The 144,179-nt window shown below is 41.8% G+C and overlaps 2 protein-coding genes and 1 long non-coding RNA gene across 22 annotated transcripts in view; 1 reads left to right on the top strand and 2 right to left on the bottom strand.

Annotated features, from left to right (window-relative positions):
* Positions 1-17,859, top strand: part of BRSK2 (BR serine/threonine kinase 2) — a 407,365-nt gene extending 389,506 nt beyond the window's left edge. For 5 of the 17 annotated variants that reach the window (XM_083505290.1, XM_083505301.1, XM_083505286.1 and 2 more), the window contains one exon: positions 15,442-17,859. In XM_083505290.1, coding sequence (XP_083361416.1) covers positions 15,442-15,461 — 20 coding nt within the window. In that variant the 3' untranslated portion in view covers positions 15,462-17,859. Of the gene's footprint in view, positions 1-1,509; positions 1,558-14,692 lie in introns of all 17 variants that reach the window. The other 12 variants (XM_083505285.1, XM_083505298.1, XM_083505292.1 and 9 more) reach the window with 7 other exon arrangements.
* Positions 17,860-36,159: 18,300 nt separating this feature from the next.
* MOB2 (MOB kinase activator 2) lies at positions 36,160-141,756 on the bottom strand. 4 transcript variants are annotated; one of them, XM_083493406.1, is made up of 6 exons: positions 90,594-90,724; positions 89,598-89,675; positions 49,596-49,756; positions 48,388-48,481; positions 38,184-38,308; positions 36,160-37,474 (listed from the first exon to the last, which is right to left on the bottom strand). In XM_083493406.1, exons 3-6 carry the CDS (start codon positions 49,639-49,641, stop codon positions 37,146-37,148), a joined length of 594 nt encoding a protein of 197 aa, XP_083349532.1. In that variant the 5' UTR covers positions 49,642-49,756; positions 89,598-89,675; positions 90,594-90,724; the 3' UTR covers positions 36,160-37,145. The 4 variants fall into 4 exon arrangements, with proteins under 4 accessions (XP_083349532.1, XP_083349531.1, XP_083349530.1 ...); XM_083493405.1 differs by lacking the exons at positions 89,598-89,675; positions 90,594-90,724 and adding an exon at positions 141,256-141,756; XM_083493404.1 differs by lacking the exon at positions 89,598-89,675 and having other exon boundaries at positions 90,594-91,209.
* Positions 103,783-115,365, bottom strand: LOC310703992. Its single transcript, XR_014524499.1, has 3 exons — positions 113,402-115,365; positions 108,821-110,787; positions 103,783-108,650 (listed from the first exon to the last, which is right to left on the bottom strand). It is a non-coding gene; the product is annotated as an uncharacterized lncRNA (long non-coding RNA).
* Positions 141,757-144,179: the final 2,423 nt, after the last annotated feature.

Raw genomic sequence — 144,179 nt, 5'->3', positions numbered from 1 at the left:
TTCTCCAGCAAACAGAGTTCCCCAGGTACCTCTTGCCTTCCCTAGAGAACTAAAGAGAATCAGCAGCAGCAAAACTCTGGCTTTAGCGTTGGGAGAGAGGAAAATGGAAACTTCCCTTTTTCCCTCAGGTGCCAAAACAGAATGGGGCTGCTCCTGGAGTCGTTACTTTTCTCAAGCCCCAAACTTGTGCTGTTACTGTCAAAACATATTCTTGCCCTGACCCACCCCTTATGGCTGCCATCCTGAATGTGTCTCATTTTTGAAGTACAGTAGACCCTCGGTTGTCGAACGCTTCAGAAACCGAACAATTCGGAACCCGAACACCAACAACCTGGAAGTGAATGCTTCTGTTTTTGAACATGCCTCAGAAGTCGAATGGCTTCCAAGGCACATTTCTCAATTTTTTCAAAGGAATTTGCCGACCAGCAATTGTGCCTCTGTTGTCAAACATTTCGGAAGTCGAGCAGTCTTCTGGAACGGATTACATTTGACAACCAAGGTTCCACTGTAATCCCTCCTCCCAAAACACAGCTCTGCAAGGAGGGGAATTACTGCCCCCTCCTTTGAAAGAGGGATAGCCCCAACCCTTTTCATGGGGGATGCTATTATTACTGCTTGCGCCAAGTGGAAACTGCATTTATTGCTAGCAATAGGAAGAACTTTTTGGAGGTAGTTTTAAATAAATAAATATACTTTTTTTCACTCTTTTTGTAATTCTTTCCATTTTACTAGCTGCCATAAACTCTTAGGAGAAGCAGGCTATGAATGTTTTAAGGGATAAAATAAGTTGTCTGGAGAAGCCCAAGATATCATAGCATTTATAGCTCCCGAGGTGGACGAGACAGTAGTGAAAGAAGATAGCTTGGCATCTTGAGTACATGTAGAATAATACTTTGCTTTTATTTTAGTGACAATGATGTTCATAGTGCTATGAGTCATCATAATGGACTCACACATTTGATCTAGCTGAACATCCTTTTCCGGGGATTTCTGTGTTGCAAAATATTTTATTGTTCTTTCTGTAGGTTTTACAGTGAATGTATGAAATTTGGTGAATGTCAGCATTCATGTGGGAATGAAGCCAGTCCTAGTTGTCATATGTGGTATTTCTCTCATCTTTCAGACATACCCAAGTAAATGCTGACATTTGATTAGCTCTCAGAATTCACTTGTGGGCCTTTAGATTTTTGGATATTTTTCACAAAATTTGTCTGAGGTAGCCAGGATGTAAAAGTCACCAGATCTTGGACATTCATTGTAACACATATAATAAATATATGGCAGCGATAGGGAGGAGAAAGTGTTTGCTCTGTGTTACATGATTGATTCCAAAAAACACACTTCTAGCATAGGTTTAGGAAGAATCTCAACTGAGTGTAGAAATGCCAATCCCATATATACTTTCTGCTCCAGGAAAAAAATTGCTACATTACTGCCTTCTACGAAGAGATCTGGAAACGATTTTTTATATTGTTTTCCCTCCTTCCTCTTTCTACTCTTACGATCTAGACACCACTAACTGTATGGAGTTGATGACTGGGAGACTTTCCAAATGTGGTAAGAACTTCCCTTCCACCTCCTCTCCCCCCCACCAGCCCCCAGCCTCCACTGAACAACCTGACTACCTGACTACCCTTTCCCTTCTCCCTTTTCTGGACACTCTTTATGACCACCCACTTTACCTCTTGCCTGCCTTTTGAACACACACATCACCCAGTTTTTTCCTCCACGTGTGCGCAGACCTGCCATGTTGCACAACCACTGCATCCGTGGTTCCACAGTCTTGCAAATTCCTGTTCTCACACTACCTCCTCCACCCCACCCCCACCCTCCAAAAAAGATGTCTGGTGATGTTATACATGCTTTTAAGCCTTTACTCTGACTTCACTTTCAAATCAACCTTTCTCTGTTCTGCAGCCGTATACCACTTGCCTCTCTGCTGTGCTACTGCCTGGCTCCCCCCTTCCCCCAGCTCATGCTGAAAAGAGGACAACAAGGTTCTGCCTTCATTCCATCAGTCTCACCCCACTGTTCCTAGGGAAATTCCTCTCTTGCTCCCACTATAAATGAAATATCTCATCCGGTGGTTGCATCCTTAGCTACTGTAAATAAGCTTAACTGCAGCCAAACTCACTGTTTTGCTTTTGATGGAAACAAACTGGGAGGCCTACAAATGTAAAGTGAACAAATTTCCACTGAACAGCTCATCCTCCTTGACTTGAGAGACTCATACTTAATCCCTGTTCTCTCTACTCCAAAGTTATCTCCTTTCTTTCTATAGTTCTTTCCAAAAATAGAATATGGCAACTCAGAACAGAGACTGAGGACCCAACTACAGATGACATTAATCAAGTGTTTTAACACAAGCATGCTTAAATCAACCTCCTTTGTTTTTAGAATGAAAGTAGCTGGCCCCGATCTGGATTGGGCTGCATACTATTTTTCTGTTGTACGTAATCTTGGTTGCTTTCCTCTGCACACCTTCCAGCTTGTCAATATCCTTCTTAAGTTAGGGTGCTCAGAAGGGCAGAAGGTGCTCTTTTGTCAGGGAGAGCCAACAGAGAAAATTGATATGGCCAGTTGGCCACTGGACAGGGATGCCTTCAGTTTCTGTCCTTAATTATTGCTGTGGCAGATACCCAGTGAATGCTCCAGTACCTGTTTTCCAAAGTGGTGATTCACCTCACATGTCCGCCTTATACAGAAACAAGAAGCAAGCAGGGACCCCCAATAGTAAGTGGCAAATGAGTGTGCTGCAGTTTGGCCCAGCCCCAGCTAGCCTGCCCAAGAGTCACAACGGCCTGCCATCATGAGAACAGGCGGGTGGGCTAGTGGAGGGTGGGAAGAAGCCCCCTCCCCAAGCCCCCTCCTTCTCCTGAAAAAGTGGGGACCAGGGAGTGACCCCTCCCTCCCTTGCAAAGAGACTCAGCCAACGAGGCTCAGCTTCTGCCTGCCCCATTGTGAAGTGACTTGCCTAGGATAACTTGAGAGAATTGCTCCCTGCCCATAAAGGAGCCATGGGGATTCTTTCAGAGGCACAGAATTGGGGCGAAGCAGTCATCTGTTTAGCAAAGGGTAACATTCAGAATTTGTGTAAGTAATCACCAAGTGGAACGCTCCACCATCATGCAGAAATGCAGCACTAAAACCCCATAATAATTCAAGCTGATCAGTCAGAATGAAGACAAGGGCATGTGGCTCTCTGATTCTCTCATCCCAACAGAAGCCACAGTTTTACACAGCACTACCCAACTCTGCTACTGGGGTTGCCACTCATCGCCCTGCCACTCCCTAGCCCTGCTCCTGTTTCTTTTACGGCAGAAATAAAGAAGGCAAAGCTTTCCACAACACTTACCTCCATGCCAGCAAATATTTCAGCTGCTAAATTTCTGCATGCCACTGGCAGGCTCCTGTTAGAGGCACAGGAGCAAGGCCAGGAGACAGTGACCCTTGCTGCTACTGCTGCTGCTGCTGCTGCCGTGCTAGTGTACAGAACTGCAGCTTCTGCTCAAAGGGAACAACCTAGAGCACCCATTTGTGGAAGAAATCAGTAGCTGGCACAAGCAAGGTGTTCACATGGTGCACCAACCCAGAGCAATCACCAATTGACTTTAGCAGTTGTGAGGATCCATTTTCAGGTGGCAGGCGCGATCTAGTTATGACCAGTGCACCAACCACATTTGTCAGATGGGCAGAGCTATGCAGCTGTCAATCACCTGATGACATATGACACCGTTGCAAAATTTAAACTGGACTCAATACAGGCTGCACTTGCAAAGGAACAATGGAAGCACACCCTAAGGTTTCCAATAGTTCCTTAGCAGCCGTGGCTCTCATGCGACATCAGGTGAGTAACAGGTGGGTGCGTTGGGATGAGGATGGCCTCAGTGGCCAAATCAGACCTACAGGCTTCCAGGTTTCCCACCCATGGGCTTCAGCAACAGAGAGCTATTGATGTGAAACAGTTCTGCTGAATTGCTCCTGTTTGCTCTAGCTACATAGAAACCTAAGATCTACTTCGTGATTCTTGAAGCACTAAGAGTAAAATGGACATTGTGCTGCCATTGGCTAGCTATTAGACATGGGTTGCTGCCTTTGTCACTTTGCCATGGAACACAGGTATAGTGACATAATCGTCATTGTGACACTAATGAGATCCACCTTTAAAAAATAAATATTATAAGTTAATGAACAGGCATGAATAATACAGCATGCTGTATTCTGTGGAAATCCCAAAGCATCTGGGAGAAAGTACACCTGAAGATACTCTCTTAAGGAGAATAAGAAAAGAGGGAAGAACAAGAAGTGTGGAAAATGTGGAATGTGGAAGAAGGGCAGATATAGCAGGCATAGAGTGGTTAGGTTTGGGGTCCCTGTATTCTCTTGAAGCATTCATGTTCCTCTCTAGGGCTGAGTTCTGCACGCTATGCACTGCGCAGATTGGATGCCTCATCCCACCCCACAGTGTCACCATCAGTTCTTCCCCTGGTTGGAATAGTTTTGCACTTTTAAGGAAGTTTCACTACTTTTGGAGAAATGAATAGATAAACGCTTTAATTCTTTATTCAGCACTTTTAAAATGAAAAAGTGGCCAGAAGCATAGGAGTTGGAAAAAGTGACGCCTGAGCTTGTTGGCTGGTATGCAAATCTGTTATTTCAGTTGTGAAGGAACACTTCATGGCTAAGAGGTGTCCTGTTATATTTTTTCTAATCCAGCTATCTTTATTGGCAGTTTCCTGCTGTGAGTGTCCTTCTATTTCTCTCTTCTTTGGCGATCACTCGTGGCTGAGTAAGATTGTCTTCCATGAGCACGGTCTTAACGGTGTGTCCGTAAGCCAATTCTGGATCCACACATCCTTCCACAGTTAAATTCTTTTTCATCTTTGGAAGTATAGTCAGCATAGCCAGGACTTCCTTACTTAACTGATGATTTCCAAACTGTTTTGAAGGATGTTAAATTGTAGTTGTTACCCTATATAAATACCATTGTTCCAATTTAGCTTACAGAGGGAATCTTACAGATCAGAATAAGCTGCTCCTCCATGCTTATTACTTCTGAGTTGTCCCGATCACCTTGTGCTTCCTGTGGCTCAGCCCAAATGAGTTACTACAGTGAGCCACAGTATTCTTTTCATTGGCTTGTATCCTAGTGACAATAAGGAGGTATATGGATTCTGGATAGTCTTTCTTTCAGTTTTATGTAGACTTTGAATTACTCCTTGATGCTGTAAGCAAATGTGACCATGTCTGCCAATTAGGCATTGCTTCAAGTGACTATGTAAACAAGACAAGAGTAGTGGTCTTTTCAAAAGCTAAATTAATTGCCTAAGAAGTTCAGGACAAGACACGCTCACTGTATTCCTTGACCTTAAATTGCTGGAGTGAACAACAGAGAACAAAGTGATTTATTAATGCTTCGTAGATAAATAGGTACCGCTCTGGCGGGAAGGTAAACAACGTTTCCGTGTGCTGCTCTGGTTTGCCAGAAGCGGCTTAGTCATGCTGGCCACAAGACCCGGAAGCTGTACGCCGGCTCCCTCAGCCAGTAAACTGAGATGAGTGCCTTTTATAGTGCATTAGGAATTGATCACTATTGGAAACGCAGTGCTGGCCTAAATTTACTATGTTTTAAGCAACTCATTGTGATGGACAGAAAGGGGTTTTGTTACAATTGCACTACAGTGTAGAATGGCTACCAATGAGGAGTTTTGTTTTGTTTTTAAATCCTGACATTTTCCTTGGTGTTACTGGTTTCAATGTCACAGTGAATGCCTTGGGTCAGATTTTCAGATACTTAGCAGCTGGATCCAACTTACACAAATGAAACCTTTGTAGAATTCCTTAAAATATATTCCCTCAGAAATGACTTGCAAATTTACTAAGAGTCAGTTCACACTTTGCACAGCAGCCTGGGTGCGCTGGTGTTCACCACCCATGTTGGTTGTGGGAAACAAAATGTGAAGGAGATCTGATGCTCCCAGGTGCTCAAGAGGGTGTGCTTTGTAATGGCTCCCTGACACATGTCACAGGGCCTTTCTGCAATTCCTGTACTGTTGAGCCTATAGCATATTGAGGAAAGGGTGTCTGAAATTAGAAAACGGTGCCATTCACTTGTAGATTTCTGTTTCTAGTTTAGCCACTGGGTGTAAGAACATTTACCATTGCCTAGTGTCATTTGGCACAATTCTGCGCTGTAGGATTTAACCCCCACTTCACAGCTGACATGCAGTGGACAAATCATGCTTAGTTTGGTCAAGTGCGCCTGCTCACTCTTCAGAACAGGCACACACAGCCAAAGAACACAGCAGAAAAATGCCTAGTCTGCTTGCTTTCGCTGCATGTGCATTTCCCTTGGAAAGAGGTGGTTGCAGCTGAATCACACAGACCCAGTATTTTTCTGGATCACCGCACAAAGAAGTCATGCCTCCCAAGAGGAGGGGGGAAAGACCCCTTAAAGAAGGCTGTTCCTTGGGAAAGGGCTTCTTTATCCCTTTCCCTGAGAGGTGCATGCTGAGCAGGGGCTAAACTGCCAAACTGCTTTCCAAAGCACCTCCCCTGCCCTGCATTTTAACAGCTCTCCAGCAAGGGATTTTAACAGGTGAGTGTGGCTGCCCACTCTCTCAATCATGTTATTATCACAAAATTGACAGGTGGGTGATCCCATCCGCCTGTCACATTTGACCCACAAGACTGATCCTGATAAGGAACTGGCCCATGGAGTCAAAAAAAGTTCCCTCTCCTGTCCTAGACATTTTAAGTTTGAATACTCAAAATGCTTTAGCCGTTCTTCTTAGGGAAGGTGTCCCTATCTTGCCATTATTTTATGTGCCCTTTTCAATACCTTTTCTAACTCTGTATCATCATTTGTGAGGTGGGGATACCAGAAATGGAGGCAGTGGCCACCACAAGACTTCTCATCATAAAGGAGGCCCATTGGCCCTGGTCAGAGTTGAGCTCTCCCAACAGTGTATCAGACTTTGGCATCATTTCTTTGTGCTTATAATTCCTTACTAATGAATGCTGATAAGGGGCCTTAAGGGAAGAGCTGAAAGAGTGGTAACAGAGATACACTGAGGTTTCTGGAAAAATTATGGATATAGGAATAATACCAGAAGTAAAAATTGGACTGTTGTGGGATGGTTGTTTTGTTTTGAAATTGACAACACCTCCCTCCCCAATCATCTTTTCAGTGAAATATGACATGTTTCCTAAGAGTAGGCATTTACAGTGAACAAAACCAGAGAGTGAGCAAAACTTTTCTCATGAGAAAAGCATAGGCTATTTGCTTGCTATGATCTTATTTATGTCCAAAGACCTCAAGGACAAGTGATTTTTTTTAAAAAAAACGTGTTGGTCTGTTAGAGGGAGATATGACCTTAAGGGTTTAGCTAAAGTTAAGGAGGGGTTTCCACTTGCATTTTTGAGGGTAAGGTGGAGCCTCTGAAAGGAAACTGCCCTATACTGAGTCCGGCCATTGGTCTATCAGCTCAGTATTGTCTATGCTGATTGGCAGCAGGCCTTCTGAATGTGGAGCCTTCTGAATGCAAAGCAGTTGTACAGCCACTGAGCCATGACCCTTCCCATTCAAGTTTCTAACATCATCAACTTCCAAACAAAATTTGAATAACATCACCATCTTTTCTCTTGATCTATCCATGTATATGGCATCAAAAGGAAGGCAAGCGCATCATTTCTCTTACTTGACCGAAGCAAAAGAAAATATGTTGGCTTCTTCGGCAAAGTTGCCTGCAACATTGATCTTGCTGTGCCACAATAGCTTCCTAACAAATGGTGAATATATTTAGAACTAGTGTCTATTACACTCTCCATCTGGATACTGTCTTCTTTCATACTTTGAAACTTCTGTTTTGGACTACATTTGGTTGCAGTGCTTTCCTTGTGGCCTTAAGTAGCATCTCTGCTACATTCATGAATTGGCTGGTATTAATCTGCTTCCTTGGGACTTTGGCACTTCCTTTGTATCCAAGTATTTGCCTCCTTATCTGATACTCAGGCAACATCCATCACTTCCGTTTTCTCATAAACTGATCCTTGTAGCTATGATTCTTTTTATCCTCTGCTCTTTGGAACTACTTATCCTTATGCATTTCTATTCAGAAGGTTGGTTAGTGTTATCAGACCAGCTTATTCAAGAGGGTGCATTCCTCTCTGAACATATTCTGATATTTCAATGACTTTCCAGTAATCCAAGCTGGGTTTCTAGGCTACAACTTCTCAAGCAAAGGGATTCAAACACATTCTGTTAATGTGTTCCAGCCCCAGCATAGCTACAGTATACTCTTGCGGACAAGTATTCTGCATGCATAACAGAAAACAAGAGTTGCTTCAAAGATCTTATAATGTAGAAGAAGGAAAACACATGCACAGAGTGGTAGCCAGCTGAGTTTTACCCAGAGTGGACCCATTGAAATGAATGGACGTAACTTAGTCATGTTCGTTTCATTGAGTCTCCTCTGAGTAAAACTTTATTGACTTACACTCATAGTCTACTGACACACGACTAATTTGTCACATGAGTCTAAATACCTATAAACTGAGTTTTTCCACTGCACTGCACTGCACTGAACAGCACTACAAAACCTAGTTGTGGTGACCAACATGACAGTTTCACAGTGGTTGACACTCAGTGCTTTTTTTCTAAAGAAATATATTTAGGGGTACTCTCATTTTCCTACTCATATTGAAATGCTGCCCCCTCAATGGGGCCAAACGTAGATTCACAAAATGTTTAGGGGTATGTGTACCCCTGTGTTCCCCCAGAAAAAAAGCACTGTTGACACTTAACATGAGTTAGCTTTCACCACAGAACTTCAAAGATACATGCAATAACCCCCCCTTTTTTTTACACAATTTGCTATTCATTAAAGCCCATCTACTGATGCATTAAAGGAAAGGATGAATGAGAACCTTCAATTTTGTGATTACCTGGCCCCTGGTTGTTTGCAAATCAGCAGACAAAATTGTCCAAGGGCCAGCAGGTTAATTCCCTCTACCCCCTCCCCCCTGCCCCGCCACTAACAGGACATTTATTTCATTCCCAACATGGGTGCCATGGTAAAAACAAATGAAAGTGCTGAATGCATCAATCCCAGGTTCTCCTGCTTTCAGCCCCCGGGAATACTTTCACAAAGATTTCTCGTAGACCCCATTGATATTCCATCTAAAAATTCTGATTAATATAGTAGCGACAAAGGTCAGCCTTCTTTGTATTTTAAAGAAGGGCAACCCAGATGATTGAGAGTGTTTGAAAATGCAAAGGGGAATTAGGCAAGTATAGACCCTGTATTAAGATTAAAATACATAATATTAAAATTATATATATCCTCTAAGAATTTTGGCAAGTGCTTTGCATTTTTACATAAATAGTACTGATGTTCTTGGTTCCTGGTTGTCTTCTATATTCCTCTGTGAAAACAGCTCAGTATCCATTCTCCTTTTGCCTTTCTTCTGCCTGCTTTTTCTGCACTTCCTTTTGCCTCTGATCTTCCTGAATAAATTGATCAGCTCATAGTTCAAAAACACATGCACGTTCTTTTACCCTTCTCGGCAGCACTTGTAGCTCTTTTTTTGCGCTTTATTTCACTTTTTTTTTTACTGGTTCCATTTAGCGTGTGAAGGCATGGGGTCCAAAGCCACGTGAGAATCCAACTTAACCACAGAGGGGCATCTAAGGGTGAAACTTGCATTCCTCTTCTTTCTCTTCTAGGATCATGTTCGTACATGAGCTTTAAATCTCTCTCATGCTATTTCACAAGACTCTTGAGCTTCTTGTGCTAATGTCTGATTACTGGTAAGGCAGAAGACTATGGAAGAAGAGAGACATTTGTAATGGGAATTAGTATTCTGGCCAATGTAGGTCTATTTTCTACCTTGCGACCCAAAGTTTCTGTATAGATGTGTATCACCACCATAAAGATATGATGGGTGGAGATGATGGTGATTTATAATACAACTGCGTTATGAGAGTTCAGAAACCTAGATAATTTCCTTTGAGTATAACTTTACAGATTAGATTGTAATTCTAGAAGCTGAAATCTGTTTGGAGATGGCACTGACGTCACAAAAATGTAGCCAAGCATAATCAATACCTCTCCACCTGTTTGGGAGAGAGAGAAATTATGAAGACTCTAGCAGCATGGTCTTCTCCTTAGACATGTACAGGAGCTAGGGGAATTGCTAGCAGGAAATGGGCTTCTGTCAGGCAGCTGGGTTAGCGTGTTGTCAAGTGATGTAAACTGCTACCTTGGTAATGTAGGCTGAGCAGAGATTAGTGACGTCTGTAGATGAGGGCTATGGGACCTTTCTCTCTCTAGTTATTGTTATTGTTGAGTTCCCAGCTCCCATCATCCCCAGGCAGCATGGCTCCTCGTTATTACTATCATGTATTCTTATTTAAATGTATATGGCCACTCATCAGTTCAATTCTCCAGGCAGTTTGCAAAATAAAAAGAAATGGTCATGGGTCATGGGAATTGTAGTCCCAATATCATCTGGAGGGTCACAGATTTGTAGGGCAAATTAGGAAAATGCAGGAGATGTATGTAAGGCAACTGTAAAAGCAATATCCCCCCCCCCAAAAAAAAACACCTCTGGAATAATTTGAATAGTAAATATTCCTGCTAAAATATTTAATATTAAGTCCATCCAGTGCAGTATGTCAGATGTTGTACTTGTTTGGAATGATAATTTTTAAAAGATCAAGGAAATGTCATTTTATCTCACAAACTACTCCAGCACGACCATTTCATGCATAGCAGAAGTACAACCACAACTTTACCATTGTTGTTACCGTTTTCATATTTATTTCTGAAGTTACGCCATTCTTCCAGTGGCTGTCTCTAGCAGCTGCATGGAACAGGACCTTTTCAGAAAAATGCAAAGTTAGGCTGAGTAGTACATATTCAGTTACCTCCAGAAAGTAGTGAGGGGTTTTTTGTTGTTTGCTTGTTTTTAAAGCATACAACAACCTCTGTCTGCCTTCTTTTGCTGTTATAGAGCAAGACTCTGCCATATTCATTCCTTACAAACACTTTACAGAGAATCAGTGCAGAGGGATGTGTGTCTTTAAACTTGTTTCTGCTATAAATTAGTAATTAACACACACATCTATTGTGTGTGTGTGTGATTCTAGCTGGAAATTTTGACAAAGTGTACACAAGAAGCTGTTGCATAATATGCAAGACTAAATTTGCTATTTTTAAAAAGTTAGAGGAGGCGGAATTTACAAAATAACAACACAATCACACACAGAAGCCTGTTTACATGTGAGCATGAGGACCAGAGCATATAACAAAGTGTCGTATACATATCATTTTGCGTGTGTGCAAAATTTCAGGGTTTGGTTCGTTATGTCTTTAAATCTGAGGGAGATAAAACTTTTGATTCCCTTCAAAATTCTGGAAATCTTATCTCTCCATTATTCCTTTTGCTCCAGCATCATGCGAGAAACAGTGGGGCAGTTGTGTCTCAGTTGTTCTTAATCATGGCACCTCTGGAGGATGCTCTGCTTTCTACTATTTCCCTGTACTTTTTTATATCAGTCCTATATAGCCTATATAGTCACAAACCATGTCTTAATTTCTGTGACTGCAACACCGAGTTAAGTGAACGGAAGACCACTGAAATCAATGGTCTTGTGTGTGCTTAACTAGGTTTGTGAAGGATTATGGCCAATGTAAGCCTTGTTGTTGTAGATGGAATGCAGGAGAGCAAATGGGTGTGTGGCTTTTTCCCAAACCAGGGGAAGATCTGCACATAAATGCCTGCTAAAAACAGAGATTTCTAAGTCTTTGCTATTGAAAACTAATATTGATGGTTTGCTGGCAATTGGCCCTAAGGAAAGGGACTGTTTTCTGTGAAAGTGAAAAGTGTGAAAGGCTGTCTTATGAGAGGTAAAGAGTATCCAAGTTACACTTTGGTAGCTTGTAGCTTGGTCCTTCTGGTAGTGCGGCTGGTGTTGTTTTGCTCAAGTTGCCAGCTGGATAGGGCAAGTGGAGAGAGAATTGCCTTCTAGTTTGGTCACTTCAGTTCTTACCATTGTGCAATTGGTGGCCATTTTTGTATCTACTGATATTTAAAATAATCAATATTTGCAAATAAACAATGGTTACACACACACACACACACACACACACACAATGACTCTATTTGAGCCAGAATAAACTTGATCTTAAGTGCCATGGCTGCCACTTCACAGAACAGTTTGGGTTGCTTAAGCTGCAATCCTACAACCACTTTCTTAGGAATGAGCACCATTGAACTCAGTGGGGTTTACTCATGAGTAGACATGTATCGGATTGTGCTGTTATGCATGACTAACACATACAGTGATCCTTGGTATGTCTGTTCACACGTCACACAAAGATTGCTAGAAGCAAGATTTTAACAAGGATTTCACTGTGGATTTACTGCAACCAAACCCACCAGGAACTTCTCCAGGATGCGGTGTAAATGGTGTTAACTCTTCCAGGACATACCCTGGAAGAAAAATTGGATTGAGTTGAACTGGTCCCTTGTTCAGATTAATCCCAAGTCTTGGTAAAACATTTTCGTTTCTCTGTTTACTGCAGGGTACTGACATACTTATTTATTTAAATTATCAGTCCCAGAAAACTTGTCCAGTTGCATCCAGTGTTCTCTTAGGCAATATCTAGTCCTTCGTTTTGTTCACTAAAACAAAATAGAAGTTCCCAGAATTGTCAGTCTTCCAGTATCTACATTCCACATGGACTCATCAGTGGTTTCTAGTAACTAGCAACTGTTATACGCTCTTGTCACAATTCAGCACAGAGTTAAGCACCCATAAACCCATTGGAATCAGTGGGCTTAAATGCACTTAACACTGTGTCGGATCGTGGCCTTATACATCTTAGGTAGTTTCCTAGAATTCATCTTATTTTCAAGAGAGGCAGTAACTCTCTTTTGGGTGCCACATGAGATATATGGTGGCTAAGATGCATCTTAGTTAGTATTTTAAATAAGTTTCATAGGCTCCTAAGGCCAGATCTCACACCACAATGAGCAACATCAGGCAGAACAATGCAGACCCCTGTTTCCTGGGGAGTGTGTTGTATTGTCCCTCCACTGAGGTCTGCTGCCACCACTAGGGTGACTGAAGCATTACAGCTCTGCTGTGTATCTTCCGTTTCTACCATCCAAATGTGTGGGAATGTTGCAAGCAGAATTCCCCCTGGCAGCAACCAGAAAGAAATGCACCCAAATCAAGCATTTGAGAAGCAGGGAGAGGCTGAGTTGACCCATGGTTCACTGCCTGCTGAACCAGTCCCGCTGCTGTTGCACAGTGGCATTGGGCTCAATCCAGTCCTGATCAAGGCATAAGCTCCAGGCTGGCACCACAATTGTGCTGCAGAAGTGCCAGTGGCCTCACCACTCGACAAAGCCCAGCAGTTGGCTTCCAAAGTTTGGATTGGTCCCTAAATTCAGTGATAATGTGGGAAGAGTGCACAGGGAGGGGATTGACAATCCAGGGCCCTTGACTCACAGGGGCATATGGAGCTGCTGTGGAAATGTTAAACATGAATTGTCTGTTGCATATGATTACTGGATTTAGGCATTACTGCTACGGTATGGAATCCTGCCTTAGGGAAACAGCAGCAGACATAGTTCAGGGGTATATGAACACTTTGTAGATTGGGATGCTACCTGTGCACATTTGACACAGGTTGATGGCAGTGTTCACATGCTTTTGGGGGGTGGGGATGCTCCTTTGCTGCTAAAATTCATGCAAGCTAAAGTACTTAATGTAAGTAGCATAATTGGTGTGCAACGGATGATAGAAATAGACATAAAAAGTTTAGTGAGCATTCCTAAAGTTTGGAACAAATCACACAGAAACGGAATGATGGAGAAGAGTAGAATCATAGATACAGATCCTAAGTTGTATTTTTACAAGTTCTGGAACTCCTGTGCTCACACACAGTTCTACTGCCCACAAAGGTTCCCCCATTCAATTCAATGGAGAAAGTAGATTTGCAGCTTAATTCCTTTGTGCAAGCAAATCTCTTCTCCTTGAAGTTAAGGGAGCAGCTTGTGTATGCAGAAGCTCTGTGTGTGATCATAAGAGTACACGTGTGGCTACGGATCAGGCAAATGAGGTATCACTGAATCTTCGAGGCATAATTTAGATTACATACTTGATCACAGGTGCTTAGAAGAAAACGCAATTGGAAGCAATAGAACTGACTTCCCAGAGAGCATGCTTAGGATCAGAGTTTTGGTGGTTTTGCATTACTCTTGAATTCCTTCACTCAGGACATTTTTTTCAGAGGAGTTTCATGTAGGCCCAGTATTATCCAGCATCATGGCATTCTCTAGGTATGCCAGTTGCCCTTCTAGGCAAAAGTTCTGCTTTTTGCTATACAGTGCAAGATTCCAACCACCAGGTGTGGCATTCTTGACCCCAGGCTTTCCATATGCGTAGGCAGTTCAGCGCTCCCATCCTGATGCTCTTCCTCTTCTGCTCATTGTCTTCATCCTCCACATACACCCATGCACGTGGCTCTGGACCGCTCATCACGTTCTTCTCGTTTAAAACCCCATTGTTCATTTGTTTGTTTGTTCTCTTTTTTCTCTCTCTTTTCTCTCTCTCTCTCTTTTCTCTTTCTCTTGCTTTCTTTGTTTTCTTTTTGTCTCCTCTGTTTTGTATACCCAGGCAGCCCATTGAGTAACTTCTTTGACGTAATTAAACAACTTTTTTCAGACGAGAAGAACGGGCAGGTGAGCCATCCCCCCGGCACGCCAACCAAGCATAGCGCAAACAGCAAGCGGAGCGATTCCGATGCTAATGACTATGGGTCTAGAGGAGACACTAAGTACCCCGCTGGCAAAGAGAAGGCAAAGATGGCCTCGTCACTCGGCCTACAAGACCAACCTTAAATAAATGCAATTTTTAAATAAAAAAAGAGGAAAAGGAAAAAGAAACAGTTTAAATAACTAAACACACACACACACACGGAGAGATGCAAACGAAAATGACTGAGTATTCTTTAGCAAGCTAGCCTCTAAAACAGATGGATGTGTATATATATTGCTACAACAGTACAAAACTGTCTATAGACAACTTTTGTATGAAGGAATGACTGTGTACATATATATATATATTATATATATAAAACACAAACACACATATATATATATATTTATATGATATAATATATCTCTCTGAAACAAAACACAAAAGCAATGAGAAAAGAATGAAAAGGTAGCACAGATGACAAACCCAGTTTGGCAAATCTTGGGTTGTTGTTTTTTGGTTTCTTTATCTTCTCCAAGCTCTTTTCTTTTACTTCCTACCCCCACCCCAGTCACCTTCTGATTTACTGCCCTGCCCTGCCCTGTTTTGTCCTTGTTCTGTTTTCTCTGTGTTTCTGACACCACCGCTTGTTTCCACTCTGCTACCAGGAATTATCCCGAAAAGTTAACATGTCAGCCAACAGCTTCACCTTCTGTGCTCTGCGAACACTTGTTCACGGAAGGCCACTGATGTAAGACTGTCCACGGACTGGTTCTGTTTGGGGACTCCCAGCCTCCCCTCTCCCACTGCAGGAAATGGGTCTCCTCTTTTCCCCTCGCCCTACCACACACACTTTTTCTTTTCGGTGCTCTGCGCTGGAGAACTGCTCAGTTATAAAAATTGCACAGTCGGAGTCACTGGAGTGACGTCGTTGCCCTTGACAGCACACTTCCCCATTGGCAAATCCAGACTGCGGGAGGGCGGTATCACGACATATTCAGGCGATGTTTTGTTAAGGAGCTTTACCACAGGAAAGTTGTCCTCAAATTTCACCACCCCAGATCCTTTTCCCATACCACCCAACTCCCTCAACCCGCCCCCTCCAATTGTGTTTTTGTTTTTATAATCTCCAAATTTTTCCCCCTCCCAGCCTGCTGGAGGGGCAGAACACAAACTTAGGGAAAAACTACAAGACGGAAGTCAAATCAAATAAGAACACTGAAACTTAGGGGGGGACGCAGCTTCTGGCAGCGAGGAGGAGGGACAAGAATCCACCTGTTGGAGGACAATCTCTGCTGCTGCCATGCACTCTTGCCACCTACACCACCACTGTCGTTGCTGCTGCTGCTTCTCTCCTCAACCTGCTCTCTCTCTCAGTTCCTTCCTTCCTTCCCTCTGCACTGGGACTTCCTTCCGCCGGCTGAATTCTCTCCTGCCTCGTGCATCTGGATGCAACTATTGTGTCGTTAGTGCTGCATTGATATATCAGTATTATTTATTTGCTGGTTTCGTTTATTTATTTGTTATTTAATTTATTTAATTATTTATTCATTTGGGTTGCGTGCGTTTGTTGTTCTTTTTTTAATTTTAATGCAAAGGAAGAACATGAAATGAGAGTTAAAAACAAACAAACTTCCCCTTCCTGTGTGGGTGCGCGTGTGTGTACAACCACTGGTAGTTCATCAGAGCAAGATATGGAGGAGATAGCACTATGGGCGAGTTAAAAAACAAAAACAAAACCACAAAGCTACTGTAAACTTCTAAAAGTATTGCAAGATATTTTTATAATTTTTTTTTTCAAAAGTGGGTGGGTGGGCTGGAACTTCCTTGTGTGTGTTTAAGTTATTATTAGGTCTTGGTTATTATTTATAATGCATATATATAAATATATATTTAAAAATTTAAGCTGTTAGATAAATCTTCTGCTTTCATTACTGTGTAGAGGTAACACTGATTCCTATTTATTTTTGGGGAGAGGGGAAAAGAATGATGACAAGACCACTTAACTTCATCCTCTCACCAATATTCCATTTTTTGTTTGGCTTCTGTCTTTTTTCTCTCTCCAACTATCACCAAGTGTAACTCAATCTGGCCCACATGCAAAGGTTTTCAAAACCATGATCATATGTGTCAAAGACAAAAAGGAAGAAGAAAAAAAACAGCAGGAGTAAATCTCCTTGACCAATATCTTTTAAATGTAGATTTTAGTATTAGTGTTCAATTCTCTTATTACCTTCAATTGTTGTTTGTTGAGTTTTTATGAGTGTATGTTGTATTGCAAGGTTTTTTAAAGATAATGTTAGATTTCTCCCTCTTATTTCCCTTCCCTTTGTTTTTTTGTTTTTTTAATTTCATTTTTCTTTGTTGTTTATGGATTCTCCCCACCCTCCACCCTTTCTTGGACCCATTTTTCTTGTACATAGGTTTGAAGGGGGAAATCCCCCCCTTTTTTTGTAAAGAGACACACAAAAGTGGGAAGGTGTTCCTTTGTTTTGCTTTGTTTTCTAATCTGGAAATTTTATCTTGTATTGCTGTGTGCATGTCGGACACAGGAAGGGTGATGGTTGGAGACGGAGGGAGGGGAGGTTCGGGGGCAGTTTTAATTGCATGATATTGATGTAAATTAGTCTCTTTTGCTTTTGTTGTCTTTTCTGCCTCCACCTTCTGCTTCCCTCCCCCCCAGGCTTCCCTTCCACCACCCTCAGGCCCCTTTCCCCTCTTTTATCTCCCCTTGTGTATAGATTTTGATGCTTCTGTTACATTGTACCTCTACAAAAGGCTGGGATTTCAATACAGAATAATAAATGCTACTACTACTAATAATAATAGTAATACAGCAAAACCCATACAGTACAAGCAGGAAGGGGATTATTTACACAAGACATAAGAATAAACGAAAGCAATACCTCTTGTTATCCTTCCTATTTTGTACTTTGAAGACACAAACACACACGCACATGTGGACACACAAACTGACATTATTTAACAGTCAAAATGGACAAAGAAGAACCTTCTGATGTATCCCTTGTTAAATAACTGTGAGCAACTTTAGTTCAAAAAAACAATAAATTCATTCAGTAAAGATACTGGCTGTCAGTGTGTCTTGTTTACGTCTGTGACTGGAGGAGCACCTTCGAGCAAGATACAGTTCAGGTAAGTACCAAGCCGATGCCTTACTAAAGGCCACATTTAAGGTGGGAGCCCTTAGTAGATCTGGAGGCAGAGTTGACTAGCCTCACCTCATCAAATTCAAGCATACCTTTCAAACTGAAGTGTCTGGCTGGCTCAGGGTGGAGTGGGGGAGGGGCACAAGTACATACTGCAATTTGCAGCTAGAGGGCAGCTGTAGGTAGTTGGTAGTTGATTAACTACTTTCCTTGCCCTTATCCCCAGTGCATTTTTGCTATGTTTCTTTTATTTTTTAAAAGGAAGGGAGGTGTGCTGTTTTACATTATTTATTCATTTTTAAGGACAGGCAGGCTTAAGTGTTCACAGGCAGGCTACCTGGAGCCTTGAGGAAGGGCAGGTTAGCAGCCGGACCAACATCTGATTTGCTGGCATGTAAACCTAGCATACAAATAACAAAGCCAGGAGGAATTTAAATCACATTACAGTTGCAGAACTTGCTATGGGTCTTTTCATATTGCCTCCATTGCTACACTGGGAGTGGTGGAAAAGGGAATTGCTCAGGGCATGTAATATGCAACAGCTGCTGCTGCTGCTGCAGTGGATATTGGCAGCAAGCCATCTCCCCCAACAGGTGTAGGAAATACATTTTTACATACTGGATGTGTGTCAGGTGAGCTTTTGTAGTGTGGGTGTGGCCTAGGGAGCCCTGCATCCACTAGGGATTGATAGTAAGTAAGAGGTCCTGGACAGGTTGAGGCTGTTCAAGCAGATAGTGTTCCAAGCTGAAGCAGTAGATCTCAGGACAAGCAATTATGCAGGACTTTCCACAGGTGTAAGGGAAGGGGGTCAGCAAAAAAAACAACAACACACACACCCCAAAAGCAGCAACCTTTAACTCAGTCTTCCACTACAAGGCAGCCACTTGAAAACCTGGTTCTACGTTTTTGTTGCTGCAGTGATGGAACAGGACACTCTGATTGCAAGGTGAGAGTTCAAATAATGGTTTTCTGATCTATTTTTAAAATGTAGGATTAGTATTGCTGTTCAGCTTTTTTTTTAACCTCACATGGTGTTTGTTGGATTCCTATGACTATCTATTGCATTCCAGGGTTTTTGTTTTTGTTTAATGCTAGCACATTTTTCTTTTATTTTACAGGTCTGGGTTGTTGCTTTGTTTTGTTTTTCTCCTTGGGACCATTGTTTATTCACAAAAGTTTGAAGAATTTTGTTGCTGCTTTCAAGACACACAAAAAGAGTGTGCATTTATGTCTTTCTGCCCCCCCCCCCCATATATATTGAAAGCTTTGTCTTATATTGCTAAAAGGGAGATGGCTAAGGGTGGAGGACAAGGAGGATGGAAGGTCTTAATTACATGATATTTCTATCAGTTGGGCTGTAATCCTAATTTATTACCCCCCCCCCTTACCAGAGAGCAATAATTCGGTAGTTAACTTCTCAGTAGGCATGATTTAGGTTGCAGCTTTGGCCTCATGCTGTAGTTAATCCTTCTACCTTTTCCTTCCTTTCCCCTCAAAATTCCCTTCTGCTACCCTTAGCCTTTCCTTCTGCTTTCTCCTTCCTTTTGCTGTGGCCTTTGGGAACAATGCTCTTGTAGTGCTCATGAGGGCCTGCACTCCACTCTTTGAAAGCCCTGTTTTGCTTTTTTCAGTCCTCCTAGTTAATGTTCTGCCCCCACTTTCTCCCAGCAAAAATGAAAAAAGTGCATTTGATTCCCGTGAGTCTGATAGAAGGAACTGATTCACACAACTACTTAGCTTGTGCCTTGCTAGTTAACTCCAGTTGGCTTTCTTGGTGGATTTTGGTGTGTTGACCTACTCTTGGGAATACTTGATAACCTGTCCAGGTCATGATGCGCCCCACAGGGAGCGTGTGCCACACCAGAACAGGATGCTTCCCAGTCCTGCCATACTAGAAGAAGTGAGAGGCTAGCAGCCTCTGGTATTTATCAAGGTGTAACAGGAAGTGAATCTGGGGCTTGCTTTCCTGTTTTGCGATAACTTGCCTGCAGCAGCTGAATGGGTTATCACTAGGCATGTCTGCTCTACAGTTGCCACTTTTTCTGCTTCTATATATTCAGCAACACATTATGCATAGCAAGGGTCCGGGGAAACTTTATCTGCTGTTGAAGGTAGGGAAGCGGGGTCAGAAAGGAAGGTGGCAATCCTTTTCCTTGTTTCTCCCACGGTCCTATCTTTAATAAATAACTAAACCCACTACTGAATGCCTTCTGCTCCAGAGTAGACTTGCCAGAAAGATTGTGCTGTCAGCAGGAGGCAAACCTCTTTGTTTCTTTCTAGAGAAGGTTCTCTCTCTTAATTTTGGTGCATTTGAAAGAAATATCATTAGGGGTTTTTCTGTTCAGGGGGCAAAATCACACTTCCTCACACTGTTCAAAAAGTTTTAAAGGCATGGTGACACGCGACACCTTTGATCATAGAATTTTGGAGTTGGAAGGGACCCCAAGGGTCAATCTAGTCCAGCCCCCTGCAATGTAGGAATCTCAGCTAAGGCATCCATGGCATGTGGCCATCCTTTCAGATGTTCTTCCAAACTTTCCAGGATAGCCTGTTTGAGTTAATTGGACTGTTAGCTTCTGAACCAGCCCCTTGGGTGGTCTTTTAATAGTATTTTGTTCTGCATAGCCTTCAGGAGGTGACTGCATTCAGCTCCGCGCCATTAAAAGCTTCACCTGCTGTTTTCCGTACAGTATATCAAATCTTAGTTAAGGATGCAGAAGAAGGCCTGGCTGGGACTGTTTCCTTCTTGCTAGTTGGCAACCTTGTATTCAGAGGAGGAAGGAATGCAAAAGAATGGTTCGTTTCCTTATGTAGTTTTGCTTAAAGGTGCACTCTATTATTGGGGCTAAATAGCATAGTACACACACAAAATAATCTATTATTACCATGTTGCATATTGTACTACTGTAATGTTCTATGCTTTGCCTGTAAAGGCATTTTGTGGCCACCAGAGGACACTGGTATTTTCATTCAGCTGTGTGTTTTACTATAGCTGCTACTGTAGTACTCCTACCATTATAATATAATGTTTATTTATACCCTTTTTCTCTGACGGCTTGTAGATAAAAACAGGAACTGCTAAAAACTTAGAAAAACCGATCATTGAAATACATTTAAACATTGATACAATTAAAATTATATACACACACAATCTATTTACCAACAATTACAATAAAAACAGCATGGCACCAGCCCTTTTATTAAAAGCAGTCAATTCCCAAAGGCCTGTTGCAACTTTTGGGTGCCAGGGCAGAAGATTGAAGAAGCTATGGTTTGTGCTGCTGTTAGAATTGCTGCAGTCTAATTCCTGATTTTTTAAAAAAGGAACTTGTCACCTCCCGGTGCACCCTATCATAGAATTGGAATCGTAGAGTTAGAAGGGGCCCACAGGGGGCATCTAGTCTACCCTCTGCAATGCAGGAAGATGTATGTGACCCATATGGGGATCGAACCTGTGACCTTGGCATTATAAGCACCACCCTATAGCCAACCGAGGTAACTGCCCTATTCTGTTTTGCATTTCATCCCCCAAGCCTACAGGAGCATTACACCAGTACGGCATGTCCTCCATGGGAAATTGTTTACATATTTGCAGCTGCTGCTGCTGCTGGAACCATGCATATCAAGTAAATAAATAAAAATACTTAACTAACTGACCAATAGCACTGCAGATAGCTCTGTTCTGCCCCCAACATAAATCCTGCCTATACCCCGGCCTGGAACACCTGGCATATAGAAGCAGCTTTGGCAGTTACTCCATTACCCTTGTAATGTATGGTGGGCCACCTTGGGAGCAACAGACTGAGCAAATGGAGGAAAGTAAATGAGGCTGCTTTGCCATGCTGACAGGCATATGAGCTCTTGTTGGCACAGAAAAGGTCATGTGAAGTAGGAATGGGTCAAGTAGGAATCCTGTTGCTTGCTCAGCCCGCACCTCCCGGCCACCCATATCTGCACTGTAAAATAGGCATAAATGCTCTAGCAAGCAAGCCATGTTATGAGAAAAGGCTAACACAGTTGTGTAAGTATTTGTACCCCAGTAAAAAAATAAATATTCTTGATCCCACACAGACTCTTCCAAAAGGGAAAAGGGTCTTACTATTGCTAGTTGAGGGTGATGTCTAATGGAGTTTAGCAGGAGTGCCAGCTTGGCCCTGTGACTGTGGGTGCCCAGGGCGGTGGGTGCCATGCAGTGTGCATGACCCTGGCACCAAAATATCTGGGTACCTGACCCCTTCATGGGAAATTTTGTGGGTGCTCGGGCACCTAGGGCCCCAGGGAGTGAGCACCTATGGCGTTTAGGAGAATCAGTTAGCTGAGAGGAATCTGTGATCCGTAAGTGGATATATGAATATTTCCCCAAGGTTGAGATGGCTTAATGCATGTTAATTACCTCTTAATGCACCCTGTCAACCTTAAGTTTCTGTCCCTCCATGCATCTTTCCAGTGCATGTGGTGATGTGATTCTGATCTGTTTGTAGGTATAGGTATTGACTGGTGTTTCTTTAATTGTGCATGGCATAATGAAAAGGTCAGAGGGTGGGAATAACTAACTTTACTGCATGGGTCCTAGCAGGAGTAGTCTTGTAGTACTTTCCACAAATTGAAAAGCAACAGAGCTGTGTGGCAAAGTGAAATCTAGGTGTGTGTGATGAAGGGTCAGCTCAATTGTTCCTGCTGAGTAATTGCAAAGGAGGAAATGTTACCCATCTAAATGACATGCTAACTGCCCAAGCAAGGGTGAGGAACCTGTGGCCTGGAGCTAAGCAGAGCCATCAGGAATCTTCCCAGGCCACACTCAGAGGCCTGGCTTCACACCCTCCTTGAGTGTTTACCTGGTTGGAATGTGTCCTTGAACTCTGACCCTGTATCTTACATGTCCACATAGAGGGGTGGAAACTAACCTTCTGTACAAAGGTAAGATTTGCATTCATTGCAGCCCCAGCTACTGCAGGCAGGTGTCCCACCCCTGTTAGATTCATGACCCACCTGCCCAGGAGGAATCGCCTGCAAAGCACCAGGAAGAACCTTCATCTCTCCTCCAAAAGTGTGCCAGAGATTATTCACACCTGCTTAGTTGTGCTGGCACAAGCCCCTCAAGGGACTGTTGGATCTGCTGAGGGAGAGGGAAGTGGCAAGTGGCCCACAAGCCACATTAGAGAAAAGGATAATTGCTTTGGCGATATCTTATTTTTTTAAAAAAACACACACATCCAAAAGGCTACATTCTTAAAAGGAATTCTGCTGGAAAGAGCCTTGGGGTTGCCAAAATTGGAATCCTGCCCCCCCCCCCGTACCTAACAGCTGTTTGACTTGCACTAATTATAGCTGTTCCTTCATGACAGGAAACAACTTCTCTAGACAGGTGTGGATTTTCCAACCTGCTTCTCCCCTTTTCCACCCCCACCCCACCAATCTTGTTATAATCCTTAGTCCCTTGTGTGCTGGGCAGGGTATGGCATGTTCAGCTCATTATAACAGGTGGGGGAGCCATTATAACAGGCCAGTGGCGTAGTGTGGGTTGCCAGCACCCAGGGCAAGGCAAGTAATTTGCGCCCCCTAACCCGTGGATTTGCCTAACCCTAACCCCCAGATGTGCCCGGTGTGGCCAGCCCCCCCTGCACCCCCCACGTTACGCCACTGTAACAGGCTGAGCCAGACTGCCTCATCTACTTACTCAGCAGAAGATCTAAAGGTAAAGGGAATATCTCTTTTTTAAGTTCCAACTCCACTGAGGGAGATAAGTACAGTCGTACCATGGTTGTCGAATGGAATCCGTTCCGGAAGTCCGTTCAACTTCTGAAAATGTTCGACAACCAAGGCATGGCTTCCAATTGGCTGCAGGAGCTTCCTGCATGCAATCAGAAGCCGCAGAAGCCCAATCAGACTTTCAGGTTCCAAAGAATGTTCGTGAACCAAAACACTCACTTCCGGGGTTGCGGCGTTTGGGAGCCAAAACGTTCAAGTCAAAAGTCGTTCGGCAACCAAGGTACGACTGTAATCTTTTCCATTCCGCTAATAATGTTGTCGTCTTCTTTTTAAACCTTTCAAGGCACTGTATAATATTTTAAAAATGCAGAACTGCACCCCACTCACCCCCAACTGTGCTGACAGGCTACAAATATAATTTTTTTTAAAAAAAGGATAGCAAGCAAAGTGCAAAATGGTGGGATGTAGACAATGGAGGGAGAGGGATACTGTTCAGATACCCCAGTCATTTGGAAAACCCATGTGGAAATGGAAATGTCTTGAGGCACTAGTTAAAGGGCATGGGAGACTGTGCTGTACAAATATTTGCTCTACCGATTGTTATTGGAAGGTTCTAGAAGGAATAAGCAGGTGGGGAAATGAAAGACAAATGAAAAGCAGCAGCAACTTAGTGCAAATTAAAAATTAATTTGGGGGAGATATAATTTAGAGGAAAAATAATCTTCCTTTTAAGACTCCACAGCAGAAGAGTAAAAAGTCACCTGGCAAGAGATTAGGAGCAATAAGTTGAAATAATGATTCCAAAGATGACTCACCCTTGCATCATGGTCCCAGTACGGGTCTTAGTGGGGCAAGAATAAATTCCTTTGGCTGCAATCCTATCCACACAAAGCTCCATTGAACTCAGTGGGACTTGCCTCTGAACAGATAAGCCTAGGATTGCTCTGTTACAATCTTTGTGTTTTTGTAAAGGCTAGGTCATCACTGCACCAGAGAAGAAAAAGGAGCAGTCTATGGCTACTTTGCAACGTAGTATAGAGATTCCACCTAAGGATTGTACTGGCAGTACAACCAATTCACCATATTTACTGCAAAGTATATTAAAAAGTTGGGACGCAGGTGGCGCTGTGGGTTAAACGACAGAGCCTAGGACTTGCCGATCAGAAGGCCGACAGTTCGAATCCCTGCAATGAGGTGAGCTCCCATTGCTGGGTCCCTGCTCCTGCCAACCTAGCAGTTCAAAAGCATGTTAAGTGCAAGTAGATAAATAGGTACCACTCCGCCGGGAAGGTAAACAGCGTTTCCGTGTGCTGCTCTGGTTCGCCAGAAGCGGCTTAGTCATGCTGGCCACATGACCCAGAAGCTGTACGCTGGCTCCCTCGGCCAATAAATAGAGATGAGTGCCGCAACCCCAGAGTCGGTCACGACTGGGCCTAATGGTCAGGGGTCCCTTTACCCTTTTATATTAAAAAGTTGGTGTCAACTTTTCCATCTTTGTATGAGTGTGTAAACACTGCCCAGTGAATTACAAATGCCTTGGCAGAAGGGCTATATTTAAATTAGATAGACTGATATAGTTATCTTACCTTCTCCCCTAATGTTTCCATGCCTTTAGTATACCAGTGCATATACAGTGGTACCTCGGGTTACATGCGCTTCAGGTTACACACTCCGCTAACCCAGAAATAGTACCTCAGGTTAAGAACTTTGCTTCAGGATGACAACAGAAATCGCACGGCGGCTGCAGTGGGAGGCCCCATTAGCTAAAGTGGTGCTTCAGGTTAAGAACAGTTTCAGGTTAAGAACGGACCTCCGGAACGAATTAAGTACGTAACCAGAGGTACCACTGTACAAAGATAAATATCTGCACTCTCTGAGAGGGGTGTGTGTGTGTTTGAATACAGTAAGCTCTTACCTTACACAGGGGTTCAGTTCCAAGGGTTACATGTGTATGTGAAAATCATGTATAGTTAACCCTTAGAGCCACTCCACTCTAAAGTTTTTGCTTCATCAGCCACTTGCGAGATTTTGTATATTAAGCTGTGTATAAATTGATTGGAGAAATGGTTGAAAGATAGAGCAGGAACATCAACAGCAGCCTCTTGGGCTGCAGTCCTCTGTACACCTACCCCCAAAAAAGCTACCTTGAGCTTGGAGGACTTACTTCTGAGTAGATACTTATAAGATTGTATTGATGGATACTGGAAGTGATCCTATCAGCCCCCAGGAGCAGAACTTGTATTGAAACTGCCCTAACAGCACAATAAGCTGTGGTGATGCTAGCAATTCAGCACCCCCCCCCTCTCTCTCTCTCTCACACACACACACGGCATGGTGGTGAGCACTTATAATTTAGAAGAGATCTGAAGGCAGCCCTGCATAGGGAAGTTTTTAATGTTTGATGTTTTAGTATGCTTTTATATTTGTTGGAAGCTGCCCAGAGTGGCTGGGGAAACCCAGTCAGATGGGTGGGGTGCAAATAATGTTTACAGTGGTGCCTCGCAAGATGAAAAGAATCCGTTCTGTGATTCTCTTCGTCTAGCGGTTTTTTCGTCTTGCGAAGCAAGCCCATTGACGGCTTAGAGGCTTAGCGCTATTAGCGACTTTTAGCGGTTTATCGGCTTATCGGATCAGCTGATAAGCGGCTTAGTGGCTTAGAAAAAGGGGGGGAAGGGGAAAAAACCCGCAGGAACTCGCAAGACATTTTCGTCTTGCGAAGCAAGCCCATAGGAGATTTGTTTTGCGAAGCACCTCCAAAACGGAAAACTCTTCCGTCTAGCGGGTTTTCTGTCTTGCGAGGCATTCGTCTTGCGGGGCACCACTGTATTATCATCAATAGAAATTCAGAAGCATACTGCTCTAAAAGGGTAGTAGCTGCACTTTTGCCATTTATGATTTATAGCCGCTGTTACAGTCCTTCCTCTATAACATGCATGTTGCAGCTATTTATTTATTTATTCATTTGGGAAGGGGTTAAGAAAAGTGGGTTTTCCTTAAAGCTAAGCAAGACAGTAAAAATAATCAATGTTATTTCTACTTTTGGTTGCATCCCTTAATTTTTTTTTCACATGGAAATTTGTTATCTTTGGCATTTGTGGGTTTTTTAAAAATTGTTTTTATTAAAGATTTTCTGGGATTAGAAAAATACAAACACCGTCTCTATTTTCAGATGATAAAGGCCTTTCTACATATCCGGTTTATTCAATGTGAGACTTTACTCTTGTATACAGTATAAGGTTGGGGGAAGAAGAGAGGTGGGGAGAGCAGGCAGGGAAGAGGGGGGAGGGTAGTAAACTTTCATTTGTTTGCCTCATAATAAAATAATATAATCATAATAATAAATTTATTATTTATACCCCACCCATCTGGTTGGGTTTCCCCAGCCACTCTGGGCAGCTTCCAAATAAAATAAAATAAAATACAACACAACATCAAACATTAAAAACTCCCCTAAGCTTCCCTAGTGTGTATGTAATGTTTTTGTGTCTGGGTCACCTCTCTTTCTATTCATGGCATTTGTAGTTATGAAGGCTAAAATAAAACCCCAGTGACATAGCTTAAGCCAGAGCAGGTCCACTAAATGTGAAAAATTCAAGGGAAGCAGACTTAAAGTAGTTGCTTTCTTGAGACAGTTCCTTGGTCCATCTAGCCAAGGCGGAGCCTCTTGGGCTGCTGGTGGCTCTCTTCAGGTCTTTAGAAGCCCTGGTACCTGCTCCTTTGAACTGAGTCTGGGGTGTGATCTAAAGCCCCTACATGATGCAGCAAACTTCTGAAACTAAGCAGGGTTGGGTGTGGTCAGTTCCAGGAGGGGGACCTACAAGTCTCAGTGGCTTTTAGTCACGATGGCTTCATAAGACCTTCCTTGGAGGCAAACATGCCTTGAGTGCCAGCTGCTGTTGCGTTTAAGTCCTGCTTTGAACTTCCAGGGGAAATTGGGCAAGCCACAGTGGGAGGTAGGATGCTGCAGTAGTTGGACCATTGCATTTACTACCCCATGCTTCATACATGAGCCTAGAGAGGGTTACAGTTGCCAGTAATATGCAAAACAAACAATAAAAGGCAGGTTATCTCCCGCTTGGACTACTGCAATGCACTCTACGTGGGGCTACCTTTGAAGGTGACTCGGAAACTACAACTAATCCAGAATGCGGCAGCTAGACTGGTGACTGGGGGCGGCCGCCGAGACCATATAACACCGGTCTTGAAAGAACTACACTGGCTCTCAGTATGTTTCTGAGCACAATTCAAAGTGTTGGTGCTGACCTTTAAAGCCCTAAACGGCCTCGGTCCAGTATACCTGAAGGAGCGTCTCCACCCCCATCATTCTGCCCGGACGCTGAGGTCCAGCGCCGAGGGCCTTCTAGCGGTTCCCTCATTGCGAGAAGCAAAGCTACAGGGAACCAGGCAGAGGGCCTTTTTGGTAGTGGCGCCCGCCCTGTGGAACGCCCTTCCAGCAGATGTCAAAGTGATAAACAACTACCTCACATTCAGAAGACATCTTAAGGCAGCCCTGTTCAGGGAAGTTTTTAACGTGTGATATTTTAATGTATTTTTGGTTTTTATGGAAGCCGCCCAGAGTGGCTGGGGAGGCCCAGCCAGATGGGCGGGGTATAAATAATAAATTATTATTATTATTATTATTATTATTATTAAAAATAAGAGCAAATCCCGAAAGTTATAAAATAAAAACAAGATAAATAAGCAGTACAATTAGAGACCATAAACCTGTCAAAGGCCTGGGTAAATAAAGTAAGTTTTTATTTGAAACTGAAGACGTAGAGGAGTTGGCATCAGATTGATTTTAGAACATGTTTTAATTAATTGACTTTGATTTTATGTATACTGTGCTATTTTTACTTGTTGTTGGCCGCTCTGAGCCTGGCTTTGGCCAGGGAGGGCGGGATACAAATAAAATTTATTATTATTTTTATTATTATTGAAAGGAGGGCATTCCAGATTCAGGGTGCCTGTACTCTGAGGCTTGTGAAATTTGCCCGGGAAGCCCATGAATGCCATCTTAAGTTCCACCACAGAAGAAAGGCAGGATTATCAGAGTAATTATATAAAATACATAATTGAAAATGCTACAGCTTGAATACGGGCACTTCTGGATGGATATCATTTGCTACCAACTGAGCTGCATGCTCCTCCATATTTCCCATGCAGAATATGTACTGTGGGAGTTACTTTTAGTGCCACAGAATCATAGAATTGTGGAGTTGGGAGGGACCATGAAGGTCCTCTATTCCAATGCCGTTCCTGCAATGCAGGAATTTTTTTGCCTAAGGTGTGGCTTGACCCCACAATCCTGAGATGAAGAATCTCATGCTCTACTGACTGAGCTGTCCCACAAGTAAGTTTCCACTGGGCAGGCTTCTATCAAGAAAGGTAGGCAGACTTGAAAGGGCTTGAGAAGTGGGACTTTCTGTTCTGGTGTCTCAGAGTAACTTGGGCCATTGTGAGATGGTTGCCTATTGCTTCTCAGTCTCCTCTTCTCCTGACTAAACAGTACAGTGGTACCTCGGGTTAAGTACTTAATTTGTTCCGGTGGTCTGTTCTTAACCTGAAACTGTTCTTAACCTGAGATACCACTTTAGCTAATGGGGCCTCCCACTGCCGCCACGCGATTTCTGTTCTCATCCTGAAGCAAAGTTCTTAACCCAAGGTACTATTTCTGGGTTAGCAGAGTCTGTAACCTGAGGGGTATGTAACCTGAAGCTTTTGAAACCCGATGTACCACTGTACAGGTGTCTTACAACTTAAGAGAATGAACACCATGGGCCCTACTACACCCCACTCTTTTGAAACCTTAAGCTTAACATGTATGTAACCTTGCTTCTGTCCAGGACCCAGAATTTTAATGCAAGGCAAGTAGCCAGAGAGTTTTATTCCTGCCTAGACGTATACAGAGGAACTGAAGGGTCCTGTACTAAATCTATGACTACACTGAGGAAGCCCTGCTAACAGAACTGACCAGGGAGATAGAAGCCCAGCCTCAAATCCTGGGCAGAGCCACACCATGTGTTAAGGAATGCTGGGAACTGTAGCTTGTAGGTCTGTGAATGGGAGGTGACAGTTCCCAGCATCCTTTGGGGGAAGACACATGTGTGAAATGTGTGTTGGTTGTGTTTTAAATGTATGAAATGTATGATGTGGACCTGTCCCATCACAACTCTGATGTGATGTGAACTGCCTTGCCAGGGGCCAGAAGCTTTGTGGTGTCAAAGGGCAGAGATGGTGCATCTCTCCCCCACCCCCCTTTTTTACTTTTGCAGCTTCCTAAGAAGCATGTTTATGGGACACGGGTGGCGCTGTGGTCTAAACCTCAGAGCCTAGGGCTTGCCAATCAGAAGGTTGGCAGTTCGAATCCCTGCAACGGGGTGAGCTCCCGTTGTTCAGTCCCAGCTCCTGCCAACCTAGCAGTTCGAAAGCATGTCAAAGTGCAAGTAGATAAATAGGTGGGAAGGTAAACGGCGTTTCCGTGTGCTGCTCTGGTTCACCAGAAGCAGCTTAGACATGCTGGCCACATGACCCGGAAAAACTGTCTGTGGACAAACGCCGGCTCCCTTGGCCTATAGAGCGAGATGAGCACCGCAACCCCAGAGTCGTCCACAACTGGACCTAATGATCAGGGGTACCTTTACCTTTAAGAAGCATGTTTAAAATGTATGAAAGTATGGTGTGGTGGGAAAGAGTATCAAACAAAAGCTGAGGAAACCCAGGTTCAAGTCTTCACAGCTAGTCACCATTTCTCAGCCTAGCCTCCCTCACAGGGTTGTGAGGACAAGATGAGGAGGGGAAGGAAAACAACTACACAGCACCGTGAACTGCTTGGAGGAGGAGTGTGGGAAGTTTCTTTTTTAAGTGGTACCAGAAAAGAGAAGGGAATGTTGGCAATTAGATGCTTTCCTCCTGCCTTACTATTTCATTAGCTATCCCAAGAGCAGCTAGCCCCAAATAAAGCCTTTATTTACATTAAAAGCAGAAAGTTAGGCTCCTTGTGGGGTAAGAGACAAGATTATCTACTAATTGACAACAGCTACCGCTGTGTCTGAAATGTCAGGCCATTCATGCAGAACCATCTGCTTCTGTATTTAATGTGTTCTGCAAACTTGACTTTCCTTTTTTCTGCGGCTTGTGTAGTCTCAACTCCTTAACAGCTGGAGATCAGGAATTTTGTTGAACTTGCTTGCAATAGGATACGCTTGTGAAATATGCATTAGCGTAAATATTGCTTACATTTTTTAACATTCTAGTATTTGACAGACTCGTAACGTGAAGGCACTCTCGGTCCTGTGGGCCTGCTCTCTCGGAAGATGGACGGTTTGCTCTAGTGACACAAGACTGTCCATAAATGTCATCGTGCAGGGGAGTCTGAGGGGTGGGCAGGAGGAGGATCCAGGGGAAGACGGGGTTCTGTGCCACCCATGAGGTAGGAGCCGGGCGTGGAGGAAGAGTCCAGGTGGTCAGAGATGGAAGGAGAGGCGGCCTGGGGTGCAGAGGTAGAAGAAAATGCCCTTTCCCTGCTGTCTCCAAGGACAATGAGGGGCTGATAGCGACAGAAAAAGATGGAGCTGTGCCGTTGCTGGTTGCTTATGCACGCCACATCAGATGAGGTTTAAGTGACTTGAAAGGGGTGTGAATGCGCTGTTGCTCCAACTATCTGGGTTGGAGCACATGTCTGAATAAGTAGGTGCCTAGCAGTAGTAGTAGTGCTTTCCCCAGGGGGTACTCAAGGGTACGCAGTGCCGGCACCTCTTTTTGTTGTTGTTAAAAAGTGTGACACTTACTGTATCAACTTCATGGTAAGTACAGGCACCTATTTTTCTAGGGGGGAAAGCACTGCATATATCCCTTGCGCCTTAAGAGCTGATGTAATTGAGTGCTTTGCCAATGGAAAACAAAACTTCCAATCACTTGTCCTCATTGGGGCTGGTGTGCTCAGGATACAATGACTGGAACACATTAAGCTGTTTTCCTGCCTATGTTATACCTTTAATAACTATAGGCTATAGGCCTGTGGCACCCTTAAACCCCCTTATTTCACCCGAAAGGTCCATGTTCTGCAGGTGGCAAATATACACTGTCAAGGTATGTCAGGTGTTCTTCAGCAGGGAATATCTAGAGATGGCCCTACCCTTAAGCAGTAAGGCAGAAATGGGGAGGCAAGGAGTTGTGGAAAGATGTTGGCGGACAGAGTTCTGTGTGCCATGTGTGGCTTGTCCTATGCCCCCGAATATTGACTGTTGCACTCAGATGCAATGGAGAATGCTTTCCTGTTGTCTAGCTGGTTTCTCTGTGTTGAAGTGAGTAGTGTGTGGGTGTCCAACTTGTGCTTCACTTTGGGCAGAAAATATCTGGGGCTGGCCTTGGGCATATCTTAGTACCAAGGAAGATGCTTCCTGAGTAACTTCTTTGCAACCAGAATCTGCATCTTGCTCTCCCTCCAAAAGTGCATTTTGGCTGCACAAGTACTCTATCAGGCAAATTAGAGTGGGAACTGGCGACTCCAAACAGGCTAGCAGTTGATCACCTGTGCAGAATAGGGATTTGAACCTGGCTTTCCCAGAGCCAAATATAAACCCAGACCTTATAACACCCTAGATTGGAATGCTTTTGTTCTTAAAAGGTGCACCTTGGAATCTGTGATGGCAAGAGATTGGGGGTTGTGTAACCTAGACTTTAGGAAAGCTGATTTCAAAGAGTTCTGAGAAAAGTTGTACTGGATCCCATGACTAAAAATTCTGAAGGAAAAATGTGCTAAGTATGTGAGATTCTGAAAAGTAAAATACTGAACCACAAACCATTCCTTGATGGGAAGGGAAAACAGAAGGCATCTAAATAAGCCAGTGTGACTGCATTGAGAGCTCTCTGGTGAGTGGTGATGCTTTTATGCTGTTTTCAGTTTTCTTTGCAAAACCTGCTCAGTCCCTACCCCCTTTTGAACTTTATGAGGTAATCAAAATATTGTACAACAAAACAAGGAGTCAGCTGGCAAGTACATGGTTGGATATGACACTGAAACATGAAGAGGTTCAATCTAAAGTCAGACAAGAAAAGACTATTGTTCTTGCAGGAACAGAGAGGTGGGTTTTTAGGGGAAATATACCTGACCCTTCCCCACAGCTGCCAGATTTGGCCTACCAGCACGAAGAATATTCGCTACCTGTTCTACATGTTTGGTAACTCCATATTTGACAACAGTTTTCCAGGTACAGATGTTAACACAAGTGGCCTATAATTTCCTGGATCCCCCTTTTTAAAAATGGTGTTACATTGGGCACTTTACAGTCCTCATGTATGGTGCCTGATCTTAGTGATAAGTTGCATGATTTTGTTATAGAACTCTTGGGTGGGTGCAATCTGGTTGAGGTGATTTGTCAAATGTCCAGAGAAAGGCAATTGAGATGGTAAGGAAGCCAAGACCTCTGAGGTACAATTGGAAGAACTGGGTAGCTTTAACTTGGAGAAAAATAAGAGGAGAGACAGTAGTGGCTCTCAAATATCGGAAGGGCTGTTAAGCAGAAGATGAACCAGACTTGCTCTATTCGCTCCAGCAGACAAGACCAGGACTAATGGGGTGAAGTAGATAATCTGCTGGAAACTTTGGCAGAAACTTCTTAACAATAATAAGGCAACACAGGCTGTTTTACAGTGGAGCAGACCCAGCCTCAGGGCAGTGGGCTCCCATTCACAAGAAGTATTTAAGCAGAGGCTGGACATCCATCTCTCAGGGATTCTTTCATGCAGATCCGACACTTGTGTGGACTGCATGGCCACCACAGTGCCTTCCACAATGTGTGGTTCTCTTTGCAGCATGCAGGGGTAGGGGACCTCTTCCCTCCATCCAAGGATCATATTCCCTTAGGGTGGGTGGAGAAAGCCTCTGGCCCTCCAGAAGTTGCTGAAAAACAATTCTAATCTTCCCTGGCCATTCTCCTTGCTTACTGAGGCTGATGGGTCTTGTAGTTTATCAACATCTGGAGAGCCAAAGACTCCCCATACCTGAATGGGGATAGTTGCACAATTTTTCATTTCTCTTCCTTTCTCACCCCATGGGACAATTAGAATTAAAGTTTTCCTCCTATGGGTGAAGTCTTTTTTTCTAAGCCAAAATACCGCCTAGAGAGCAATTCTGGGGAGTGACAATTGGGGAGATTCCAACTGCATGAATGGGACCTTTTCCATCCAAGCCTAATTGTCACACTAGACAGGTGGTAGGGCAGGGGGGTCACAGCACAAAGAGGGGTAGGGTTAACATTATTTTCCCAGCTGCCTCCCATCACCACTACTACCCCATGTAGAAATTAGGCTTGTAGGGAAATATGCCATTTCCACAAATTGGATCTCACCCCCCACCCCTGTAAGAAAAGTTGTTACAGGCGGTGGGGAGGCTATGGGCTGCATCTGGTCTGTGAGCTAGACAATTCAAAAGTCTGAATAATGTTTAGAATACAGTGCTAGGCCTCATTCAGTTATGAAGAAGTCTATGCTGTTTACAGGAAATAGAAGCCCCCTCCACAATGTGGTGTAGGGAAATTTCTTCTATTTCAGCTGTATCTGCAATTGGCTGCTTTAGCCATTAGGTAGCGATAGAGTTCCACTTGCGAGTACAATGCACTGTTCCAATGGCAAAGAACAGTACAGTCTGTCCAAACCTAGTTCCACAACTGACCTGTGAATGCCTGTTTCTCCCGTCTTCATCTTCCAGCACCTATTAGGGCAATAGGTCTATTTTAAGTTTATTACTGCATCATCCTATAAAGAGTATAATCTCCAGGGGGTGGGGGCAGCTTTGCACACTTCATACATTATTTTTTATTTGGGTACGCTAGTAGCTTTAGACTGTTTTTAACACAGTGTTAAAATGTCTCTGCCAGTTAGTTTTAATGCATAAATTGCTAAGGAAATGCCTTTAGGTTTCCCTCATTAAATCAGGCAATTAAATAGGAATTCTCCCACGCACAACAACATGGATGCATTGTCTAAACAAGAATCTGTGAGCTTCTAGAAAACAGAGGACCTTGAAATCAGTATAGCCCAGAGAGGCCACTTTCCCCAAACCATGGCCACCTGCCCCCTCCACATATGGGGCACTCAATCAGACAGCTGATCTGTACAGAAAACGATTCTGCCAGGTCTATGCATGCGATTTCACTGAGCTCAGGGCTGGCAAGCCTCTTGTGCTGCAGTTTCCAACTGGTTGTCAGGTGCCAGGGAAGTGCAGCACAAGGAATTTTGACAAGTGGGCAAAACCACCCACTTGTCAGTAATCTGAGGCCAGGTGATCTGTATCCAGCAACAGGAACAGTTAGGGCTGGTTCACTGGGCCAAAAAGATATCCCCCCTCCCCATTTAAACAAACCAGGAAGTGGATTCATACAGTATGTCTATCAGTTAAGTTACATTACACTATTTTGCACCATTTTCTATTATATGCAGTGTCTGCATCCAAGTGTGTCTTCTTGAGGGAGGTTCTTCTTAATGGTCTTCTGTCATGTGGCTAAAGAGGCTTTTTGACCCATGGATGGTACTAAGTTTGCACTCTTCCCATTAACTGTGTTGAGAAAAATGCCTTATTAATGGCTCCTTTTTGTATTCTGCTTGCTCTTAGTCATTTCTTTTTTTAGCATTTTAAGGAAAGGCAGATAAATGTTTTAAATGTGTATTACCATGAAATATGAAGTATGGCAAAACAACCTCATGTACCAGATGGGAAAGAGTATAAACGTCTCCTTTTCCTCAAAGCAAGATCACTCTTCTAAAGTTGTTAATTTAGAAGGCTTGCGATGTAACAGAACTGTTAAAAATGGCAAAACAGCTACAAAGAGAAGCCTGGGTCCCTGAAGAGTCATCCTACTATATAATTTGTTGGTCAATCTTGTCCACTCCCAGAAAATTCTATTTAAAATTTTTTAACTATTCAAAGTATGTTCTTAGAGGAAGCATGTTGACTTCTTGAATGCAGCTCAGTATGTCCTAAAATTCTCACAGCCAGTGACCTTTGTGGCTAAGAGTGCCTTGTACCAGTTTTGGCTGCCCCCTTTTGGTCCAAAAGCACAAGATAGGCTGTACTTGGCCTGATAAATACCACCTGAGGCTCTTATATTCCAGCTCAATCACTGGGGTCATCTGGGGGAAGGCTGTTGCTTCTTACAGAGGCCTTACATTAATGTTGCCACGCCCATGCTGTGCATTCTTGCAGCAGAGATTTCCAGAGCTATTACACCAGTAGGCCTTGTAGCTGTTTAATTGATTTCCTGGTTAGCCAGTCATTTTAATAATTACCGGTATCTTGTTTTTAATAGTGTTGTGCTTAATGCCATACACCCTCCCTGATAGTTTATAAAGAAATAAATAATAGTAAATGCCAAATACTTACACAAAATAACTTTGTCTGTAAAATGCAAAGTACACACACCTTGGCTAACAACTTCCCACACTGTAAACAGATAATATTTCAACCCCTGAAGCAAATAGGCTAATGATGTGACATTGCATATAGAACACTTATACCTGATAGAAGTTTTTTTATTATTATTGGACAGATGAACTAAAATAAGCCAACAATATAATTATATGCCAACAGCCATCTCTCTAGCACAGGTGGTGATACACTGTATGCCCCTTTCCATCTGCCCCAGGCTTCCCCTGCTCAACCACTGCATTTAGGCTCAATTCCCCACTGTTTTAATTCTGATGTTTGTGTCTGGGAAGGAGAAGCCGGGGGTGTGGTGGGGCAGTTGGGCAGAGGAACTAGAAGCAATAAGCGAAACAGGTTTGTAGATGCTCTTTCGAGATTCCCATGCTGACGACACCAGGTAGACTGGTGAGCCACATCCATTAGTGGGAGTCTTATTGCTACTCTAGTTGAGGCAAAACTCTTCCCGGTACAAGCCAGCAAAGGGCTAGATGCAAAAAGCCTAAGGGGAGGGAAAGGAAATGGGCCATTTTAAGGAGAAACAAGACAAATCTCAAGCCCTCCCCCACCCCCAAAACAAAATATCTGCATCTTAAGCCACTTTACAAGTAAAAGTCACTTCTTATAACATTTATAAAATGGCAGTACCACCATCCTAGAGAGAGAGACAGACAGAAGGGGCTTGCATTAAAGGACTCCCCCACCCCCACCCCACCAAGGGAGAGGGGATGTGGGCAGAACAAAAGAAGACAAAGCGGTAGCCCAACTCAAAAAAAAAAAATGTGGTTCTTCTCTAAAAACAGCACTCATCATCCATCTGATAGGGGAGAAAAAGAAAGAAGGAGAAGGAAAAAAATAAAATAGAACTGGTGCAACTTCTCGCCAAGGATGATGCATTTAAACGAAAGCTCCATACGTGTACATGTCCTGTGGTGGCAGCATAATTGCTTAAACTGTCATGGCTGTGTATGTCTGTATATATATACACAATATGCACATATACATACACACAAAGAATATAGAGTGTTTTGTTTCTTTAAAAAAATGTTAGCATTAGTTTTGCTCCTGCTGAGACTCATCTCTCCTTCACATGGTTCTGTGCTCCTGCGCCGCTGCTGCTGCTGCCGCTGCCACCACTACCGTTGCCACTCCCATTACTGCTGCTCCCACTGGTGCTACAGAGGACCTCCGTGAGGTCGTCCATGATGGTGGTTTCTTTAGGGTCCACCAGGTTGAACTCCCTGATGAATAGGATGAAGTGTATGTAGAGTGTGTTCAAATGTCCATGCAGCTCCAGTGCCAACGTTTCCTTGAAGTGTGAGGAGTAGATGTGGGCTAGCACATGAAACAGGTACTTGCAGATCTTCTTCACTAGAGACTCAAAAGAGTTGGGGAATTCCTTGCCTGCCAGGAGAGAGAAAAAGAACCATTATAATGTTCAGTGGTGCATCAAAGCACTCTAGTAGTAAGGCAACATTTGCTTAACTCCCTGCACTGGAATTAGGCCTCTGCCCACTAGGCAGGAAGCTTGAAAGGCTTTTTGGTGAAATTCAACATCAAGCTCTTTGCAGGCATTTTAACATGCCAGAAGCAATGAACCCCCACCCAACATATTTTTTTCTTGGGATTCTTCCAACCCTCAATTGGGGGCAAGGGAGAGAAAGCCCTGTTCTACAAGCATATGTCCTTGCAACAGGGCTGTTTAGGTGAATCACTGTCTTTGGGAGAGGCTAATGTTTCAGATCCCAAACCATCCTCACATTTAGCCAGAAAAGTGTTCCCATGTCATCCAGCTACTGGCCCAGAAAAAAACAATTATGTGTATAGAAAGGAATAGCAGAGATATGGCATACGTTTAGAAGCTGGTTTCATTTGATTATTCACTGATCAAAGTAGTTTGAAGAAGCTGCATTTAATATACAGTTTCACATATTATTTATCACTTCTACAAACAATCAGTAATTATACATAAGTAATGCTTATTTTTTCAAAGCCATAAAACTCTGACTGGGTCTTTTTCTCTTTGTAAACCGCTTTGAGGGGTTTTTTTAATCACTAGGTGTATAATTTTTGTGAATTAAATGAATAAAATCTTTCCTGTGAAGCAACATACCATATTTTGTAGGAAAGACATCCTCATCTGTTACTAGCTTCTGCACTGAACTCATAACGAAGTCAACATATTGAGGAGCAGTACACTTGATTTTCTTTCCCCGCTCATCATACCAGTAGTATTGTCTGTGGAGAGAATTAACAGCAATGTATTATTATCTGTCCTAGAAGTTTAATTCCGTGTAGACCAAAGCAAGCAGAGTCATAAATTGTCCTCCCTGGAGAGCTAGAAATTTCACATGAGGTCCTGTATTTTTGCTTACTGAACCCAAGAGCTGGTGTTTAATTGGTGATGTAACACCAGATGCTTAAACAAACAGACTCTCAGGTCAGCATTTTAATACTGCCTTTCCTTTTGCATCCTCAACAAAATAAACAAAAGTGTTTTAGAACATAAAATTTTTGATTATTGTTCAATGTAACAATTTGTGATTCTGGCATATTAAGCTTAAACACCATCTTCTGCAATTAGACATCAGCAAAAGCCTGGAAGCACAGATATTTTTACCAGTGCTTATAAAGATTTCATTTGCAGGTTTGCTGTTGGACCAAGAAGATAATGTTATTTAGAATTTTTACGGAGACCAATTGAAACAGAATGGTATTGCACTTGCAAAATACGCAGCTCTTGCTTCTCCCAACAGTAGCACAAATTCATCCTGCCTGCTGACCATTCTTGAGGTTGATCAGTTCTCTTATTTTGAGGACTACTCAATTGGCAATTCATTCTTTGCCACAGCCTAAGTCAATTGAGCTGTCATCAAAATAACATCTTCCATCCAAGTAGGTCCATGCGCTAATGAAATGCAGGCCAAAAGTATGCCAGTGATCTCGTGACAAAGTATGACAAGTGAATACAGAATTTCAAGCTTTCAGACTGATTTGCAACAGAATATTAGTGTGTGTAGAAAGACTATACATAATGCAAAGTTTAGAGCGTTAATAAAATCAGCTGTCAGGAGAGGGCACTATAGCAAGACAAACTTAACATACTTTTAACAGTTATTACACAGCTTCAAACCAGACTGGTGTTACAATGCGTTCTTGCATTATGTGCCCACTTTTTTTAAAAAAATGCAAACAGCAGTCACTTGGGGAGAGGCTGGTAATTACTGTGATTGAAGCAAGCAAGGGAAACTGAACACTTTTCTCCTATGTGGAGTTCCTGATAGACTAGCTCTTGATGCTGAATGTTGGAAGATTCAGGAAAGGCAAAAGAAAGTGTCCCTTCATATAGCACATAAACTACAGAATTTGCTCGCAAAAGATGTAGTGGTGTCTACCAATTTGGGTGGCTTTAAGAAAGTATTAGACAAATGCACGGAGGATAAGTCTACAAACCAAAATGGCTGTTCTACCTCCACTGTTGGAAGTAGTATGCCACTGGGCAGCAGATGCTGGGATTCACAGGTTGAGCTCCACTTCCAGGCTTCTATTGGTATCTGGTTGGCCACTGTGAGAACACATTACTGGACTAGATGGGCATTCGGCCTGAGCCATGAAGCTGCAACGGCCCGATCAAAGTTGCACTTTGGAACAGCTATTCGCATTGAGAAGAAATCCTCCCAAAGGAAATGGCTGTTTCAAAGAAGTGATTTTCATTTGGAGCACAAAAGTTTATGAGAGGCTGCTGTTTGCATTTAAAAACAAATAGGTAACAGCAGTTGTAAGCAGTAGTTATAACTACAGTAATGCATAGTGAAGTAAGAATAGTAAATTACACACGGTTACCATAGAAATAATTCTGTCTATATCAATCCTGCTTTCCCTGCTATATATCTTATTATGCATAAAGTAGGCTTTTACCTCTCTTGGTTGTCTGCAGCTATGCATATGACTAAGCTTCCTTCAAGCTACCACTCAAACCTGCCATCTACAGTCATACTTCAGGGAAAATGTGCTTCAAGTTAAGTATTTTCGGGTTGCGCTCAGTGGCGACCCGGAAGTAACAGAGCGCGTTACTTCCAGGTTTCGCCGCGCACTCAGACGGTCAAAATGACGTCACACTCATGCGCGGAAGCGGTAAAACGCGACCCGCGCAGACGCGGGTTGCGTTCGCTTCAGGATGCGAACGGGGCTCCAAAACAGATCCCGTTCGCATCCCGAGGTACTACTGTATGTTTCACTCGATTATACTGGAAGAATACACTCCTGATTCTAGTTCTACAAGTGGGTTTTTAATCTCCTTTAGAGATTTAAGGAGCAGAGTTCAGAAGCTGCAGGATTCTTTTTACCACCAGCAGTAAGTGTTTTGAGTTTTAAATTTACTCCAGCCTTTAACCATCATCTAAATAATCCTTGGATTTAGACACTCAGATGCTGACTGTTACAACCACCAAATGCGTTTTACATATAGCAATGGGGAACCTTCTAAACGTTTTTATACTGAAGCAGCATCAGCTATCAGTATTCATTGTCATGTTATCCTTTTTAAAGACTTTATTCTATATTGGGACGTTTATAAACAGTGAGTGGGACAATACGTAAGGTGAAAATCATAGCAATTTTTTTAAAAAACAAAACAGTAAAATTCCTTCATTGTAGATCAAACTGGCATCAAACTAAAACAATTCAGCAAACAAATCAATTCAGCTGGGAGGCCTGAGGAAAAAGAATGATTTTCAAGAGGCATCTAAAACACATTATAATAGGAGCCTGTCTAACTGCCATGGGGACCATCTTCCATTATGCTGGTGCAACCACACTGAAGACCCTGCTGCTGGTAACTACATACAGAATGTGTAGCACTGCAAGCACAGCCTCATCAGCTGAGTGCAGGAAGGAGGAGGGAATCAAGAGGGTAAGGCAGGAGCTAGGTGTTAAGGGTTTAAACAAAAATATAATTTTATATTGGTTCTTCAGGCAACAAATTTGCAATTGTTGATTACAAGGCCAAACAATATAAAAGAAAAAAGAATAATTTTATTCTTACTGGGAAATATTTTTAAAATCCTGTCCATCAACCTAAATGAACAGTGGTGGAATGTCTCCAAACTCAGGCTGCTTGGGAGAGCAAGGACTGCCAGCACCAGTGAGTCATTGAGGAAGCCATAAAACAAGACTGGGCTGTGTTTTTCAAAAGGGCAAGGTTTCCTTCCCAACTTCAAGAATATGTGCTTCTTGCATAACCATTGCATCCTTGCCCGCAGAGCAGCTTGCTATCTATCATTCCCCAGTCGAGTAACTTTCAAGAAAGTCTTAAAGATGACAGTTTCAATAGTCACACTCCTATCGCCTCACTGCAAAGTATATTTTCTCATTAAGCCAAGACAGATTGAGCATATGTGACCCCACCACTGATGCTGTGTGCTAGAGAAACCAACCTGGCCTAACAGGGTCAGAAGTACTGAACTAAGAGGAAAGTCAGTCCCATGTCATTTTTAGGTCAACCTCAAGAAAACAGAATTGAATTGAAGTAGCTACAAAAGCAACAGAAGAGTGCTTTGAGAACAGAGCTCATGTACACTGGGCATGAATATAAAGGGCAAAATAGCTCTCTGTTGTAACAGGTCAGCAGGTGCCATTTCTGGCTATGCCTATCCCTTTCCATAGCTGTCAAATCCTGGTGCGCTTGAGCCTCAGTCTGCTAACCTCCAGGAGAGGTTCCTGATCTCAGCCGTCACATTTTAAAGAGAGAAAGCTGTACTTCCCAGAGTATCGAGAGCACAATCCTTTCCCAGGGGCAGCTCACTTTCTAGAGAAGCAACAGTGGGCCTTTCTCTTCTGGCTGATCTGGTCTGTGGCATGATTCCCCTGGGTCTTGCTGAACTCTCTCTCTAGTCACCCACCTCCATCTCTGCTTGAGAATGGGAAACCAATTTCAGCAGAACAAACTGGACTGATACCTGTATTTAAAAAAACTGACTAATGCTAATGATGCCTGCATCTGAAAAAGGAGTTGTCTAGAGCAAAGCAGAACTGAATACTTTGCTGGTCAAACGCTTACCATATTTTTCGCTCTATAAGACACACTTTCCCCCTCCTAAAAAGTAAGGGGAACTGTGTGTGCATCTTATGAAGCGAATGCAGCTGCGCAGCTTTCGCTGAAGCCAGGAGAGCAAGAGGGATCGCTGTGCACCGATCCCTCTTGCTCTCCTGGCTTTGCTTTGCTGGAGAGGCGCTGCACAGCTTTCCCTCTTTGCGCAGCGCCCCTTCAACGAAGCGGGAGGAGAAATGGAAGGGGCTCCGCTTCTCCTGCCGCTTCGCTGAAGGGGCGCTGTGCACAGAGGGAGAGCTGTGATGTCCCTTCAGCGAAGCTCCTTCCGTTTCTCCTCCTGCTTTTCTGGAGAGGCTCTGAGCAGAAAGGGAGAGGTTTTTTTCCCTTGTTCTCCTCCTATAAACCTAGGCGCGTCTTATGGTCGGGTGCGTCTTATAGAGCCAAAAATGCAGTATTTTACAGCATGAACATTACTTTGAACACAGCAGTCTTCAGAAGCAAATACATAAGGACTTCACTGTACTCACTTGATCTGCAAAGTCCAAGCTTAAACTTGTTTGTCTTTACACAGCATGCCTTTGCAACAGTCACACAGTGGAGAGATTGAATTCTAGACAAAAACTGTCTTAAAGTTCAAGAGGGCAAAGAGAGCCACAACTGCCTTTTGGTCCAGGCAGTATAACAGGAAAGTCCTGCTTTGGGCAAAATGCAGGAGGCATGTCCATTTTAGCCACAGGGAAATAGAAGAACTTAAAAACTAAAGCTTCATTCGTGGCTGTTCACGTGCGCTAACGACCCAAAATTCTAGTTACAGTGGTACCCCGCAAGACGAACGCCTCGCGAGACGAAAAACTCGCAAAACGAAAGGTTTTTTCGTTTTCGAGTTGCCTCGCAAGACGAATTTCCCTATGGGCTTGCTTCGCAAAACGAAGCTTGCCCCGGGGACAGCGGGTCTTCTCTTTTGAAGCAAGGGGCGGCGGGGAGATCGCTTCTCCCCACCGCCCCTTGCTTCAAAAGAGGTCCGGGGGCAGCGGGAAGCGCTCCCGCTGCCCCCGGACCTCTTTTGAAGCAAGCGGCTGCGGAGAGAAGGGATCTCCCCGCAGCCGCTTGCTTCAAAAGAGGTCCGGGACCTCTTTTGAAGCAAGCGGCTGCGGGGAGAAGCGCAGCCGCTTGCTTCAAAAGAGGTCCGGGGGCAGCGGGAGCGCTTCCCGCTGCCCCCGGACCTCTTTTGAAGCAAGGGGCGGTGGGGAGAAGCGATCTCCCCGTGCTCCGAAGCCGGGCGGGGGGGTGGGAACACCTGCCCCAGCCACCCCGCTTCGGAACGCTGCTCCGAAGCGGGGTGGGGGGGCGGGAGCACCTGCCCCAGCCGCCGGGCTTCGTAGCGCTGCTGCGAAGCCGGGCGGGGGGTGGGAACACCTGCCCCAGCCACCCCGCTTCGGAACGCTGCTTCGAAGCGGGGTGGGGGGCGGGAGCACCTGCCCCAGCCGCCGGGCTTCGTAGCGCTGCTGCGAAGCCGGGCGGGGGGGGGTGGGAACACCTTCTGAAGGCGGGCGGGGGGCGAAAGTCTTTGTCCCCCCTGCCTGCCTTCCCAGGGGCTTTTAAATCGCCCCGGACAGCGGAGAAGTCCTCCGCTGTCCGGGGCGATTTTAAAATGCCGCCCGCCAGCATTTTAAGATCGCCCGGATAGCGGAGAAGTCCTCCGCTGTCCCAGGGTTTTTTAAAATGCTGGGGGTGAGAAGAAAAGCCCTTGTCCCCCCCCCCAGCCTTCAGAAGAGGTCTGGGGACAGACTGTCCCTGGACCTGGTCTGAAGGCGGTTTCCCTAGGAACGCATTAATTGATTTTCAATGCATTCCTATGGGAAACCGTGCATCGCAAGACGAAAAAACCGCAAGACGAAGAGATTTGCGGAACGAATTAATTTCGTCTTGCGAGGCACCACTGTATTCCCAAAAGGGGTTTGACAACCGAGAATATGTATTGCAGCACAGCCTACAGAGTTAAGTGTGCCCTCATTTCCAGAGATAGGGTGGGTAATACAGTCACAAACAGAGGTGAATTCTATAAGGAGCAGCCACGTACAAATATACCCCCAGTTATAGGGCCAGGCATTTCCCATGCAACAGCTGAATGACCAGCAGCGACCAAGTCATCACATTACCTACATTGATCAGCCATATTGTCACTCATCCATGAAGCTTGAAAAGGATGTGACAAAGGGCAGGCAATGAGTGGAACCAAAACCAGGATAGAAGCACAGCTACTGCTGTAGCTGCACTGACTTCCTTGCAGAAGAAAAAGTGAATGACATGTGGAAAGACTGCCGAAACTGAGCAGGAGGGATACTGGAGCAAACAAATGCAAACATGCCCTCAGATCCCATATATTTTTCTTATGCAGAAGCAACTACCAAGGCAACTACCTCGCCCCTACCCCTAACACAATTAAAAATGAAAAAAAAAGACAAGGAAGAGGTTATGCAAGGGGAAATACAGAGTAGTAATTTCAAAATGAAGCAGAGCTAGTTTGCAAACTGCTCCACAGCACAGGAAAAACAGCCGCTCTGTTTAGTTTGATAACAACAACTTAACAGAATTGCACCCAGATGCTGCCTATTTCCTGTTATCCCCAAACAGCTGCAACTTCACTTTTCCAGAACTTTAGTAGTTTTCCAGTACTAGTTCCTACATGATGCAATGGCCAGTAGCATAAATGCTTTTGAAAGAAGGTTAGGTATACATAGAGTAAATAAGGTGAATAGCTTACTGCCTATGAGTGTGGGAAATTGCAGGTGAATATACCATATTTTTCGCCCTATAAGACGCACTTTTCCCCCTCCAAAAATGAAGGGAAAATGTGTGTGCGTCTTATGGGGCAAATGCAGGCTCCTTGGTTCAGCGATAGCAACGCGAAGCCTCCAAAGCCTGCGCACCGGAGGCTTCGCGTTGCTTCCGCTGAAGCCAGGAGAGTCTCTCTTTGAGGCTGGCGGTGGGGGAAAGCAGCACTTCCCCCATTGCCAGCCCCAGAGGATGGGGGGCAGCAGGAAGGCGCGCGGCGCCTTCCCGCTACTCTCCAACCCAGGTTTGAGGCTAGCGGTGGGGAAAGAAGCGCTTCCCCCATTGCCGGCCCCAGAGGATGGGGGGCAGCGGGAAGGCGCGCAACGCCTTCCCGCTACTCTCCAACCCTCCTGTGGGCTTTTGCGGGAGATGGGGGAATTCCCCCACCTCCTGCAAAAGCAGGCAAAAGCCGCACGCTCTTTAAAGGGGCTCCACGGCTTCTGCTGGCTTTTCTAGGTGGGGGAATTCCCCCACCTCCTAGAAAAGCCCGCAGGAGCCGCGCACCCTTTAAAGAGCAAGCAGCTCTTGGGGGCTTTTCCCCAAGGAGGGAGAAGGGACTGACTAGCCGAGTCCGTCCCTTCTCCCTCCTGCGGGCTTTTGCAGGAGGTGGGGGAATTCCGCCACCTCCCGCAAAAGCAGGAAGGTGGTCTTGGAGTAGCGCACAGGCTGCGTGCAGCCTGTCCACTGCTCCCAGAGCTGCGGGGGGGGGGGAATCATATTTCTTTCCTTGATTTCCCCCCCTGAAAACTAGGTGCGTCCTATGGGCCGGTGCGTCCTATAGGGCAAAAAATACGGTAACTAGTAAGCTTAGAGCTAGTTAATGCATAGCATAAAGGGGTTAAGACAACAGAACGGTATTCCTAGACTCAATTACACCATGCTCCCTCTCCTCTAGTAAAGGAGGAAGTAAAGCTTCTTTCTTAATTCTCTTCCACCACGTGAAGCCGACCAGGCAACAAGTCTGGGCTTGCCTGCTTCAAGCCCAGACTGCATGCTCTGAAATATTTTGTAACCCAAGCATTTTCTATTTGTGGTATTCTTTCTGCTGCATGGAATAATGCATGAATCTGACCTTTTGAGTTTGTAAGTAAAACATTTAAGCTTACTAAACGGTGTGATCTGTACACTGTAAAAGGGTTAGAAACAGGGGGGGGGTGCTATAAGCAAACTAAATGAGATATTAAAAAGGTCTAACCGCCTATTGTTCCCATGCTTCACAGTTCTGCATGTTTCTGTAATTTTAATACTCTGCTGGGGGCTATCTCTTGCTGGAGAGTATGTTTAGCCCCATGCTTTGGATTTAGGGATCCAGCCAATTCTTGTATTAACTAACCTGACATTGCTACCCCAGCAATGAGAACTAGAAATGCTTCCATGCTCTGGCACTGTAGATTTTAAACTACCAGACACAGGACAAAAAGGGATTGAATAACCTCACCTTGCTTATTATTATCAGTTTTGAAATGTGACACACCACTTTCCTATGGGACTGAGACTGAAGTCACATTTCAAAACCACCAAATAATTGTACATATTTTTGTTTTACTAGACGTTTTTTAGTCCATGTGTGGAACATTAAAGGAAAATGCTATTTCATAGTGCATAAAGACTGCCATTTTACTGGGCAATCATCTTGTGAACATTTTATTTATTGATTTATATAGCCCCATCAGTGTGCATAGTTCTTTATAGAACGTAAGGGGCTTACAATCCGAAACACAAGTGAAACACAAAGTGGAGACAATATGCAATTGTTTCAGTAATCTGTGCTTGTGCTTGGTTGCAGTACAATATAGGAACTAGGAGGTGTGCTAAAGGCATCACAGAAAAGGTGGGTTTTAACAAGGGACAACTGGGCTCTATAAGCAAATGTGAAGCACTTCTGTTCATTCAGGCCCTCTTCTAAGTTACTCCATTCCACTCCTCTCCATTCCTCCCCCCTTGACAACAATCAGCCAGCACCATGTGGCCACTAAACATGCTCAGTCTTCACTGGGCAGCTTTTGGTGGTCTTTTATACTCTTAGGGTCCCCCTCTGTCCAGCCTAAATACTGTTCTTCTGCAAACTTTGGAGCTTTCCCAAGTCTGCCAATGACTTCTGCATGGATAGTGCTGTTTTGGCTACCCAACGATGCACATTCAAATAACGTGTTCACTGTTGTAGAAAAATTTTAGGAAGCAAGACAGGTGTCCTCATGCAGGTGTTCTGGGAGGCAGTTCTGAGCATACAGGGTAGAAAGGTGGAGCTGAAGGAGCAAGGACTAGGATACAAAAGAGGTAATTCAGGGAGAGGTCATGGGGGGCTTTCAAGGTAAGGGCAAAAGAGGAGTGTTGGTTCTGCAAGAAGTCAGTGTGGCGATGTCACATGCTCAGAGCTATGAGAGGTTAAATAATTTTGGTAGCAGGGTCCTGGATAGATTTTCCTGGCACCCCACAAAACTGGCCATGGGGAGGTTGACAGAATCCCCCAGAAGAGTACACAGTGGGAGGGGGGGGTCATTCCATCTGACAAGCTACAACGCTTGCACCGATGCAAGATTCACCATAGTGTGACACTGAATTTGGATCATAGAGGCGTGAAAGTGCAGGTTGGCCAGATCAATGGCAGATAAGAAGCACGGGTGGAAATAGTGGAATACCACTATTAAAGTTTCTCAATTTTTTCTTACATTTGAATGGAATTACATTCTTGTTTCAATAAAAACATAATAAAAACTATTTGCTTTATGTTTTACATGCATATGATTGAACGATGTTTTCTTTTTCCAAGATTATGATAGAGAAACAATGCTTCTTTTCACTCTCAGCAGTTCACTACTTTTAGAAAGATATGGTCAACCTCAAAGATAAAACACTAGGAGCAGAGCATTTTTTCCCCTGGTCCCTGAGAAACTGCCAAATCATGTTCACAACACTTCAGAGCTTTGGCAGCTACACTACTTGAAGGTTGTCTGCAGAATGGCTGGGTGCCCAGCCATCATTCCTGAGGTTAAGAAAGTCCCCCCAGGCTAGCAGCTCAAAAGTGGCCTTTTGTACTTCCATGTTGCTTTTTTGGGGGGGGGGCAGAGCTTTGAATAAAGCAGAAGTCAGTTCCAGAACCATAGAACTGTAGGTCAGGAAGAAAACTGCAAGTGTGGATTATTTTACAGGGTGGTGGGTAAGGGCCCAAAACAAAACACATGCCAGATGCAGCAAATCATTCTGTTATCTCTTCTAAAATTGTTATTTCAATAATAGTAACACTGACAGCTAATATTTGATTCAAATTTGGACTTTTCTCTTCTTCCTTGCATCCAATCCCTTTGGTCATCCTTTTAGCATGCACTAAGCATTTTTGCAGTCAAGTCTGAAAGCTTTCCACGTCTCGCCATCCCTCACACTGGAGCAGAATAGTCTAAGCCATCACCATACCACAAATGAAGACATCACTTACGTATTGCACACTGCCATGGTCTGACATGTATCTCCCGTACAAAATTCAGAGATTGTACTATATTGTAAATTGATATGGTGGAAAAAGGTTGTTGCTGAAAGAGAAAAAGACACCAAGGTGTTTCCATTACTCATTTGAAGTTTTGGTTGCAGAAAGAAAGGAGCTGCATAATTACACTGGATTTGGTGGTTCACTTGAACATTTTCACAATTAGCCCGACAACAATCACTAAATTTTCCCTCGCTTGAAGCGTGCAATCTGTGGCATAGCAACCCTTTCCGTCACCTGGAACAGAGGTTTTTTTTTTAGGAGATCACCCAATGTTGTTGAGCTTTCTGGGGGGGAACAGCTCCAAAACTTGATTAGCTGGCATTTTGAGGGACAGACAGTTGTTCTGCTGCTCACCAGCTCCCCTGCCATCCTGCTGCCCCCGGCCCCATGATGCCCTGCAATGAAGATCATTGGCTGTCTTTGGACCAGTCACACACTCTCAGCCTAACCTACATCACAGGGCTATTTGCAAGGGTAAAATAGGTGGGGGAGAACTTTAACCCTAAGCTGCATAGAGAATACAAATGAAAATAAAATAAGCGTATCAAAATCCATTATTTTTCCCAAGGCCTTTTTTGTTATTTCTTTGTATGCATTTCAAAAATGGCAGTGGAGAGCTCTAATCAGAAGCACTACTTAAATTATTCACAGGCAGCACAACAACTGGAGCAAACAGGTCTCATTAGCACTTTTCAATATATGCCTAGAGCGCCATGCAGACCAAAACCAGCCTGAATGGTTCAAAGGAGGCCACTGATGTTTCCATTCGTGAAGGAACACAGATGGCACCATCTAAAGCAGGGGCTTAAAATGCCCTAGCACTTTGTGTCTTCTAACATTGACCAGATTTTTTTTAAGTCATCCAGGCTTGTATTCAGCATTTAGGATGCTGATTTCCAGTTACAATAAGGGTATAATCATCAGCTTTTAGAAACGTATTCCATAGCAAGCTGAATGTCTCGTGCAAATGTCAAAGTGAAAGGAGAAACTTTTCACCTTGTTGAACTTATTTGTTTTGCAAAGTGGAAGAGTTGGTATCCAAATGCAACATCCTCTGCCCATTACAATTCCTTAAAAAAAAATAATATTAGAAATCCTACTAGCATGAAAACTATCTAGCAGGAATATTCAGTTACTACAAATATCATGATACTTACTGTTGCTAGCTAACCACTCATTAAGGTCTATTTCCCGTGGTAGCATGACTAACTCTTTGAATTCAAAGTCAGTAATCCTTGACTTCGTGTATTCCGGCTCTAGGTAGAGTTTCTTTTCTTCTGGTGCTGGCTTTTTACCATTTGGTTTTCCCTTGGATTTCCTGCAAAAGGAAAAGGAAAAGGAAACAATGCCTTGAATTACAAACTGAGGTGTAGGTTATATAAACTCATCTCCCATCTTTTGTAATAACTTTCTCTTTCATACTGCATAATCCAATTTCCTTTATTAACAAAGGAAACCTGCTGTTAGAATCCCTGCAAGAACAAGGCCAGTGGTAACCAAAGGAAAAGGTATACAGCTCCAGGCTAGTTGTTCACGGCCTGAAAATGCTATTGCACCCCTGCCCTTTTCCTGGTAAAAATAATGAAAACTGGGTTCATGCCCAAGCTGATGTAAGCCTCCCTCTACCAGGTGATCAATTAATGCTGCCTTCTGTACCAGAGGTGTCCACTTTAAAAGATTGCTGTTTAAAATATTTAAAACCGTACATGAATCCAATGAATCACAAAGGAAGCATTCTGAGCTCTTATGGGAAAAGGTAGGATGAGAAATGTTGGGGGTTTAGGAGTTATAAGCTGTTGTGAAAAACAACAACAATAAAGGTAAAGTCAGGGTGGGTCCTTTGGACATAAACACGCGCACTGCAATCTTGGTATGTTTATTCTTTCTATATTCTACACAAAAAAACATTTTGTTTATACACACACACTCATATTCTCCCCCCCCCCCCGTAAGGTTAACACAGAAGGGGAGAGAAGTTGAAGCTAAAGCATATGTTACTCCAGATACTCATTTTATTCTACTGAACATTTTTACAGTATTTTGCATTATTTGCATCCAATGAAGCATGCTTCTGCCTACTAAACTTCATGGCCTTGATTTATTACATTTCTAGTCCAACTTTCCTTCTGGGAGCTTAAAGGGGGTCTATACAAGTTTCCTAGGTGTTCTTCCATCTAGCCCTCATTTAGAGACCATGCCCAGCCTGGCTTCTCTGCCTCTGGGCCTCATTCAAGCTGAGTCATGCCTCAAAACACCAAATATTGCTCAGTCCAAAGGAGCATAAAGAGAGAAGAGTCTTGCACCCGTGGAAAACACTGTTTAAATCTTTATTTCTCAAAGTGGTCCAACTGTAAACATTCCACTTGACCTCTTCCTCCTCCAGGAATGCCAAGCTCCAATCATGGAACCAGTTTATCTTAACAGTAAACAGCATAAATCCAGTTCAAACTATGCACTTTGCCTCAAGGTAGCCAAGAAAGCACAACATGATGAGCCTGCCTCATTCCAAAGGAAAATCTACACTAGTAACCCCCTGAATGCTGTGAACAAGCTGGCCAGGTTCTGTACAGCATGCCTTCTGTTCTTCTCTAGACAAAGTTGTGTGTGTGTAGAAAATAACAAGGTTTGGAGCAGAGGCAGCATTTAGGAGAGGCAGTTCAAAACCTTTGACTACCAAGGAGAAGCACAAGAATCCTGAGCACAATAGCCTTAGAAGAGGTTACATGAAAATGATGCTAGTTGCTCCTCAAAGTGGAAAGTGTGATACCACCACCATCACCTGAAAAAATTGTTTAATACTTCCTTTTACCTTTCATGCATTTATTTAGGCTGGAAAACTGCTGCCATGCCAAAGAAGATATGGAGAAATTATGCTGAGCCCATTTGATAAGCGCAACCATCCTTGGGAGGTCCATTCAGTGTAGTGTGAGTGGGCATCTACTTGTGCAAAGGGCCTTTTTCTTTCCTTGTGTGTCCCCAATATCTGCCCTAGGGAATTGGGGCAACATTTGAAGCAGAGGTGTGAGAGCAGTTGCAGAAGGGAGACGAGAAATTGGAAGTCCTATTGATCCAGTGCTGTGTGATGGTTCACAGATAGAAATCAGCTCACTGGTAGTAATTTGTGCACATAGGCGAAAGAACTTAATATAGTTTTATTTCTCCTTGTTTTTATTTTAAAACCCTTCTTTGTATCCTTGCATATCTACCCTCTTGCCTGCTTACTTTACCTGCTTTTTGGCTTCTGGATAGGCTACTGACCCCTTCATTCTCCACAAACACCTCTTTCCACGCTATATGCCACTGGAGTACCCTGCAAGGAAATACAGAGCGTGCTAATCCTATTCACTCAATTCAAGACTTTCAGACCATTGGTGGAAGAGCTTCCTTAAGGGCAGAAAAGATAGTTCATGGTGCAGGCCTGTGATCTGATTTTATCTGTCACCCAGCATTTTTAATTTTGGGTAGTACTTCTGGAGGGGGACATGTTGTGCTTCTCCTGAGGTAGTTTGTCCACCTTTGGTCTCCATCCTGCATTAAGTTCTCACCTGTGGGTCCTAGAAGCTGTCAGTATGTGACAATGGTCACACCCCAGAAAATAGATTTGACTGGCCAGGTGAGGGTAGCTGATGGGTCTCTAACCCTCAGTGAGTTAGGGATTTCCCCTGCATGCAAGGACACATCCCAATGGACTGAGTAGATGAGACCAATAGAGGGTCCAATGGTCAAGAAGGCGAGACAGATGGATGCCAGCAACAGCTACTTTTCCATTCTTTTGAATCTTGATAACATACATACACACTTCTAATGTGTTGGGCAGGAGAAACAAGGTATCCCTCAATAAGATTATTCACAAGTCACACTGTCATGGCTATACATGCCTTTATATCAAGGTATTCCTTCAACCAGTTCCTGGCTAATCTGAAATGCCTCTACTAGATATACACAAGCTTGGACATAAAGAAACAAATGAAAAAGCCCACTTCATGATGGTCAAATGTCAGTGATAAATGCAAAGCTTTTTCCCCTTTGTTGCTGAAAGTCAAATCACATCTCCTTGCAGTCTCTGAGGAAATAAACCTCAGCTATGTTAGCCAGTGAAAACACGACTGCAAACCAATTCTTCAGGCGGCTCGTCAAGCAAAGGTTACTTAAAAACCCAAACCACAGTTGATGCAAATGTCACAGGCACAAATCACCCTACAGAGTAAAAGGGGGAGAGAAGGGCAGAGAAGAATGCCAGACAAATGGAGTGTGTACTGAGGTCATTGTGTGAAATGTTATGCTTGCTCAAGTTTTTGGCTGCTTCCAGCCAACCTTTTACACACACATACCGCTTTATATTCAGCTGGGAGAAAGAAATCTCTCTCTAGTTGGAATAATATAAACCACAATTACTGTAATGTACTGTAATGTGCAAACTGCTTTCTATCAGCCTAAGTGATAACGTTTTTGTACTCAGCAGCCCACAAAAATGCTATTGCAATGAAAGCTCAACTGCAAACTCACCACTGAACTCTGGGTTTGGCAATCTATTTGCCTGGACCAAACTGTTACTTGCCTGCAGGCAAGTGGCTAGTTTCAAGGCTTGTTACTCTCCTTGCTACTGATCCTGATAGATAGTGATATCCCAGCAAGTCTCAGTTCTGATGAAGGATGGTCAATCCTTTTTACAATCTGTGTCCATTCTATCCCATTTCTACATTTTTCCATGACTTTAAAAAATGAATTTGAAAATTCACATTTTAATACAATTAAACAGTTATAATTCATTCTCAAAACCTGAATTCTTTCTCCCAAAATACCTCATCACCAGGCTACCCCTCCACCACTACTTAGTTGAATATTGGCAAACATAATCAAGTTTCTGACTTTAACACTCAGGAATCAAAGGACAAAGAAACACAGATATTGTGAAACACTTATGCATGTTTAAATAGATCTTTAAAATTTATAATGCACTATGCACTTTATTTTATACTGCACTGAAACAGCAATGGAAGGATTGGGTATCCATTTCCATGCATGTGAAATGAAAGCCCTCCTATTTTCTACACATGTTCCCTTCATATGTCCAAAGACAAAGGATCAGGTGAGAAGCTGCCCTATTCAAGCAATAAAAGGGCTTGGGAATACTTAAGATATATAAACTGAGCCATTTAAATTCATATGCACCCCAGCATGTTGTACAGAAATCAAAATGCTGAACCTAAGAAAACATCAATTACCAAAAGATAATTCCCAGATAAATATTTCTGGAATTAGAATCAATTTATCAACAACTAGACACAGCACCCAAAATGGACGGCAACAACTGTTATGAACACTACAGCTATAAATAAAAATAAATTAGAAAGATTTGCTCTAAGCATCACTACAGCTGAAAGTTATTGAAATGTTTTTATTTTTAAAAGTAACTTGTTCCCTATATATACACTACACATGCACACAAAATTTCTACCATTAGCCAAGGATTCCATGGATATATATAACAAAGACATTGACCTATCTGAGGTTAAAAAGAGTTTCACAAGCCTAGTCACATAAATCACAACCTTGTTAAAGTCCAAATAAGTGACAATGAACAGTTATAGGTTCTGTTCCCATTTATTATCACATCTAGGACTGCCAGATGTCCTTTATTCTCCTCTGAGATCTTCTTTATCTCAGAGAGTTGCAGCTGCATACAAAGCATAATGAATTACCCCTGTTTGACATGCCATACCTCCAAACTGCCTCTTGCTTTTTTTAAACTTTGGATTTGTCACCCTTTGGAATGCATGCAAATATCAAACTGCAGCTCAAGCTATTTCCCTGGAAACTCATCTGAGAATGTCAAATGGCAGTTCCATGTCCAGCACCTCATGTTGACTCTCCCTTTCTTTTCATTTTGCCAGCCCTGAGAATCAGAAACATTTTAAACCAAATTACACGTTAACAATGTTCCTCAAAACAAACTGCCTATACTAACAACGTATACTTTATGTGTTCACTCCCTTATCAGAAAATGGACGAAACAGCAGAAGACAATATTAACCCCTTTCTAAAATCAGATTTGACCCGATGGAAGAAACTGAAACATTTACCTTTTGATTCCCCTTTAGTTCCAATAACTCAAAAGTCTTCCTTCACACAGCAGCCAAATCAGGCTCATTTGCTAAGTGGGATTATATAAACTCAGATACTTCTACACTAATCAAAGCCCCTTATAACTCAAGAAACAATTTTTATATTGGGAGATAACACCAGATTAAACATTTTCTAAATCAGCCAAATATATAGGGACATAGCTTAAATAGTTTTAAGCAACTACTCAGTTTGATCAACCCACTGAGAAAGGAAATAATCTCCCAACTATATAAAATTCTCACATAATTGGCTACCCTTCCTCTTACTCCATAAGACTAAAATGGGGAAAATATTTTTGGGTAAAGTTTCTGGAGAAGAATTACACTATATACAGTTAGCATCACAGAAAACACTGACACACCAGAAGAGAGAAAGCATATCTATTCAGGACATCAGAATGAAGTATTCCTACTAGCATAATGTATTTTTTCCCAATACAGTCAACCCCAATAGCCTCCCAAGGAGAAAAGCTGGCTTCAATGTCAGCCAGTGCACAATTATGCAAGCAGTGAGCCATTATTTAATCACATCTTGTAGGCCCAAACTTCATTTGAATTCCTTGATGCTCCATGCTTTACTGTGAATAGAACTTTCTTTTTAAAGGAATCCGCTCCAAAAGGAATCCACTCCAAAAGAAAATTTAAGTTCAACATTTTAATTTCAGTTCCTCTCATCTCTCAGCATAATAAATCAAATGGGAAGCAGACAACAGTGCAAAGTAACATGATAAATGTTTCTAGTTTTACAAGTTCTTTGTGATGCAGGTAATTTAGTGATCTCACACCTTGAGGCCCCAAACAAGCTCTATCAACCCCCTTCCCATATGAAAAACATTGAACAAGAAGTGTTGGGTTTTGTTAAGAGGAGAATTAACCACATTTCCAAGCTAACTAGGTTTTGGCCCATGGTGTGCAATTCCTATTGAGAAATACACAACTACAGACAAACCCCAGTGCCGTACAAGACACTATGTGGCGGGTGTGCATGCATGCATGCTCCAAACAGGCTGAAGAATTGGGTTCTCTCAGACTTGCCAGCTGGTTAAAGCTTGTGTCAGCTTCAGGGGCACATCATGTTCCTTATCAAGCAAAGTTGTTCAGTGCAAAAATGCAACAAAATATGTATGTTTACATATTCAAATCTGGTGCCTAATTTGATGCTTTGAAACAAAGAAGAAATGTTTCCTCAGAAACTGTTCCAGTGAGCCTGCTGAACTTAACTAGAACAAGTCAATACAGACTATTCCGGCACTCAAAGTGACTCCTCTCCTAAGTCACAGGCAACAGCTATGGGCTATTCCAGGGGTCTGCAACCTTTAAGACAAAAAGAGCCACTTGGACCCGTTTCCGAAGAGAGAAAAAACTGGGAGCCGCAAAACTCGTCATTATAAAAATAACTTTTTTGTCACTTTTTTATTATTTCTTTGTTTGACCCCTCAGAATTACTCCTCCTCATAGAAATAAACGTTAAATTAACAAGTTACCTTTTTTGTGTGTGTGTTCTTCACTCCCCTTTCAATGCAGTGACCAGCATACATGCCCCTTACAATGTAGCGGGCGGGCGGGCAGGTGATGTCGGGACGGTGCGTGACTAACGCACACACCGCCCCCATGCGACGTTACAGCCAGTACAGCGCCTGCCACAGTGGGGAGTGTTGGGGCGCACAATGCGCCTCCTCCCCTCGCTAGTATCTGCCCCGGAGCCGCAGCAAAGGTGTAAAAGAGCCACATGCGGCTCCGGAGCCGCAGGTTGCAGACCACTGGGCTATTCAGAGCTAAGTGAACAGTGTCACTGCTCTTGCTTGCTCTTGACCCAACCAAGAGCTTACCTGTCTGCTTTCGTTTCCTAGGCCCTAAACAAAAAATCCATTGTTACCATCATCAGGCATTTGAAAGTGATTTACCATAACATATACAAGATAGTTACATATATAAAAGCAGTTAAAACAATTTGCATATATAAAAACAATTAGAAATATAAAAACAGATAAAAAACAGCTGCAGCTGGGCCTCTTGCCACAAGAGAAACCCCAGACTATTAACCTGCTCCTTCAGGCAATTGAGCAGTTATCTAGACTCTGGATCCAGCCACAACACCTCTGTATTGCCAGTTTATTGGTCCTCATCCAGCCCACCACTGAGCCCAGGAACAACCTCACCATCATCAGCACACTGTTGACATGTTGCTCCTTATCTTCCAATAACAGCTCCCAATGGCTTCATGTAGACGTTAAATCACATCAGGGACACAATGGTACCCTATGATGTGGCATGCTACAGCACAACTGTGGAAGCAATCATTCAATGCTATTCTTTGAAACAGACACTGAAGATGAAACTGGAACCACTACAAAACAATGTTCCCAATACTCATCTCACAGAGCTGATGCAGGAAGATACCACAGTCATTGGTATCAAAAGCCACTGATGTATCAAGTAAGAATAACTGAGATCTGTACTTGAATTGAAGCTCTTCTTACTAAGGATAGTAATAGCCCATGGTAGGGCCTATTTTGTCTGCTACTGTTTTGGGACATAGATAGTGGAAGAAATGTCTGTTCCATAGACAAGGAGACTATAGCAATTAAAGAGAGAAGGATAGAGGGAGTATGACCCTTTATATAGCACTTGGCATCTCCAAATCCATTATTCAGGCACTGCATGCAACCTACACAGTTCTACAAGCATCTCTAAAGCATGTAGCATTTTAATAACCACGTTAAGCTAGTAGTGTCCATGCCTATCTAAGGCAATGCTAAGAGTTCCTGTTATGGGATATATCATTTTGTGGGATGCTTGTGAATGGGGTAGTCAATCCTCCACTTCCAATGTAGGATGTGAAAAACAGAAAAGTAAAGCGCAACACAGAATAGTAGACAATCTAGATTGCATCTTTCAAAAGCCTGAAAGCAAGTTATCTCCTCCTACACACCTGAGACCAGAGATAAATCTGTGGTAGCAGTACACAGTGTAAACCCTACCCAGCAAAATGCATGGCTAAAACAAAGCAGTAGATCAATAATGCCTGTGGGGTCTCAGAAGTGGAATGGTTGCAGAAGTAAAGAACAAAAGAGGGAGAATGACAGAGCATGTGACTTCAGGTATGCAATTCCCCCCCATGTGTAGGAAGCATGTTCAACGTAAATTAGTCAGCAAGTACTGCCCACAATTTAACAAAATATTAGTTACTTTTGTAAAGTTGAATAAGCTGTTAATCAGAGAGCCACAGCTTCGGATTTAGCTAGTTGTTTTATACAGTGCTGAAAATTCAACACATAGACCTCAGCTCCATGTCTCTCTTGTTCCAGAGTCAACAGGTTCTCTGCCTTCCCAGCCAACCTCACCTCTTGTCCCTTCTACTAATAATCTACACAGTGCATTCAATTCCGAGAATACATGTGTAATTTCCTACAGCTCTTTCCCACCATTAAAGGTAAAGGTACCCCTGCCCGTACGGGCCAGTCTTGACAGACTCTAGGGTTGTGCGCTCATCTCACTCTATAGGCCGGGAGCCAGCGCTGTCTGCAGACACTTCCGGGTCACGTGGCCAGCGTGACAAGCTGCATCTGGCAAGCCAGCGCAGCACACGGAAACGCCGTTTACCTTCCTGCTAGTAAGCGGTCCCTATTTATCTACTTGCACCTGGGGGTGCTTTCGAACTGCTAGGTTGGCAGGCGCTGGGACCGAGCAACGGGAGCGCACCCCGCCGCGGGGATTCGAACCGCCGACCTGACAATCGGCAAGTCCTAGGCGCTGAGGTTTTACCCACAGCGCCACCCGCATCCCGCTTTCCCACCATTACTGCTTCTCAATCAACAACTTACTCTGTCCTTTTTCTAGGCTTCTCTATTTAGCACTTTTCTCAACACAGGGCTTACATGTTTCATAAAATCACTGTAATTGATTGGCCAGGTCAGGTGGGGTTGCAAGCTCCTTAGCTCAAGATGTGAGCTCAACCCAGATGTTTGCCTGCATATGTATGGGCACAAAACAGGGAGAAGGGGTGGGGGCAAAGAGACAGGTAAGCCCTACCTGCAGCACAGCCAGGCACATCTTCCTTATTAGACCTTTGCATGATTACCATGAAGGTTTATACATACTTTCTAAGTGCATTGTATGTAACATACACAGAACCCAGTGCTTTGTACTAAACATGTGAATGTCTAAAATAGGGAGCACAGGGAGCTGTGAGCAAGGGGCTTGTATGGCTTCCCTGTCTTGTGTCTATGTTAAACCCAAACTTGTTCATGCAAATTCAGGATGGTGAATCCCATTAAATGTAACTCATATTTTTAGCCAAACTAAATTGCTTTTAAAATGTTTACATATTAAAGGGAAAGCATCATATTGCTCTAAGCAGTATGAATTGGTTTATACTTCAAATATAAACAACTTTAATGAGGCAGAAGATCAAGATTTTGGCAGACACTTAAGTCTACCTGAGTATAACTTACTGGAATATCTCCCCCCTCTTCAGTAGTGAGAGGGCACAAGATTATTCAAATAATGTGTCAAGAAAATTCAAGTTTAATACTCAAGGTAAAATTATACATTCATAGTTGACTTTTCCGTGTGTGTGTGTGTGTGTGTGTGTGTGTGTGTGTATCCAACTCGAATGCTTCAATTCGAGCCCAGGTATTTTAACAGGTGGGGATCAAAAACCAGAAAGGACAGTACAATGCTAGAGGGGAACACGAGTAGGAGAACATGACCCAAACCCCATGAGAGACAGACATAAATAGTCTTCCACAAACACTGCTTATTGTTATAAATCTGCTTATTGTTATAACTTGTTATAAATCTTTGTCATTTTTTTAAAAAGCAGTTTCCTCAAAAATCCAAATTTCCCATCACACATTAAATTCCATGCACCAGAATGTATATATTGGGATTTCATCTTCAATATTTTGGCAGGAAAAAATATTAGCAAGAATAAGAATAAGTGTTTCCCTTATGTGTTTTTTTTATTGCAAGCTTTTGTATCTGGGAGGTATGAGCACACTGTAGAGGGTCTAGCTGCAAGGTAAAAGTATGGGAAAAACTATTCTATTGTTGTGGTCAGTTGGTTGCAAAAGAGAAGGCAACCAAGCCCCTTGTGAATAATGCTTCCCTTGCCAAGCTGCCTGACCCTAGAACCCCATTTTACATCTTATCTTTTGCAGTCATATGCTGGCTGTGGGCAAAGGAGAATTGCATTGCCTTCTTTTGACTGCCAAAAGTTTTTTCTTAAAAACATAGTTGGCTGCAACAACAGCTATTTACCACCCCTATTTTGTCCTTTTTAAAAAGTTGCTAATAGTTTATTTAAGAGAAGGAAGGAAGGAAGTTCCTTGCATGCCCGGGAAAAGTTTTTCTTTCATATTCTCATAGCAGATCTTTCCCTTAAAAGGCAATCTCTGCCTTGGCTCCAGATGCTGCTGGACTGAACACAGCCAGTGCCCAAGCATGGCAAGCATATTAAGGATGACAAGTGCCATAACCTTATTGCATAATTCTGCCTTCTAAATTCAGCATTCACTGTGCAAATAAATGTACTTAACTTTGAGGTATGAAGACAAAGTTGGGCTTGTTAGAAGTATAATTATTGTGCCCAATATATTCCCATGACAAAATGTGTTGTTCTAGACTTTCTACGTGTCCTAGTCCTTCCTCTTAAAAGGTCAGTATTAAGGGGGTGGGGAAGGCTCAATGAAATTTAATCAGTCTCATCTTCTGAGCTATATCACTATCAGTTTCTGCTTCTTCACATTTATCATGGATTACTAAAAACTGAAGGTTTGACCATATTGAAACAAGCTTATATATTGTTTCACGTCTCATCATCCAAAAATCTTCCATTTTTATGGGGGAAAACAAAAGGCTTTGTCTTTTTTTAAAAACAAAACAAAACAAAACACAAACCTAACCCCAACAAATTTGGGGTTTTCCTGAATATTCCCAGGCCTTCAAATCCCTAGACAAGTTTTATTTATTGTACTACTGTGATCAGATAAATATTAATTGCAGCATTATGAAGCTACTAGTATGGTAGAACTATTTGATTTAAGCTGTGGAGGTACTATTCTCACCTCAGCTTATACAATCTATTTCATCGTTGAGATCACATTACCTCCTCTCATCAAGTATATAGCCCACATGCTGGCTAAAAGGTACACAATTATGATGATACAGAAATGAGGAACATGTTGCTGTTACAAAAAATCCCATCATGGAGGTTCAGATTTATTCATGGCTGAAAACGTTCACATTCGTACACATACAGACATTGCCACATACAGTTTGTTACCCTGTCTCTCTGATGCCAATAATGCCTTAAGCCTCTTATACAATTATGTTATAGTTCGATAACTGTCATTATATCTTGAGCATATGATTGTGTGGATTCATCTCTACTCTTCATCAAGTGATTAGAAGGAGCACCATTACAAGAGCGCTTTTTGCCCTGTAGATCACTTATGCAAAGGTTTGCAGCTATGTAAGGAATGGACAGGGCTTTTCCAAACTGTCTTCAAAAAAATGCTTAAGAGGAACATGTTACACAGTAAGGAGTTACATAGTTTCATTTTTAAAAAGCCAATCTAAATTGACACATTTTTCAAACAGCAGCAAACAAGATGCTTTCAATAAATCCACAAGCGGAACACAGAGACTGTGTCTTCCTAACAACTGTCCTTCAACATGTGAAGCTCAATATACCGTATTTTTCGCTCTATAAGACACACTTTCCCCCTGCTAAAAAGTAAGGGGGAATGTGTGTGCATCTTATGGAGGGAATGCAGGCGGGAGGCTCTGCTCAGCGCTCCCTTTAAAGAGCCGCGTGGAGCGTGTGTGCAGCTCTTGGGGGAGCCTTCCTCCCGCTGCCCGGGAGAGGCTGCGCGCGGCTATCCCATAAGCCAGAACAGCAAGAGGCTATCCCAGAAGCCAGATCCCTCTTGCTGTTCTGGCTTCTGGGATTCAGAGTATTTTTTATTTTCTTGTTTTCCTCCTCCAAAAACTATGTGCATCTTATGGTCTTGTGCATCTTATAGAGCGGAAAACACGGTAGCTACACTGCCTGGTTGCCTTTTATAAGCTTAGATACATGTTTTGTGACTTAGTGGGGGTTTTAAATAGCTGGATCAACTGACCTATGCTTATAAATATTTTTGTGCTGCCATCATTTAAGCCATTAATTTTGCTTTGAATTGTATTATGCTTTTATGATATGCAAGCCATCTGGGGTTAGGCCCCCAAAGGTAGTCTTATTGTATAATGAAAAGTGGGTAGAAGACATTTCACAAATGAGCAAAGCTCCAGCATGGCTAATGGGCAGAGGTGGTGGGGGTCCTGCAACATCTGCAGGGCCACAAGTTCCCCACCCCGATACAGGGAAAGTGCACCATCACCTTAATTCCTTTGCTGCCCATATCTGTTTTTATGCCAGATTTTCAATATTCTTTCCGACCCTGTTAGTAGATGTGTGGTTAGGATTTTTGGCCCCAATGCACATTACTTTGCCCATTGAACCGCATTTGCCATTTTTTTTTTTTTTTTTTTTTGCCTATTCAGCCAGTCTGGAGAAATTGTTTTGGAGTTCTTTGCAGCCATATGAATTTTTAAGGGCTCTAAATAATTTGGCATTATCAAGAAACTTGACTCAGCTCAGATCATTTATGAAACATTAATAGCACTGGGCCAAAAGTAGGTCTTTAGGGGGCCACTCTGCTTGCTTATCTTCACTTCAAGGTCAGTTTAATGCCTGCTTTTCAACCCAAATCCATATTTGGCAATACCTTTGTTAGGCCAACAAAAATGTCACAAAATACTGTGCTAGGTGGTAAAAAAATGTGAGGGGTTGGGTTGGGGGAGGAAAACTATAATAGTCCTAAGATGCCCATAACAAGAAATAGGCCCCATTTAAGGAATCATTAATATCACCCCCCCCCCCCCCGCTGAGTGAAGAATGGAGCTGGGTTACACACAGTCGCTGATGAGCGGGGGGGGGGGAGCCAATGTGACGTGTGAATCTATCTACAATGGAAAACTACTTTCAGAGTGTTCAAGGCTACAAGTCATCTCCTGATATGCCATAACATTCCAGGAATGAAGGCAGCTTTGTTGATTAGAAGAAATACTATGCCATGGAATCTTTCACCTGGTCACTTCGCCCAACCAAGTGCCCTCCAGGTGTTTTGAACTACAGTTTCTATCATTCCCAACCACTGGACTATGGTGGCTTAGGTTGTTGGAGCTGAAGTTCAAAACATCTGGAGGGCACCAGGCTGGAGAAGGTCCCCTATATAAAAGTGCAATTGGCATGGACTATTTCATTAGTCAAAGGAAGGTGTATTGTGAGGAATGTACATACACAAAGGGCACAACAGCTGCAATCAGCAATTCATAGCAATTTGACAGAGTGGGAAGCACAGATAGGAGAGTACAAAAGGATATGAATGAAGCAAGTACATGTTCACAGTTTGAAAACACTCTCACAGTTCATCAATCTACAGAAATGCTTCCATGAGGATGAACGTTAGAAAATGTCACTAGGGGACTTTCCCTCATAATGGGCTAAGTGAGCTCCAGCTGCTTGGCTTCACTCCAAGGGGAGTTGTTCCCTAGTAGGTGGAGAGTGAAGGACAACACCAAAGAAGAGGGCAGGAAATGCCACCTGAATCATCTTGGCACCACAGGAACACCATGTTATTAATATTCCTGGTACCAGACTTGAATGTGACATCTATTGTGAGGGTCTTCTTAAATCCACTAATAGTGCCTCTCTAGGCCATAAAGCAAAATATAAGTATTCTAAAATAAACTAAGCAAGCAAAAATAGTGCTATGCTGGAATGCAAAGATGACCACGTTCACCCACCACCATCAGTGAGTGAGTTCACAGAACAGTCATTCCGCAAAGCTGAGCGCTTTTCTGAAGGATAAATATTTTTCAACACGGCACAACACGTCAGCTGAGTTCAATCAGTCTTATTTCTGTTTTAAGTTCCCTGGGGGGAAGGAACAGCAAAAGGTCTGTCTTTAGTTCAGACTTGCCTTGTCCTGCCAGAAAAGCCATATATGCATTAAAGTGCTCTGAGATGAAGAGATTTGGTTTCTGTTTTGAGGGAGTGGAGGAGAAACCAGGTATTTTCCACATTTGCTCACTTCAATGTGTCTCGCCCTCACTGAAAATAAAAGGGTCCTGCCCTACCTGATGCCCTTTTTGTACTCTTTCAAATTAGAGATTATAATACCTTTTAACCTCTTAACTACTTTGTGTGTACAATTTTCAGCACATAATGCCTTGCTAACAGTATGTCAAAATTCAGTCCATTACTGGAGCAAACAATAACATCTACACTTGAAGCTTGTTGGGACTGGCATTCAAAACACCATCAATTCTATCTGGTTCTAAGTTTTAACTGGTGAGTTGGCTGGCAGGACAATGTTGCTCCATTAAATCCAATTCAGTGTTGAATGGTAACTGCAGTATACCTCTCTGCCTCATTCATAAGCACAAGGTCAAATTAAACCTATTTTGTTTCTGGACAAGCCACAGAAGATTTTAGAAATTACTGTGCAAGAAAGAGAGCCTCCCTCCAAACTATTCTGATAATATAGCAAGATCTAAAAGTTCACTCCCCCCCCTCTTTCAGCATGCTGCAAACTAACTTCTCCAAGTGGAATTTCAACATTCCTTTTCAACTGATTCAACAACATTGTAAACAGCAAGCATTTCTACACTTGGTAAATGATTTCCATGTATGCACAAGTATGCTGGCATTTTCCTATGTACCCAGTGCTGGCCAGACTATAAGAACTAGGAACAAGGGTGACAGATCCCACACCTCTCTGCTCATACATTTAAGAAATCCTTCCATGTGTACTGTAATTAAAGAATACGCCTACCAGTTCTGCTATATATGTCACTATATACAAGTAGTTTGGCATAATTTTAAAGATATAATTGTTTAAAATTTTAAAACATGTTATGCTTATTAAAACATGCTTAAAGCATAAATAGGATCTGATGTTTCCCAAAAAAAAGGTTTGGACAAAAATTTTCTGCCAATGCCAAAGGTTCTCTCAACAATTTAAAACCAGCTTTGTGAAAATAACTTTACACTAGTTTTCTTTTTAATCAATAGTTAACAAGGAACATGGGCTTCTATTGTTAAATTCAAAACTAAGCTTCAGCCTGCATCTTTAACAGGATTAGAAATATTCCCTTTCAATATAACCGACAATTGAACATTACACCTTGGATAAAATGATGTATCAATCAGAAAACTTCTTCCTTAGGTCAGTGTTTCCCAACCGGTGTTCCGCGGCACACGAGTGTGCCGTGAGACATCGGCTGGTGTGCCGCGAGATGCCTGGAGGGAGGCGGGCGAGTCGGGCGGCGAGAGGCGGGGCGGCGGCGGCGAGGAGAGGCCGCGCCTCCTGCTGCTGCCTGGCGCTCCTCCTCGCAGCCGGCAGCGCTGCCTGGGCGCCTCCGCGCGACTCTGCCTCGCTGGGTTTGGTCTCCCAGCAGAGACGGGTCACACGCACAGCTCCCTCCCTCCCTCCCTCAGCCTGCGCGGAGGGAGAGCCAGAGAGAGGCATCGTTCCTGCGCGGGCGGGAGAGGGAGCAGCCGGAGCGATGCCCCAAACGAGCTGAATTCCGAGCGAGGGACTGAGGGGGGAGGGAAAAAACTTTTACTTTCGTGCGTCCCTCCCGGCGTGACGCTGCGCGCTGACGTCACGGGGCGGGGCTTTAATGGTGGTGTGCCGCGAGATTTTTTTTCAGTAGACAGGTGTGCCGTTGCCCAAAAAAGTTTGGGAAACACTGCCTTAGGTGACAATCATAAGTACCATATTGGTTCTCCTTTACACATCAGTATAACTCAAAAAATTGACTAAATTCTTAATTTAAAAACAGAAGTTTTAGAGTCCTTGTCCATTCTTAAAGAAGTGACAGAGCATCTTTGAGAAACATTCGCACACTCACTTTTATCACCATTAAAACATTTGGGCCAGGATTTCCCAAGTTTGTGGAGTTGTACTCAAGTGTACCACACAGCCCTTACACTTTTTCCATCATGAGCACTAGAAGCAGAATTATGCAAAGTACCTACATAGATCCAGGTGTTCTTATGTAGTGTTATTTATTTAGTTGTTATTACATTCATATGTCACCTTTCCTCCAAGCAGTTGAAGTACATGGTGGTTCTCTCCATTTTATCCTCACAGTGATCCTGTAAATTAGGTTAGGCTAAGAGATGGTGACTGGCCCAAGGTAATCACAGTGAGCTCCATAGCTGAGTGGGGATTTGAACCCTGGTATCTCAACAGTTACTCTGGAGCACAATTTTTATTTTAAGCACAGAATATACACATGCACTTTATCATCGACCAATCAGGTCGATGCTTAAACATTTCTGCCAGACATTTCTGCCAGACAAAATGTTGCCTTTCTGCCAACCTTTTGCCAAGACCTAATGAGACAAATGCTACTTGATATTTTGAATAAGACACAATCAGGTTTCAGTTTGAAGCATTTAAAAGACACTCAACTCAAGCTGCAGACAATAATTTGCTCTCCGTCAAAAGTTTTCCCTGCTACACTATTTTAGTCAAATGGAAAGTTGGAGAAAAGAACAGAGCAAGACAAAAAATAGTTCAGAGAGCTCCCAAATTGCCTTTTGCCCAGTAGTCTCCAACCCATCTTAAATTCTGCTTAAACAAGTTCCAAGATGATCTGTTTTCTAGCAATGTCTACAGAGTAGTTCATACTGTGATTAAGAAGCTATTTTGCCGAAGCTTATGAAATTTGAACTTGGTCCATTAGAGATAAAAGTGGTCTAGCCTGCAAACAAAACATTGCTCAGAGATAGTATGTGTAGTATTACACAACTGACTTGTTTATAAAAAGAAGCTGAACTTCTTATAAAAACATTTAATTTCTCTCTAGCACCTAACTAAAATTAGTTGAAATAAAAAAATTCCTTCCAGTAGCACCTTAAAGACCAACTAAGTTAGTTCTTGGTATGAGCTTTCGTGTGCATGCACACTTCTTCAGTGTATCTGAAGAAGTGTGCATGCACACGAAAGCTCATACCAAGAACTAACTTAGTTGGTCTTTAAGGTGCTACTGGAAGGAATTTTTTTATTTTGACTATGGCAGACCAACACGGCTACCTATCTACTACTAAAATTAGTTGCATTAGTTGCACTGTAAAATTGATGGAGACTGATAAGACGTTAATCAAAAGGATTGCCAGTTTAGTTATATTCAACCTAACAATTTATGGAATACACAATTCAAGGAAGCAAAATGTGTATCCTTTAGAGGAAAAAATGTCATTATCATGGTGTTGCAAATACACTTGGAAGAAATGTGTGCATGGTCAGGATCAACAGGGATTCTACTAGTCAGAGCTGGGATTCAGGGATCTACATAGCTTCCAGTTCCTTACCCATGGCTACTAATCTGATAGTAGTGACTCAGAATCCTTATTTAACTTTTCTACCATTCCTATGAAGTTAAATTCTAGGCCATATCTACATGCACAACTGAGTAAGTCACTGAGATGGCAATTTGCATGCTCTAAGGGCAGAATTTGGAGTATTTGGGCCTAGGATTCAGCCAAATCAACACTGTATAAATTTAAATCAAATTGCACAAATGCACTTTTATGCTTTTGCTAGAAGTTGCAATACAATTAAAGAATATGAGGAGGAACCATGACTAGAAAGTGAGCAGTCCCAATACTGTTTGCTTTTGTTTTACAAGCAAACTAACTCAAACATAAAAGGATCATGGGCTTGGTGGATATGATCCAGTTCACAAAGTGTGCCCATGAAACAGACTTCACATAAAATTCTCTCCAGAATAATGAACTTTCAGCAAAAGGAAATGCAAGAGCAGTAGATCTTGGAAATGGATTTTTAACAATCAGGAAGAAGCTTCACCAGATTGACCCTCCACACTAGATATTCTATGAAACCGTGCACATGGGCACATGCTTCCTACCTAAACTGTTGGATGAGGAGACGATATATTATCAACAAAACTTACTGCTACCTGATGTACTGTAGCAATTCAAGTAAAGCAACATTTTAGTTTTTACACACACATGCACACCCCCTGATGACCTTTCCCCCAACTAAGTGGTAGTCAGGGAGCGGTAACAGCAAAGGGGCAAACCAACCAAGGAGGTGGATAATTGTAAAAGGTGGTGCTACCTTTGTAAGAAAGCAAAGACTGCACAGGCTTCCTGAGAACGTGGCAGCATTCCTATGGGAAAGCCAGGTGTGCCTGCTCCCTAATTCTCTCAGCAAACATTATAGCAAAAGCAGTTCTTTCCAGTTATGGCATGATGAATGGGCTACTGTTCTACTGAGTTTAGGTTCCACAGTCCTTAAAGTGAACTAGCTGACTAAAGCCTGGCAAATTGAAAGGACACTTTGAAATTATCACAGCCAACTTGCCAATTTTTAAAAAAGACTATTCAGTGAATTAAATTTGTTTTCATCCTTCTTGGCACAACCCTCTGTCACCTGCCACACACAAACCCATTATACAATCTAAAACTCTATTTATTTACCTTTCCTGAGCAGCCAATGTTGCCTTGTTCCTTCATGTCCCATTTCTATTCACCATTTTCAGTCATAGCCTATTTGCTCTAACAGAGCTATTAAACTCTTATATTAGTCAATCCTGCTGACTGATAATAATTACATGCAGAACAGGGTACTGCAAAGAGATGTGGAAAGATTTAATTGGTTATTTCCTTTCTTTGTTGGCACCATAGGTGAGTATCTGAATACATAAAGAGTAACTCATTTTAAATGAGATAAAAAATGGGTCCCATGCTTGTTTGAAAAGTCAAAGGAACTAATGAAATTCCCCTCAACTTCTCTTGAGTTTCATAAGAACTCTTGCTCAGGTCCATAATTTCCGATAAAGAGAAATACAAGCAAAGAACACAATTCTGCACCAAGTTAGCCCAAATTCTGTGACAAGAAATACTGGTTTCTGTGATTTGGAATAACTTTTGCCAATTAAGCAAATAGGAAGATCTCTTGCTCTGCAAAATTTGTTATCCTCATCCTTAACATGAAGAGAAGCAACAGTCTATACATGGCATTGAAGCCTTGCCTGTGACTCAGAAACTCTCACTGCCTTCTGAGATTTCATCAGACACCATCCACATGTTTTCACACGTAACTTCACAAACATAAAGCTGGGAAGTCTGGTTAGTTCTTGTCATTCCTTAATGACAGGTGGTATTCTTAGGAAGTTGGATTAAGGTTTTTCTGTGCTTCTGCAGAAACCCAGCACACAAACACCACCTTTTTCTTGTCCTCCTGCACAGCACACACCCAGAGCTTGCCATTTCCCAAGTTTATCATATCCTTATGCACCAGAGAGTAAGTACCAAGTGCCCCAAACAAGTTCAACTTTGGATTATTCATTGGGGGAGGGGGGCAAGACGAAACCTGTAAAATGAAATGCCGAAAGTGGCTTGCTCAATTATGTAAGTCTACCTGTAGCATGCATACGCACACACACTCACTCCCCACTTAGAAGAGTCCAGTAGTCACTAATGATAAAAATACTGCTTTGTGACATCACCTTTTCCATCTTTGTTAATTGCAGTTTGATTCAGCAAAAGATGGCAGCCAACGCTGTCAGGCAAGCCACAACTCCACCTCAAAATGTAGTAATTATATTTAACTTGCAGTGAGGTGATCATACTCACATACCATATCATTAGTGTTGTACTCACAACCTATGTTGCCATTGCTAATCGGCTAGTTCAGAGTTTTCTTCATGAGCCAAGTACCCCACTTATGCAGTCTGGGTTCATCACTTTCATGTCAATACCAGTGTTATCATTACAAATAACTGAAAAATGTAACTTACAAGAAAATGCATTTCAAATATATAATTTATCCCATGGACACAGATAAATGTCCATGACTTTTTTGTGGATAGCACAATCCAAGAAAGGAAGTGGGGGATAATATTCTGGTTGACAAACTGCCCCAAAACCTTCACCAAAACCAAGTTGTGATAAAATAATAAACTCATTCAGCGGATACTGATCTCTAACCACTTTATTTAACCATACATTCAAACTTAAATAAATGTTCATATTTGATTTAAGAACTACTTCTGCTGAAAGGTATTTTTATTTCTGTGGTAACATTTCTGGAAGTTACAATGGAAAAGTACACACCTCCTCGTCTGACCAAAATTCTTATTACAAAACTCTGGACCAAGAGCCTGATTAAACCTTATGACTGAACACATTAATGAACAAAAAATAAAAATAAAACAAATTATTTACCAAAATGACTTGTAACCCAATCATATGCATTTTCACTTTAAAATGAAGATGCCCATTGTGTTCAATGAGACTTACTCCACAGTTAAGCGTGCACAGAACTGCAGCCTTACTTAAGTAATTCTACCAGAAAACCCCACCATCAATATGCATACATGAAGTTTACATTTCTTAGTTGAAGCCCAATAACATTTGAACAAAGGTGTTCAAGCACAGATGTGCATAGAGAATAAGAAGTTCCAAACATTTTGCTTTTTTGATTCTGAATTCTAAAATAGTGAATGCAGAAGTCAGAAAAATTGGGGCAAGACCAAGCCACTTAAACTATTGCTGTCTTTACTAAAATCCAACCTAAATTTATTAACACCCTAGCTCTAAATACACTGTTCTGCTTCACATGATCACCTGCAATCTTGCCTCATTTAAAATCAATTGTAGTTTTGCCACTGATGTCTATAAGGATCTGTCTGCACTCAAAGTGAATTAATAGCCGAACAAGCTACAGAATGAGAATGCGACATATGCTTCTTCTCTCCCCCATCACATCAAGAAGATTGTTTAAAATAAGTTATTACCTTAATACTTTGCCCACTGCCTGAAGAACCATTTTGCAGCTTAATCCAGTTTTGGGAGTTTGGGCAAGTACTGGTCTTTCGCCGCTGAGGTTACAATGATCCCCAACCATGTTGGAGAAAGACAAGAGAGAGAGAAAGTGAGGGGAAAGGGGGGGAAATTGGAAACTGCCAGTACAGACTCGCAACGCTTTACTAGTTCTCTCTCCTTGCCTCCTCAAAAAAACTAGTCCAACCACATTCACAGAGTTTACACAGCTTACTTCACTCTAACCCTTCCTCCCTCCTTCCCTCAGCCAATGAAAGAGCAGCAAAGGAAACCGGAAAAAAACCTAGGCTGGAAAAGACAAACAGCTGCTCCTTTTTACAAACTCCAAGTAAAAGCCAAGCCTGAGGAGCCAGTGCCAATAAGGAAGCATTTGAATTGGCCTTTTCAGACTGGCGCCGGCTGTGCAACAGGACAAGAGAAGTAGTGTGAGGGATAAGCAAGCTTTTTTCAAGCACCCTGTTACAGAGATACTGCATGAACAGAAGAGAGGAGGGAACCCGTTTACACTTCAATTTCTGTGATCTGTGAAGTACTGAACCTAGCAGACCATGTCCAATATCTCATAACACATACATGCCACCAGATAAGGCATGAACTCAATATAAAATTATATGTACATCTAGCTAGTCAAATTATGAGAGCAATAACTAATACATCGAAGTATGCTACAGTTTTGATGCAATATTCACAGCAAGTACTAATCATGAATCCCCCCCCCCTCTCTCTCTCACACACACACACCAAGTGCCCAGTATGGAATCATAATTCATGAATGAAAAGCCTACTCTCATATTAAAGTTAGTGTTGAAGCTGAAATAAATCCAATTTAACTCAGAATTCGCTTTGCATTTTCAGAATCATGTCCATTGCTCATACTGATTATATTAATCCTGAAGATATGGTACCTTTCCCAGATGGTACCTGCCAAGTTTCCAGAACTGTAAGACTTTTGTTAAAGACTTGGTACATGTTCAGCCCAGCATGGAATTCACTCCTCCTTAACCACTAATGATGGTCAGCAGTAGCACCCTATAAACACTTGATTTAAGTAATCAGCATAAACAAGGTGGGGGGAGGTAGCAGTTTGCAGACATCAGCATAAACACATGTCATCCTCAAATACCAAGGGTGCATTCATACCAGCATGTAAGCGTTTTGCTGCTTGAACCAATACTGGACGTGTGCCTCTACAGCAGGGTCTAGGTCAAGTGAGAAGTTAGTTTCCACTAGATCTCTGTTTCAGGCATATCAGGAGAGGAGTAATGGAGTAAAGGTGCAACTAGTTCCGGAAACTGAAATAATAATGCATGTTCTTCCCAGACAGGAGCAACTGGCTGGGGTAGTATTTCCAAATGAAGCATCTTCCAACTCTTATATGCAACACAGAAGCATTGGACAACCCCACTCCCCCATCCCAGGACAGTATTTAAAAAAGAAACAAACAAGGGAATAGTAATGGAGCTGGGAATTCTGGTCTAGAGAAGCAGTCAATGTTGAAGGAAGCAGGGGTCTCCAATTATATGCAGCATAAATCTAGTTTGCCCCAGGGGCAAACTGAATAAAGATAGGTCATGTTAAAGTGCTCAGATAGATTCCTTTTCCATATGGGTGGTTCCTTATGGTACCTTCTAATAGGCAGGACTGGTATGAGGGCCAGAGAGTGATGGGCTGCTTCACCTGCAATAAACAATGGGTGAAGCCGCCAGCATGCTCTGGCCCTCATACCTCAGAGGTACCATGCGGGCAGGTGGCTTCTTTAAACTGCTCTGCTGACGGGTGTGCAGCTGACCATGCCTCAGCAGAGCAGTTTAACAAAGCCTCCACTCCGGCTTGTGTGAGCTGGAGGTTTGTTCAGTTGAGAAGCAGGCTTCCTTAAACCACCCACTTCTCCTCTGATCAAGCCCCGCCCCTTAATTTGGCTTGCAGAGGGGGGATGGGCTGCCTCTTCATCCCAGGAAAAAGAGGTAACCCATCCGCCCTGCCGCCCCACCCATTATAAGGTGGCACCGGCTGAGGCAGGTGCCTGAACGGAGCATTCACAGTCCTGCCTCAGCTGCCTTAGCACGAGCTGGAAGAGGCAGCAGCTTTGGAAGAGGCAGAAGCTATGCACGGTCAACTGCCTGCATGGCAGACAACTGCCTTCTTCCTTCCCACATCCTTCCCAACATTTTAATATATCACCATTTTGTGATGCTTAGCTGGTGTTGTATTTTGATGTAAGAAAGCAGGTATCGTCCAGCCCTACCTTCTGCTACTCTTTGAGCAAATAGGATGAAGAAAATAGTCTGTATCTTCCCTTTCATATGAAGCCAAGGAGACAGATTATGTGACTCATTTTCCACTTCAAGGGGGGCTCATCTACTCCCAGTACAATTAGGGGTGTTACTTCCATAAACAGAGATTTCATATATTGAATCTGCAATCTCGACTTCAACGCACTTACCAAGTAGGTGCATTTTCAAGGCCGTAGCAATAACAAACACTCTTCACATCAAAGCAGGAAGATAGCAAAATCCACAAACTTAAACCTAAAACTCAATTTACACACTTTGAAAGAATCCTATTGTGTACCATCACCTTTCTCCCCATTTTTCCTTCCATTCTGGGTAGGTGTTTTTTCGCTTTAAATTTTGGGAAGTATGCTACTATTGTTTTAAATTTAGTCAGTTGCAACATTCCAACTCCATAAAAGAAAGAAACGTGAAGTGCAATTTTAAGCAATAATTCACCTACTTTTATATAGGCACATTGTAACATGGAAGCGTTCAAAAAATCATTAGAGAGCATAGGCCCATTTAGATGTTAAGAAAATCACCACTAAAAAAAGTACCTACACCATTTAAGTGGTGTATCATTTGGTTCACAGTGCAAGTGTGAGAGCATAACTGAAGTAATATTTTATCTTGAGATAATGGCAAAATCTGCCTGAAATATGCAAGGCTGTTAACTGGAAGGTTAATATGATAGTGTTGTTTTCACAACCTGCTTGTTCAGGTTCTGCCACTTCATTTCCCACACACACATCTTAAGCTTACCCATTTGCTCCTTCAGGGTATTAAGCTCTACAGTTGTTCCTAAATCCTTTACTATCCTGTGGCTAAGTAAAGGAAGGAAACCCCGTGTTAAAGTTGAGAGTGATGCACTGTAAGCATGGGCATCCCCATTTTGTGTCAACAGTAGGAGTGCTGTCAGAAATCCATGCATGTTGGAAATCCCTTTGCTTAGCCATTTACACACAGACATAATATCAAGTGCAACATGATGAAAAACTTTCCAGACAGTTTAGATGCATTGCTATACCAAATACAGCAGGAGCTTTGTTTAATTTCAACAATGACGACCTATTCAACAGCAAGGAAATATTAATAAGCAACAACACTTTGAGAGTTTACAAAACCACTTTATTTTTATGACCACAGAAAGAGGCAAATAAATAGCTAATTGAGCAACCGTTTGTTAACCAAGTATTCAGTGAGCACCACAGAGAATATTAGTATCAGGAGGCCTGGAGAAAAATGTTCGAAAAAGCATTTCTGCCTCAAAATTAAAGTGAATCGAGTTCATTTTTCTGACTAAGAATACAGTGCAGCATTTGAGACAAACAAAAGTTTGCAGGGTTTAATTGCAAAGTCAATTTAATTTAACTTGCAACCTATTCATACTGTGTGTTGTCCCTGCCTAACATAATGAATGTCTTGATACTGCTAATTGCCCTTTTCTTTTTTCACTTCATCGTGCTTGTTGTACTACTGCCCAACCAAACATGCCTGCTAAATATTTTAGACTTCTGAAACTGCTGAAATACTATTCTTACTTAAGCTTCTACTCAGGGCTTTCACTGAAAAAGTGCTGCAGGCTTCAAGTTTGCAGCAAGTAAAAAGGGAAAACAACTTACACAAAATTACAGTACTGAGAAAGTTGTCTGTCCTATCCAAAGACTGAAGTATACTGAACAACAAATGCCTGAAGGTGTTGAAGACCATTGTCTGTCACAGCTACCATATTTGGCTTTTTAAAAAATGCATTCACTCCCCTGCCTGATGGATTCTGACTCATAATTCAGGAGAGTTCTGCCTCCTTTTCCTGTCTGAAACTGGTACTTTAGGCCCCCAAAAATATCCATTTTAAAAAAGTGTGAAGGCATTCAGCTCATTTTCCAATCCCTATGTCACATCTTGTAGCAGCAGCTTTTCCTAATGGAGGACCTGGAGGTCTCCTTCTGCACGCAGAGCAGGTGCTGGAATGCTGGGGGCAGGGAACACACTCCAGGTGTCATGGGAGGACTCCAACAACTGTTAGGTGATGGGGGGGCATTAAATTTGCTTTAGTAGGTGCTCACCATATCACAATATCACTTTGAAATTCTGTTCTTGAACAGAAGTGTTGACACAACTAAACACATATTGAAACCACAGTAATTCTGAGCCCAAAAGAAACAGTAGAAATTCTTGTATCACCCACTTCTAGTAGTAAGAAAGGCTACTTAGTAACGAAAGCAGATGGGATACAGCAGCAAGCAGCAGCCCAGAATATCAAACTTTCAAATAAGCATATTCTCAAAAACAGCAGACAAGTTAATCTAGTTCTTCATTAGTATAACAGATTCCTCCCACAATTCAAGTGCATGTCTTGCAAGGCACTGAGGCAATGCAGACAGCAGTTCCTGGGTGGCTTGTTACTTATGATGCAATTTCTTTTCAGGCTCTGCCCACTCAAGCACAATTTCTTCATACGCCTTTAGCCATAGCTAAGCACTTGGGGAAGGAGATAATTATTTTGATTGATTACTACTGGTGCATAATACTTATTCTTTGCTAGTATATAAAGATACTTAAAGGACTTGTATTATTATTGTATTTGCTTCTTACTGCTCAAGGTGGTGTACATGGTTCCCCCTCTCCTCCTTCAATCCCCACAACAACCCTGTGAGGTAGGTTAGGTTGAGAGCCAGAGACTGGTCCAAGGTCACTCGGTCAGCTTCACAGCTGAGTGGTGATTTGAACCTTGGGTCTCCCACTCCCACCTTGGTCCAACTACTACAGCAGCTCTCAATAATGAGAATTAGTAATACTGGTGGAAGAGTATTACTGACTGCTCCTCATCAAAAAGCTGTGGGGTGCATATTTTAGCCACCATTTAGCACATTTTCTATTTATGCAATGTTAATGTCAGGACATACATGTGTGTGTGTGTGTGTGTGTGTGTGTGCGTGTGCGTGCGCGCTCACACACCTCAATCCTTGAAGTTGAAATGCATTGCCAAGCAATGCAACCCATCTAAAAGGAAAGCACTGAACTTTGCTCCTGGAGCCCTACTCTTAGATCCCGTTTTAAGAAGGTTCTCCAAAGTTCAATTAACTCAGTATCAGTTGCTCATTTCACACAGCATAACCCTTCCTCTTCACAGCACAATTTCTATTTTCACAGTAATGTGTCAAAAAAACAACAACTGACACAGAAAATGACTGAGAGTCATATATCTAACTTGCATCAAGGGGGAGGATATATTACACTTTTTAGGGTTTATATAACTGGATGTTGCGCTCTGTGAAAGGCTGACAATATTTGCTGTTGTACTACTGAATCAAATGAACAATGGCATCTGGTATCTCCCCTCATATACACATATATCGTTATTTTTTCCTATGAACCACCCTGAGACCTGTGGGCGGTTTACAAATTTTAATAACAAGTGTGTGAATGTTCTCCTTTTCCTCCACAAGTGCTTCTGACAGAAGATGGGAACAGGCATGGTATCAGTCTCTATAGCCATAGCAGGATCTGTAATTCTTCCAACAGTTTGTGTTCACCCCCAAAGGCATATTCCTCCACTGTCTCCCAAGACAGATGCCAACAACAAAAGTAGACACCTCAGGAGTAGTATATGTGTTCCTGCATACAAGTGGATAAATCTTACATGACTCTTTTATCCTATTTGCATTGTTGTATACAAAGTTGGGAAGGGTAGCTTCATATTCCTAAGGTAAAACCTGTTTAGACAGAATTCTTGTGCCAGCATGTCTGCAAAGCAAGCAGAAAGCTACAGGAAAGGCTTAAGAACCTCAGTCAATGACCTACTTACCACTAATGCATGCCAGAAAGGTTAGTTGTACAGAACAGTTGATAAGGAAGTGCTCAGGCTTGCAGTTTCAGAGCTAAGTTCTCATGCCTGACATGCTGGGGATTTTTCAGTCCCATTTAGCAGCTCAACAAAATTATTTTCAAATATGAAAAATACTAAGTATTAAAACTTTGTTTTAAGAATAATGTATGCTTTCTGAATATCTCTCTCACACACATGAAATCCTTAAGACTGCTTCATTCATACAGATCAGTACATAGAGCAAGATTGGTTAATATAAATTATGATGTTCCACAGGTAAAATACAATGTTGGAATAATAAACTTGTAACAATGGATAATAAGCAGGAAGCTACCAATAAATGAAAACCATGGCTCTTGCATGTTTTGCTACTCAAAAATACAAGAGATAGTAACTGGTTATCTATTGTAGTTGCAGTCTAGAAGAAGGTTGAATAAATTTTCCTCTACTTTAAACATGAATCAGAGACAGTATTATTTCTAATGGAATTTATTTTTATTGAAATTGGTTTAAGTCATGACTTAAACCAGACTTGAAGAGCTTCAACAAGCAGTAAATCTAGACGCCAAGAGCTAATCCAACATTTAATTGATATCACATTTAAGAATCTGTTTTCTTATGGATAGGTGTTGTTCAACATTCACTTCCAACTACTGACAGATTTCAGACCACTTTCCTTCTGTTTTCTTTGACTTGGTTAAAATCCTTCTTTGAATTCTATCAAATACCTTTCCATTAGTCAAGAAGAATGTGCACCAAGGCAGGAAGCTCAAATACTGCCTGCATTTAAATTGCATTTAGTTGCATTTTAATATTCCTGCTTCTTTGATACACTTTGGAATCATATTAGTCCTGGCTGCCATATCACTGTATGATGAAGTCATACTCAGAGCTTCAATAACTTCTAAATCCTTCCAAACCATCCCTGTATTTCGTGTAACTTTAGAATCCTAGAGTTGGAAGGGATCTGAGGGTCATCTAGTCCAGCCCCCTGCAATGCAGGAATCTCAGCTAAAGCATCCATGGCATATGGTCATCCAACCGCTGCTTTAACTACCATAGTTTACATTTTTCTACTTGCATTTGACTATTTTAGCCAAGACATGCAGAACTGTGTTAGCAGCTTGCTCACTACCATGTGTATGAATTGCATGTTTCAGATCAGAAGATCATTTAAGTGCTACTCATGAATCTATCTTTGCAGTGCACTGTCATATTACATGCTGTCTGTCACCATTTCAAATCTGTTGAACATTTACAGGTGGATTTACTTGCTCGGTTGCTAAAATAGCTTTGCACATGGATCTATAAACTCCTTCCACGTGTGCCTCTATGGCCCAGTTCAGGCAATTCATCATTTATTAGGTTAAGATCAAACTTGTGTCCTTACACGCCCTCCTCCTATCACACATATGCTATAGGTGAAAAATTTCAGGGTTTGTTAAATCAAGGTATCCCTTTATATCAAGAGGGACTGTAGTTTCATCTTGGTCTATCCTGGTTTCAGATCCTAGATTGTAGATCGAGATTAGACTATAGTTTCATAATTCAGATGTAATGGAAATCATGGTAAGGAGGGAAAGTAAGGAACCAGAGTTATGAGGGGGGAGCCTTAATCATAGTATACTTTTAATAAAAGTAATGTGCAAGATTATACAGTGGTACCTCGAGTTAAGAACTTAATTCGTTCTGGAGGTCCACTCTTAACCTGAAACTGTTCTTAACGTGAAGCACCACTTTAGCTAATGGGGCCTCCTGCTGCCGCCGCACCGCCAAAGCACGATTTCTGTTCTCATCCTGAAGCAAAGTTCTTAACCTGAAGCACTATTTCTGGGTTAGCGGAGTCTGTAACCTGAGGCGTATGTAACCTGAGGTACCACTGTAATATGAGTGAAAGTGTGGATGACAATTTCTCTTACAACCTTCTCAGACTGAGCATTTTTGTTTCCTAACACTGCTCCATTTCCTACCATCAATCTAAACTAAAAACTGAGCCTAGATTATAGTCTAAAACCCACAAATTGCATTTGGCCACATTTTCGTTCTTCCTCATTTTAGCCTCAGGATAATCATCTCAGAAGTGGGGGAAAAAAAGAAAATTGCTAAAAGGAGTTCTTAAAAGAAAAAGCTAAAGTATTTGAACACAATTATTTGAACCTAACAACGTAACAAAATTTTCCTAGTTCACTGCATTGCTCTGAGCTGGCTTCAATATGTTTCTAAGACAACCAAGTGGAATTTAGCAGTTCACAATAACAGTGATCTATTTCTCCGGAGCCTAACTGAACTAGCTGAAAACTGAAGCCAATCAACCAGATATTGCATTTACATTTATACCAGAAGAGGTTTATAGTTTCTGTGCTTTCTGGCTGAGCCAGAAGTTCTCAACAGAGATTCTTTGGATGAAATTGGGGGCATTTTTTTTGGGGGGGGGGATTACTTCATCACTTTTTAAAGTCACTGCTACTTGTTTTGAGGTAGCAGCAGGTACACTATCAGGTAAGTACAGTGGTACCTTGGGTTAAGAACTTAATTCGTTCTGGAGGTCCACTCTTAACCTGAAACTGTTCTTAACCTGAAGCACCACTTTAGCTAATGGGGCCTCCCACTGCCACCGCCGCGTGATTTCTGTTCTCATTCTGAAGCAAAGTTCTTAACTCGAGGTACTATTTCTGGGTTAGCGGGGTCTGTAACCTGAAGCATCTGTAACCCGAAGTACCACTGTATTGTTCAAAAGGGTTCTGGGAAAAGTGTGCCCATCTAGCAGAGACTATTTTGCAAACCAAATAACCTGAAATAATACTGTGACATGAAACACAGCAGAACCTGCAACAAAATGCTGCAGTGTGCATCACTTTTGTTCAGTGTTCCAATCAACTATGCCCTGTCACAAAACCCCATTCCATTCCTCACCCACTAAATTGTTTCTGCCCACCCCCAATCTACCAACAGGGCAGTATACAAATTTAATAAATGATAATTTATTAAGTAACAGTAATAATAAAACATTTGTGGCTATTGATGGTGTTCATTCCTCACTTTGGGGTCCCATTTTTGTACTAGATTTTTAAATTTATCTATTATATGTGGGGGGTGCTATTTTGGATACATAACTCTTAGAATGCACACCTGAAAACCAGAGAGAACAAGGGGTTGCTGCAATCAATCTATCTATCTATCTATCTATCTATCTATCTATCTATCTATCTATAGCATACTCCTCTCTCTTCATGAGCTATGGTTCCAATATTTCCCAGGGAAGATGACGGTTAAGCCAGTTTATATGAGTGGTGTAGATATATTTTCAGCGCTCCCCTCTCAATTCAACTACACATATTCAGTTTTCAAGAAGATTCAAGTGCTAATATACTTTGATATTACCAAGTACTTGCCTCTGTCCCCAAGATAGCTGGGGAGGGGGGCAGGGAGGAGAGAGAGAGAGAGAGAGAGAGAGAGAGAGAGAGAGAGAGAGAGAACAGCTGTGGACAACCCAAATCCAAATTTTGCATTTGATAAGCATTAAACTGCAGTCATACCTAAAACCAATCAAACCAGCTAATTATTAGCCTACCCCCAGCTAAATATTTGCAAAAATGGTTTCATCTTTCAGAAAAGAGGCCAAAGTGCTTGAGAATGTAGGAGAACAATTCCTTTATTACAATTGCCAGTGTGCACTATATCCCTAGACAGAGAAGTCCAGAATAATGGAAACTAATATATTTCTCAATATGATTTTTTTTCCTTCGCAAGAAAACACAATTGACACTCTTTTCAAATATGCCAGGGACACGAAAATTACCACACCAAATTAAGATTACAACACAGCTAATTTAAGCCAATATCATTTATAATGATTTGATTAAGTGTCTGTTGGGAGTAGTGGCTACATTTGTTAAAGCACAGCAGTATCACAAACTGATCATTGCCCAAGTCAGAGAAGTGGCAGAATAGAATTGTCTATGCACAGATGCCAACTCCAGATGCTTGCAAAGTATAGAAAGACAATGCATTGCATGTTTCTTTCTGCTTTTGGCATGTGCTAACCAACACTTCATGGGAATCTGCTTTCCTACTTGTGCACAATTCTAATAACCAACAACCACTTTTAAATTTGTATTAACTAAACATGCACATAAATCACAGAAAACTGTGTGTTAGAGTTCCACTTCAGCAGATGGTTCAGACAATAGTTTAGCGTTACAAGAATGAACCACAGTTTGGACTCACATGCGTCTCCCTCCATTCTCAAGTGTTCACAATTCAGATGTTTTCACTTCCATTTAAACCCTCAAAATAAATAAATAATAAATGTTAGCTTACCAGATCAAAATGATCCTACATACTCATGGACACAGTGCTATTCTACACTCAGCACTTCTGCATATATGTTGAAACCACAATACACTGCAGCAGTTATTTGTAATGGAAATTGTTACATCAGCTGCAATGACCGGTAAGTAGTCTTGACATCCAGTATGTGTAGTAGGAAGGTGGATTTCCATAATAAAGAAATAAAATTGGCTTCCTCCATAGTACTATTTCCATCTGAAAAAAGTGAAAGCCCAAGAACAAAAGGCTACTCATTATTTGTGGGCGGCTGGTCATCAGCAAGTGCCCTCAGACATAACAGAGGTGACAACAACAGCATTGTTTGGAGCACATTGCTATTATAAATAGCCAGCACATGATGTAATGTTAAAGAGGTTTACTGCTATGGATTTCAGATTTGGTGTATTTGCTTTCACTAGTAAGTTCAAAATTTGCATTAAAAGAGCTAGTCTGACTAGTTTTATATCAGGAGCACAATAAATGGGATTGCCTTTTAACTTGGCAGTTATTGGAGTCATGCTGAAACAATATGAAAGAGCACCATTCACTTTCTTAACCCTTTCCCACATTTTAAAGAAGCCAATAAAAGCTTTCAAATGCAGATACCTTATAAACAGAATGCTATAGTTTGAGGAGAGTGAATTGAGAATATAAATGTTTCCTGGTAATATGGATTATTTTGCAGTTTGCACACCAATAGCTAAGAGTACAGTGGATCTTTAATCTTTAACCCTTTTGCCTAGAGGTTAAGGTTCATTAACTCAATGGGACTTAGTTCTGAGTAGACATGCATAGGATTGTCTAGTTAGCAGAACAGGATCAGTTCTATCTGAAAGGGTTGGGAGCATTTTACTCAATAGTCTATTCTATTCTATTGAATAGAACGTAAGGAATCAAAAAATGCATTCGTTGCAATTTCAGCTGCATGTCCCACCACAAAAGCACCCATACTTCATGATTTAGGGGTGTTAATAATAGAGATCTCCTTAATTCAAAGGAAAAGGTATTGGTTTATAACTGAACTCCACATAGCTGGAGGTAGAAATGGTTCATATGTTGAAAATCCAGGGAAGCTGACACAGAATGTTCAGAACCCACAAGACAAACAAACATCACAAGACAAATGAATTCTGAATTGCTATGCATCACAGTCTCTGAGGTTTACAGTAAGTACACAGACCTTCCCTCTCTCTCTCTCTCTCTCTCTCTCTCTCTCACACACACACACACACACACGGAACTTGTTTGTGAGAGTGTGAAAATAATTCACTAAAATCTTAACACTTATCAGACTTAAGGAAAAGGTAAAAAAATAAAAACTTAATTAACCCCTCTTGAAGACCATAAATACAATGAAGTGAGCTACCACCACAAAACATTCCTTGCTGTTAGATCAGTGATGATGTATTGTTATTGACTGTACAGCATGCTTTTCCAGGAGGCGATAAGAAACTTGGTAAGAAAACGTGAATGAAATGAATGAGCCATGAGGGAAAGTCTTGAGGTGCTTATGTATCACAAACAGGCGTATACACATTTACTTCAAGGACAGTACCCAATGACTAGAAGCCTTCTGAACAAAAAATCTAAAGGATGTTAATAAAGATAGGCAAAATTAAAAGGACCATGGTTCATTCATCTCTTTAAGTTTGGATTCTACTTTTCAAATATTGGCATGTTTAGAAAACTGTCCATAAAATGTAGCTCTCTCTCCTATCAAATGACTGGTAGGCTACACACCACGCACACACTGCTACCACCAACCCCTGGCAGCACTAAGGAGGCATCACCGGCTTCTTTGCTAGAACTGGAATTGACAGATCTTCCCACCTCAAACCTTCCTTGGCCTTATCTCTGTTCGCTTCCATCTATTTTTTCCTACTGCTGACAATGCAGCGGTACTGGTGTATCAATTAAATATGGACCTACTATGGCTCTAAGGGATGCAAGGTGGCGCTGTGGTCTAAACCACAGAGCCTAGGGCTTGCTGATCAGAAGGTTGGCAGTTCGAATCCCCGCAACGGGGTGAGCTCCCGTTGCTCGGTCCCAGCTCCTGCCAACCTAGCAGTTCGAAATCACATCAAAGTGCAAGTAGATAAATAGGTACTGCTCTGGCGGGGAGGTAAACAGCGTTTCCATGCGCTGCTCTGGATCGCCAGGAGTGGCTTAGTCATGCTGGCCACATGACTCGGAAGCTGTCTGTGGACAAACGCCAGCTCCCTCACCCTACAGAGCGAGATAAGTGCGCAACCCCAGAGTCGTCCGCGACTGGACCTAACGGTCAGGGGTACCTTTACCTTTACCTTACTAGGGCTCTGGTCACTCTGGCAGATGATATCTATCAGGAGAGAGATAGGAGATGGTGACCCTGTTGGTTCTCCTTGATCTCTTGGTAACCTTTGGTACCATTGGCCATGGCTTCCTGCTGGATGGATTCTTTTGGCTGGGAATAGGGGGACCTGTCTCCCCAATTTCTTGCAGGTCCCCATTTGTTCACAGCAAAGTTCAGCATGTATTGCTAGTTTTGAAAAATGTGCATTATGTGGCACAATAATAATATGGTGTACGCAGAATGATGCTAATCAACAACTCATGATGGAGAAGCTAAAAGCTCACTATAAATAAGTTTACATAATCTATTAGCCTATCTATGTTTTTATATGTCTGCCTGTCAGCATTTACATGTACTTAATCACTTGTGGCATACCAGCTACCTCGAAGTGAATGACCAAGAACTATCTCCTGGTGTACCAAGAATTCACTGCCCAACACTGGACTCCATAACTACTTGGTATGATGTTCCAGCGAAATTTTTTGCCATGAGTATTGAACCGAGCATGCAAACAACTGCTGTCATGATCAGAATACATAGTAGACAGGCTCTAAAGTAGAGCCTGCTTGGTGTAGTGGTTAAGAGCGATAGACTCGTAATCTGGTGAACCGGGTTCGATTCCCCGCTCCTCCACATGCAGCTGCTGGGTGACCTTGGGCCAGTCACACTTCTCTGAAGTCTCTCAGCTCCACTCACCTCACAGAGTGTTTGTTGTGGGGGAGGAAGGGAAAGGAGAATGTTAGCCGCTTTGAGACTCCTTTGGGTAGTGATAAAGCGGGATATCAAATCCAAACTCTTCTCTAAAGTAGTATGTATGTATGTATGTATGTATGTATGTATGTATTTTCTATGCCGCCCTTCATCCAAGGATCAGAGGGTGGCTTACAATATAAAGTAGGTAGTTATTCCTTTTAATATGCATCCTCATAATTTAATATGCCTTAGTAAATAGGCTTAATACAAACACATACAAAACAGGTACATGAGCAAACGCTGCAAAGCTATATGCCAGACACACAGTGTACAGCAGCAAGAACTCAGAATGGAGAAATGTTTTTAAAAACTTACCAAGAAAAGTGCCTAAGTATAACAGTAAGCAAATTACTGTGATAATGACCTTCATGGTATAGAAAAATCTGCAGTGTAAATAAACACTTAAGAACAGTTGCAAATGAGAAGCCAAGCTGGAGAGCACAATGATACCAAGGACAAGGAGAACAGGGAGTACAGCAATTCATGCTTCAACCTTGAAGATGTAAAAGCATGAGAAGAAAGCCTGTGAACAGATACTTATGTGCTAATGTATGACTAGTAAATCTCCTCTAGGCAAATAGCAAGGAAAGCATTTCAAACTTTTTTTTCCTTTTAGACAGCTAACAGCCTAGGGTCTGAGTGAGCAGGCAAGCTAGTAACATTTGTGGGTTACTTGCAGTGCCTGAAGGCTTCTTTCCTCAAGCCCTAAACTCCCATTTCCTCTAAGAATCTATTCTCATGGAACCCAATTATTGTGAAAGTCTTTCCTCTCTCCCCCCCCCCCACCTGTCTGAAATGAAAACCTGAGAACCTTCTAATTCCAAGAAATGCCTATGACTTCTCACCTGGGAGTTTCTAGATCTGGATCAAGTCGTTCTCTAGGTGCAATGGGATGCAAGTGGAGCCTGATACCACTCTGAGAAAAACAATTTTTTTAAAAAAAAAACTGTCTTACGCAACGATTTGTGACATCTGCACTAAAACTATTTGCAAGTGTCTGGTTTGCATGGTGTTAAATAAGGGCAAGTAGAATGAGATAAAATGAACAATTTTTTAAATTTCATTCTTGAAGTGTTTCCTGAAGGAAACTGTCTTAGTTGTTGCAGCTTTAAAGAGTAGTTATGTTACGCAGGCATTACTGAGATTCTGTGTAACACATCTGAATTCTTAATTGAATACACAGTGGTTTGGGAAGGAACTGCAAAAATGTTTGATATCCCAGTTAAAGAAGTGAAATGATGGACCTATCCCACCCAGAAACCGTAAGCGCCAAGGCAACTAAAGGCTACTCAGTCACCAGCAACTCCACTGGATGTTACCTCTTCTCCAACCATGGGAGAAGAAAGCGCGAAAAATTCTTATGTTTTGAAATAACCCTAAATAAGATGAATAAAACCTATTTTTGGGGTATGTGTATATGCATTCTACTACAACCTCATATCTTGAAATCTTCTCAACTCAAAGCAAAGCTCTGTAGTTGTTATCCTACCAGATCAACTTTGAAGTTCCTTATCAGAAAGGTCCTAAGCTGCTGCCTAAATATACTCTATTTAACTGCTGTTGGATTTGATGCTGTTTCAATTCACTTTTACTGCAGTTGCATGTTTTTATTGAAGGTTTATTGCTATTTTATTGTCAACTTGTGAGTAGCACTTGCATTGGAAACTGGTTACAAATTCTCAATACAAACAGCTGAAGGTAAAGATGTCACAAGTTAAAACATGAAGAACATGCATGGTGCAAATAGCCCAAGGTTTCTGACACTCACAGTAGGAATCAACAACTGATTTAACATCAACAACTGCTACTTCGTTTACTGTCTTCACCAACCTGATGGACTGGTCATTACAGTGATTTAAAGGTTAGCTTCTTATCACATGTGGCCGATGACTACAAACAAGGAAATACCACATACCCTAAAGTGTTGCAGGTGATCGTTCATATTTCCGCACTATAAGGGAAGTTGCACAAAACAGATAATGTACTGAACACATCACCTTTATCTTGTGTTGAGGATCCAGATCAAAGAACTAAAAGAACAACTGTGAACTTTCCCCAAGACAGAGTGGAGGGGAGATGCTCAAATCTCTTTGGCAAGCAAGCAACCTGTCAGGACTCAATCATTCTAGTAGGATGAAGTCACATGCAACATATGCTGAAACAGATGTCACAAAAACACAGAACTGCAAACAAGAGTAAATGAGGAAAGGGAATGGATTCTGGCATTGCAAAGGCAGCCCACACAATCTTGCCATAATGCTCCCATGCTGCTTCTCTCATATTGCTTCCTAAAAGAGAAGACGCATTTGGCAGGTACTCTCCCAGGTGGTTCACCTGGAACAATGTTCAGTGTTTCAGATAGGCTCTGTATCTGCCCTATCCTCTTGGCTTTTAATTTCTTCCCTACATCTATGAAGCTGTTCGGGAGGAGAAGACAAATACAAAAGCAATTACAAACCTGTGATATTAAAGGGCAAGTTTTGCAAGGGCAAACTACTTTTCTGCTGACAAGTTAAAGGTTTGGCTGAACAAGAAAAGCTTTTTTCTTTGGCATTGTTTCCATTACATAATGTTATGAGGCCACCTGTGATGAGACAAACAAATTATGAATGGATTTAATTAGATAGATTCTCTCCCCTACATGCACTGCTTAATTTAGAAACCAAGCATTTTTGTTAGAACTAATAGTGCTCAGGCACTGGAAAAACCAGCAATGCTGAACAAGCAAAATAGCACCTGAGCACTGAGATATCAAAAAAGTCACTCCCAGCATGAAAATTGCTCTGCTGTCACAGAAAAGGAGGGTCTCAGGAAAAGGAGACCATCACCCCAGGAGGAAAATGATCCAGGGGAGCAACCAGCTATCTATTCAAAGAAAGGATGCAATTTAGGGAGGCAAAATACACACCAATCACAAAATAGGTGATGTTTCTAGCTCCATTTAAGGTGCTCATACTAGTATATAAAGCCCTAAACAACTTAGGCCCCAAATAGCTGGAAGACTGGCTACTTTCCTGCAGACCCAATTGGGTCTTAAGATCAGCAGACGGGGACCTCCTGGTAGTTCTGCCAGCCTCAGAAGTTCAAAAGATGGCCCTGGAAAGGGGAGGTGCTATACAGTTTTTGTTGAATGCTGAAAATGTACCTCTCTACTCTGGTCTTTGACAACTGAGATGTGTGTTTTCACACCCACCCTATTCTTGTGACTTTAATTTGTTCATTTTTTTTTTATTGCTGAATTTTAAATTGTTGCAACCCACCCCAGGACATGCTAGTAAAAAGCAGGTAATAAATGTATTATTAGTGGTGATGATGATTATGTCAGTTGCCTGGCGTGAAGCTTGCACATATCCTCACTTGCTACTTGGCCGTAGTGAGTGGGCTTGCACGTTCCTATGATCCTTGTGAGCAAAGCCATCAGGAATCTCATGCTCCCAAGGCCAGGCTTCCTCAACCTCGGCCCTCCAGATGTTTTGAGACTACAATTCCCATCATCCCTGACCACTAGTCCTGGTAGCTAGGGATCATAGGAGTTGTAGGCCAAAAACATCTGGAGGGCCGAGGTTGAGGAAGCCTGCCCAAGGTGGTAAGGCCAAGGGGGAGGAGCTAGATAAAGAATGACTCAAGAAGTCCTCAACAGCAGATCAGGTGGAAGATGCTGGCATGTTACAACAGCTGTGAAAGTGGATGAAGGTTGCAGCAGATAAGAATTTACTGGTTGTGTGACACTCATGCCATCGGAATAGAGACTTACTGTGTGTTGGTCAGCATGCACTGATCTACACACATAAAACAAACATAAAACACACAGGCATCTTCCAAAAACCCATCCAAAACCCAACCCCCCAAAAGTCCCATGGCGATTGGCAAATGGTAACGGTGGCAGGATCGTGAAATCTGGAAGCCCCTAGTCATGAACCGGCACAGAGGTGGTGGTTACAGATTCAGTCGTCCTGACTCAAGGAATGAGGCAATTTAGTATCTTGGCAGCTGTATCCACAACTGCCAGTCCTATTTAGGATGCACTCTGCTCACCCCGAAAAGGGGGAAGGGCTAGAAAAGGTGCCCTAAACCAGTGTTTCCCAACCTTTTTTGGGCAAAGGCACACTTGATTCATGAAAAAAATCTCGAGGCACACCACCATTGCAGCCCCGTGATGTCAGCGCGCAGCGTCACGCCGGGAGGGACGCACGAAAGTCTAAGTTTCAATTTTTTCCCCTCCCCCTTGCCTTCCTTCTGTGCCAACCGCCAAAAAGCCAAGAATCGCGGGACCGCCGGCGGAGGGGGGAAGGGCGAGCGGAGGCAGCGGCGAGCCCCGTTCCTCCCCATCCGCCCCATTCCGTGCAAGGAGCGCAAACAGGTGTGAGAAGGGGGTCAAACCTGCGGGTCGGTGCCGGGGAACCTCCAAGCTTTGGGGGTGGGGGGGGAGGAGGCAGCAAAGCGAGGCAGGAAGGAGAGCGCGGCTTGGCTGGGTGAGCTTTGGCAGGGGCAGGGAATGAGAGCCGCGAGGCGGGCGCTGCGGACGGAGGCGCTGCCCGCCGAGCTCGCAGGCAGCCAGGCAGGCAGACGGCGAGAGCCCCGCGCTGGGCGGCCTCTCCTCGCCGTCGCCGCCCCGCCTCTCGCCGCCCGACTCGCCCGCCTCCCTCCAGGCAACATCTCGCGGCACACCAGGCAACATCTCGCGGCACACTAGTGTGCCGCGGAACACCGGTTGGGAAACACTGCCCTAAACACAGTCTGCCTCCCTTTTTCCCTGACTGGATTACCGCGCCCAGTCAGGTCACCACCCAGCAGTCGGAAAGTTAAGATCGTGTTCATGGAAGACACTCTTACTTGGCTATGAGTGATCGGTCCAGCAGCAGCAGCAGCAGCAGCAGCAGCAGCACATGTCACTCTTTGTGGCCTCAAAGTTCAACTTAAGAAACTCTCTTGTGCATTTCACTGCCTTCTAAGGTCTGGCCATTAGAGAAGCCCCCACTGTGCATTACTATGGTAGCAGCCTATATGTGGACCTCCTGCATCAAGTACTGAATCTTATCTTTACTTTGTTTCACCAGCAGTTGAATACTTTTCTTTCTCAGTGAGCTTTTAAAGCTGCTATTGTTCAAGTGAATGTCTGTGAGTTTCCCTCCATAATACTGCTACCTGAGTGCTAGAGGGTAGGCTGGGGTGCCTAGAATCCAGCTCACAGGTCACACTTGTCTGCTAGGCTTCCTCATTTGGCCCACAAGCACATTTTGGAATAGCCACACTTTCTGCCCTTCACCTGATGCCTCATAAAACTTCGAATGTGGGGCACATAGGGGCAGGGCCTGACAGGTGCTGCCAATTTACAGCATCTGCCAAGCCCCCTTGTGCAGCTTCTGTAGTGTCTGAAAACCACCTGGTTGTCAAGAGCTTCTGAAGCATTATGAACACTGGTTCAAAAAATTCCTATCTAGTTATTTCACCACAGGATGAATTAGGAAGAACACTAACTGAAGAAAAGATTTAGCAGAAAATCCAAAGACATACTAAAAAGTTAGATTAATTGTAGTCAATAGATCTTACAGCAAAAGTGTATTTAGGATTCAAGAGACTAACAAACCTTGGAAGCTGTTTCTGCACTTTGCCTCACTTTAAGAGTCTTCTCTTTAAAAAGGAATTACTACAATGTTTCCGATATCTACAAAACAATAGCAATGTTCACAATTTATGGCATTAAACAAGCTGTCAAATCTATGTATAAAGTTATCATAGCAAGCTGCTACAAAACACAGGATTTCGCAACATATGGTAATCTTATTCAAAATATTTAAAAGCAAGCTGTTATCTAACATGTTCATATCTTCCAGACCTAAGCATTATTAAATATAGCTGTAACTAATTGATATATTCAAGGTAAAACTGAGCTACAAAACTAAGTGTAAAGTGGGATGGTTTTTCCATGAGCTTTATGTTGTATTTAAAACTCCAAAATGAAATCCAAGATTTCAGGTTAAACTCTAGCATCTTCTTGCACCAGAAAGCACTTTCCACTGCATCAATTTTCTAGGAGTTAAGGAAAAAGCAAACATGGTTTTTTTAAAGAAAAAGATCATGTGCAGAAACTTTAAGAATTGTATTAAGAGTTGGGCTCCTTTCAACTACCAAGGCACCTTTCCATTCCTTCACATTTAGGAATCCATGTGGCCCAGCTGGAAAGCTGGCACTTACTCCTGAAAGACCTAGCTCATCCTGCATAAGTCATGAACTCACAGTTTGACCTTGGGCAAATCACTTTCTCCTTGTCTAAGTTTCCTTCTGTAAATCAGGAACAAGAGTGATCTACCAAATGAGGTATTGTGAGGACATGGAAAAATGGGAAATAGGTTTGCCAAAAAACAAACAAACAAGAATACTCATGCTTTGGTCTTGCTACAGTTCCCACTAAAAGTCAGTAAATAAATACAGTAAGCAAATATGTGATCATACCAGCAATAGAAATAGAGAAACTTTGGAAAACAACTGTCTTAACTTCACAAACAAATTATACCTTTCCATACCATTTGAGGGGTGGGGGGTGGAAAGTATGAAACAAATGAAAGTGGGTATCATTCCTTACCTATTCAATGTATAGGACCCATTCCTCTTGAGTCTCATGCTTGCAGACAAAAATTTGAGGAAAAAATCCAGAATGGAATCTGCTTGCCCTAGTTTAATGAGAACTGAAGCACCTGTTTGTCAGAAAGTCTTTTGCTGGTCAGGGAACGTCTTTCCTGTTTCACACAGTCATCAGTTGGGAACAATCAGAAACCGCCAATTAGCAGGAAATATAAAGGAAATCAGTTCAGGCAAAACAAGAGCCTGAGGATGTAAAATACTCCACCTCTTTACAAGCAAAACCCTCAAAACCTTTTCCAAAAAGGAGAAGAATTTGGCAGCTGAAGCAAAGCAAAAGGAAGAGATAAAAAAATGTTACGTCCTCTCTAAGTTTCAAAGGATAATGATAAAGATGAATCAAGTTTGCTATGTTTTGCCCTCTTCTAATTAGTCTGAAAGCAGTTTCAGATATTCCCTCTTCCTTTCAAGCCTGCTTGACTTATTGCTCAAGTATTTATGACTGCCTCAGCAGAACAAGGCAAATGAAAAACAAATCAAAGTAGCTGGTGTCCAGATTATTTAATATCACAAAAAAGAGATCAAGCCGCAGACAACCAAGCAGGAGAGTAGGTGGGACAGCTACATTTAACACAAAAAGCAGGCTGCTCTCGAGTCTTGCACATGGAAGGGTGGGGTGGGGGCAGAGAGGAAGAAATGCTTCCAATAGTCCAGTCCCGGGCAGGCTGCCCTGCATAAATCACTAGATCACACTGTCTCTGATTAGGCTGCTTAGCCTCTCTTCCTGTACAGCCTGCCGCTCCCTGACTGTTTAGCAATATGCTGTGGACCCACACAATTTCTATAGCACAGAACTATAACTGTTATGTAATGTTCTAAGCATTTCTAAAATGAGACTCGAACTGCAGCACCTGCAGTGGTTCCATAGAACAAGGACTGCTTCACACTACATGGAGAGCACTTCCAAGGAGGAATATAATGTGAACATGTACACAAATGGTAAATTGTGGTTCTGAGTTTGTATATGCACATTAGGAAGCTGCAGTTGGTTCCCTAGCACATGGACAAAATATGCAAGTGACAGGGAAAGATGCAAGATCTTCACACAATCGATATGTAGATTTCATCACAATCACAACATGAATCCCATTCTGCATGGAAATTCCAAATCATATACTATGGACCTCTAAGAGTACAAGAGGAAATTAATTGGACTAGCTTGCTTTTGAAGTAAGAAAAACAAGCTTTCAAGCTATTCAAGATTTAGGAGAATCAAAACAAAGATTAAAGGAAAGGCATCTTATGTGCCCAGACTGTTAAGCAACTCAGATGAGTCAGATGTAAGGTTATCAACAGCCTGTGTGAACATCCTATCAGTTCATTATTATCTGCTCTGAATACCTGAGGGATTTGTATCTTCACAGGTTTAAACCTAGAATTTTATGTATATACATCAATAACATAGGGTAGCATTTCAGGCATGTAATGAAATTGACTCTAAATAGCATTAATGCGGGATTTTAGCATTATGGTCAAATTAATGTATTACATAAGAACCAGAGAGAAGAAAAATTAACTGGAATCAGCAGGCAAGTATGAGCCATTTAAGGAAAGTACTGTACTTTTTCGTGTATCAGACAAGGATTTTATATTTTTAAAACCATGTTAAAAATTGTTGGGTGTCTGATACACGGATAGTGCGTAGAGGGGACGTGGGATTGGTTGCTGCTGTGAGGCGGAGATTATCAGCGGCTATTGGGTGTGTTACTGGTGACTGCGGCAAAGGCTGGTGTTGATTGGCTGTTGCTGCGGCAATTTGGTTGGTGATTGGTGGCTTCTGCTGGTGAGGGGACAGACGATAGGTGGCTTTTGCGGCACGCGCAAGTGTCAGCGCAGATCCTACTGGCGATCCCGCCTTATAAAAGCTCAACAACTCTGAGCAATCTCCCTTCATTTTCTTAATTTGGAGACCCAAAAAATAGGGGCCTTCTTATACATGGAGGCCTGTTATACATGGAAAAATACGGTATATAGTACAAAATTAGATGCACCACTGGATAGCAGAATAGGAAACAAGAGGTTGGTGGCATTTCTTTTCACATGTGAACCAAGCCAGTTATCAGCCCTAAATCAGGCAGCTAAAACATAAGCAGACATCTGTTTCTTTGCAGCTTTTACCATATGCAAACACAAAAACAACAAATCTTAGGTAGGAAGTTTCATGATGGAGTAGGTAGGAAATATCTGGCCAAACAAAACTGCATATTTGGACAAAATGTCAGCACCACTGCAACTGATTATTTAAAAGAACTCATGGATATGGTAGTGCTCCAAGACAAGGCTGAACTCAGAGTTCCCAAAGTGTGCTAGGACAAGATTCTCACACCTGATAAACCATGTGTTAGAGCCACTAGAAGCGTAACCGAATTAAAACAAAGATCAAAATGAGCCTTGGGAGCCATACTTGAAGGACCCTGGAGACAAAGGTCTTAGAAGAAAGTAAAGCTTATAATTGAAAAACTGTTACCCATGAAATCTACCAACAAAATGCCCATGAAAGCCAACAGAAGCCTTGGGGGCACACAATGCACAGAATGCAATTGATAAAGCTTTCGGAGTGCAAAGAGAATGCGATCCAAAGACACGTAGCTATCCAAACCAGACCAAACCTTATAACTGAATTATAAACCAAATTAGATTATATTATAATGGTATTAAACCATAAAAAATAAGGGCTGTTCAGATGCTGCTTCACGCCAGAATGAGGCTGGGGAAAAGCTCTGGGCTCCTGCACTGCTTTCCCTGTCCATTTGTGTGCAGGCAGGAGGAGAATAATGAGTGGACCAGGAGATCAAGTCTTGCATGACGCAATCCCAGAGGTCAAAGTAGCATCTGGTCACGACTCTGGGATTTCTGCACTAGCAGGAGCTTTATGCTCCTGATACAACTCCAATGGTGGGATTTACATGAAGGAAATTATACTAAGTCACTTCTGTTTTCAGGCATTAAGAACCATTAGCTTGGGGGGAGGGGGCACACATACATGGGTGGTACAGCTTGTACATGTTAAAACTTACTTCTCGCCCGCCCGCCCCCCCCCCCGCCCAAGCTAAATGTCTCACTTCCCCCTTGAGGTTCAATTACTCAGTACACTATTTTAAGTAAGTAATGTCTAAAATTGTCTTAAAATACATTTAAAATGTTTGATACAACACAGTCTTGGTTCTGTCTGCAAACTTACTTCTCAAACATAGAACAAAACTACCTACAAGTGTGAAACTACTTTAATAAAAACATAAATATATAAACTGAGATACACAAAATGTCCTTCTTTACCACAACACACAGAGTAAAAAAATCCTCCCCCCCCCCACACTTTTCCATTTTAGAGATTTGTTAGATGCAGCCGTCAACAAAAGCCACAATTAAGAGTCAAGATAAGCATGCTTAACTGCATGCTGGACAGTGGCCAAGTTCTTAAATATCCAAATACATGAAGCCACTATTCCTAAGAGATCCAAATTCATAAAGTTACATAAATTGCACATAAAGGGGGAGGAGGAGGAAAGCTTGCAGTTTACTGGAGTATTCCCCCCCCCTCCTGCCGCAGAGAAGGAACAATCAGGTAATTGAGGCACAACATTTGCCCAGATACAGGAAGCGACTGTTCAGCTTGCCAATTTGCTCCACCCAAGTCCTCCCAAGCTGGTATAAAAGGCTTTGCTGCAAAATATAGCCAGTGACACAATCTAGGAGGAGGAAAGCTGTGGAGGGAGAGCAAGAGACGTGAGTTCAGGAAGAAAAAGCAATGAGATTTGCTTTAGCTGATATTTGCAGTGACCAAAAAGAGTAGCGAACCCTCCAGAAAAATACTTGGATGGACACTTACACCACACCTAATCTGAATAGCCCTCTGGGACAGGCGCAAACACACACACACGATAACCAAAACTGCTTTGCTATTCTAGCTCAATCGCCTGAAGCAGGAGAAGTAGAACAGTTCAGTCCTCCACACTGCACGGAGGGCTTGTACCCTACGTGCAGACCAAAGAGTGAGCAGAAAAGAGCGCCAAGAATGGGCAGAAAGTTTATTAGTATTTACTGGAAGTTCCAAATGATTTGAAGTAGATCAAAAAAGGTTTTCTGTCTCCAAATTGTCTAATAATAGCAACTAAAAATTGTTTGGGCAAATCAGGGGTGGATTTTTATGTGAGAGACCGTTTTTCCCTTATATGAACCTGCTGCCTGGGCTCTGAGATCTTCAGCGAGGCCCTTCTCTCAGTCCCACCACCATCACAGGCAGCCTTGGTGGAGAGGGCCTTCTCGGTGGGTAATCCCAGAGTTAGGACATTAGACTAGCTCCAGCCCTGCTGTCCTTCTGCCAGCAGCTGAAGACCGTTCTATTCCAAGAGGAATTTTGGAACTGAGGAAAATGTGATGTGTCTATTGTTATTGTCTGTGTTTTTAATGGATCTTTTTATAGTCTTTTAATTCTGTTAGTGTTTAATTACATTAATGACATACTTTTCCATGTTTTTAGCTTGTTCTAGTAAGTCTCCTTGAGTCCCATACTGGGAAAAAGATGGGATATAAATAAATACTACTACCACTACTATTACTACACTACTAATAATAATAATTTCAACACCAAAACCATATAGAAATTGCCCTGGTTGATTCAGGGCAGAGCAGCTGTGCATAATTTTCCCATGAAAAGACATACCACAAAGGGTTATCTTACGTATTTTTACTCTCATGGGGACAATGCCAAATAGGAAAATGACCCATGGTGGGGCGACCTCCCCAATTAATGCTCTGTTTAGCTCTGCAGCTGGCTTTTACTGCATGCACAGAAGTTACATACAATAAGACGTAGTTTGGCCAGGAGTGCGTTTAGCCAACTGATTGTTAATGCCTGCAAACACTATTTCAGGCCAATCACATCTTTCCCCCCGTCCCACACCTGACATCATTCATAACGTAAGTTTAGGTCATGTAGGTATAACTTGGTCAAAATGGTCTCATCAGTCAAATGGTGAGGCCTGGTGAGACTAATTGGGCCCACAGGTGAGACGTTTCACACTGCTGCATTATGTCTAGGTGGGAAGAGGTTTGAAAGCAAAATGCCAGAAGGTAGAGAGGAACGCTAGCATTCAATACACACCTTCTAGGCAGGTACATAATGAAGGTAGTCCCACATTTTTAAATGTATTGACTTGTCAATTTTTTAATACATGGAAATGCTATTTCCCTTTTTTACAGTTGTTCCAAAAGGTGGTATTCAGCTAAGTTTTACTCTGAGTAAGCCCACTGAAATGAATGCATCTGATGGACCAAAGGGTTTGTGGGTTTTTTGCTACTCTAGTTACATCTCGCCCAGTATATTTTAGAAGTACTGTCATTTTAATGCTGGAATTTTTCCATTATATCTAGTCTTCCTTTACACCCCATGAATCTATTTTTCATAGATGTTACATTTTCTGAATTACATGTGATCCAAATCCCTAGTCTCGCCACAAAATCAAGCAGCAGCCTATTTTCTTCTGTTGCAGTCTTCTCAAGATTAAAGCCCATCTGTCTTAATATCAGAAAATTACACTGAAAACTCTTAACACATTTAAAAGTTTCTGAAAATAATTTACATACACATGAAAATTAAATGAGTTCTCCTTTCATCCCATCTTAAGGCTTCTTATTTCCCTATACTTACTGTTTCTGCTAGGAATTCTCTGGGTTCCTACCTGCTTGCAGTCCTCAGACAGACCCACAGAAAGATAATTTACACTTTGAACAAGTATCCCTTCACATATATCTTGATAATGAGCTTGTAAAGCCATGCCCCTGTTTACCAACAGGAAGGCAGCCCCAGCTGAAAAGCCTTACAAAGTCGTCTTCCCCAATCATCCATTTTAGACCTAATTAAAATAAAATAGGGCATTATATATCATTGGTGTCCAGAGAAGCCCAAAGGGATCCACAAATATACACAGCTATGGAACCTAAAAGGTGATTGCTCTTTGGCAGGGGGCTGCCAAAGGGGAAACAACTTTTTGCGGTGATAACAACCAGAGCTCCAGAACAGCAAGAGAAGCAGCTAGAATATATTAGTGTTCTTCTTGATATCATTAAATTGAATATGTAATTGTAGTGCTTCATGCTGCGCTTTTGTTGTTTATCACTGTAAGCCACTTTGAGTATTTTAATAAAAAGCAAAGTATAAATACTGCATCTAAAATCTAGAGATTGCAAGTGATTCACAAAATTCCAGTATTCTTCATACTCAGAAGCAAATCCCACTGAATTCAATGGACCTTATTCCCAGGCTAAATGTACATAGGATTGCAGTCCCTTTGTACAGTTTCATCCTCTTTCTGAGCACTGAATAACATTTCCAATCCTATACCATGGGGGGAGGGGATATGTTTGGTGGGACCAAACATCTGAAAACAGTTGGCCATGTGGATGTTATCAGGATGATAGTGTTAATCCATTTTGTAAACTTATTACATTCACTATAGACCCTATTTGGAGCGGCTACAATATGAGAGTTTTCCATGTGGACTCAGTTTTAGTCTCTAAGGCATCCTATAGCAAGAATGCATTGAGATACTGGGAGATTAGAAAATATTTATTCTCATTCTTGCTGCAACAAGAACAAGGCTATGCAGCTCTCATCATCCCTTCCATGCCTCAAATGCTTCCTGTCTCCAGTGCAGTTTATTTTTAGCCCTTGGAATTTCTTTCTATATGTTCCAGGAACAAACCATCCATCCTCCATCCAGATGGCAGACTTCAGTTAAGGGATCCAAGGCCTTAAATAGAGTGTTTCCCTGTATTTACTTTTTCCTACACTGCTGCTCACAATGTGACTGGGAAAGTGTCATACAGAAAACGCTTCAATGCACTGTAGATATGTTTAACATTTATTTCAATTTCCTTTATTAAGAGACATTCTTCACTTGCTTATGCTGTTAACAGCTTTGGGTCTTCTTTTGGGGTGGGGGTGGGGAAACAGAGTGTACATATTAACAACGACTAATATTTATAGGGAGTATTCTAGCCAATACTGGATGACAATCAACATTCTGTGAATAGAAGTAGCAGTCTGCCCATTTTTACCCTACAGTTCCCACACATACAAATCTATTCCATTCTTACCCTACAGTTCCCCCACATACAAATCTATTCCAAATAATTTATCTCCACCCCCACCCCCCAAAATTCTCTGGATCAGAAATTGGAGGTACATGGGGCAATGAGGGGAAGGAGAAGAAGAGCATACCCCACTGCACAAGTAGAAATTTGGTCCACTCAAGGACGGACAATAGAATATCACCATCTGATAACACAAAAAATGTGAATATTCCACTGTGATAGGCACCAAGAATCCATGATGCTTTAATATGAACACTTTCCCAAAACTTAAGGACAAAAGTCAGTTCTTTAGTCAAAAGCATCTTGTGCCCTCATCATTATCAATCAGAAAGCAATTTTATACATTTTATTCAGCCATTTCAGAGAAGTTTAAAGGTTGGATTGAGAAGTAAAGTCTGCATATTAGTATTCCATGCACATGACAGAAGATATTATGCTTTATGCCAATACAGTCCCTCTCTCTTCAGACATGTATCAACAAAATGAATATCTTGCATTGACCAACCCACAGCAGAATGGGTAACCTCTCAGGTTGCATCTCTCAATATTGCTGCCACCTCTGCAGCCCAAACAGGAGAATATTGAAGACTGGTGTTCTCTTCTGGTGCCTTTCCCATTTTTCCTTCATCACTATGCAACTTTTTCTGCAGCTTAAAGCAGCACATTTTTGTTTGAACAGTGGAAAAAGTAAATTATCTTATACCGCTATCAATGAACTGAGAGATGATGTCCAAGTCAGCGAACCTTAATTAGTTTTATCATGTCACTCTCCACTATAATATCCTTAAAGGCAGGTGTTGCCATTCATACTCTGAAGTGCCATCAGGCAGACAGGGAGAAAAGAGTATCTAGTGTCAAGAAAAGCAGGTTATTCAAGCAGCTAATCCACTTCTAATGCAGGTCAACTGCTAATTCTTGCAGCAAAGAGGAATGTCTTAGCTTTAACAATGGCTATAGATCATGGGTAGGCAAACTAAGGCCCGGCGGCCAGATCTGGCCCAACCACCTTCTAAATCTGGCCTGTGGACGGTCCAGGAATCAGCGTGTATTTACATGAGTAGAATGTGTCCTTTTATTTAAAATGCATCTCTGGGTTATTTGTGGAGTATAGGAATTCGTTCATTTTTTATATATATATTTCAAAATATAATCCAGCCCCCCACAAGGTCTGAGGGACAGTGGACCGGCCCCCTGCTGAAAAAGTTTGCTGACCTCTGCTATAGATGACCATTAGAACACTGCTCAAGGCAATGAGCTTGACAAAATCTTGACCCCTTCTATCTATTTTGACATTTTATAAAATGTCTATTTTACTTCACAAACAATTCTTGAAGCAGCTCAAATGAGAGTTACAAAACTATGAATCAAATAGTTTTAAATGAATACACAGACATTGATGAATTATCTGATAAGGTTTTCTATCAATGGCTTCTAGTCATGATTGCTCTATACCACCTCAAGTATTGGAGATGGCATGCCTGTGAGTAAAGAACTTGGACAATATGAATGGGGAGAGTGATACTGCACTTATGACCCAAGTGGTGGTTTCTAATAGGCATCTTGTTGGCCACTTTTGGAATAGGATGCTAGACTAAACGGGCTTTTGGTCTGATCCAGCAGGGCTCTTATGTTCCTTAATAGAAGGCTACATACTTTCAGAATGTGATGTTTGCTACTCCTGGCTCTCTTGGGATTTTTTAAAGCTTTGATGTGTTACTGTGTTGTATCCATGGGTTGGTGAGTGCAACCCTTCTAGCACAACAGGGCTTTCCTAGATCACCCACTACAGCTGCAGACCCCTCAAAAGACATCTCTCAGACTCTCTGGGACAACATGGGGGCTACAGTGTGACAGGGAAATTGGGAGAATTCAGAACAGCTGCTTTCTATGAGCAGAAATGCCTTTCTGCTCTCACAAGACTGATTTATATGCTTGCGGGACATTTTGAATGTGTTTGGAGAGGGAAATGCAAGTTTAAATAAATACTAGCCTGCTTACTTCTTTATTTCTAACATTTCTAGACTGCCTTTCTAAAAATGTAATCAAGCTAGAAATCACAGATTGGCTATAAGAATAGTTAGACTGTTGTCAAAATTTAAATTGTCTGCTAAGCAGAACTATACTTTATGGGAAACTTTCCAATGCCCATATGATTTAACGTGCTTTGCTTATTTAATAAGCAAGATTTAAGGAGCATGACAGGTAGTTTTGAATCTGTATAAACTTCTCAAGTGTTTTTTTTCAATGGCCAAAAGTATCTGAATAGAAATGATTTGGGGCTGAGGGGGTGGTGGAAATCAGTAAAGTATACAATGTAGTTTAGATGTTATAGTCAAATAAATAAAAAGCTTTCTTTAGAAATTATTTTTTTACAAGGGTTGTTGTAAACGTTTTAAGTAACGACTAGCACATGCTCCCTTGTATTGTTTACATTTTTTAAGTGAAGGTTTTGAAAACTGTTCACATAAAATTTTAGCACATTCAAAAAGCTATGCTTTTGTATTTATAGCCATGCTTCCTAGGGCAATCACCTGCAAAAAAGAGAGTTAATTTTCACCATGCAACTGTCTAACGTGATTTCAGCTATAAAACTGCTTGGGTCTGATTAGTTATGAACTAACCAACGGCACCAGTCCTTTCTTTTCTTACATAGAGAATATCTCAAGGAAAAGTATAGCAGAAGAAGAAATTCATAGGATTGTACTGTGGGTCCCGTAAGTAATCTATATAGAGAGCTGTCCCAGGTTTAGTATAAAAGATGGAAATATTAGTCTACAACTATCTATCCAATGTACTCTTCTCTCAATCAATCAATACTGGATACTTCCTTCAGGATGTCAAGAATTATTAAACTATGCTAAAATGCAGCAACATGAGTTTCTGTATATTATCACTTCTTTATCTGGACAAATTCTAGTGAATGAACTTTCATTCTTTTTCAGACATATCAAGAAGCAGCATTTATTAGCTGCACAGCAAACAATAATAAATGCAAAGATATTTTATGCACAGCTAAAAATGTCTGCAACTGCCTAGAGAGATCAGAACCATGCCTTCAAAGTATGAGCAGACATCAGATACTCATGCTTTTCAAGTATTCAGTCTTTCCAACTGTGTTGTCTGATCCATCAATCACATGTCAAACAGGTATCTGAATTGATCCATGCCTCTGATACTTTTTTTTTGCCAACAACTTGCTTTGCATGATTTCCCAATCTCAGGGTCAAAAACCTAGGCACACAGTTGGAAGGTGACCCAATACAGAAGGAAGTAAAGTAGTCTGGAAAAGCAGTGTAATGATACTTCTTTTAACAGACTCTAGACAGTGCTATTTAGTAATACCCAGCTACTTCTAGATGGTCAAGATAGAGTTCTGTTCCTTCAGAGTTTGGTGACAAAGGGTAAACCTTGCTACATATGTTGAAATCCCAGCACACAGACACCAAGCACTCATAGCACGCTATATCACATATTCCCCACACCACAGCAGCATGTAAACCACATGAACGTTGTGGGGAAAAGTCTGGCATGCCAAACTCCAAGGGCTTCCGATAACCACAGGACTCATAGATGGTAGTAAGTTAAGGCAGTCCTATTCAGAGACACTTACCCACTTTTATCTAGTGCAGTATTATTTTATTTATTTGAAAGCATTTATATACTGCTCAATATTTCAAAAATCTCTAAGCAGCATTGTCCAGATAGTAACTGCCCTTGCCTTCAGCTGAGCATGTACTTGCAAAGCAACTGTTGTACTACCTATGTAGCTCCAAAAACAAACAAGTGTCTTCTATGGGATTGAGTGAATGATGCATGCAGGATTCAGGGGTGTATATGAACGTTTTTTCACTGCCATCAGGTTATTTACCTAATGCTATGATTGAAACACTATTGTGCATTTGATACATGATAAGAAACCATTTTGTAATAAACGGGCTAAATGTGATAAGTCACCTACTAAACTTGCTAAGATCAGAATAAATTGCAGTTGCTATACTTTTAGGGTCATACTACATTTCCCATACCCAGGGTTTACCTGCAATTTGGAATTGGGAACGCATGCACTTCAAACAAGAACCATACACCCATGGTGCCCTCCAGATATTTTAGATGACAACTCCCATCAACCTCATTCAGTAAGGCAAATGGCCAGGGATGGTGGCAGTTGTAGTGTGAAAGAGGCTGCCTTAGACCAGTAATTCAGGCAGAAGTATGCCAATAATGTTCAACAATGAGCGGTAAGACAAATTTAGAAACCTAGTAAGTAATAGTAGTAAACTCAAGGAAAAACTTGAAGAAACTGATGAAATTGTACGGAATCATCCAAATGGTGAAAAACTAAAGAGGGTTTAGTAAAGCAAGACCTCTACTAAAAACTCATACCAGCAACAGATAAAGAAATAAAAAAAATAAAGTTGTTGTCAGAAAGGTGTGTGTTTGGCCAGAAAAACATATATAAACACTCAGAGAAGAGTATACTATTTAAGAAATACACAGGAAGGAACTTATTCAGCTTGTATAATGCTCAAATGTTACAGACACAAAATTGTCCTCTCCACTGCCAATGAGTTCTGCAGGAAATGGGACTTAGCTTTTGCTTCCTCATTTGCTCTAACTACTTATTATGTTGTTCCTGCTTGAAGTTGAATCCCTTCTCATATGAGAGCTAGGCTGCAGTTAGCAGCTTACAAATGGTTACCCTCAGGAAGTGAGTGGGCTTCTGTATTAAAGTTTCTATTTTAATACTGCATACCAAAACTTATTCAAAGCAAGCAACTATCTTCTTGCCAACGAAGAAAACAGTCTCTTCCAAACAACTGTGCTCTTTAACTGTCCTCTATCATTTAGACTGCTCTGACATACTTGCTGTATTTGCCAGACTTTGATGTATGGGTCTGAGCAACGCAGCTCTCCACAAATGTACCCCAAATGTGCCTCCCGCTCGCTGCCTCCCTCCACCAATGCATTTCTATCCCTCTAAACAACAATAATGTACTAACTTTAACATGATTTTAAAAAATGCTTTTAAAGGGGTTTTTATAGGGGCAACCTAAGCCTAGACAAACTTCCAGTGAACTCATAGGTGACATTGCATGAACCACTCAGGTAAACTTAAAGGCATGGATGGAGAACCTGCGGGCCTCCAGATGATGTTAGATCTTTGAACCCCAGGCAGCATAGCCAATGTTCAAGAATTAGGAGTGTTGTAGAGTCCCACAACTTCTGGAGGGCTACAGCATCCCCATCCCCGCCTTAAGGATTTGATAATGAACAAAAGGAAAGAAAATTCTGTAGCCACTAATCTGATGCACTGAAGAGCTCAAAAGATGGCATTGACATCTGAAATTCAGTCTGGCAGACACTGACTAGTAAACGTCAAGGTCATGCCAGCAACCACAATGCTTATAAGGGAGGTTAAGCAGAACCATAGAATTATCTCACACCCTTATTTTTGTTTTCAAGTCCTACCAAAAGAATATTAAAGACAGTATTCAGTTCTCTCCAAACTTGAAGGAATAAATGAGGATATTAACTGCTTACCTTCCTGATTCTTGCAACAAGACTATCTACAACTCAATGCTGGAAGACCATTCCTGATTTCAGTATTACAAACTGGTGGAACAATGCTTGCAACTCTGCTCTTCAGGAAAAAAACTTACATGGCATGTCAGATTCCTAAAGGGAAAGGCAAAACCAGGCTCATCTGTGGCTGGGATTTGTGGTGGGATTCTTAGACTTTGCTAAAAACCATCAAATACATCCACCTCTTCAGAAGCCATGGATATCTGGACAAGTAACTTGCTCTATTCTCACCTTGGGCTGAAGAAACAAAGCCATAATCCTTCTATTCCTCATTTGATCCTCAACATTTTACTTGTCAACTTAACCATACTGATCCTTTATATAATTTATATCATAGTATGGCAAAGTTATCAATAGCTGTTGCAGCCCTGTGCCTTATTGCTTGTTTTTCTGTTAACGTATTTACAAAACATGAAATTCTTAACATTCTTTTAAAAAAAGATTGGTGGCACTATTATTAATATGTGGTCAAAAGAAATATGAGTTCACAATTATACCCAAGTAACTATTACTAGAGGTATTCTTTAAGAAGCTGAGTGATGCCACTAAACTTACCCAGGTAAATGAAGTATGTAAAAAATTATGGCTCCAATATCCCACACCTCTGAAACTTTGCCCTGGAAACATTACTACTTCCCAATTTTGAAAAAGCTCTTCTCAAGACCCCCAGGTGAAGTTAATACATGCTCATACCTGTCTTGCTCTTTCGCCAGTCAGTCATTACAGGAAGAACAGATACAAGGATTCCATTCCAGTGAAACAGTGAGCAGGGAATTTCCAACACTACTGATGTGAAGATTTATTATATTGATTTTGATCCCCATCAAGTCATGAGGCATAAAACTAAAAGGAAAGTGGTGTAAGAATTTGGGGGGCACTGGCCAAAAGGTACTTGAAAGTCAAATAAGCTATTAGAGGCAAGAAGTCTTCCTTCAAAAAACTGAAGGCTTGTCCAAATGAAGAGAACAAAAAGGAACGCAAACTCTGACAAAAAAAAGTGCAAGCAGACAGAAAGTGCTTTAAAAGACTTTGAAGAACACATTGCTGAAAACATTAAGACGAACAACAAGGAGTTCTTTAAATATAGGGTTGCCATAGACAAATCCCAAAGTTGTTGAGCACCATCTTTCAGAAATGGCAGCCCTATTTAAATATATTAGTAGCAGAAAACCCTTCAGGGAGGCAGCTGGATCCTTGAATGACAAGGGAGGAAAAGGAGTTGTAGAGGAAGTTAAAGAGATTATGGAGAAGTGAAATGATTTCTGTTTTTACAATGGCAGATACCAGTGCCTGAACTAACTTTTGTAGGAGAAGGGTCTGAAAAACTAAGACAGACAGTGGTGATGAGAGATGAACTTCTAGGCCTAATAGATAAAACAAAAAAACAACAAATTGCTGGCTCCAGGTGACATCCACCCAAGGGTCCGCAAGGAACTCGAATGAGAAATTGCTTCTCATTTGTCTTCTATCAAAAATGTGTATCTTGTTCATCGGATCAGTCTCCATACCTGCGAACTGGAAAATTGGCAATGGACCCTCAATTTTTAAGAAGGGATCCGGGGAGGAGGGGGGGTTCCTGGAAAATACAGGCCAGTTAGTTTAATATCTCTCCCTGGAAAATTTGTGTAAAGTATTGTTTAAAATAAAATAACCAAGCACACAGAAGAACAAGCCCCAGTGAAGCAGAGTCAGCATGACTTCTGCAAGGGAAAGCAATGTCTCACAAACCTGTAAGAATTCTTTGAGAGTGTCAATAAGCATATAGATAGAGATGATCTGGTTGACATAGTATACTTGAACTTTCAAAAAGCTTTTGACAAAGTACTTCACCAAAGATTCCCAAGTAAGCTTAGCAGTCAAGGAATAAGAGGAGAGTTCCTCTTGTGGCTCAGGAATTGGTTAAGCTGCAGGAAACAAAGAGTAGGAATGGACAGTTCTCCAAATGGAGAGAAGTAGAGAGTAGAGTCTCCCAAGGATCAATATTAAGACCTGTGCTTTTTACTTATTCTTAAATGATCTAGAGTTAGGAGTGAGCAGTTGATGAAACTAAAGTCAAGCTTGTTGATGAAACTAAATTGTTCAGGGTTGTTAAAACAAAGAGATTGTGAAGAGCTCCAAAATGAGATCTCCAAACTGAGTGAATGTGCAGTAAAATGGCGAATGCAATTCTATGAAAGCAAGTGTAAAGTGATGCATGTTGGGGCAAAAAATCCTAAATTCACACACACACACTCATGGGGTCTGAACTGGAGGTGATGGACCAGGAGTGAGACCTTGGGATCATAGTAGATAGCTCAAAGATGTCAACCCACCATTTGGCAGCTGTGAAAATGGCAAATTCATAAAGAAAGGAACTGAAAATAAGATTGCCTATATCATAATGCTGTTCTATAAATCCATGGTGCGAGCACATTTGGAGTACTGTGTTCAATTCTAGTCACCCCACCTTAAAATATTCCAAAGATCAGTGCTTTCAGTTATTAATGGTCATGGATCACCACTTGCCACACATAAGCTAACACCTTCATACTCATTTGGAAACATATGCGAACAAATGGAGAATATCAAAACATTTCAGGCATGTGTTAAGCACCATTTATGAAAATTCACTGCCTCACTTCAACAGGAAACAAAGTTATGAAGAACATTACTTACCATGCTATCAATATTATTCAATACAAAAAGCAAAGAGGCAACTAGTTCATTGCTTTGTCTTCCTAACATTAGGAATTCAAACACTTCTGTGACTTAAAAGGAAGCATTTTGGTTCAAATTGTTTTACTGGCTATGCTAGGTTTTAATCTTTCCCCCCAAAAGAAATGGAAACGCCCCCAAAAGGTGGGAACTCTCAGTCATTTCAGTAGTGTTATTCAATTGAGAAAGGATTAAATAACCTTTCTTTAAAACAGGGAGCGTGCCCCATCTTGTGGGAGACATCTGCAATTACAACTGGGGGAATTGCTTTTATAAAAGAAATATGAAAGCCAGACTCCTCTACTACATATCTTGTCTTAACATAGATCTTCAAATAGTGCCTTGGTCTCATTGGATTTTACAAGTATCTTAGGATCCAGAGGACTGACACACACACACACACACACACACACACACACACAGCCAAGAATAACTTCTTTTTGCCAAAGTTCAACTATACTTTAAAATCTGGGTACAGACTCATCATTCTGATTTTATTAAGTATTGCACCTCTTGCATTTTGCTAGCATTTTACCTTACTGAGTAAAGTGGTTTCATGCTGTAGTCTACAAAACAAAGGCTCACATGGCACAAAAAATGGTCTTAAGGTGCCACAGAACTAATTATAAAAATTGTTTCTGCAGGCATGTTATAACTGCAGGCCTCCCTTTTGAGAGATAAACAGAAACTTGATACATTCCAATTCATTTTTTTTACTTGGACACAGATAAAGCTCAAAAGCATCCTATATTGTAAATGTGCTAGTTTTATTGTTTCCTGTCTCTAAAAATAGTGGGTGCTGCTGTCCTAAGCATAAAGAAGGCAAATAAGTTAGATATCAATTAACAGAGATTTTAATTTTAATATAAAATTCATTTGTTCCCATTTTGCCCTATTATATTTAGATAATTATTCGCCTTGATGGGGTTCATTATTGGAACCTTAATGAAAGAATACAGGATACCAATTCATTTATGTAGCTATTAAAAACATTGGAATCTTATCATTTTAAATAGTACCAGGATACTAACTAAGGGCAAATGTTCCACTGCACTGACCAGATGCCCGGTAGACATTAGTCACCAAAAGCAAATTGATAATTTGCACAGAAGAGAACATGCACTGGAAGGCAAATCAAAGCTATTTAATATTTAGGACCAACTTTTTCAGGCAGAATGCAAATCCACTATTATATGTTAGAGGTATGCAGGGATTCATATTGTACCTGCATATTTTTAAAAATTCTCATCTGCTTGATTCACGTTGTGCTCTCTCTACTTTCATCTGTGCTCTGGGTTCTGTCTGACTCACACTCTATACAACAAAGCTCTGTTCTCCCCATTCACTATAATGGGGTATCTAAAATGGCTATTATTGTTCTCCTTTGGCCAAAGTGAATGAAATTTATTGGTACAGGAAAACCTCTACAGTGTTTTAAACCTCCCAAATTGACAGCATTTTGATTTTTTTAAAAACAAAGGAGAAGTTTAGGAAAGGAAAAGTCAAACGAAAGGTCTGTTTGATTTTTCTGCCAGAATTGGATGCAATCTGCAGGCATGGTCACCTCTTCTGAGAAGATGAAGCCTACCAAATTTCAGAGATAGCTGGCTCCCTAAGTTTAAGATGTGAAACAACAAGTTTCATTAAAATTTCAGATGAAAAGCACATTTCCTCCTATTATTTAGGCAGTTTAATGCAAAAGTAAAATACCAATGTAACAAATCACAGTGTCAGAGTTTTCAAAATATGAATATACTAATTCCGGGCAATATTTCTCCTAAACAGATTAGATTTTAGAGTGGACAATTCCCATAATGAGAGAAAATAAAAATGAGACAAGAGAACATAACAGCAAGTGCTAATTCATTACTAGGAGAATAAACCAAGTGTTGTGAAATGGAAACTTGAGAAGGGGGAGTAACACAAACAGATGGAAGCAAAGTTTTTAAGTAGTATTAGACACCCCCCCCCCAAAAAAAAGAGTGTATCATATTACAGAGTAGAGATTACGATAGGAACATTTTGAAAAGTACTCTTTTCAAGCTTCAGTAAATCAGACAAGTAGTGTAGGTTGTGTCTGCAAAATAATTAACATTTGGATTTCCAAGTAAAGGGATCTAATACCACCAAGAATTTCCCAGCTGGAAGTAGTGAGCAACAAAACAAGCAGAGGTCATGGCCAATGTTATTTGTGACAACTGTTCCCACCCTTCCTTGCACTATGTAGGCATTTCAGTTCAATACTTAACAAAGGATATTCCAACTTCAGTCCCTACATATTCTTAATGTGTATATCCATATACTGCAGGCAAGTGTTTGTGGATGATTAGTATTGTACCAGGTTTCCCAAATACAGTGGGACCTCGGGTTGCAAATGTGATCCGTGCGGGAGGCACGTTCGCAACCCGCAGCATTTGCAACCCGCAGGCGCCATGTCTGCACACACACGGGTTGCGATTCAGTGCTTCTGTGCATGCACCAAAACCCGGAAGTAACCTGTTCTAGTGCTTCCGAGTTCAGCGTGGTGCGCAAGCCGAAAACTCGTAACCTCAAGCGTCTGTAACCCGAGGTACCACTGTATGTCACTGTTATTTCATTTTTAGCTTACAAGAAAAAAGGTGTAAAATAACTACCATATTTTTTGCACCATAACACTCACTTTTTTCCTCCTAGAAAGTAAGGGGAAATGTCTGTGTGTGTTATGGAGGGAATGCCTACGGGTGGCATGCCTACGGATTTTCCTCCTCTAAAAACTATGTGCGTGTTATGGTCGGGTGCGTGTTATAGAGTGAAAAATGCGGTATTTTAGATACAAAAGTTTCAAACCAAGTAACTGGAGTAGCTAAAGATTCAATCTTCTGTTTTATAAACTGTATCTTTAGTGTTTCATTTTAGAGAATCAAGGAAGAATAGCTCTTGAATATTCCTCTTCAGCAAAAAAGGACATTAAAACAGGATTGCAAATAGACATTCTCCTGGTCATCTGTGGTGAGTAAAAGATAATCAAACAAGGAACCTGTGGATTTCTGTATGCCATTAAAAATGAAGTATATGCGAACAAATGGTCTAATAATTTAGTTGATCCCTAAACAAGGGGCATGCCTGAAGGCAAACTCAAACTGTCCATAATGAAGGTAAAAGCACATGAAATATCGAAAACACAGAGGAACATGTCACTTTAGAAGTGCTGTTTTTGTTGTCTCGAGAAGCTTGGAAACTGAATTTTGATCCTAAATTCAGAATTCTCAAGCTAGAAGCATTTAGCAGGCCAATTTTCAGACACAATGAGAGCCAGGCCAACACACTTCGGCATGTTTGTATAGTTACAGGCAGACTTCACTCCTGAAAGAGTATCCAAACACATCCAAGTCTCCTAACACTGAGCAAATCCACAAGGAAGAATGAATAAATGGCTAGCTACAAAGAGTGCAGTGTGCCTGCATCCCTCTGCTGACTGAGTCATCAGCAGGTTAGCTGCTTAAGAGAAGCAGACTAAGCTATTCCAAAAGACCTAATTCCAAGAGGTACAGGATTCAACTCCTTCACAGCATACATTTAGTGCATAAAAGCTTACAGAACAAGGCTGATTCTGGCAGTTTACAGCATTTAGCATCTCCTGTTTGGGTTTTTGTAAAGAAAAGAATCCAACAACATTAACATTGGAATCACTGCTTACCTAATATTTTCCTGCCTACTACAAGATACTCTGGGTAAGGTAAAGGAACTCAGACCATTAGGTCCAGTCGTGGATGACTCTGGGGCTGCGGTGCTCATCTCGCTCTACAGGCCGAGGGAGCCAGCGTTTGTCCGCAAACATTGGAATCACTGCTTACCTAATATTTTCCTGCCTACTACAAAATAGTCTGGGTAGGATTCACCTAATGAAGTTGGTCAGTGCGAGGGCATCTGCTTGCACCATGGGACTTCCTCCCCTCTATTGCCAGGGGAGATCATTCTGCCTGGCAAGCTGCAATGTTCAGAATGACAGAACATTAACCAAAGCAAAAAAGGTGAATTCCACCCTCCAATGCCTCCTCGCTAGCTTAGAGGAACAAGAGACAATGTACAGGTCCACCTTTTAATGCAATGATGTGTGTATAAAATTTCAAAGTATCAAAGAAGATACACTTTCTCTTTCTGGGTCAGCTTTAAGGTTTCTCATAAAGAAAGAACTGCTATACATTACTGGTTTATCTTGGTCTACTCTATCGTACATGAAAGAAACGCTGTAACAAATTAGGGATTGATGAGTTGGTAATGCCATGAGTAAGCACAATGAATGCAAATACATTTAGGCTGCTACTTTTAAAAATAATAATTCACAGCAGTTCCATCCCCTGTACACTATCTGCTACAAATCAATTACCAAAGTAATTTACATTCCAAAACCAAGCCTAAAGTCAGACTGAACTGGAGGTAAACAATTTCATTCAGAATGTCCTGGAACCACTAAATCCATGCAGTGCCTTTAGCACAGGCATGTCCAAAGTCCATTTCGGGGGGCCTAATCCGGCCCGCCGGTTGGTTTAATCCGGCCCCTGTGGCAGCTTATTTCCTGGGGTAAAATCCTAAAAAAAGGGAAAAGGTCAACAACTTTGGTCAGCCCTTTGGTTGACCCCCACCCCACTTCATCAAATCTGGCCCTCTTTGAAAAAAGTTTGGACACTACTGCTTTAGCAGGATTCAGAAGCAGCATCTCTCACTCCAGCAGTTTGCATAAGGGACTGTGCAGTGTGTGGCTGGGTTGCTATTTACATCAACAGGAGCTTTCAAAAAGAAATCCTCGGGCCTCATTCCAACATAGGCTCTGCCTCAGACGAGTATAGCATAGTGTTGAAACGCTTTCACCATCATACGACTGAACTTACGTCCTTCTTCAGGTTACCACCCAAAATATTAAATCGAAACGAGTATACTTACGGTGCCCCCTGGTATAATTCTCAGTGCAGACAAGCAAGACAGCGCCTTCGTGCTATATATGATGCATATAAGACCTCCGATGCATCTACTCTGCCAGCTAGTTATGCACAAGCCAAGCAAGTTTACAAACGCACGCAGAAAACTGCCAAACGCGAGTGGCAACACAATCGCTGGCAGGCCTTGATTACTGCTTCAAAATCACACAGATCCAGGGAATTCTGGTCGCTGATTAACAGAAGGGCGAGGAAATACCCAAGGGCAGTCATCCCTGCACCGACATGGGAATTGTTCCTGAAGAAATGTTTCTCACAGGCAGATGCTCCCTCCGACCATCTGATGCATCTGTTTTCCCACCTACCTATTTGGCCTCCCACCGATCCTGACGAGATAGCCAAGCTAATAGCCCAGCTGAAATCGGGCAAAGCCCCAGGGCCCGACCTGATCCCTGCTGAAGCCATCAAACTACACCCAAAATGGTGGGCTGGCATCTTGGCCAAAACCTTCGATGCAATCAACGCTTCTGGACTCATCCCCAAAATATGGAAGGAGGCCATTATAGTACCAATTCATAAAAAAGGTTCTCCAATGGAGCCGGAAAATTACCGTAACATCAGCCTCCTTTCGATCATAGGGAAAATCTATGCCAGCTTTTTGCTGACGAAACTATTGCGATGGGTAGATGAGACTAACCAGATTGGCCACGAACAAGCAGGGTTCAGAATTAAACGCTCTACAACTGATCATGCGATAGTTCTTTACCATCTGGCACGGAAGTACTCCTCCCCTCCCCGGGGCTACCTGTGTGCTGCCTTCTTAGATCTTAAGGCAGCCTTTGACAGTGTTCCTAGAAATATTCTTTGGGAGAAACTTGCGAAACAGGGCATCGACAGAAGACTCTTATGGCTTATAAGTCAGCTCCACGAAGGTACCCTTGCCAGAGTGAGACTTACTCCTGCGGGCGACCTCACAAATTCGATACCAATAAACAAGGGAGTGCGCCAAGGATGTATATTGGCTCCCTGCCTATTCAATCTATTCATCAGCGACATGCGAGCACCCCTAGTCAACTCATCTCCAAGTACACATGCGCCTAGACTAGCGGATTACCGCTGTCCACTCCTTTTATACGCGGATGACGCGGTAATTCTATCTTATACACGTGTTGGACTAACCAGAGCTCTGAAGATCTTTGCCACGTATTGTCAACTCAACCAATTAACCATCAACCATGCTAAATCTAAGATTCTGATTTTCGCCAGAAGTCGGAGATTATACGAATGGAAGCTTGGTGGAGCAAAAATAGAGCAAGTCCTAAAATTTCAATACTTAGGAGTTATTTTTCAATACAATTTGGGGTGGAAAGCACAAATTCAACACCTACTTAACAAGGCCAAAACTCTGTCATATGCGCTCCTCCGATTTTTCTTTTCGGATGGTGCTTTGCATGTTCCCTCGGCCCTAAAGGTGTTCAAGGCAAAAGTGGTTCCCGTGCTAGCTTATGCTGCCCCGCTCTGGGCCGTGATGACAGATCTTGCTCCTCTTGAGACTCTGCAAAACCAATTCCTACGTCGGCTCCTAATGCTCCCCCTGTGCGTAAGCAACGCAGCCATGCGACTAGAATTGAAGATCGCATCCTTAGAAACTTGCCTGTGGAAGCAAGTCTTCAATTATTGGTTATCATTGTGGCATAGATTACCAGACCATTATCTTGTCCAATGCTTATGGCGAGATGAATTCTCCAGCCTTTGGACTAGTAGAATTCATGCCAAACTCTTGAGCTATGGAATCTCTCCCTTAGATTCCCTAAAACTAGATCAAATCACTGCTCAAAGACTGATCCGCCAAAGACTGGATGACATCGATTTACAGCGAAATTATTCGCTGGGGGGAGGTGTTTGTTCGCCCCAGAACATTGGTATCACTTTAACTTACTGCGTTCCATCATACCTCTCCTCCCTTTCGACTGTTGCCCATAGGCTGGCCTTCACCAAAGCGAGGTTTAACGTTTTTCCCTCCAATGTCCTGAGACATAGATTCTCAAAGGGCCAAGCCTCCGCCATGTGTGTATGTGATAAGGAGACGCCGGAGTCGCTTCAGCACATTATGTTCACTTGCCCCTTGTTTAATGTGCCACGGGCAAATTTGTTGGGATCAATCATACAGAAGCTAGAGGGTACCCCACCAAAATTCCATCTTGCCCAAATCCTGCAGGATAAGGATATCCATACGACCCTGAGAGTGGCTAGGTTTCTGGTCGCTGTCCTTACCCAAAAGCGCTGCCAAGGTGCACTACAAGCTAATTAAGGCGCACTACGTCATTCCATCTTACAGTATTTTATTGTTATAGTGATGTTTTAGCGGCTGTTTTTTCCCACGTGTACAAGCTGTTATTTATGTCTTGTTTTTTATCTCTATGGGCCTATGGCCGTAATAAATATCTATTCTATTCTATTCATCAACAGGAGAACAAATTTTCTAAGTTCCAACAATATATCCCAATTTAAACATATACTCTTGCCCTGGGGAATTCAACATACATATTTACTTCTCAATGTAGCATGGGATAGGACTCCTCACCTCAACCACTGTAAATTTCTCACACACCCAAGAAACCTAAAGGGGAATAGCAAGGAAAATAGCTTCATACAGTCATACCTCGGGTTAAATATGCTTCAGGTTGAGTGTTTTTGGGTTGCGCTCCGCGGCGACCCGGAAGTAACGGAACGCATTACTTCTGGGTTTCGTCGTTCGCACATGCGCACACAGTCAAAATGACATCATGTGCATGCACTGAAGCGGCAAATTGCGACCCGCGCAGACACGGGTTGCATTCGCTTCAGGATGCAAACGGGGATCCAGAACGGATCCCGCTCGTATCCAGAGGTACCACTGTACTTTCAAACAGCCGATAAGACCTTACAATGCTAGTGGTTCTGATGCATAGTAACTATTACTCTCTGCCCTTTTCTCTTTCAAGAAAAAAAATGCATGCAACACTTAACAAGCTGGGCAGTGGGATGGAGGGAGGAGTCAGGTGAAAATCAAGCAGAAATGAGAAGGGCTGGATTGCAATACTGACATTCAGATGAGGTCAGATAGAAACAATACATTAAATTTTAATGAGATATAATACACTTTTATTAAAAATATTTTCTACACGTTAAAAGCAGGTACAGTTAAGTCATGGAAAACAGTAATTATAATGGACAGGAAATGAGAAATGTGAATACTGGTATGACGTATTTACAAATAGGAATTGCACCTAAGCTTTTGCTAAGCAAAACAAACTGAAAGTTCCAACACTGCCTACTTTTGCCTTTCTACCTCCAAATAAACATTGGAACTATTACACTCATCTTTCTATTGCACCAATATGTGATTGAGAAAAATGTAGGTGGGTAGCTGAAATGTAATCAATGCTAACTTCCATCAGCACTAATCTGTAACAAATTATTAAAGAAAAGAGCCATTACAAAAGTAGATGAGATACTAATAGCTTCTTGTTTGGTTTAAGCTTCAGTTCCCTACTGACCTGTTGTGGCCCCAAAAAGATGTGTCATCACTTCCAATTGCTATTTTTGTAGTTTGACAATGAAATGAGGTTTTAAATAAAATTGCAAACCTCAGCCATTCTGCATAATAAAGGCAGATAGAAGGTGGCTTTATACCCATAGCACTTAAGCATCAGAGTGTCTCAAAGGGGGAAAGAGACAGTGTGCCCTGCTGAGTCATTATAATAGAGTGGTTGAGGAACATGCCCTTTTTATGCGAGGGCTGCTACTTCTACAAAACAAATACTCATTCTGCCTGAGGCACAGAGAGGAAAGGCTGAATAGCCTGATGAGCTGCTCATCAACAAGCTAAGGTGGCCCCTCCCTTGCCCCCTGGGGAGAGGGATCTGGCTTTCAAAATGTTTCTTCTCTGGAGTACTCTGCCTAGTTCTGGGTACCACAATCTAAGAAAGATATTGACAAGCTGGGATGTGTGCAGAGGAGGGCGACCAAGATGATAGTCTGGAAACCAAGCCTTATGAGGAATGGTTGAGGAAACTGGGTGTGTTTAGCCTGGAAAAGAGGAGACTGAGAGGAGATGTGATAGCCATCTTAAAATATCTAAAGGGCTGTCACATGAAAGATGGCACAAGCTAGTTTTCACTTGCTCTGGAGAGAGTAGGACCCAAACCAATGGCTTCAAGTTACAAGACAGGAGATTCCAACTAAACATATGGGAAAACCTTCTGACAGTAAGAACTGTTTAACAGTGAAACAAACTCCCTTGAAAGGTGGTAGACTCTCCTTCCTTGGAGATTTTTAAGCAGAGGCTGGATGGCCAACTGTCATTTATGACATGCTTGGATTCCTGTATTGCAAGGGGTTGGACTAGATGACCCTCAGGGTCCCTTCCAACTCTACCATTCTATGATTATATGATTATATGAAAAGTATCTGAGAGGGCATCAGTTTTGTTTTTATTTTGAGGGGTATTTTAAGAAAGGCAAAAAGCACCTTCTTAGTGTTACCAATTGAATGATTTTGCTCTTGCAAGTGTTTCACATACCACCTTTGTTTTCAGCACCTTTAGCAAGGAAATATTGTCGTTTCAGAATTTATCATCTTTAGTACAGGTGATTCTCAACTTACAAGGGGGTTACCTTCTGAGGACAGCACGTAAAGTCAAAAATTGTGTATCGTTAAAACACATTGGGTTCAATGATGGGTGGGGTTGCTGAAGTATTTTTTCCCTTGGATGCCAACCCCCTATTTATTTACTTGTTTGTTTATTTTTGCCAAGCACTTAAAACTGAATGCATACAAGCTAAATGCATGTAAGTCGCAAGGTTCCTGTACATGGTTTATCCTGGTTTCCATCCAGGCTAAACACACAAATCTACTGGTTCACTAGTGAAGTCAAAGCAGAGACAATGGGGACACTAGATGATTATGGGGTGGAAAAGTTGCAGAGAGAGTTCTGCAAGTTAAGTGGCAATTCAAGAGAAGTGAATCACAAATTGGCAGTGAAGAACAGGAGTATGTTAGAACATGAAGCTTATTGAAAGAGCATAGTGATGACAGAACTAAATGATGCAAGTGTCAGTTGGATGAATAAATCAGCAGCTGCTCATATAGGAGAAAAATACCCGAATTATTTGCAAGCTCAACAAGCAATCTGAATATTTCATTTAGCATGAAAAGTAAAGATAGCTGTGCTGACCCATAAGAAAAACTCCAAAGTCCATTTTATAGGACAATACTTTTAGTGGACCAACCAAAATATTAGAAAATAGTGCACAAACTTTCAAGTTCCCAAGAATTCTTTATCAGCCTAGATGGCTATCAAAGCAAAAGGGAGCTATGGAAGAGGAACAAAATATTTGGCTGATGGTAAAGCTATCTCTATCAGCATTTTGTAGTCTTAAGTTGGAGTAAGGGTAGAAACAGCAGGTATTCAAATAAGGCCTTTCAGGTGCTATGCAAGCATCAGGCTGCATTAACACTCACTGGAAATAAGAAACATAGCAATGGCTGATTTCCTCTCTGTGACTATAAAGCTAGCAGTTACCCATGTCACTTTCCACCATTAAGCAAAATGCAAAATGCAGGGGTTTCTTGACAGGTGGAAATTAAATTTTAGATGCTGTGTTTGGTAAAACAAAAGCCCCACATGATTACATATGTAACATGATTACTTTTACAAGATCATAGTATGCCTTACTTTCGTCCACAGAGCAGATATTTTTAGTAAATTACCAGTTTACATTTCACAGAGTCCTTATCTGCAAACACAGTTTGATGCCTGGTTGAAGAACAACAACTTCTGTTTAAAGCAAACTTCTGTGATCTAGAGCCAAAAGAATTAGCCTAAAATAGCTCAAAATGTCTACCCTGCTCTGCTACAGCCTGCAAAAAAGCATACTACATCTCAGCAACCCAACAGCACTTTAAACTGTGGTGTTTTCAACAAGACACAAAGCCAAGAGGAAACATGCTTCAATGGATGGTTACGGGTATGGGGTTGGGGATCAGAGTTTAAATTTTAGATCAGCCACAGTCATACAAAGCAATCCCAGCTCTCACTTCCATACAGTTGCACATGTGCCCACCTATGAGGATTGCCCCTCCCTAACACACAATACACAGCATACAAGTAGCTACATCTACACATCTAGCATTACTTTCATGTGTTACTTGGCTGACTCGATAACCATGCAGGGTCACAAGATTCACACACCATAGAATGGCATAAACCGTGTCAACCTAATACCTTAATTTTGAAATACTAACGGTCCTAGAGTCCTCCCACATCCTTCCCAAAGCCTAGTTAGCACTTTCCCAGCTTTGAGAAGGAGGTAGGAGGGCTCTCGAACCCTGCCTCACACCTCATTCCCAAAACCTGGTGCCTTGCTTACCTGGCTTTGGGAAGGCTGGGTTGGGCATCAAATGCTGGGCTCACTTCCCCGCACAACAAGGTGGTGTGCAGCCTGTGGTTTCCAGGTCAAAGTACTATTGCGGCGTACTTGCTATGAAAAGTTGGGCTGCCCTCATCTAGATTGATAGAGAGCATAAAGATGTGGTTGATTTTGCATAGATTGTCTGGAATTATAAAGAAAAGAGGGCATATGCAACATATTCTCTCCAGTGTAACCACAAACCACCAAATACAAATTTAGAATAAATACTGCTAAAGAAGACTTTCTGATAGACTTGGGCCCTGACATAGTTCATATTAAGCCATTTTAAAACATTCCAAAGGTGTATAAAATAATGAGAGGGCATCCCTGAGTATACCCAAGTGCCTTTTACTAGTGAGTAGCTACATCAATTTTTTTTCACATCTGACATTAGAAGTTATGTAATGTTCAAAACGTGTGACTTTGGGCAAGTTTCAAAGCCAGCACCTCCTACTGTTTCTAAAATGAAGCACAGTATTGTTAAAAATCAAACATACTGGAGCTGACCAGTTGACTAGCTTCTATCCTGACGGAAATGAGTTAATGAGAATGGAGAAAACAATTTATCAAGGTGGAGGCAGCGGCCTTCTCCCTCCCATGATGGCAGAAATGCCAAGGCGTTAGCTCTAGTCCATGTTTTCCCCAGGACAAATGCTTTGTGGCAGAAGTCCAGAACTGATCCACCTCTCCCCGATCACCATAATCCACCATTACAGTAAAAATGGGGCGGGGCAGGGAGAGAACCTAAGCAAATCACTTCATAAAAAGAAGCATGCAAGTATCACTTATGGGTTGGTTTCCCAGGGCATATATACCATGGGGCATATATATGATTTCTGAAGTGTTGTGCTCATACTGTAGCATTATGCTTGGACAGTGTGTAAATGTGCACTTGGAGAGCACTACCAAGTAGGTGTAATCAAAAGGCTGCAAGGCAGATTCACGAGAACACCAAGTGGGAGGAAGAGAATTGAAAAGCACTCTACAGCTGATGGTTTGTGTGTTTTACCTTGGAAAAGTTATAATGCATAATACATGGCAAAATACAAGTTACAGATTTTGTATGAAATAAAGTCAGTTAATGCTGTTAATTTGGTTTCAGCGTTCTGAAGAAAGGAGGAGCCTGCACTGATAAAGATTCCCTGTCTAGCTGGCAGAAAGTGCATTACTAAGTTAAGAAGCTACTAGCACACACACACACCATGTTTGCAAATCCACACAAAAGAAGCCATAGTCCTCAACTTCAGATTTAGAGCACATGCCAGTGATGCTGCTAATATCATTTTCTAAGAAACAAACTATATGCCTCTTCATCCCATGCAAATAGCAACTGTACAAATGATATGAGGAGCAAGAAATGCAAGTGGAAAAGTTGAAACAGCTGCAATGCAACTACTTCTGCCCAGATATTGTTTAAGGGGAGGGACTGGACCCTATGATGCTAAGAAAACTTAAGAAATGTAATGTGAATAACTGCTGGAGCACAGGTTGTTTAATTTCAAAGTTCACATCTCTCGTAGCACTGAGTACACAAATACTGATAATAGAAGAACGACACTTCGTATCACATAGCTGAGTTCTCATGTCCCTGCCTTAGTTCAAGCTTAGTTTATCAACAACTAATTTCAAATGGGGATTGGAAGATATCCCATTCAACACATTCTTATGTCTGTCCACATCTCTTGTCAGCTCTCATTTCTGTACCTGAGCAACTGTAGCTGCTTGGAATCTGACGTTCCATAAACTCTAAAGTAACACACATGGAATATAAATTAGGGCCTTGCATCTCTAGTTACAAATGCAAGAAACTCTGGTGCTTAAAGAGCTGAGTTGCAAGGAGATCTGCAGCCTGCAACTTGAGTTGGCCCAGGTCAAAATAAAGTCAAGGAAACCTTTCATAACTTCAGAAGGGAGCAGGGGAGTCTGAGTTTAACAAACGACATCTAAAATCATTGCTCATCCTAGCATTTGGTTGCTTTTTTAAAAAGAAGTGTGCTCTTGTTCTATGGTTAGTTCTGAGGAAAGTTGTCTAAAGCTTTACAATCTGCTTTCTGAGACAAGATAGACAGGTGTTTTTTTAACCCTCCCCTCTTAAATAGGATAACACCAATATCCCGAGAAAAATAACATATTTTGGATACAAAGTGCTCTGCTAATGCAACAAAATAAGGAGACTTTTCAAAGATTACATCACAAAATTCTCAAATCCAGAGAAGCCCCCAACACAAAGGGCACTTCTAGTAGTGGCTTAGTATGTGGGTAGTATTTATATACCCATATATAATATTGTATTATAGTTTAATTTTTCTTTTTTCTTTCCTTCACTTTATTTATATACTTTATTTATATATCTTCAATAAAATACAAATATTAGTATGTGAATAGTCTGTAGTATGTTTTACATAACGTGGGGTTGTATACTCAGAGTTCCATATACCATTATTTCAGTAATCCTTACAAACCACTCTATGAAGAATGACAGCATAACCGCCCTCAAACTATAGATAGGGAGCTCTGCAGCAAATGCATTCAAAAAGAGCACTCCTACGTCCTTCTGATTTTTAGCTCCTTATACTCTTACACAATTCCATTTTTCCACAAGTTACCACTTGCAAAAGTCAAACCCATGTCTCTTTTCACCTAACATTCATACTCAGTTAAGGGATGTAGAAAATACTTATTACAAATGAGGAAGTACAAGCAACCTGAGTTAATCCCTTATTTTTCAGAACACTGAGCGACATAGAACTGTAGGGCCATCCTCTTCAGTGGTGGAGGGGGATGTCTGTAGTTAAATGAGACAATTTGCCAAAGATCTATTCATGGCAGAAATCTCCCCTGTCCCTCTATAGGTGCTCCAACAGATATAGAGAGGAGCATACCAGGGATAGATCAGGTGAGTCTTTGGAGCCACAGGACTGAAATCCCGTTTCCCCAACACACATATATACCCTGTACCAGGAATCTCTCTGCTCCTCATCTCACAATTAGCCCCATTTTTCTTTCTTCAATACTTCTTCACCCTCATTTCTGTTCAGTACAAGGGTATCCACCAAGTGCTCATTTCACTTTCCCAGCAATTCATTCAGAGTTACAGCATTAGACAGGCAATTCAGCAGGGGAACCTCAAGCCTGGAAGCCAAATGTGTCTCTCCGGGCCTCTGTATTAAGCCCTTGAGACTCTCCACAGACCCCACTCCATGCCCTTCTTGGGTGCTTTTGCCTGGCTGGAATGCAGCTTACTAAACAAAGGCAAGAGTCACATCTACTGCTCCACAGACTTTTGCCTCTAGCTATGCCCACCACTGGCATGTGACCCCTGGAATGTTGCCCATGACACTGAAGTTCATGAGCCGAAAAAGGTCCTTCTCCCCTGTTATACACCACGGCCAGCTGCAATAAACTGGACAAACTATTATGAACTCCACCCCCCTTCTTGGAACCAAAGAGAGGAGGAGCAACACACAACTGTTGCGTCCACTGTTGATTGGATTTTGGAAGAATCCTAGGGGGCTACAAATAGGCTGCAAGTAAGCCCCACATCTGGCTTGCCGTTGTGTTGCACGTGTCTGGTTTACAAGAAGAACCGAATACAGTGGTACCTCGGGTTACATACGCTTCAGGTTACAGACGCTTCAGGTTACAGACTCCACTAACCCAGAAATAGTACCTCGGGTTAAGAACTTTGCTTCAGGATGAGAACAGAAATTGTGCTCCGGCGGCGCAACGGCAGCAGCAGGAGGCCCCATTAGCTAAAGTGGTACCTCAGGTTAAGAACAGTTTCAGGTTAAGAACAAACCTCCAGAATGAATTAAATTCTTAACCCGAGGTACCACTGTACTAGTTTAGACTGAGAAGCTCAATTTCATGAAGACAAATGCAAAGTTCTATTAAATTGGGCCTATCAAACATCTAATCAACACACCAGTAATTGCTTTCAATGAAAAAAGTAGTTTTAAAATGGTGACAACACTCGTTAGCCAGGACAATGATTTACCAAAGGAAAACAAAACACAGCTATGGCTCTTTTACCTTTCCAGCTTGTTCAGGCAGGTTTTTAAAAAAGACGTATGGGGTGTGGTATGGTAGAAAAGACCTACACAGCCCTGTTAAAGTGACTAATTCATAGGCAATCATTTTCACAGAAATGTCTTTCTATTTGGCAGTTATTCTAAATGGGAGTTTTGGAACAAGTAAACACAACAGAAAATAAAAGGGCAGCAGCTAGTCAGCAACTAACAGTCAAGCAACAAAAGTCAGCTGCAAGTCAGGCAAAAAAAAAGTCAGCTGCACTCAGACAGAAAAGTGAGAGGACATTGAGGGCTACTCAGTGGAGGAAGAGGTATTCCCTCCATACTGTAAGTTACTCATTCCAAGCCTGAGTAAAGAGTACGGTGGTTACAGGGCTGGTTGCAAAAGAATCTGATCAGCAAGTGCCTAACCTGAGCAGCACCGTGAGGTATGCAGTTATATACCTCCTCCCTGCTGTGCCTGATAAAGTAATAGAATTGTAGAGTTGGAGGGTACCACAAAGGTCATCTAGTCCAACCCCATGAAATGCAGAAATCTTTTGCCCAACATGTGGCTCCAACCCTGTGAATAAGAGTCTCATGCTCTACCCACCAAGGTTTTTTTTAAATCCTTTGCTAAAGTTAAGGGAAGAAATATCACCCTTAAACTTTTTATATCTCCATCAAATGGACAGGCAGAAATTGGTCCTCTGGAGTCAGCTTCACCCTCCAAACATGCAAAGGCCTCCACTTTTTCGGTGGGTGACTTTGTTTCATCACCCTCCTGTCCATCAAGTATGCTTTTTTTTTTTTTTATAAAATTTTTATTGATTTTACAACATTTTTAAGAAAAACAAACAAACACTAAAAGTGACAAACATACACGTATAGTTTCAAACATATTTTCATAAACCTCTTTTCTTGGACTTCCCCATACCCCCCCTCTCTGCATCCCAATGTCCATAATTCAACTAGCAACTCCCAATTGTTACTCCTGTCCATCAAGTATGCTACAAGAGAAAATCAACACTGGCAGCATCTTTCCACTGAACCATGATTTGAGTTGGTTTTGTGAAGTATCACTTGGAGGCAAAGCAACGCCACTGTGCCAATTCAGATGTCACAGTAAACTAATGTTAAAAATCAGGGAGGAAAGGAAGAAATGCACAGACCAATATGGGCACTCCCGACTGCCAAAGCCCTGCTTTGCTGTTGCCAAATTAAGCCAATGATAGAAACAAAAACGTACGTGTACACTTAAAAGTTACAGTAATGTTAAATGAGATCTATCCCTATAAATGAGGAAATGATTGCCTTCAGAAAAGGGACTGGTAATTTGACTAAAAACTATTATATGAATCTTAAATGGACATCAACAGCAAAAGGCCAAAATCATCCCTTCATCTAACTTACTTACATCAGACCATGACAACAATGCACACTGAGTAATTACAACTAGCATCAGGTGTCATTGAAGTTTTTTCCCTGTAGCACTTCCACAGCATTGGAGTGGGGGGGAGCTCAAAGCAATAAGAGCTCTTTGAAGTAGCATTTGCCACTTGCATTTCTCTAAAACCTAGTAATTCTGAAGTTTACTACACCCCATCATAGCACTTTAGCACTTTGTGCTTTACAAGCCTTTGTTCATCTTCACAACGTGTCCTTCAAATAGGTTATTATTCCTATTTTAGATAGAAAACTGAGGCTGAGCGAACAGCGTGTCTAAGGCCATCAAAATAAAATAAAAATTCCTCCCAGTAGCACCTTAGAGACCAACTAAGTTTGTTATTGGTATGAGCTTTCATGTGCATGCGCACTTCTTCAGATACATCGTGTGCATGCACACGAAACCTCATACCAATAACAAACTTAGTTGGTCTCTAAGGTGCTACTGGGAGGATTTTTTTTACTTTTTTGTTTTGTTTTGACTACGACAGACCAACACTGCTACCTGCCTCTAACTAAGGCCATTAAGTTAGTGTCTCAGCTATGTGAACCCAGGAATTTCAAGTTCACCAGACCACACACAAAAATAGGATTTGTTTCAATCCAAGGATTGCCAGCGCAGCAGATCCAGGCACATATACACACACCTCTAGAGGCATTCCCTTGTGCCTGCAAGGTTTCTCCCCTCACACCCCCACTGAAGTTCAGTCTGAAAGCAGCATTAAACAGAATAGTCACCATCATCATCATTGAATAGCTATCAATAACTTCTGAGCACCATCTACCCTAAACTCTGAACCATCTACCTCAACCTCCCCAAAGATATTATGACAATCATCCAGTAACAATAAATCCAAAATGCCAACACATCTTATTCTTCTGTTTACCAATCGCATATCACAGCTGTTGTTTACATTTAAAAACACAAAGACTTTCAGCCAACAGTGATTCAACTTCCCTAAGTGTCTTTAGATGTCCTGAGCAGGAACAATAGAGGCTTTGCCTCTCCAGTTAAAATAAAAAACATAGTCCCCAGGGCCTTTGCAGGTTGATACTCTAATGGAAGAAATTCCTCTATCCTCATCATATGATGAAGCTCTGTCCTTAGCTATTTCTTTAATAAACAAGAAAGCCCAAAATGTATTCATCGCAAGGAATAAGTACAATATCCTTTGGAAGTGGATTTTAATATAGCCAGATCTCTCCATCTTTACTGACATCTCAAAAAATTATGAATGATTGATGGTGGCAAGCTAGGCCAGTACTTCTGCTTGCTTTTCCTATATGTTTAATGACTCTACTCTTAGGTGCTTTCCACTGGTTTATTTGGCACACTCTTCCAAACCCATCTGTCCCAAGACATACGGATGCCAACCATATGGGACAAAAAACTAGTTTTAGAGGTCTAGAATTTCCAGGATCATCCCTGGTCAGCTTCCACAGAATCTACAATACATGCCAGTATGTTTTTAAATGAGCAACAGAGAAATTAGATGCATTGTCTTCCCTCTGTTTAATCACAAACAACAGGGTGGCCAGTGAGTGGCATTCCCTCTTTTCTTGCCCAGTGTGGACAGATTCCAGGCCATCTGCGTGAAACCGCAGGCAGGACATTCTATCCTCCTTACAGCATGGGCACAGTGGTACCAGCCACCCCACTGCAAAGGGTGGAGAGAGAAAGGAGGGAGCTGCTGTTGTTTTTCTTATTTGTGTTTTATCCTGGCAGCAGGCAGAGGCCTTGTGCTTGCCAAGCTCATTACCATTGTAAAATGTTCCCAATGATGATGGGATGGAAAGTGGGTTGGGGGGGGGAGCAGGGCAAGAAAAATCAAGTTTCTAAACAGGGCTGCAGGGATCAGCCTCAGTTTCAGGCAACATGAAACAAGCTAGCTGACTGTGTTTATGGAAGAGGATTACACCCTCTCAGCAGCTGATCTGGCAGCTATGGCCACTTTGCCTGTAGTTGCTGTTTCTTTAGTGCAAGGCAGACACTCCAGTGTTCCTCTATGCACTTATTTCTGCTCAGAAATCATCTGTACTAGCTTCTCTGCAAGTGGCACTAGGATTAGATGTAACACAAAGTTTCTGTGATAGCACAAGACATTTCACAATGCTTTGCTACTAGAATAACTGATCTTGGATCTTATCAGCACAGGAAATATAATTTAGGCATTTCACAAGGACATCACAGAATGCAAACAATGCTATAATTTGTGGGATACATTTTCTAAACTCCTTTCAGTTTCAACAGAATGCCAAGGATCAGGTTTGGCCATGCATTCCCCAAACACAGAAGAAATAAATAGGAGTAAATTCCTAAAACAATTTTGTATTCATTTTGAAGATCTTTTCCCCCAACAAGTTATGGTCAGGAGGTACTTAGTGTTGAACCTTAATGAAGGCAGGCATGTCTGGGTTTTGTCAACACCTAGACAGGAGATCACCTGGAAACTTTATGTACATAGTAAGTTCTACTGAAGGAACTTATAAATAATAAATGCACAGCTTCTCTAGAATTTCACACCTAGAATTAGAATGGATAAAAAAGCCTAATGAAAAGTACCAAGTGGTTTACATTTTCAAACTAGATTTTCTTAGGTCAGCCACAATACCCTCCCAATCTGTACTGTGGGGAAAATTATACCGATACTACACTACCTTTCAGAACCATTAAGATTTCTAAGAAGTGTTTTGAGAGATGAAGAAAATATCTACACAAAGCAGTATATTCTTATCCTTTCCATAAAGGTCTAGAATTCATATTGTACAGACTCCTCCTTTCCTATCACTAATGAGCTGCATGTTCTTTGATTAGCACTTTCAGGGTATAATACATATCAATTATATAGAGAGGGTGAATTCATTGGCTATTCCCTGCCTCAGAACACCTTGACCCATCTCAAGCATCCTTTGAAGGTTGGTACAAGCCATTTCAGCAACAGCCTAGCCACGCCCTTGTTCAATTCACAATTGAAAAAGGATTACTTAAGGCAAAATTGAGAATGTAATAAACTTATTCTGAGGCCTACAGCTTAGAGCAGTGCCGCTACAAAGATCCATAAGCAAAAGGCTTATTAAAATGTATTGATGCTCTATTTCTTTTACACACAGGTTTTGTTCTTTAGCAGGGTGTTTTTCAAAGCCAAACCTGCAATTACATCTTAATCTCCTGCAAAAGCTACTAGCCCCATCCCTTGCCACTCCACCCATGCAACAATCTACAAAATAAAAACAGCTGCTTCTGATAAACCTATCCCACTGCCTTTCACATTACACCAGAGAGCTGTGAAACTGACACAGTACACTTAAGAGCTGTAACAAGTGTACTGATGCACTGCCTGTTAGCCTGGGGACAGAGGAAAAGAGGAGCGAAAAGATGTTAGAAGTGGCAGGCAAGTAGAAGTGCTCCAAGATGAGGCTAAAATACTCACGCTCTGCAAACCAGGCTATTCACAGGAACTGCTCCTGGGTAAAATCAAATGCTACACAAGTGCATGTTCCCTGCCCCTGTACAACCTGCAAAATCTACTCCAAAGAGGCACATAGTAGGTGGACCGGAGGATAGTGAGTGAGTATGAGACTATTCTGCACGTGTATGGATGCAGTTGATTACACCCTCTGTGTGTAGATCTGGTCTATGATCCCTACATTTCAATTCCTGAGAAATGAATGGGGGGGGGGATCAGGTTTCTTACCACAAGCTATGCCTCAAAGTAGTTGCCGGCTGTTAGAAAACTATTGGTGACTGTAAACACACACACCAGCACAGCCCTGGGTTCTGGTAGACAGAGAGATGGAAGTGAATACAGGAGATCTCAATGAAGTGACAAGCAGCAGCTGGAAGCCATTCCCTCAGTTCCTTTCCTCAAACCAGTGGCATGAGTAGCTGGGCAGGCCCTGGAGGCAGCCACCGGCTCCAATCATCCTTCTTCCTAACCTCACAGGTCTCATATGAATCTTTAGTATCTCAGCCAACATTCTTGTGTACAGCAACAGTATGTACACAAGATAAGCAGTGGTGCTGGGAGCTAAAAGGGGTTTGGTTGAACATACACAAAAATGTGTGCTAATCCTAAAAACCAATTTAGCTCATACAAGACCACAAGAAGGTTATGTGGATGCTAAATTGCACATCATAACTTACCTCTCTAAGATCACTTGACCATTATACTCGTACCACCTGGTGCACAAGAGCAGAGCTCCAACAAACTATCATTATTTCATAATCAGGTCATTTAACAGGATTTCACTGAACATATCCAAATGATAGCCATGGATTGATATTTTATCAGGCCTACTCCTTAGTCAGACTTCAATATATTTGCTTAGCTCTAATCTGGCATCTACTGGAATATTTACCAAGGACCAAAAGCATAGGCTGGTATCCAACTAAGTCATACTTAAAATAGACCCTTCTTAAGCCAAAAAGACTTAAAGTTAGTCATACATATTAAATTCAGTGGGTCTACTCAGAGTATACTTAGTCAGATAGCTGATGCAGAACCCAGAACTGATGCACTTACTTTTTAAAAATAGTATCATTTATTTTTAGCTCAAAAGATATTTTAATGCCATGCAAGTGTTTGCTTCTGTCCAAAAATCCTAATCATTTTAGTGAGCTAAAAAAAGCCTCCTTCCATCAGCACTGCACTTTTATAGATAGTTCCAAGGCTTCAGAGATGGACAAGCCTCTCACCCTTGCAACCCAATGCACCAACATACAGTAATATTTTGTAGGACAAACACCTACCATAAATAGAAGTTCTCTGTTTTCTCCGCAGTCATAGTTCTCATTTCATTTAAGGGGATATGAAACCTTTTAAAGTTACCTTTTCAGGGTTAGGGAGTTCAGATTATTTGCTTTTTCATAATTATTACCTACTAAACATCCATATATTTGCTGGGGAAAGAGACCTACCATGTTCTCCCACTGCATCAAAAGGAATATGGAGGATATTGCAAAAGAAATATTATTAAAAGCTTACCGTACTGAAGGGCAGAGCACTGGTCAAATACTATGTACTGGGGCATTTGTTTAAAAACAGCTAAATATCATCAGCCACAAATGCCCCTGTAAGCAGTAATTTTCTTTCTTTTTTACACCTATCAAAGTTACATCTGATTGCAAAGAAAGGAGTGATTATTTGACAATATTTTGCTGATGGGTTAAATGCCTAACCCTGAATCAGGATTTGGTTGAGTTTATGGAAAGGTCTGCCTTTTTCTGATGATATAAGGTAGGCTGAGAATCAGAAGAGCACAATTTAGTCCCTCCACTATGCAGAGGTACAACTGCTTTCTTGATGCCCAATGGATGCTTAAGTTGAGATACCTGCACTGCAGGAGGTTGGACTAGTTGACCCTCAGGGTTCCTTCCAACTCTACAATTCTGTGATTCTATGAATTCTATTTGCAGGTTCTTCTTCACCATAAACTGGAGTACTCTTTCAGTTATTGGTCTATACATAGGAAGCTGCAACCTTAGACCAGAAGTTGTCACACAGGAGATTGGGAACACAGGGTTTTATTGTAACAAAGCTAAATTCTAAAGCAGGAGTACCCAACATGGTATCTTCCAGGTGTGTCAAAAGGAACTGAAGAAGTTAGTTTACCCTGTAGAATCTGACCCACTTACAAATATACTATTTTAGAAGAACGTGCATTATTCAAATTGCTGCAATGATTTCACGTTGCTTGTGTTCAGAAGCCTGCATAACTGCAACTTGTACACTGCAAAATTGGGCAACTGGTAGTTAGATAATCTTGATAAATGAGTCTTTATAACCCAGACCGATTTATTCCTCACATCAGAACAGCGAGCACAACCAGCTGCATTTGTCTTGAAGAGGATTCACTGAGCATTCTAGATTGCTACCTAGTTCTGTGGCCTTAAACATATTTATGAAGAGATACACATATTTAGAAAAATATCAGTAAAAATGAGGATCTTAACATTTCTAGCTTATACAATTGCTGATTATATTTACGGTAGGCCTGAACTGACAAACTTGACAAAGCCCCTAAAGCTGCAGCAGAAAATTAAGTGAGTTCTAATGCAAATTCTTTCTATTTAGAATGCAGCCAGTTACACATTTATTTTAAATGTGCAGATAGGGTCAACTTTCAATAAAATGAACTTCGGTGCTACTTCTTACTTTCCAGTATTATACATCTGCACATCTCTTTAACCAGATGACTAAAGACAGAACACTACACAGAAACAAGTTTAGTTTCCTCTCCAAGACCACTTCCTTCACTGTGCAATTGCCGCTTCTCTGTGGTTGAATTTTTTCATAGTGAGAATCTTAAACTGGTTAGACAGTCAAATAAAGAATAACTACTAAAACATGGGATTTCAACACCACAACTAGATGAAGCAAGTGTTATGCAGGAGACGTGTTTTAACAAAACAACAACAACTGAACAGTGGTGGGTGATGAGAACTTTTGTAATCTTTTCCAATGAGAACTGCATTGTATATCCATCCCTCGAAGCCACATTCTTAATAGAAACATCAGAAAAGTGCAGTGCCTGAAAACAGGATGTGAATATGAGGTGCTTTGCACGCACATGTCTTCCTTGCAGAAACTACAGAAACTGGAAAAGAATAAAGTACCGGCAACAAGTCTACAAGTTATAAAATATGCAAATACACTACAAAAAGGGAAAGGAGATAGTGTAGCTGTTCTCCAAATGAAAGAGAGTAATAATACAGGAAATAGGATAAAGATAGAAGTTATTTCCTACAGATTTTGTTTGAAAAGAAATAATTTGATATGCACAGCAAAAATTAACAACCCCACACTTAAGTCTATCCACAAAGCTACAGCACTTGCATTATAAAACAAAATCAACCCCCTCACAGACTGATAGCTGCATCCATGCATTCCTGAGTGACAATGATCCAGATGCAACGACAAACCATAGCTTGTTATTAAGTGCATGAGTAGCAGCAAGTCATGGTGAGCCTCAGGAAGATGTTCTCCTTTCATCTTCCTCCCCTCATCCATGCACAAGGCGAGGAAATTAGACAAAAGACATATTTTCTTCTACAGCAGTTCCTGGTTTGTATTAGGTATAAAGGACTATTTTTTGTTCACATTGCATTTTATGTAAGCCCTACAATATTCTGTTGCTCTGGATGCTCAAAGAGAAGTATAACCATTAGCATTAACAAACTACTCCCCAGCCAGTGGTGGTGCCACAAAGCCCCATCTAACAGCATTAAATGCCTGCTCTGTGACAAACACACATATGAGAAATTAACACTTTTAGTTCAAATAATACAAGTACGTACTTCAGAGCTGAAGGTCACAGAGCACACTCATCATCAAAAAGTGCCTTGGAAGAAGCATAAATTATTCAAACTGATCTAAAAAACATAGGAGGATTAAAATGTAACATGTGTATGTGTGTGATTAACAGAAATAGCCAGGCCATTCTTTTACTAGCCAAGGGCCTATTAACTTACTATGTGCTCTTGCCACTGAAGACACACTTCCGTATTTCTAGGCTGTAACTTCTGAGTTTGCTGTATAAGACAGCAGGTACAGCAACAAAACTAAGACAACTTACAGACAAAGTATTACAAAAGGAAGGTGGATCAATTCAGCAGACAAATCTCACACTAACTGAAACCCATAAAACTGTTACTGAGTAAAACAAGAAACTGAAGGGAACTCTCCCTCCGACAAGTAGAAAGATAACAAAGGAGGAATTACATAGCATATATTAGGGGGGGGGGAGTCTCTCCAAATAAGAAGATGAAGTTTGTGCACTGAGTAATATTATCAGCACTAGCATGAACGTGTGGTCTAACAAGTCCATGCACCAAGTTAATCAAGAAAACCAATGTTATGTGTTCCTGCGAGAGAGAAAACCCAGGCCAGCTTTCAGTTCTTTCAATTGTTCTTTATGCCAGGGCACATTGCCCACATTCTCCAGAGGCCATGAGACAGTCCAGCAAACATACCACACAACCACAACAAGAATTTTTATCACAACTATGACCTGAATTCTCTTGGCATCCAAGAGTTAAAGGTTTAATTTTTTAAGAAAAGTGAAATCAACGTCTGTTTAGTTATTGTCTTTGTTCAGCTTACAGTCCAAGGCATCTGAAAACTTTCTGGTCAGCAGCCAAAGCTAAAGCAATGCCCTCCTGTGAACCCTGTTTGGTATATGAAGGAAAAATACAGAACTCCTTGAATATCTCATCCAAACCAAGCAAATCAGTACCTATGTCATACATATACTGTCAAGCCACTGCATTTGTTTTCATTCTTCCCTGGAGATTCTCCTGTGTGCTGTCCTATTAAAAGAAAAAGAAACAACAACCCTCTACCTACAAATACACAAACATTAAAAGAGAAATGATGCAACTAGCACACTATCATTATAAGGATAATACTTTAACGTGGCCTTAATTTTTCTTTACTAACAGCATGCTACAGGATGCTAATCTTCAAACTGATTTTTTGTTTATATTACTGTGTATCTTTCACCTGTTCTCCATTAGGACAGTGGTGGGGAACAACAGCTCTCCAGGTGTCAATGGACTCCAACTCACATCAACCCCAGTTAGCATGGCCAATGGTCAAGGATTATGGGAGCTGTAATCCAGCAACATCTGGAGGACCACAAATTCCCATCACTGCTCTGATTGATGCAAACATATTTAGAGCACCCCTGCTATGAATAAACTTCACAGCGTCCTAAGGAATATAAGATGCCAAAACTCTCTCTTACTGAGTTATTTTTTTGTAATGGGAGATCATCCACTTATTTCTTCTGTTACAACAATGAAATGCAATACCTACTAGGGAGTATTACAAACTCTGAGATCTATCTATCTATCTATGCATATGCCAGATGGCTCCTTAAACCAGGGTTACAGTCACCAAAACGGAATGTCTAGGTGCCATTTTTTGGGCCAGACAGCTTTTGGTTCCTGGAATTCATTCTGATTGTGCAGATAAAATATAATGTATAAAATTCTACAGGATGTGTTGCTAGTGTGGGAAAACAGTTAAGATCCAAGGATCCCCAGACATGTACTTTCAGAGGGTGGAGACACCAAGCACCATCTGGTGCCTGGGTATTTTCACTTGGTCATAAGTGGCCAATAGCCAGGTGCAAAATCCACCTGACAAATTTTGAATGCTGCTGCTGGGTGAATCGCAAAATTGTCAAACTTCCCAATTATTATTTTCTATACTCTTAAGTATCTTTGAAGAAGTCACAAAAAATTATTGAAAGCACTATATCATTTATGGCATATGATGGTCAATACATTTCAATATATGCAGCTTTTCATGGGTGAAAAACATAGGTCTGATAACTTCAGTGGTTTTCTGTAGAGGGAAAGAAGTTCACAAAGGTAAAAAAAAAAAGCAGTGGGAATACAAAAGAGTAACACCTGCCTAAATGAGAATTGAAAGCAAGCGTATACACTGCAGCTGTGTAAATCAAAGTGACACCAACAAGGCTTTACAAAAAGAAGGGAAAAGTTTTTTTTAAAACTCAATATCCATCCATAGCAACTATCTAGTTGCACTGTAGCAATAAAACTGTCAGAACATTTGCATAGCTAAGCAGGGTCCAGTACAGTTTCAAATTGGATGGGAGACAGTGTGTTGAGATTCCTGCATTTCAGGAGATTGGACTAGATGACCCTTGGGGTCCCCCTCCAACTCTACAATTTTATGTTTCTATGTGTAGTAACCAACTTGGATTCGAATCCACTTCAAACAGAGGTTTGGAGAAAGTCTACCTGCAAGAAATAGTGATGAGATTATATCATAAGATTATATCTGATCTGTTAGCTGCTCTTGAGAAAATCCCCAAATTTTGTAAGTTGTCTCAACAAAGCCACAGAGAATTTTAATAAATGTTTAAGATCTAATTCATTTCCTGTCTCAGACTGCTGCTATGTTCAGACAAGGTGCCTATTTTTTTAACATTAATTTGTTTAACTGTTTTGGGTAGCTGCCAACCTTCTTAACTCCTTCACGGTTCTCACTTATACATGATACCAAAACTAGTTCTAGAAGTGTGCAACATAGTAGACCTTTATACCATAAACGAAATATAAAACATTTATAATGGTAAACACACAAATGGTGCACACAAACTAATACACACACTGGTCTTGTCTGCACATTGTAATAAACCATAATCTGAACTAAACTAAGGTTTACCATGAACAAGCAATGTGCTGGTGCACTCTGCTCAATCTCACCTGCTTCCCTCGCTCCACTGCCAAGCTGGGAGAAGCCATGGAGAAACTGGCTTGGTGTTACATATGGTTTGCTTCTATGAAACAAGCGTTGAGTAGTAGGCTACGAAAAACACTTTGGCTTCCACTCATGGTTGGAGAGAGAAAAAACCATGCACACTGAATCACATATAATGCTAAGCCATCCACTCCATGGGTTGTTCTTCCTTTTGCCAAGCTAGGTAACAAAGCAGGCACAAACATAGTAGTTTACTTCAAACTATAGCGTACTGTGAGTGACGTAAACCAGACTGAGACAAAAAACAGTTGAAACTTTACTAGAAGTACTTTTCCAATGAAAAAACCCAAGAGTTCTCAAGCCTCCTTGCAGAAGGAGGCTTAGTCAACAAAGAAGACAGCTAGTTAACAAATAATTATATTGACCTAAGCAGCTGCAGAACTTTTAATAAACATTAGGGAGTTCTAGACTCCCTAATAATAGTCTGTAGTAGGAACAGAGGCTATGTGAAATCTGATTAAAGGAGTGAAACTCAGAACAGGTTTACACATTACCTCCCATGATGGTCCTTAAAAATGTCTTTTACATGCATGCAATCAATGCAATGGGGGAGCAATGTTTAGAGGTTGTGACAAAAATGTCTAGATAAACATCTTAGAAACATTAGTTACAGAGCTGCCTAGATGAGACCAAGTCCAAAGGTATGCCAGTATAGCTAAGAAGCAGAGACAAGGAAGCCATAAAAGCCAAGGAGGTTTCCTCTAAAGTCCTGTCCAAATGAAGTGGAGCACAAACTGACAAAAAGGTGTCCTGACAATAAGCATATTAAAAACATTAAGACCAACATTTATGTAAGTAACAACAGAAGCAGGAAACTAGCCTGGGAGGTGACTGTTAGATAGCCAAGGTGTGAAAGTACTAAAGAAGGGCAGGGCAATATCCTTCTGCTTCTCTGCATCTATCTTCAGCGGAAGATATTAGATATCATGCTTAAATTACTTTTTTCAGGCAAGACATCTCAAGAATTAGAGGTGACAAGAGATGATATTCTAGGGCTTACTGACAAACTACAAATTAATCTACTGATTAGCATTAAATTCAGGCCAAACGAAACGAAGAGCTTTGTCACACAATGCATAATTAAGGAATTAAAGAATTTGCTGCCACAATATATGCTGAAGGGTACTGGTTAAGATAGCTCTAAAAGGAATTAGCCGCTGATAGAGGACTTCTTCATGAAGTTGTCTACCAGTCATGACAGCTAAATTTTACCTCCGTTAGCCCGAATGGGCCATGATCCAATCTATTAATGCAGTTCTATAATGTTTAGATTTCATCTACCACACGAGGACCTAAACATGTTAAATGCTTCATGTTAGCATCATAATTCTAAGTTTACATGCACATTGGAAATTCCCATTCAAGATGTCCATAGTTTCATTAATACAACCATATTTATATGTCACCATCACTTCTCGGGGTAACATGAATCCAGATCTGTCTTTCTGTTGGGGAAAAGGACTAAGAACCAGTGGAGGAAGTTCCTGCCTCAAACTCTCCGGAGCAGCTTTTCACAGGGTTCTGAGGGCTGCAAGAGGAAATAGGACTCAAACTGGTGGCTCCCATGAGCAGTGCTTGGGGAAGTATGGCTCCAACTAACTTTAAACGAGGAGTTATTTCCACTGGAGTAAGCAATTTTTGATGCTACACCATTAGTAACTGTGGCACAATGTTTACTTTTTCAAATTACATGTTCTGTCCTGTGGGCAGGAAGAAGAGAGCAAGGAAGACAGGCAAAGACAACATCAGGAACTGCTCCAACCCTACACCTCAACTTTACATTTTATTTCATTTATTTGTTTTGATATTTTAAAAATTACAGTGTTGCATGCCTTGGTAGAAAAGTGGTATAGAAATAAAAGGAAGGAAGGAAGGAAGGAAGGAAGGAAGGAAGGAAGGAAGGAAGGAAGGAAGGACAATTCTTTTTTTTTAAAGTAATATTTATTAAGAGTTTAAAAATTACAAAAGAAAAAGAGTTAAACAAAGCAAAACAATACAATACATAAAAAACAAACAAAAAACTGCTTATCTTAACAAAACAAAAACAGAAACAATTAAAAACACATCCAATATTTCCATATCTTGTCTTTCATTTACTTGTTTCGATGACCTCCTCACACCTCCCTTTTTTGTATTCTAGTTCAGTTAGCTATTTCAGCAAATCCTTACCATCTTTCTCAATTTTTGTCCTATAATTTATCTTATCACAATCTAACCTTATTTTTTCCCCCTTTGGCCCATTAACAGTCTATTTTTACTTAATTCTTTATAACATTTCTGCTAAGGCCATATAACTTCATTCCAGCATCCTTCTAACATTCATTAATTTTACAGTGTGTCTGTAAATAATCTTTAAATTTTTTCCAATCTTCTTCCACCGACTCTTCTCCCTGGTCTCGGATTCTGCCAGTCATTTCCGCCAGTTCCATGTAGTCCATCAACTTCATCTGCCATTCTTCCCAGGTGGGTAAATCTTGTGTCTTCCAATACTTTGCGATAAGTATTCTTGCTGCTGTTGTAGCATACATAAAACAAGTTCTATCCTTCGTTGTCACCAATTGGCCGACCATGCCCAGGAGAAAGGCCTCTGGTTTCTTCAGGAAGGTATATTTAAATACATTTTTCATTTCATAATAGATCATCTCCCAGAATGTCTTAATCCTTGGGCACGTCCACCAAATGTGAAAGAATGTACCTCCAGTCTCTTTACATTTCCAACATTTATTATCGGGCAGATGGTAAATTTTTGCAAGCTTGACTGGTGTCACATACCACCTATAAATCATTTTCGTTAAATTCTCTCTTAAGGCATTACATGCCGTAAACTTCATACCTGTGGTCCACAACTGTTCCCAGTCAGCCATCATAATGTTGTGTCCAACAGGAAAGAAGAACAATTCTTGACACTCTACATAGAAGGTGCCAGAAATGTGCAAAATGTATGAAGAATATAAACTTTGATGTATGCAGCACACAAGCATAGACAAAGGATGACTTGGGTTTCTTAAAACAGTATCTCTCAGTTCTTTAACTATTCAGTTCCATATGATAGTGAATTCAACATGGTTATAATATTGACCAGCTTGAAGTTTCTACTGAATAAAGAGGTAGCTGCTCTGAAAACTGTACACAGAATAATAGAAGGTTATTGTTTGCATTTATATGTTGTTTTTCTGCCATGGCACTCCGGACAGTTTACAATTTTAGTATTTCTAAAAACTAGCATATGGTACAAAAATATAGAACAGGGTTCTGTCACGCCAACTGGTCATCATTTCTGGAGTCTACAGCACAAGTTCCCTGCCCCATGTTTTTGTCTTCCTTCAGGATGTACAAGTCTTTAAAAGTTCCAAAGGTGAGGTGAGAAGATTAACTGGCTAGAAAATACTTGACAGGTGATGTTAAAATGTCTCCTAAAATAAGGTGCTCTTCAATAAATATTTTTAATTGTCACATAACATTATATCAGCTCCCATGATGAAATGGTCACCGTCTTGTCACTTCAGAACTACAGTGGTGCCTCGCAAGAGGAAATTAATTCGTTCCGTGAGTTTTTTCGTCTAGCGAATTTTTTGTCTTGCGAAGCACGGTGTCGGAAAAGTTTTGGAAAAGCTTCAAAAATCACCAAAGTCTTCAAAAACCTCAAAAAAGGCTACCACACCTCATTCTATGAGTTGCTCCTCGAAGTCAAGTCGCAACTGTATTAATGGTGTTAAGAAAAAGGAAACAAACTTGCAAGACGTTTTCGTCTTGCGAAGCAAGCCCATAGGGAAATTCGTCTTGCGAAGCAGCTCAAAAACCGCAAAACCCTTTCGTCTAGCGGGTTTTTCGTCTTGCGAGGCATTCGGCTTGCAGGGCACCACTGTACTAATGTATTAACAGTTTTGTTCCTTCATAAAAAGTTATGAAATTTATGTAACTAAAAACAACCACGGATACTATTTGTTGGCACTTAAAACTAACAGAACAAACTTTCATAGCAATCAATCCTCTTCCAAAAGGAAACAAAGCTCAACATACTCATACCAAATTTAAGTGCACAAAATCCTAATGCAACTCTGAACTCCATTCAAAGTGGTGTGTTGTATGTCTACATATAACAGGAAAATTGTAATCTCCCATTCTTAAAAGTTGCAATATATTGCTTAACATATTCCCCTTTGCTGTGCAACACCTGTGCAGACTAACTGGATTTGCACACACCTGTAAGTCATTGACCTTGACATGAATATGGCAGTGTTCAGCAGCAGGATGCACAATATTTAGCTAATGTAAAGAAAGGTCATAGAAATTTGGTGATCCAGTTATGGCAGTTTGTTTCACATAGTTCTTCCCTCAAAATTTCAGCAAATCATACAAGAACACGAAAGAGAAGCACAATGTTTCTGGGTAGTACAAAGTCAACTTGATTACTGCCCTTAGGTTTGCTGTGAATGTAGTGTTTCCTAATATTTGTTTCCATACTGCTTAATTATTTGCATTTCAAAGTTGTGTACAGCCCCCCAAAACCCACAGAAACTCACGACAATAAAACAATAAAAATATATTGTAGGACCATTACCACAATGAAGGTAAACACCCATCACAGTTAGCTTTAACCAAAGCTTATAAACGAGAATCAAACCCTGGTTAAAGCTAACCATGGTACAAATAGGATGCTATGCCACGCATCATGTTAAACACAGAAGGCACCGGAGTCTGTGCATGCTTCCAATCTCTTAACTATGCCTAAGAGATCAGCAAACATTACATCTGCGCCATGCTTCCACTCAGGTAACCAGAGATTTTGAATAATGGCTCAAAAGAGCAAATGAACTTGAAACTGTGAAAGCCTAGAATAAGGACAATTGTCAATGTTGCTCAAAACAGAAGTATAAAAAGCAATTACCGTACTTCTGGGTTTTCAGTGCTTGAAAACCAAAACGTTCGGCTTCTGAGACGCTGGAAAACTGAGGTACCACTGTATATGTCTACTCAAAAGTGAGTCCCAATTACTCACTCAAGAGGTTGTGGACTCTCCTTCCTTGGAGGTTTTTAAGCAGAGGTGGGTGGCCATCTGTCACGGATGTTTTACCGGAGATTCCTGCATTGCAGGGGGTTGGACTAGATGACCTGTGGGATCCCTTCCAACTCTACAATTCTGTGACTCTATGAATTACTCCAACAGGTTTTATTCAGGGGTAATTAGGTAAAGGACTATAGTCTAAAGAAAATTAATGCGCAATAGTATTGAAGGGAAAACACAAAGTTAAGAAATCAGTTTATTTCACAGAAATCCCTCTTTTAAAAGGTAGCATAAAGCTTTAGAGGGGTGGATGTGGCTATGTTAATTTGTTGCTGCAAGCAACAAACCACAGTGGCTTAGCATTATGTTTGGATCAAGGATGGTGGTTTGTTATATTCCAGCAATTCAGGACCTACAGCCTTGTAAAACACAAAGATTATTCACAACAAAACATTCCCCTGATCATCAGTTTTGGAGACCCCAATATCATAGTAGTGTTTCCCTTACAGCAGTTTTGTTTTGGGACAAACATACCATGATGTGAAGCCAAGGTTTGTTCTTGGCTTACTAATCATGGTGTGGACCGAAACAAACTATGATCCGCAGTTCAGATAGAACACTAAGTCAGACATTGTAGTTTTTGCTCACACTAGGGGGAGTCGTCAAAAGGGTCCAATTTCTATGATTGTAGTAAGCCATTAATAATAATTTATCTTGACATGCAAACTAGGCTTTTGTTTTTTAAGTTTTAGTTGCAAGTCTGTTGTCCATTATCAGAACTTTGCTACAGTAGTAAAATACTATGTGTTTTGTTCTAGAAGTGCACACATTAACTTTTGAAGGCACCATTACTGTGAACAGTGTTCCAAAAGTTGCAGGTAATAGCAGCAAGCACGTATAGCAATTTAAGTTTGATTTGCATAATGCTGTAAGAATCCCAGCCACACTAAAGTAAACAATTCTATTCATCTATATATGATTCAGTTCAGAAAAAGGTCAGCACAAACAATTAGCATTAAATTACCCTAAGTGTTACTTGCAACTACATGGTCCAATTCTAACTTCTATACATTATGATTTATAAACACAAACATCAAAGGAGTAACTGACCTAACTCTGAAAAACCTCTGAGGTTTTAAATAACTAACCATCATTATGTTACCCATCTCTACTGATGGGCATACATGCAAGCATAATACAATTTATCAGCCAGCTCGCCTAATCTGATAATACACATAAAGTCAATGCTTGCTCCAGATGTCCCAGCAAGTATTCTCGAGGAGCAGCATACGCAGCCGGAAACTCTTACCCAAAACTGATTTGATTTCAGTCACCATAAGCATAAGACACCTTCCCCACCTACATCTAAAATTGCACAAGGCTTGTGACCCCTCTACTAAAACTCTATGATATCCTATCAAACTATTATCCTTTGGCATAAGATCAAATTGTTACATAAAGATAAATAACTTGAGTGCACATTTATGGAACACATCTTACTCACCAATGAATTTCGCATCACCGTTATTCATAGTTCACCCAAGTCAAGAATAGTTGTGCAGTCAGTATTCAAGCGTTTGCATTTAATCATAGCTAGCATCCCTCAGCTGCCTGAGATTTTCAACCCTAAAACCAACAGCAAATAGCTTTCTACCTTCTGTCTCTCTGGGTAATTAGTACTATTAATCCCAAGCTCTCCAAGCCCCCTGGTGTGGCAATGATTTGGTTTTAACCTCCGCCAAGGTCTCCTCTTTTATATTCTAGCAAACAAACTGTTGGAAAAGTTTTAAGGTGTGACCTGAAGTGATATTGCAAAAACAGAAGTCTAAGTTGACAGAAATGTGCTGCAACTTGCTGTTCCTGAATCCAAATTATTACTAAATTGATGGGTTACAGCAATATATGTATGCTGCATTTCTCCTCTCTCTTAACCCAATTAAGCAATATTCATGTCCTGGACAGCTGACAAGTATAAAAGCATCAGCGCATTATTATTATTTTTTTAAAAAAATCCCACTCCTAAAATTATTGCACATTACCTCTGCCCCTCCGCCTGAACAAGTTATGATTTTTTGGAAACTCCCTTGTCAAGCCCCCACCATTACAAAGCACTTCAATCCCAACCAGGTATTACCAACCATTTTGTATTCCTTGCTTTCCAACAGCACAGAATCCCAAGCCAGCTGTTGTGATGCTCCATATTTTGCAATTAGAAAATGCCATTTACAGACATGTGATCCAGCATCTCTGCCACTCAGCAGAACCTCAATACACTGACCACCACATACCCACATGAGGCCAATGTACTACTTCCATCAAAGTGAGCACTTTGCATTTCACTCACACACCACTCCCTTTTGTGCCCCATGCCAAGTCTCCCACCACTGGAAATTCCTCCTTGACATCCTGGTGCTGTGTCAGGGTTAAGGTTTCTATAGCAACTGCATCTTATTCAAGCCTGATCTGCTGCTCCCCCCCCCCCCGAAATCCAGGACACCCCCTGCATTATAGTCTCTGGTTCTTACACAACTGCATAGGGCAGTAAAATAGTTCCAAAATACGCCGACAGATTGCATCTTTTTTAAAAAAAATAAAAGAAATCTCAGAACTTGCTTACCTGGAGTAACTACCACCCTGATTCTAGAAGGCAAATCAAAGATTGTAACCTCCACTCCATGCATAAGGATGCAGTCCAAATCTGCATGTGTGCATAACACGTGCGCGCTCGCGCGCGCACACACATTATGCATGTTCGGGCAGGCAGCATGAAATTCATCTTCTCCCATTCTTTACCTTGCCCCGACTGAGAATCAGTAGAAAGGTGGTGGCTGGGATTAAAGTATGCTGGGCGCTAATTTAATCCAAGTTAATCCAATCTTGACTACAACTCAGGAACAATTTACACCTGACCCTGCCAGCGCCGTGCCAAAACCGACCCCCGCGGCCTGGGGGAGGGGGAAGAGGAAAGGAGGTGGGAGCAGCCGCCAGCAAGCCCGGAAACACCTTTCCTTCTGACCTTCTTACCCCACGAGGAAGCTGGAACGAAGCACAAAACCCCAACTCAGCCTAGCCCAGCTCCCCCCCCCCCGCTTCGCCCAGCCAGGGCTACTCACCCCATGAGCCAGTCCATGACGCCGCCTGCTGCCTTGCGCCGCCGCGGTGCTGGGCCGGGCGAGCAAGCAGGCGGCTCCGGCTGCGTCCCCTGAGCTCCTCTCCTCACCGCCCGCTCCGGCCTCTGAGGCGGCTCATGGGTGGCGCCTGTCCCGCACCGGACCTTCTCCCGCCTGGCGCCCCGTTCTCTCCTCCCTCAGGCGGAGGAGGAGGCGGCTGCTACTTCGGCTGCTACTTCTTCTTCTTCTTTCTTCGCCGCCGCCGCCGCCTCGTCTTCCTCCTGCTGCTGCTCCGGGCGGCTCCGCTGGGTTCCCGCCCCCAAGGCAGCGCCCGCCGGGTCCCCTCAGCCAACCAGCCTCGGCGGGCGAGAGACACACAAGCGCTCTCTCCCTCTCTCTCGCTCTCGCGCTTAGGGTGGCCGGAAGTAAACACACTGCCTTTCCTCCAACATTTTCTCCCCGCCCTCTCTCCCCCTCCACACGCGCGCCCGGCACAGCAACCCGGAAGCGACCGCCCTCCCGAGGGACGATGGGAAATGGAGTCCCGGCGCAAACTCCGAGGGAACAGAACCTCTGAACGGGAACGGAGAAGGGAGAGTTTCTTCTGGGTGCGGAAAGAGAGAGAGGGAGGAGGGTTAAAAAAGAGCAGGAAGACTGAAGCTGCGGCGGCGGCCGCTGGGAATCTGCGAGGCTCATGCGATACTGCGCTTTCTTATCGACCCGAGTCTTGATTTTCCCACGTTGCGGCTGCTGTTCCCACGCGCCAGGGATGCCCCATGTGGATGGTGGCGGACTGCAGTTCCCGTCGTTCCTGCCCATTGGCCGTTGGGGCTGGGGCTGATGGGAGTTGGAGTTCGACAATTCTGTAAAGCGTCACAATTTGGGAAAAGGTGCTTCTTCGCACCTACCTGGAAGTATGCCCCGTTGAACTCAGTAGAGCTTACTTGTGTGAAAGCATGCGTAAATGTTTTGTTTTTCTTCGTAGCTTTTGCCAGGGAAAGCGAGAAAACCCTTATTTTCTTTTTAGATTGCAAGCCTGAGGGCATGGGTAAAGAGTTGACTAAAACTTGTTTAAATAAATAAAAGTTGAAAATAGAAACCAACGATAAATGAGTTCTTTAAAATATATACAGTAATGTATTAGTATTATCTGGCTTTAAAATAGTATGTAGTCCTTCATTCTCATGCAAACCAGAAGAGGCTCATGCTTTTAGCCAAAAGGCCCAGAAAATAAACCTGTCTCTAAAAGTTGAAATGACTTTAGATATTCAATTGCATTTAATAACAATATGAAAGAGTTCTGTTTTATTTTACCTTCCAAACTGCAAGTAACTGGGAGCAGGACTTGTTTTGGGGTAAACATACATGGGACAGAACTGCAAATATAGCCATCATTCTTAATTAGATTGTTTACTGGGATTAGGATGTTTGTCAATCTATTTTTGGAAATTAAAGCATACTTCCAGTTTCCCTTCCTAGCCATGATCCATGCCTGAAAGATTCTGAACTTTCACTTAGAATGTCATGTATTTCTGAAAACAATGGGTTGTGCGGAAAAAGGGAGGGGAAGTTCTTCCATGAACTGTTGTTGTATAAATCTCTGCAGGAACAGGAGAACTTAATTGGATATAATCCAATAATGCTAAAGTCCAAACTAGACATTACACTAAATGTGCAATTGTATCTCATATGCTCAGTTCCCCCTACAAACAAACAAATATATCCCACCAGCTGTGGAATGGCACAATCAGGATTGGGTCTTGAGTGGGTTAACCTTTTCTCAAAACTTACGTTGGCCTAAGCAAGAAAGGACCAATGGAAACTCCGAAAGTAACAACAACCAGTTTCAGTGGAGTTTTCCTTATTTGCCTTCTGAATGCTGAGCCTTGCTACCACATCAATGCATGCTTTCATTCATGTATCTTCTTCCCAAGCATGGTGCTCTAAAACTCCCTCAGAGCTTCCCCTACTGGTATCATGGGGTTGTAACACCTGTCCAACACATACACCCCAGTATATCTTTCAAGGAGGACTGGAAACTCTTTCTTGTCTATTTAAAAATAATAATAATATGTGAAGGCCACAGAAGGGTTTGAAGTTTAAGAGAGAGAAAATAGCAGAATATATTAAGTAACTTTTTAAAGAGGATGAAACTGGATGTGATGGAATTTTAAGATGCAATTGTTTGTAATCGTGATTATAAATATCAAGGACGGATGAGCAGGGAGTCATTAGTATTATAGAATAAGGATTATAACTGTTGAGAGATAAAATGTAACTTTGAACCTTGAAATAAAAGAAAGAGAAATCTGGGGGGAGGAAACAGTATGTCTATAATGTCTTAATGATGTGAACAAATTCTGCTGTTCCGCTCTGCAATTAGAATATCACCTCTCTCTGGAACTATGCAAGCAGTTCTGTACACCTTTAAGGAATAAACTCAGTGGGGCCTACTTCTGAATAATTATGCATCATAGGTAAAGGGGCCCCTGACCATTAGGTCCAGTCGTGACTGACTCTGGGGTTGCGGTGCTCATCTCGCTCTATAGGCCAAGGGAGCCGGCGTTTGTCCGCAGACAGCTTCCGGGTCATGTGGCCAGCATGACTAAGCCACTTCTGGTGAACCAGAGCAGTGCACGGAAACGCCGTTTACCTTCCCGCCAGAGTGGTACCTATTTATCTACTTGCACTGTGTGCTTTTGAACTGCTAGGTTGGCAGGAGCAGGGACCGAGCAACGGGAGCTCACCCCGTCACGGCGAGTCGAACCGCTGACCTTCTGATCGGCAAGTCCTAGGCTCTGTGGTTTAACCCACAGTGCCACCCGCATCCCAAAATATGCATCATATTGTACTGCTAAATGCTTAGCAATCCACATGAATCTGAAAACCCAGGCATGCTCCTCCTAGTTGGGAGGTGGGGGTGGAGA

The sequence above is a fragment of the Podarcis liolepis genome, assembly GCF_965112155.1.
Source record: "Podarcis liolepis genome assembly, chromosome: 1".
In the NCBI taxonomy this organism is placed as follows: Eukaryota; Metazoa; Chordata; class Lepidosauria; order Squamata; family Lacertidae; genus Podarcis; species Podarcis liolepis.
The sequence above is the reverse complement of the archived record's forward strand: the minus strand, read 5'-3'. Positions and strand labels throughout refer to the sequence as shown.

Bases quoted from the DNA above. Each gene is read 5' to 3' on its own strand.
- MOB2 (XM_083493403.1), bottom strand. From the start codon at position 70,558: ATGGTTGGGGATCATTGTAACCTCAGCGGCGAAAGACCAGTACTTGCC. The intron at 48,482-49,595 runs GTAAGTATCATG...TTTCTCTTTCAG, and splicing joins TGAGTGGTTAGCTAGCAACA to CAACAACCTTTTTCCACCAT. The intron at 37,475-38,183 runs GTATGTTGCTTC...CTCTCCTGGCAG, and splicing joins TGTCTTTCCTACAAAATATG to GCAAGGAATTCCCCAACTCT.